The following is a 111,955-nucleotide window of genomic DNA, read 5'->3' as shown; positions in this document are numbered from 1 at the left end:
GAAAAACATAAGTATTAAGTTAATTAAATTCAATAAGTAAAAAATTAAACAAAACTTAATAAATAACTAAAGTACATTTTTACATTTAAATAACCAAAAGAAATTTGAGAATTGTTTTAAAAATAAAAAAAAAACATTTAAAAATTGTATATATGCTTCGTAAAGTGAGTAAATATTTTTTATTAATTTGTCTGTATTTATTTTATATTATTTATAAACTTATTTCCTTCAACTTGCCTCGAATTGCATTACACATGTTACGAATGCGTCGAGCAAAACAAAATGCAAAAGTGTAGACTAGGAGAGCGCAGTCGCATGCCCATACAGTGAGAAAGAGAGAGAATGAGCGAGAGAGCACAGAGAGCGCTGAGTGGAGAGTGCTGCAGACAGTCAGCCGGCAATGGCAACGACCAACATCTATAAACGCCTCCAATTGCCACCACCACCAACAAAGCAGCAGCAGCGGTGGTTCATATATGAACGCTTGTGATTGCTGCTGGGGGAGGATGAGCGAGAGAGAGAGAGAGAGAGAGAGGGAGCTGGGAATCGTATGCATGGCAAGCAGCATCTGTTTTATATCATGGGCGTATTACCAGAGCCAACAGAACACAACTGATGTCTAAAGATCTAATTGTCTTAAGTGCATTGCTGGCTGTCTGTTGAGCAGAGGATTTGGTTGAGTAGCAACCAAAGGCACACACATTCAAATTGATGGCGGTTATTTGAGCGGGCAATGAGTGGCAGCAATGGGTGCACGTTCGGTAAACAGAAATGAAGAATTTTCAATATACCTAATTCGCAATGATTGCCGATCACAAAATGCCAAAAACAAACGCCTTGGAATGCCCAAATGCATTTCATGCCGAGGAGTTGGCGTGCCTAGGCCAGCACTATCCACTATCGAGCATTGGTCATCGTCTAGCTCACACACACACACACATACACACACACACGCTTGCTGTGGGGAAAGGAATTTCAGCTAGAAATTTATCTACGCTAATTTCAGAGCTAAACTTTGGTAATAAAACCGCATCATCGACTGCAATTTTTGCTGTTCGCGTGCCGTTGTATTGCCCCCAACGTCTTGCTGGCACTTTGGCAGTCTTCGCATGAACGCCTCCAATTTCTCATAGAACTTTGACCAAATGCTGCTGCTGCTGCTGCGGCTGCTGCAAATCGCTGACCAAGGTATTGGCCGCATTGGTCCATACGGGAGGCTGGCGTTTGGTTTATGGCTTATGCGCCGCCGTTTTTGGTCTATTAAAATGATTGCAGTATTTACGTAGCGCTTTTCAGCCATAATTTGTATTCGCCAAGCTCATCATCGTCATCATAATCATCATTATTGTATAGAGGGTTTCGCTTTTTGCATTCAACAACGTTTGTATCGCTTTTTTAGCCAGACACCAGAGTTGGCCGCAAGCGTTTGACTCTCAGTTGCGGCTGACCCGTTGCTCTATGCTTTTCTATTGTTTATCTACGGCCCAAGCAGGCAGCAGGCAACAGGCGAGCCCAGTACTCAGTACTCAGTACCAATCCCAGCCCAGTCCAGTTCAGCCAGTTCTAATCTTGCTGGGCCACTCGCGCTGTGGCCTTCGATTCAACTTCCTTGGCTGCTTGTGCGTTAATATTTTTGTGGCTTATCGCCGGCGGCGTCACATTGGCGTATTTACAATGATTATTGATCGCTTAATACGAATTTGTAGCTGTCTGAGCGGCCAACAGCAGATACTAGCTGCCATTTGGCCCACAGTCTCTGCTTTCTGTTTATCTTAACGCGCGCAAATATTTGAGTTTACTTATGCGCGCGATCAATTACAAGACCCAAACCCAGCCGGGGGGCTCTAAAGATAATGTCAACGGCTTGGAATCAACACTATAATTTGCCTGCGTGTCTTGTCTTGGCTGTGAAAGTGTCCGTCAACAATTGTGATTGCCACTGACAACTTTCAGTTTCACACAAGCAAAGCGAAGAAATATCTTTCGCATACGTTTATGATGTGTGCATTAAGCTCATGATATTAAATTACGTTTTATGTGCATAATTCAGTCGTCTCGACAATCAGCAGACAAACAAAAATCCCACAGTATTCAGTGGGACTACAAACTGCAATGCATTCAAATTGCAAACTACAAATTGCAGAAGGCAGTGGCAGTGGCAGTGGCAGAGGCCAAATGCAGATGAAAAGAAAAAAATTAAAATGTTGGGTTTCAAAGTCAAATGTCACGCCCACAAGCGCAGACAGTGCATTGCCCTTTAAGGGCCAAGCTATAAGTGTAGCATTAATAATAAACCAGTTTAGGTTTTGTGGTAATTATTTTTTTTTTTTTTTTTTTTTTTTTTTTTTTTTTTTTTTTTTTTGCTGACCGCACTTCCGTTTGCTGTTGCTGCAACAGGCTGCTAATTTTGACAGATTACAAGCCTTGCAACATTGCAGCCCTGAGGCAGTATTCGATGCTTGACTGGGCTTAGCACAAGTTACTTTAATCAATCGCCACTTGGCAGGCGATGGCATTTGCCGGGCCATTGAACTGCACATAAATTTAAGCAGCAGCAGCAGCAGCTCCACTTGCTACCGACTACCGACTTGCCACTTGCCACTCAGTAAGCCACAGTAGCCACCCTGCTGCTTTCAATTACGCGTGCAAGCCGACAGCCAAAAATAAAAACAAGAGCAACAGTGAGAAAGAGAAGGAGAGAGCGACAGTGAGATTGGGAAAAGGTTGCAAAAAATTTATGAGCTGGCTGGGCTGCTGGGCAAAAGCATTTACGTTTGAATCTGCATCCGCAGTGCAAAGGACCGCAGACGTTGCCAACGATTAAGCACCGCAAATCAAAGGCTAAGACCAAACCGAAACCCAAACGAAACGAAAACAAAACCGAAAAGCCAAAACTGAAACCAAGCTGCAACAACAGCTCGTTGCAAAGAGGAAGGTAAAAAGTAAAAACAAAAGCGTCACAAGTCAAATGACAAATGCTCGACGCCAACTCCAGTTCTGATGCTTTATATTTTTTTTTGGCTAAAACCGGCGAGAGCAAAGCTTGAAGTGTTGAATGCTAGCGGAAATCACTTGAAACCGCAAATAAATCAAAGGCAAACAATAATGGAAAATAGAAAATGGAAATGGCAAGTGAAAACTGAAATCAAATAAGGCGACAACTGTGCCAGACATAAGCAGTTATAAATGAGTTTGATCATATTAAATTCACAAACGATTCGTCAATGTCGCGCCAACGTCTGTGGCAAGCGCAACTTGCAACTTGCAACTTGGAGTTAAACTAAATAGCTTCTAATAGCAACTACAGCTTAAGCACCTACAAAACTTTTCTATCCGCACATGGCTTTAGGCATATGCTCTGCCTGCTTAATTAGAAAACAGTTTTCCCATAGACATGGCGGCAATTGCAATGACAACACTCGCCCCTTTTAGCATTTAAAGGATTATAATTTTAAGCACTGCCAAAAAACTATAGAACAGAACTTCAAGCGCAAACTTTGCAGACAGTTTTTGTGCCCATTGCCATTCAGCAACAGCAGCAGCAACAACAGCAACATGAGCAGCAGCAGCGACAACGCCAACAATTGTGACGGCATTTAGTTTGCTTTTGCTCTCCCCACAACCTTTTTCTATGATTTTATTTTATTACATTTTACGGCATTTGAATTCAAATGTGCTTTTAAATCGGCTTAGTTAGGCGAGCTGCTTTCCCAGTTGCCAGCGGCTTAAATTAATGCGCTTGCCCCAAAGTCCTGAAGAGAAAGAGAGCAGGAGTGGGGGAGTGGGAGAAATGTACTATGCAGCAAAGGTGCTTAAATAGTTGCCTGTGCCCTGAGCCTGAGCCTGAGCAGTTTGGGCTCTAATTGATTTCCCAGCGGCAATAGTAACTTGCTATAAGTCCAACATTCTAACCGCTCACTTACTTTCACGCCCAACCGGTGTGGGCAGCTCTCGTCCGACCAAAGTTCTGATTACTTAATGATCTACAAACCGTAAGCACGTGTTGAGCACAACGCAGCCGGACAGATTTTGAGCAACTTGAGAGCATTGCTACGTCATGAGTGGTATTTGTGCCAAGCTCTTATCTGTTTACAGCTATAAATTTAAATGAATTAGCATACGCCAACTATATCTGAACTAACATAGTTAATTTGTTTATGTTTTATAAGATTTATACAGTAAGAGCTGGCGTATTTGGACTGAATTAAATTCCAATTACAAGCCAAAGATTGATGCTTCAATAAGATCGTTGACTTTAAAGCTTTGCCAGCATCCACATCAAAAGTCATATCAATAAATTACTAATGTGAAATTCTCTTCGACTTCTTTTTATTTATTTAAATTCTATAGTGCAATAATGTAGCCAGAGCAACTGACGCTGAATTCTTTTTATATTTTATAACATTCCTACTGGACTGAATTAAATTCCAATTACAAGCTACAAATTGATAGTTTAATATGTACGTTGACTTTGAAACTTTCAAATAATTTGCAAGCATCCGTAGCAAAGCATGATGTCATTTTATTATTAATCTGGAATGCTTTTCGACTAGACTAACTATTGATTCATAAAACAAATACTTTAAGCCACTTCAACGAGCTACTAATCGCATAGTTTAATCGCTCTATGCCAAAAATAAACCTGGCGCTCAATGAGTCGCGTTAACTAAGCATCATCAATTATATAGCAGTCACTGTACGGCAACAACAACCCAAACAACAATCATAAGAACAAATGCGACAAAAATAACGTGTGCTTATAAATAAAAGAAAAAAGTTGAAAAAAAACATATAAAGACTGACACGACGTTGACAGTGGCGTTGGCCACTTAATCAAATTTCCGACATGGGCAAACAATTCGCATTCGCATGATAACAACAACTCGACGTTGGCTCCCGCAAAAGAAAAGCCCCAAGTAGTGCAAAAGTCGCGCACGCCTTTAAACGGGGCCAAGATAACAATGGGCGAAATAGCCTGAACAAGCTGTAGCTTTTGGCAAATGAATTAAAAGCGCGTCACAATTAATATAATAACTTAGTAATAGATATTAACCAGTAGCGGGCGGCTAACGTCGTTCTTGCTAAAATAGTCGAGTGCGCAAAGGCCGAGCGACTGGCCGTGAAAATTCCTCGACGCGTTGTTCATTTCATAATTTTTATTCGAACTACGCAAAAATGGAATTAACTGCATTTTTAACAGGATTATTTTGTGTTGCTGTCGTGGCAACTGCCACTAATACGCCGCTTAGTTCGCAACAACTGCAACTCGGTTAGTTAACACTCCAAGGATTTTAATTATGCAAATGGATATCAAATGTTAAAAATATAAAAAAAAAGATAAATAAATTACTACTCAATTATATAAAATAAATAAAAAAAAAAATAACGCAAGCAAATGGAATTTAATATTGTTCAATTGTGAGCAAAAAAATAAAAAAACTTAAAATAAAAATTTGATAAAAACGCAACATTTAATGGTGAATTTCGCAACTAAATACTATATACAATATGATATATAAAAGAGACTCATTTAAAATGAAATTAATCCACAAGTAATAATTTAACACATAAATATTTATTTCCAATTTTTTTGTATTTGCTTGAACACTTTACGGACTTTAATTGAATTTAATATCTAAATTTGTAGTGCGCACTGTTGCCCTCCGCTTTTTAGTACATTTTATTGCGCCCGGCTCTGTAATTAAATAAATAATCACTGCAGTGCATTGCTTTTATCAAAACTTGTTTGGTAGATAAAAAATAACATTTGAAAAATGTTAATTTATGGTATTTATTCTATGAAACAATTTTGCAGCTGGCAATGGCTCTGTGGTCTCAGCTGAAAGCGATTCGCATACAAATTTTAACGTTACGCTGCAGTTGACAGAGACCGTCGACAGCAATTGTCCCTCGCTGAAGGATGCGGACACCATAACGCAAGCGGAGCTTATAACGCATCTCACCGACAGCTGTCGCTACGATCGCCTCGAGCCACCGACGACAGTTAACGCTGCTGGGGAGATCCAGCCCGTGGATGTCTATGCGCGTTTTTATATCTATGTGCTGAAGGACTTGGACTCGAGTGATCTACAGTTTGTGGTGCAGGGATTACTGCAGCTGCGCTACGTGGATTATCGTCTGGCGTTTTCGCAGTATGCGCCAAATCGGCAGCAGCCAATTGTGGGCGACTCGACGATGCGGGACACAGTCTGGGCGCCGCACATATTTCTGGCCAATGAGCAGAGCTCGAATGTGCTGGGCACCACCGACAAGGACATGCTGACCAGCATCTACCCCGATGGCACTGTGTTCATCTCCACGCGCATGCAGGCCACGCTCTATTGCTGGATGAACTTCCAGAAGTTTCCCTTCGATGACCAGAAGTGCACCACAGTGCTGGAGAGCTGGATGTACAACACGTCCATGCTGCAGCTGCACTGGGAGTCCAAGAACCCGGTGAGTTTTCACACGCAGCTGCAGCTTACGGAGTACCAGTTGGGCGGCTGGACGTGCAACGAGTCCGTCAGCATCTCGGACGACCTGAACATGTCGCATGGCGCGCTCATGGGCAACTACAGTGCGCTGAGCTTTAGTGTGATGCTGACGCGCGAGGTGGGCTACTATGTCATCGACTACTTCCTGCCCTCCATGATGATTGTCTGCATATCGTGGGTGTCCCTATGGCTGCAGCCGGATCAGACGCCCGCGCGCACGATGCTGGGCTGCACCACGCTGCTGTCGTTCCTGACGCTCTCCTTGTCGCAGGAGAACAATCTGTCCAAGGTGAGCTATGTGACCATGTCGGAGGTCTGGTTTCTGGTCTGCACCGTGTTCATCTTCGGCAGCCTCATGGAGTTCGCCTTTGTGAACACCATTTGGCGGCGCAACAACAATCTGGAGCTGAAGAAGCGCAGCACCAAGTACATAGTGCGCTCCACCTTTGTGCCCACCCGCATGAAGCGCAATCCACGCAGCTTCAATCGGAGCCAGAGCCAGAACACACTCAGCAGCTGCAACAAGAACTCCGGCGATACAGTCATCACCATCGAGACGCCCATCATTCTGGGCGGCAATGGTCTCAGTCGCGAGAACTCGTCGATGAGCCTCGACGATAATGCAACCAGCATGAGTTCCAGCTCCACAGCGACGCTGACAGAGACGCCAGCGGAGAAGCCAGCACAGACGTTCGCCACCATGACACCCAAGGAGGTGTCACTGTGGATCGATCGCAAAATGCGCTTCGTCTTCCCGCTCGCCTTCATTGTATTCAATGCGCTCTTCTGGACTTTGGTCTACTGCCTGTGAGCGAGCTCGAAGCAAAGTTCAATTTGTTTAGTCTATACAACTTTTTATACTGCTTAGCCTTAAGATTTACAATTTATGTAGGCATTTAGTAAATATTTAAGAACTCGAGCTAAATCTGTTTGCTATGAACGGGCGGGGGCGGAGGTGGGGCACAAACTCAACACCTACGTTCAAAGCTGCACGCACGTACAAAGCTGATAAATTTGTGCTTATTAGCCGTGTCTGGCTGGCAATAAAAATAATGCGCTGCAGCCAGTGTGTGTGTGCAACAAGTTGCAAGCACAAAGATAGAGAGAGGGGGGAGAGAGAGTGTCAGTGGCAAGCGTGTCTACGCTATTTGTATCAATGAAAAAATCATAATGCCAGCACGCCCCAAAAACGGCAAAAACGAACGTCACTGCTGCTGCTGCCACACTGCTGCTGCTGCTGCTGCTGCTGCTGCTGCTGCTGCTGCTGCTGCTGCTGCTGCTGCTGTTGGTGCATGCAGCTTCCAACTGCTGTAGCTGCGGCTGCTTCAATTTTTAATTAATTGCCTATGATGAGTGTGTTGAAAAGCGCTTGCTGGGGGAATCGTTGCTGCCACTACTTGATAAATTAACGGCACATGCAACACGTAAATTGTTTTTAAATTGCCTTATAGATGTACTTCAATTCAGCTGCCCCATAAACTAAGCCAAATTGCCAAGTTGCCCATTTTGGATAGTGCACTGGCCTACTGCTGCCAAATAGTTTCAACAGCATTTGCAAATGAGAATTAATTTAAAGTGCTCGTAACTCAATGTCTGGGAGAGTTGCTTTTGTTTTATTCGTTGCTTATAGCTGCACATCAATCTGCAATCTGCAATCTGCAATCGGCAATCTGCAGTGCAGTGACTTTCAAACTGTTGCAATACAAGGCTGTAGCTGGTTTAGGACTGGTCTCTGCCCTCAAGGTGTACATAATGAGATGTAATCTGTCAAAATTAAGTGTATCGCCGGCAAAATGTGCGACGAGCTGCCCACAGCGACAGGCTGACTGCCTTGCCTCGTCGAGTGCTACAGTTTTGCTTTTTTTATTACGTGAAATTTTTGTGGCGTCTGCAAGTTTATTGAACTCCCAGCCAGCCAGCCAGCCAGCCAGCCAGCCCAGCGAGGGCTGTACAGTAGTTTTGGCAGGTAAGCTGCCTGGCAACGGAGCAACGGATGTTCCCATGTCATATGTTAAGCCCAGGCCCATGATAGATACGCTTAGCAATTGATGTTGCAACAGCTGTTTGTTGTGTATTTAACAAACAGCCCCCCACTCGCCTTAAGAATAGAAGAAATTATGAACTTTCAACAGCCTGCTATATATATATTGATTACAATTTCGGTGTGTGTTTATGTTGGGTAAGCCAAAAAGGCTTTGCTAGCCAAATAATGGGTCAACAAGCTAGTCCCCCCTCTCCAAACACTATAGAGTTCATTTACACTCTGTATATTTGCCTAGCTTAGCTTCCGATTCCCAATTGCTACGCGCAGACAGCAAAAAAATAAAAAAAAATAAATAAAAACTGTGAGAATTGTTGGGACCCTTTTAACGCTGGCAAATGAGCTGCATAATAAGCAAGTGCCGGCCAGTTTTGAGTTAAGTATTCTTTATTATTTTTGCTTTTGTTTTCTTTTGCGCACATGCGAATTACAGACATTTTCATTTATTATTATATAGTTGAGGCCCGACTGCGCTCGTCTGTATAATTTGCAGTTAAGTGCCGCTCATGTCTCCAACTGCCAGCGAGCGAGCCACCAGCAAAGCAGCAAAGAAATCTGCCCAAGATAAGCACATATCATATCCATAGCCCGGGAAGCGTAACCACACACACACACACATCGTATTTAGGCAGCTATGCGGTTTGTAGAGCATTACATAGAGTCGTCGAGTCATTGTATAAGTAGTTACAACAGTAACAGAAACAGCAGAAAAATAAAGAATTATTTTTATTTTTAGATGGTGGGAAAAATTCTATTTCAAGTGGCGTTCAACAGATTGCCTATCTAAGCAAGAACAACAAATACAATGCACATTTGCGCCGCTGTTCGTTTTTGTTTTGTTTTTGGTTAGCCAATTTTCATTTGTAGCATTGGGTTTGGTTTGGATTTTTTTGCCAGTCCAGTCACGGTTTGTGGGCGCTGGTTCAGAAGTCAAGTACGCCGACCACTTGGACGTGGCGTGCGAATGAGCGCAGCAACAAGATACTTCAAGCCCAGCCAGCCAGCCAGCCAGTCAGCCAGCCAGTCAGCCAACCAGCCAGCCAACCAGCCAGCCAACCAGCCAGCCAACCAGCCAGCCAGCCTGCCAGCGTCCCTGCCCCTGCTGCAATCAATAGCCAAAGCTGGCTTTATGACTAATAGCTGCTTTAAATAACTAGCCAAAGGGCTAATTTGGGCAAAGCTATGTGCGGAGGATTAAGTTGCCAGTCGCCAATTGGAAATTGCCTTTTGCAGCAGCAGCAGCAGCAGCAGCTAAGCCGCATGTCTAATGAGGCAAGCGCTGTGTCAGGTATTTACATGCTGCATGCCACAACCTATTAACAAATTGCAGACAAAACTTGAGTGCGCACAGTAGCCGCCACATTGCCACAGCATGCGGGCCCTCGACGCTGGGGCGTGCATACTAAATTACGTTACTAATAAGGCGAGGCCTTTGCAGCTAATTTAATGGAACGTAGACGTTAACGTTTACGTTAACGTCAATGATAACGTAAGTGCAGTGCGTTAATAGCCAAGCACTTGCTACCGTCATCATCAGTTGCGGGTTCGGGTGTTGCCTTGACCCGGGCATATGATGTTGCTGTTGATGTTGACGATGGCGCCCGACGATTAAGTGCATGCAAGTTGCAAGTAGCAACAAGCACTTGCAACAGGCCGTGTGGCGCCTCAGGCTGCCACAACAGATTCGAATCATTCACTTGGCCTTAGACTAGTCTCGAGCTCCAAAACGTTTTGCACGTTTTTCCAATGAAGCAGCAGCTGGCGCCGCCTAGCGGTAATAATTAATGAAAAAAGAGCAAGCGCTTGTACTTGCAACCAGTGGCTGCTGCTGCTGCTGTTGCTGCCGCTGCTATTGTTGCTACAGGCCTAGGGCATGGCACATGTAACGATTCGATCGGTTCGGTTCGTTGGCTCAACTGTCCATTCAATTTGGCAAATGTCTTTACAAGCAGCCAAGGCAGCCATCGTACATGTGACAGCAACAGCAACAACAACAACATGAGCGGGGAGCGCAACAAGCCTTAAGCTAGCCTGTTATTAATTAGTATCTGCTTATCGTTGGCGCACTCGACTTTATAGCATTTGTCATAGATATATGGTGGGGGAGTTGCTTACGAGTAGCGACGACGTCAACGCGCTCGCTTGTTGCGATCTTATCGCCCGACATGCTACGCCCAGTGTGACATTATCTTAACTGGAATATTGCTTTCCTCTCCACGCTCTATATATAATCGTATGGACTCATCCGTTGTTTATGGCCAAAGTGGGCTTGGTTTATGATAAGTGCCTGAGCTCAAGTTCAATTTTAGCAGCAATTACTATTAGCCTCAAAATATATACGAGCATGCCAGTTTTTAATGAAGCATGATATGCATACACTGAGCACAATGATTTCAAAAAGAATACCCAACAAGTGCGCAGCTAAGGAAACGTTGAATAAAAAACTTTAACTTGGATAAATCATTGTGCTGAAATTGATATCACATGAGTTAGGAACTATGAGTGTAAATATTTTTATCGATTTTTGGGAAAGGAAGAGGAAAATCAAAATTACAAAATTCAAAATCAACTTGCAACATTGACTATAGAAAATTCTACATATCAGATTGGGAGTCTCAAGCTCTTTAAGATGCTATTGGTCAACAGACAGGCAAGCAGAATGGGGGATGCCTTGCTGATCTAGAATATATATGTAATATATGTACGTTATGGAATGTAAAAAATCCTCTTCGTTCTCTTTATTTTTTACAAAAGTGCCCATGAATATGAAATATATTTTTCAAATTTGTACTTACAAACTATGAACTTTTCATTACATAACTTTCTATTTTGCTCAGTGCAGTGAAGCACAATGAATGCTGGAGCTCAAGGCGCAGATGTTAATCATACAAGTGCAACATCAACCTGTTGTGGTTAATGCCAACCACACGCATCCAAGTGCAAGTCATTTACAGCTAATGAGCAGCGCTTGTCAAGAATTTTGCTGATCAGTATAAAGATTTGTAAACTGTGTGGAAAACACTTGCTGCTGCTACTGCTGCTGCTGCTGCTGCTGTTCATGTTGCAAGCGAAATTGGTATACACTTTATGCAAATTGAGTTACTTTCAGTCATTTTGCGCACTCTCAAGTACTTTCCCTTTGTTGAGTTGAGTTGAGTTGCTGCGGCTGTTACTTTAAGCAAGTTAGCGTAGCGGCCGCAGCAGCAAAACTTTTGCAGCGTGCAACTTGGCGACTTGACTATTATTTCCACTAAAGAAATTAAACATCAACAGCACACACACACAAACAGAGAGGGAGAGAGAGAGAGAGATAGAGGATTTATACACAGCACAGACACAACAGAGTTAACAACGCGACTAAGGCAACATGAAAAAAATTAGTTAAAAGATAAACATGGCACGCCAGCAGCACATAGCACAGACAAAGAGCCAAAGAGCCTCGGTTGCCAATGTCTGGCATTGGGTTCGGATTGGGATTGGGTCTGTGCTAGGCTGAGCGTAGAGGGGGCAACTGTCGTGCTGCCTGCTGTTTTTGGCTTTGTCTTGATTATGTGGGTTGCATAGTAGCTGCAACAGCAGCAGCTCCAAAATAAGATACTTGCGGTTTGTATCCTTGGCAACGTTTTTGCGTTGCTTTTTCTTCTTCTCTTCAGCAGCAGCAGCAGTAGCAGCTTGTTGTTAAGCAAAAGTTCTTGGCTCTTGTTGCACAATGGCATAGCACAGCAAAAATAATTGCTTAAAGCGCATTTTTAATACTTTTGTTGCCAAATAACAAAGCAGCAGCCAGCCAGGCAGCCAGCCAGCCAGCAGTGAATTTCTAAGTCGAATGCTAATTAAATACAAACACGTGGACGCATAATTCAAACTTAAGTGCACTGTCAGTGAGAACAGGTCTCTGAGCCATTTGCGTGCCATTAAATTGCCCTCTAGTACTATAATTTGTGTGTACGTATGTGTGTGTGTGTCTATCATACTCGTAAATACATTTTAAGCGCGCTCTCAAAAATTGTTGCAGCAAACACAAAACACAAAAACAAAGAAGGCGCTTTGTACGCGTGTCGTGTTGCCTGTTTTAATTAAATTCATAAATCAGCAGCAATCCTCTCTGCCTCTCTTCTCTCTCTCTCTCTCTCACTCTTTGTATGTGCAACAATGCTGTGGAGTCTGCAACTATGAAATTCTTAAGAAACAATAAAGTCGCAGCGGCAACTCAAAAAAATATCTACATATATGTAAGTATGTTATGTCTTTGGCTTATCTTGAAATTGCGCTAACCTTGCAATGATTTCCTCGGAAAGAAGCAGCAGACAAAAAAAAAAACGCACAGCGCTGCAGAAAATTGTCAGCACTTGAGTTGAGCTTGAGTTTGAGTTTGTCCACTCAAAGTAAAAGCTATTGAAATGCGAGTTGGACGCTCATAATTTGTCTTAATTGAATGCCGCTCGGCAAACACAGTCGTCAGTTGAGCTTGGGCGGGACGCGGGAAGCGGGAAGCGAACTGGGACACTGTCTGCTCGGTATGCAGATGAATGTCAATATCGTCAAAATATTTGCTTTTCATTGTTCATGCAAATGCAAACGTAGACAAGCCAAAGCAGCAGCAGCAGCCGCGTCTGCTGCGCTGCTCTGCGCGTCTTGCCAAAAACTTTTCACTTCATAATGGAAAGTTGCGAAAATATTTTGATTAGTTTCCCGCTTTTGGCAGCAGCGACTCAGCCTTAGGTCGGCAAATGCCAAATGGAAATGGAGCTGCCACTAAAATAATTAGTCTGCTGAGAGCATTGTTTGTTTGCACTTGCACAAACAACAAAAACAACAATAACAACAAAAAGTTCCACTAACAATTCAGCTGCGCTTTATTTGCGTTTTGGCCAACTTTAAGTCGGCGTCAGCTTTTCCAATCTGTTTGCTTAGCGCCGTCGCAAGCGATTGCGGCACATTTAAGCTTAAGCAATTACGAGTGCAGCAAATATTTAAATTTATGTTGACTACACAATCTGTGGAAATCTTAAATGTTAACCAAGCCGGAGCAAACCACGAAAACCGAATTACACACAAATTTTCAACTTGTTTTGCGTCTTTTGGATTTATGGCCAAAAGTTTCAAAGACAGCTAAAAGCAGCCAACACGCAGCAATGACACCATAGAGACGCATTAAAAGCCACACGAGCAAGTGCCAAAAATTTTAAAACTTTTCTTGCTCTTGCTGTTGCTGTTCATGTTGCTGCTGCTTCTGTGCCTGCCCAGCTGTTAAATGACAACAGTTGTCAGGCGTCAGCTTGAATGAAAGTAAATAGATCTTAATAAATAAATTACGGTAAGAAGTTGCCATGATTTGGGTAAGCAAGACATGGAGTACCAAACAAATTTGTCACAATTATTGTCAAAACTCAAACGTTTCAATAAATTAAATGCCTATTTGACTTGTGAAATTCTTGTACTCATTCATCAACAGTTGTTAAATAGTAATTAAATTGTTTTTATTTATAGCGTAATCTTGAATAAATGAATAGATACTTTGGGGTTATAAAGATACAAAGATTTAATTTAAAATAATGAAAAAGAACTAAAAAAAATGTATAATCAAGTAGTCTAATTTTTGTATTATTTTAATGTTTAATTTCTTTTGAAGAAATACAAAAATATTCTAACTCATTCGAACTTAAACTTACGTTCAAGCAATATATTTATACATGAATAATAAATAATTTGCATAAATAATTGAATTGATTAGCCATCGTAAATATAATTGAGCAGCTCTGCTTATAATTTTCGTCTATTGGTCTAAACTATTCTGTTGATCCTTAAAATTGATGTGAAAGTTCCTGCACTCCAATTCATTATATGCTCCCATCTATTTCTAAGGTATGCTTCGCATTAAAAAAAACGAACTAAGCATGCGAATTGCTTTGAGAATTTTAGCACCTTGACTACAGTGGGTAGTTGCCATGGCACGTGTGCGATATGCGGATGTGTACTATTCTATATTATTGCTGGCAAATCTAGCAAACTAAGTGGCGCTCGAAACTATGCATGTGTGTGTGTGTGTGTGTGTTGGCATTCATGGACTTCATTGCAGTCGCAATTCAAGTGTAAGTCAAGTGGGCAATGAAGTGGGTGGCACACACACACACACACACGCATCAGTATGCGCTTGAGCATATTTCAAAGTGTGTAATGAAGCGCTTGGCAAGTGTGTGAAAATAATTTTGTTAGGGAAAAAGTGGAGCAGGTCTTAGTTGTTAGGCGGGCAGCATCATTAATGATGCTCGAAAAAATGTGGAGCATTGCGCACAAAGCTTTAATATTAATCATGCGACCCGTGGGTCATTTGCTTAATGAAGCGCCGTTGAGTTGACGTTTTGCATTTTGAAAGGAGCTGAGCAATTTGCGTCAAGTAACTGGGCTGGGCTGGGTTGGGTTTGGTTGGGCTGTCTGGGGCGTGGCACTTGTCTCCGAAACTTAAATTCAAGTGATGAAGTTGCAACTCAAACGAAAGAAGCCAAATAAAAAGAAAGCGAAATTCTGCACATGACTTTGCCAAACTGTCTGGCCTTTGAGACAGACTTTGTCTTACACTTGTCTGCATGCAAACTTTTTCAATAAGCCGCAATTTTTTCGGCCAAGTGCCACGTGAAACTTTTTTTTCAAAGCCAACCTTTTAACTTAATAAACGTAATTCGGCAAGGCACTAAACTGCGATTGCCCGCCAGCTGAATCGCTCACTCGCTTGCCTGCGCCACAACTAATCAAATAGCCGAGAGTGGTAGTGGTAATGGGCCTAAACAAACTACAAGAGTACAAGTCGCGATAGTGTCAGTTGTAGCCTTTGGCAGGTGTGCTATCAATCAATGCAATGATATACAACAGAGTGACAGGAACTAAGCGCTCTGGCGAGCCCGAGCCCCATGTCAAATTGTTTATGGCAAATATGTCAATGGCCCCGCAATGCCAGTTTATCAATCAATCGAGCAACAGCGCTGCGCTCGATGTGCATGTCCAAGCCAAGTTGTAGTTGTTCTTGTTGCTGCTGCTCTTGATGTTGCTGTTGTCGCTGCAAGCGCTGGCAATTGATTTCAATTCAATTTTGCAGATTGGTATCGAAGCCATTAAAGCATAGCATGATGTTAGCAGCCTGCAAGCACCGACGCGAGGGTTCGGGTTCGGCCTCGGGATCGGGCCCTGGCGATGTGGTGCTCCGCACGTAACTGCAATTTGGTCTGAGATCTGAACACTGAGGGGAGCTGCACAGGCGCTGCTTTTAATGAGTGCCAGCATGCAAAGCACAAACACAAGAGCTGAGAGCAGCTGAATGCTGCCTGCTGCTCATACGTAGCACGGAAGCTGCTGGCTCTAATGGCAGCTATTACATTTATCGTCTCGCCCATTACAATAAAAATAAGCAAACTATTTAGTAATTATCCAATTTGAAAGTAACAACAAATCAGCGTGCAAACGTGACACAGTCGACAGTTAATACAGCTGCCCATAGTGTACAGTTTATGCCACATTTGCCACTCCTCTGTGTACTGCATGTGCACCCGACACTTAACTGGGTCAGTTCTCTGCTCTGCTGAGCTCTGCAAGACAATGCGCTGGCTATTGAAACCCAAAGCTGCATTTCAATTTCAGAGCCGCACACTGACACTCTCATCACGAATTGTGTGCCTCGCTTTTTGCTGTTGCTGTCAGTCTTTTGAATCCTAGGCATATCCTCGCACAAACAAGCACAGGCGTATACGTAATTTTTCTATATTTGTTCCTTTTTTCGCTGTTGTCAGCACTGCATGTGCTGTCGTCGTTTCGAGCAACAAGCCGGCCATATTTCATTCTGATTGCTGACACTCAAAGTCACATCAATGCGCAGAGACAAAGGCATAGCTTACAACTCCATTTATTTGCCTTAGTAAGCATCCCATTTTTTCTTGCCTGGAACAACAATTAATTTGCTTGTGCTTTGTGCTGCAAAAAGGCTAAAGCTGCTGACTTAAAGCTAGGGACAGTTGCACTGCTGCAAGTGTAAACTGTCAAAATTTAGGGCCCTGCTCAGCTGTTCGGTTTTAAAAAGCGACAACAGGCGCCATAAAAGTGCGCTCATAAAATATATGAAGCAATATTTCGTTACTCTTGTTTTCGTTCTTGTGGTTGGACACTTGCCAATAAATAGAGTCATAAACCTTGCTGGGCTGCCTGCCTCTTTAAAATGCGATAAAACGTTTAAGCGCATCCAAATAATTTATGTGCTGTAGATAAGCAGCGGTTTGTAAAACATAAAGATTTATATTTTATATGGCCCGAGCGGGCAGGTGAGCTGCCAAATGGCTTTATGTGAATTTGCAAGCAGAGCAGAGAGTTGGCAATCATCGATTGGCCATCGGAACAACTCAATCAAACGCCATGGCCGCCAAATGTCATTCATTAAACCGAACAAGCCAAGACAAGCAAGCGAAATGGCTCAAAGGCGCTACAAGTTGGCGAAAGACAAAGCCAAAAAAGCAACACAAGCTGGCAAACAAGCGCAGCGCATTGAGTTTCAGAGTTTCAGAGCAACAGGCACGACTAAACTGTAACAAGGAAACTGCAAACTGGAACTGTTCTATGCTCTGACTGCGGCACGGCTCGGGGGCATGCAACACTGTAGGCATCTGTACTGGCTTGTACGGCAACTTTCTAAATGAGTGCACTATAAATCACGACATGGCTACAAGTTGCTACCAGAACAGAGCATCGAACAGAACAGAACAGAACAGAGCAGAACAGCAGAATTAATTTAGTCATACTGCTTGGACACTTGTGCCAGCCAAAGTCGAGCTGCCTAGGCGCTAGATTAATGGCCAGCAGTTAGAAAGTACTCGCTTTTGTACTACAACTTGCCAAAAAGAAAAACAAAAAATAAATAAAATTGAGATTTGTGCTAGTCATGCGCAGCCCAAATCAATGAAGCGCAGTCTCTGCGCCCATATCCCTGCTCTATGCTTTGCTATGTGGGCGTGGGCAGCCGCAACAGCAACTATTGACTTTTCAGCAAGCGGCTGCTGCTGCTGCCTCGTACATTCGACAACAATAAGAACTTAAATTTTTATTCATGATCAACAATGCGGAAGTTGCAGCCAGCACAAAAAAACAAAAACCAACAAATGCACCAACAAAAAATTTGCATTTCATATGATTTCATGATGCGGGCTTTAAAAAAAAATAGAAAAAAAAAAGCAATAAACAAGAAGCTGCCTTTTGCATATTTGTCTAAAATTGTAAGCCACTCTTTTTAAAGTCTATGGGTAGGCTTAAGTATTTGTGGCATGTGGCAGCAGCTGATCAATCTGCAATTAAAAAACAGACAGCGATATTTTATCTGTGCGCAAATTAATCAGCAGCATGTCTGACTTTTTAATTAAACCACACTTTGCATTTATTTTTTATAAATATTAATATTTCTTGGCGTTGCTGCTTGAGTGGCTCGTCTACGACTTTTAATTATTGCACTTTGCTTTTAGATACTTTCGCTAGTACCAGTAGATACATTTCAATCTGTTAAATTTTTCAACAGCCAAACCCCCAGAGCTACGCCATACATATTATGGTATCTGTTTGTTTATTGAAAGCGCATTGTGTTTCAGGGCTTGGCTGACAACAGCAACACCAGCAACAATGAACACAAACAGTAGTTGTAGCTGTAGCTATGGTAATTCGATATGCGTACAAAAATTTGCAAAGCGCTTAAATGAGGTGTTGCAAGTTCAGAGCGCCTGTGCCACAGCGAGCAGAGCAGAGCTCGAGCTCGTATTACGGGCGGAAACAATTTGCAATGTGATAGAATTTCGTTGCATTGCAGTTTTGCTTTTTATGTGCTTTTAATTAAGTCAACTGACATGTGTTCCAGTTATTAAGCTATTGGATTTACATAACTTTCCTCGCACAGGACGACAGGACAACTGCAACTGCAATTTGCCAGCTTAATTATTAACTTGGGCTTGGGCCTTTGCTGTCAGCAGTGCTCAGCTGAGAGCATTTCTTGCTAATTTAATCAGCACACTCGCACACACACTTGCAGGCGTGTGCACTCACTGCGTATGCTTAATATATGTAAGTTGGGTGTGCAGACATGTATTACTGCTATATAAATATTTGCAGCACATTCTGCAATTGCTCAAAGTGGCAAAAGTGACATTTGACTACATTGAAACCTCAATTCATAAACGCACAAGTTGCGAACCATTGAGACTGCCCCTCACCCCGACCCCGAGCCCGACCCCTCACCCGTTACCTACGCAAGATTCTAACAACTCTGAAGTATATTAGACATGCTGGCTGCTGGCTGCTGCTGCTGGCTGGGAGGCAGTCAGCCAGTCTGGCAGTTCTCTCTGGCGGAAAGCGACATGTGCTAGCCATGTTCATAACTGTAAAATATTTGCACTGCAGGCACACATAAATGTAATTTCATGGTGTGTCATTTTCAACCCAGTTGTTCCCAAAGGACAAGTGCTTCAACTTTTGAACTCCACCAGCCCACCAGCTCACCATGACGCTCCCGTTCGTGCTCCTGCTCCTGCAACATGCAATGGATATTTGTTATATTGCGAGCAAAACATTTTGATTTTGCTGGCTGCCAGTTTGCCCCAGTTGCAACTCCCATATGCAACATATTTATATTTATAGTGACTCAAGATGGGCACATAACGGTATGCAACTTGATTCTTTGTGTTTTCTGGAGCAGAAATTCATTGCGGCATTCTCAATACAAATTGCAAGCATTCAAAAAATAAAAATGGAAATAGCAAGTAACTTCAGTTGACAAAGGAAACATCTAATTAAAATGCAAAGCATGTTAGTCAAAGTGTATGCAAATATTTTTGGTATCAACAAAAAGCTTTAACCTTATCAATTAATACTAAAGTAAGCAAATATGGAAATTAAATATGCATTCGGCATTACGCCTAAGCTGGCTCGCATTTTCGACTGTCCAATTAGCATTAGTTAAAATAAGCTGTAAAATTATAATATTGTTGATAAGCAAATGAGACATAATTTCAATATTGATAAATTAAATGGCTTAGTAAATCGCAGGGCAACAACCTGCCCCACCTCCCAATGCCACACCCCTGCGCAAGCTCTATTTGAGTTATGTTAAGTGTACGAGTATAATAAAGTTTATGCCACGCTCTGCTGTAACAATAAAATGTTCAGCCAGAGGACCACACAGAGTCCAAGTGGAGTGAAATTTTACAGCGCACTGTGGATACAAAGTGTTCAGCAGATATTTATTACATTTAAGCAATTGTAATTGTCATTGTTTGTCTTGGCGTCTGGCAAGCTGGCAAACTGGCAAACTGTCGTTTAATTACCAGCACACAGCGCAGCGGAGCGTGAGGCTTAGTTGAGGGCAATGTTTACCACTCTCAACTGTTAGTCAGTGTATTTAAAAATAGACACGCCCCCAAATGCTTAAGTAAACAATAACAAATTCTCAAACAATAACAATTTATGTGCTTCAATTGAAAAATACTTACTGCAATTTCAATGGCAAGCGATAAAAACGGGGGAGAGACAATGATATAAGATATAAGAAGTTTCTAGCTAAAATAAGCAAAAGCATTTGCTTGATGAGTCAAATTTAAACAAAAGCAGCGCCACATGACCGCATACACACATGATAGATAGTTAAAGACTTTTATCACACACACACACACACACACACACACACGCACACATACTTATGCACACATGTTGCTAAGCACTAAGTGCGGCAATAGTTTTTGCTTTCATTAGGCAAACGAATGCAATAGCGAATGCTTGTTAAAAATAATAGAAGTGGGTCAGAGCGGCAACAAATGTATCTCGATTCCATTTAGAATGCGCCTGCAGTCAGACGAATGCGCTTATCAGCAAATGACAATCTGCATAGAACACGTTAGGGCAGTGCAAATTTACAGTGCCTGCCAGATGTCTATCGCTGCTTTAGCACTTGAAGGTAAATTCTAAGCCGACGCCAAAGAATTTCACTTTTGATTTGCCTCACAAACTCACTCACAACTCAAAGTGGGTCAACATCTGCATTGGGCCAGGCCTTAAAGGTTAAAGCCTACGTTATTACCAGCGCGCACAGTGGAAATTTCGCGCTCCAGCTGTGCACGCCGGGCAATTCAATTTATTGGCCAGAACTGTAAGCAGCTCGCTCCCTTGCTCGCTCGCTCGCTCGCTCGCTGTGCTCAGCTTAGGTTCAATTGTCAATTAAATTGTTATTGTTAGCATTTGCTATGCAGAAGAAAGAAAGCATAAAAGCTCTATAAGGCTTTATAACCATCATGATAATAAATAAAATAAATTGAATTAAATCAGCAAAAGTCACGTTTTGCGCTTTTGCAATTAAGCCTAAGACAGCAACAGGGTCACTTGAAAATAAATTAAATGAAATATAAATAAATTGCCGAATCATTAATTCATTTGCGGCTTATCGACCATCACCATATTTCCTGACAGAGACAGAGACAGAGACCGAGACCCAACCCAGCCACTCATAATTTACTTGCGCTTTCAAAAGCGCTTGGCTCGGGCTCGCAGTGCTTGAGCCAAAAGTATTCTGTTTTGAGCGAATGCAATGAGTCGTTTGAGTCGCATTCAAGTAGCAAATTATCTTGTCTCGAGTTGTCAGCGACAGGCAAGCAAAATCAAAAGCATCTCCCCACACATATTTTGTCCGCCCAGAACTATCTTTATCTGCAAAAAGATACAGATAGACAGACCGACGAGACGACGAGACGACGGGACTGAGCGTTAGTCGACGTCGACGCTTTGTGCGCCTGAGCGTTGTCAATTATGTGATGTTTTCAATTTCAAAGGGAAATTGCATAATAACTTACTTAAGTCATTTCATTGCGTCGCAATTGATACCAACTCGAGTCGAGTCGCCTGCCCAGCGTTGCCAATTTGAAGTTATAGTTATATTTATTTTGCATTAAAGTGCAGCGTAGCGTGCGCAGCTCATTAAAATTGCTTTTGTGTAAAACAGTCAAGCGCAAACAGAAACATTTATGTTGGAGGTCGAGTCCGAGTCCGCATCCGAAATCTGTCCGTGTCTGTGGCGCCATTGTAAGAGAATTTCTTATTAAGTGATCAATAATCATTTTGTACGAATGCCAAGAGCACTCCACAGAACAGCACAGAGCAGCCGCCCACAAAGCAGCCAAGGCGGCCCAGGCGGCAAGACATGCCAAAACCAGAACCAAATTACAAACAATTTACATTGCTGCCCTCCAGCGCAGGCAGCTCCAGCTCCAGTCCGCTCCAGTCCAGCATTGGCGTCGTACTCGATTTCTTGTTGCACTTTTGCGGCAAATGCAATTTGCAGCGCCTTTGGAATTTGGGTTAAATTACACTAGATAAAGCATTTTTTGCTTTAGTTTCTTAGCAGCCGCTGGCCGATTTGGTTTCAACTCTAATACGCCATGCGATGCGATTCAATGCGAAGCTGTGGCCAGTGTAACATTATCGGCTTTTGTTGCTCTCGCTCTACAAACAACATCACACCCAAGCAGTAAAATAATCAATTCAATTAAAATGCCATGCAGCTGAGCAAGGCTACGCCCCTGAGATCTGCGAGAGCCTCACTGACTCAGTTGATAATGATGGGCAATGCGGCGATTGTCGGCAACAAAACACATTGAATAAAATACAAAAAAAAAAAATAAAATGAATAAAAACCATGCAGCAAAGGCATCGGGACTGGTCAAGTCAAGTGCTTGACTGACTGGCGCTGCTCATGAAAAATTCATTCATAGTGTGGAATTTCGCGCTTAAATGTAAAATAGTTTTTCAAACAAGTCGCAATACAAAAGCGCTGAGCATTGTGCCTGAGACAAGGCGCTGCATTGAAAAGGAAGCTGCTCACACACAGACATGCGCGCGTTAAGCTACCTAAATGTATACGTGTTAGCGTATAATATTTGCCCAATGTAACCAGGACAACAACTGCAACTGCAACAGCAGCAGCAGCAAACTCTATAAGGGCTTAGTCTGAGGCTTGCCTTTAAAAGCGAAGCAGTTAAAGTAGCGGCATTACAACGCACAAATGTTATTAGCATAAATGTATAAATACATATATCTATACTATAAGGGGAAAACCAAAGGAAATTGTTTAAATTGTAAGCCAGGGCGACACTTGGATACGCTTACGGCAAACCATATTTGTGGCAAATGTTTTATTTGCAGCAAAGAATGCTACGCATTCCGCAAGGTAATTCATACATCTGTGCCGCTGCTGCTTATGCCAGCTCAGACAAGTCCATAAAAATCTGTACACATTTAAAGACACCTCAAGTGGAACACGCAAACAGCAAACATACACAGCCAGCACATAAGACGCGCAGAAGACATCTTGATAGACAACTTAAATCCGCAGTCAGCGCACAGTGGGTCAAACTCACACAACAGCTGCAAATTGAGACAATCATAGCAGTTAGCAAACATTTTTGGGAACAGTATGAAAGTTCAAAGCAGCAAATACACAAAGCGCAATGTAAATTTTGTTATTATATTATTGTCGTACTGTAGGATGTACAGGATGTTAACAGAATCATAGCTTAACATAAGCAGAGGCTTAACATAACATTGGGAAGCGCATCATAATCAATTGAAGAATAAAGTTGCAAGTTAAAAAGGATTTAGTGAAAATCGTTGCACTACATATGAAACTGAAAAATAAAAATTGTATAGAACACTTAAGTTTAATTTAATATACGATTGTAATGAGCACATCAATCCAATAAATAATAAATAATATTTGTAGAGCTCTACAGTACAAAACAAAATTTTAAAGCAGAGTGTTATTGCTGATGATATTGCCAGATGATAATTTAGCAAAAAGTGTTCGGTATTTTGCTGCTGTCTCCCCACTGTGCAGCAACTTCAGCGCCAGCACATGTGTACGTGTTTAACAGCCATGCACCTTGTCAGTGGCTGAGAACTAAGCAGTCCTCACTTGGACTAAAGCCGCACGCTCTGTTGTTGGTGGCTTAACGAGAAGCCGTGTGAATCTGTGTCTGTGTGGGTGAGTGTATGTGTGCGCCCTGTTATTGCCACCCTTACAGCTTCACGCAGCGCGTGCAAAATTCAAGCAATTTTACTTTTAGACAAGCCAAGTTAGCTGTTTATATACACACATGCATATATTAATTTAAAAAAAGAGTTTGTTGGCCGCGGATTTAATTTAGAAAGCGCGCTCTCGCTGATTACAAACACGCTATGCAATTTGTCATTTGATAATTACAGTGTGCAGCGTTTACATAAAATGCGCAAGCCATATAATTAGCTTGGCCAACTAAACTAACCATAATCATAGCCAAAGAGCATGTCAGTTGCGCGCCAAACAGTTTAGTGGCTTTTAATTAATTTGCTAGCATATTAATTTTTAATGCAATCAAATGAAATTAAATAGCAGCCGCAATTTATTAAAATGTGTGCAAATCAAAGCAACGAGCTGAGCATTTAATTTATGCAGCAAGCCACAAACACAACACATACATTAAGCATACGCCATGTGTGTCTAAAATATTTATAAGCTATTTACTGTGTATAGCGTTAGCATTTGTGCTTGTTTAGCTGTTAGACAACAAATTAATCATACGCAACGTGTTGCCAATCATAACAAATAAGCCAAAAGTATTCGTAGCTATTTTAATGGCACAAGTTAAAGCTGCGGAAATACTTTGAATTGCAGGCACTTCAAGCAGCTATCAGTGCATTGATAAGCAACTAGTGCGTACAAGTCAACATACAAGTACAGCCTCTTTATAGTTACAGTTCACTGAACTGAGCACTGAGCACCACTCAATATTTAGTCAAACTTTGTCACACAGTGCTGCAGTTTGAAGTGAGTTCACTACGCTACTTGCAACTCAAAACCCACTTTGATATTATGCATAGCCGACTCGCCAGCGGCCGAACACAAACTCCAACATAAGCTGAACCTCAACCTTAGCTAAGGCCAAGCGGGTGTCCAATGCTAAGATCAATGCCATGTTGCACGCTTCCTGTTTGTGCTGCAGCAACAACAGCAACAACTGTGACTACTACTACCCTATTTATATGCAGCGACTGACTAAACTACCCAGTAACATGGCTTGCTGGCTGGCTGGCTGGCTGAAAAGAATACTTCCTCATTTCGCTTTGTGCCCTGGCATTTGGCATTTGGCAGCTATTCTGTGTCAATTCCCGCCACTGAGTCTGAGTGTCAGTGGCAACAGAAAATCAGGTAAGGAGTCGAGTCAGAGAGTGAATGAAGCTAAGCATTTCATTGCTTTTTTCTATATTGTCACTTCAGCTGGCTGAGTGCCAAGTGTAGTGCAATAAACTTGCTTTCTTTTTATTTGTATTTTTATTTTTTTGAATGGCTGGCAATCAAAGATTTGAATGCAAGATACGATGACATTTTACTCGCACATTCAATTGCGCTTTTCATTTGAATATTTACATGGCCTGGCAGACGTTCATGCCTTTTTATCCCTTGCACATGGATGTGTGTGGATGTATTTGTGTGTTTGTATGCTAAGTCTGTGTGTCGTCGTCTGGCATATTGACTTAGTCGAATTGACTTAGCTTTGGCAGTGGGCCTGCCACTAATTGAGATCTAAATGCTGCAAAATGTAACTTTAAGCCGAGCTCTACATTAAGCTCGTTTAACTCTTGACGCTTGAAAACTTGTGCTTCACTCACAGTCGCAGTCGCAGACGCAACTAATTTGCCTAATTGATAAGCTATGCCAAAGCAAGTTGGGGCCAGCAAAACGCCTTGAACGTTGTTTGCTTTGTCAGTCAACAGCTTTTGAGCTAGTGCACTCAGGCGCAAGCCAAACGCACTTCAGCTACAGCTTTTGTATTAACAAACTGCACAAATCTTCAACTAGCCAAGCAAACAAACACACACACACAGACAGACACAGACATACATAGATACAGACGGCTACGGGTCTTGTGGCCGACTCCGCCTGCATAGCCCTTGAACATTAATTGCAATCAATTTCGCTGTCAACACATGCTACAAATAACTGCAGGTTATTTATTTATGCACGCAAACCCTTTGCGCAACTGAATAATTACCTTATGACACATTATCATTATGATTAAACTTGGCCCCACAGCCCAACCATATAATTTACTCATCTGCCACAGAGAGAGAGAGAGAGACAGAGAGAGAGGCTTATAAGAAATGCTGGCAGTCTATAAAATTATATAATTATTTTAAGCATTTTCAATCGAACTTGCAAGCAAACTTGTTTAAGCCTTTAAGGCATTACAGTTTGCAGTTTTTGTGGCCGACAGCCGACAGCCGACAGCCAACAGCAGTGGCATGTATTAAGCCATTGCCTTTATAAACTCATTTCCGTTTAAAGTGCAAATATTTGCGGACTGCGACGAAATGAATACAAAAAAACAAAAAAAAAACACACACACACACTCAGTACATTTAATGAAATTGTGCGGTACTCAACGATTTTAACTGCAACACACTCGATTTACATGCATATTTGCAAATGTCTGCCAGTACATAAAATCAATATATATATGCGTGCATATGTATGTGTTTACATAGGCCTGGGCTGTAGCTATTAATTCACCTTTGTGCTGCAACATTTATGCTTGCCAACCACTAATCAGTCAAAGCTCTAACCAGACATTTTTAACTTATTATTAAACCAAAACGCACTTCAATTTGTTGCTTTATTTTATACATAACTGTATTTTTATATATATATATATATATATGTATATAGTACTTGCTTACTACGCACCCACTGCCAGGTCAGGCAATAAATACTGTTATGTAGTTGCAAAAGTTGTGCGCTGTAAATATTTGGTTTCACCAGCAACCACCCGCACCACCAACAACATCAGCAGCAGCAGCAGCAGTAACGACAATGGAGTTGGTTTGAGAAAACCGCAGTGCATGCTTGACTTTCAGCTGGGTAAACTATAGTATATAGAACGCTGGGGCAGTTATTTTATTGAATTGATGGTTGAGCGGCAGCAAGTGCTTTAATGGAAACTTAAGTATCATCGTTTAAAAATGACGCAGAAATGCGCAATGGACAAACCGACAAAACGACAAAGCCAACGGTTCATACCGAATGCTGGCCGAACCCTTCACTTTACTCATTGCGTAGCCAATGCCAATTATGATTTTTAATGCCCTCTACAAAATAATGAAGATTGGGTGTATATAGCAATAGCTAAGCTAAAAATTGTGAGACCAGAAAAGTTTGACTACAGTATACACTTTATTAAACAGTATACAGTATACACTTTGCCAAGCATTTCGAGTGCTTCTCAACTTAACTGACTTATTGTTAGTATATAGGCTTATATAAATACAAATAGGTCCAACTACAGTATACATTTTAGCAAGCAATTCTTATCAAAATTGAGTTGCATCGGACTACAGTACACACTTTGTCGCCTACAATTACGTTACGTATACGATAAGTCGACAAATTTGATAGCCCCAACGATGTTCTTCAGTATTTTCCATACAAAAGAGTGTATAGTAAACAGGGGAGCCTTTTCCACAGCGTATGGCTTTCATTTAATGCACTTTTTACGACTACGCACATAGAAATTATGCGCAATCTGTTGTAATGGACTTTGTGTAAAATGTAAGAGCAAACATTAAACTAAAATATGCAATGCGGCTGTGAAAATGTTGATGAAGTTGGACGAGTGGTTAAAAATCGCAGCATAAAAAGCGCATAAAACTTTGAGCACAAGTACATGCCACAGTACGCGGCAAGAGAGCTGAGGTAAGCGTATTTAATATGCACCAATTAAAAAGTGACAACCATCTCATTACAAAATGTGTACAAGCCAAATGGAATGCAAGACAAATATTTGGAGAATTTATGTCAAGCAGCTTAGCTGACATAAGGGAAAGGCTTAGAGCACCCCTTTTGAGGGGCTCGTAAAAGCAAAACAGGCTGCAAAGCTTTAAGGCTTTACTGATTTGTAAATTTGCACGTTTGATTTCTCACGCACAAATAGAAAATGCCAGCCAATCCTTTTGCATTAACAAATATTCAATTCACACACAGCAGTTGACAAAAAAAAATATTTACATTTCTTTTTCACCTCACACGTGATGTATTTAAACTATTAATTTATCGCGTTTACGCTTGATTTAGCGCATAATGTGAAATTAATTTAAAATCTTGCCCATAAATTAATTTATGCAAATAAAAAATACATGTTAATTGTACACCGTCATTAACAATTAATTATGTAGATAATATATGCGTATGCTTCAAAAAAAAAATAATAAGCGAAACATCACATTAATGATTAAATCGTTGCTGGCAGCTCAAACGTAAACCAAACTGTATTCAACAAATATAATTTAAAACAATAAATTACTATAATCCTGTATACAATTTTCGGTAGTACTCTTAATAAAATATTTAAGCTTTGCTGCTTAAGCGCCATACAAAGAAATTTTACAACTGGCAGCAGCAGCAGCAGCGAAAAAAAAGATAAATATTGTCTGGGCTTTTGTTGCTCTGTCGCTTGGTAGACATTTATAATTACAACAAAAAAGTTTTCACTGTTAACATAATTTTTGTTGTTTTTTACGTGGGTAGGGTGTGCCTCTACTATTTGTGTGTGTGTGTGTGTTGTTGTTGTTGTTGTTGTTGTTGTTGCTTTTGCAACGGCAGCATTACTTGCCACAAACCAGCGATATGTCCGTTGAGTCGGCACACACACACACACACATAGACAGACAAAAAGATGATTTATGTATTTAATTTAATGCGCTTGTTGTTCTTGCCGCCGCTGTAGTTGCCTCTGCTTTTTTAGAGAACAGTATGTGTGTTTATTTGTCAGGCGACAACGGGACAATGTGAGAAAGCAAATGCTGCAAACCAACAGACGACACTATGATCAGACTCAAAGTTGGAGCCGTCCAGTCACTTTGCCGCCTCTTTAACGGTATTTTGCTGTTTTAAAGGGCATTAAATTTGTTGTCCTTGTCCTCTGGTTGGTCGTGGTTGGTGGCTGCCACCATAAATATGAAAAATGTGCGGCGACTTTGTTGTTGTGGCAGTGTATCCGTCTTCACTTGTAATTATAAATAATTTGCTTGCTTTTTGTAGCCGAGGCAAGTACTTTGAATGCATAAATAACTGAATAGACAAGAGGCCAACTAACTTGGCTAACTTTGGCCTTAAGCAAACTCACTTGAATTATGCAAAATTCCGAGCGCGCAGGCAAATCAAATTTATTTACGTTTTTTTTTTTGCCTCTACGCTCCTCTAGGTCGGCAAGTAACTAATAAGTAAACCTACTTGTAAAACATTAGGAGCAGACACACACACACACACACACATGTGCAAGCAATTACATGTACAAGAGCATAAAACGAAATAAGCACAAAAAGCAGCAGCAGCAGCCAACAAGGATCAAGTGCAAATTTTTGATAATTAAACATTCACAAGCGCCAAAATGCTTAACACACACACAGACAACAGAGACAGTGCCAAAAGTGGGCGGCATGCCACGCCCAAACGATACCCAGCAGGCATATAGACTGTGTATGGATGTGAAGTGCGACTGAACTTACATATGCCGGCAATGTAATTAACACACAAAAATTGAAATCTGCTGCCGCATACAAAAGCACACACACACACACACTTAAGTACACACACAGAGCGCACGAGTGTGAGTGAGCGGGAGAGAGTGGCAAGCAGACAGCTTCATTGAGTTACTCTAGAATGCCAGTTGTGCATGTGTGCGTGATGATGTTTGTGTTTACACACACACAAAAGTCGCAACAACTTTCTTCTCTTTAATACCCTCTACGCCAGTTGAGAGGACGCCAGGGATGTCAAGAGCTGCTACTAAGCCAAATGTTGAGCTCTTGCTATAGAACATTTCCAAATATGTGATTAACTAAGTGTAAAAAGATTCGCTTTGGAGAAGTTTCTTGCGGGGTATAATCTAGTCAAGCACTTGCGAATTGCAGTACCTCTGGCTTGTATTTTGGTGTGTTGTCGTAATTAAAAATCAGCTGCAGGATATTTTCACAGAAATATTACGGGCTGTGTGTGTAAAACATAAACAACAATTTTAGCAGAGTTCTCAACCAAGCTGGGATGCCATTAAATTAATGCAGTTGCATTTTAATGTGGATTAAGCGTATAAGCATGTGTGCGCTTAATTCAATTGAATTCCAACGCCTGTGTATTAAATTTAATTTATAATTTTACAATGCAGCGCAGCTTCGTTTCATGGTTAAGCTTAAGCCCATTAAAACAACATTTACTCATGAAAATATGATTACAAGTCTACTTTAAAGCTCCAAATGGTGGCCAAGAATACAAAACGAAAAAAATAACCATTAACAAATATTAACACAATTCACTTGTCTGGCGCTGTGAATTTATTATAGTCATTTATTTTGGGAAATAATTAAATAAATAAATTAAATCAATACAGTTCTACTTTGCAATTTTCCCAGGATATAAATAGTTGCAACTGCAACAGCAGCATCCCAGGAGCGAGCGCCAAGTCTCAAAGATGACCGCTGGGGTTGGCTGCCTCATGAGAGGATGCTGGTCATCTGTGAGCTCAGCACGGAGCGAGCGCCTGGCGCAATACTTTTTCCTGCAGGATCATGAACGCACAAATTTGGAACGTAGATTCTAAAAAACATGCAGCGCTTTTGTATGGAAAATGGAAAACATAAATAAAAAGAAAAAATGTTTAAATGCCTAATCACACAATTGCAAAATAGTTGCAGTACTGTTACAGGTGCGATCAGTTTTATTTTTTTAAATAGTTAAAAATGCGTCGCAATTAAGGTGCATAAACATCAATCAATGTATACAAAAGGAGTCCTTATACCATGTTTCAAATCCTATCGATAAAGCATGACGGATATAAAAACACTTTTACATTAAGCTAATATATTGAGAGAACTGATTTATTTACACACATTAAACTACGATAAATATAATATTATAGTTTACTAACACATGTAAATAAATTACCAGCTACCGTTTAAACCCACACCACACAGATGACAGAATACAAATATATAAATATAATATATAATTATACACATTAAATTCTAGCGATTATACAACAAATTGAGAGAACAATGATTTAATTAACACACATTAAACTACGATAAATATAATATTATAGTTTACTAACACATGTAAATAAATTATTAGCAACTTATCGATTCAAAAGAGTATCGTTGTCAATATATATAATATATATATATATATATATATATATATATAAGTTAGATTCGTTGTTACATCTTAGTGGTAATATAAAAATGAACTAATCAATTTTGGTAACATATATCAAGAACCGGCCCTGGCGCTGCGAAATATATATTTCCGCTAGTTATACAGGTGTTTTTATGGCCTAATAGTGCTTTCAATCCAATCAATGTATGCTGCAACGCGTGTATAAATGGCCGGCCAACCAGCAATACCACAAGGTGTAGGTCCATAAGAAACAACTCCAGCTAGATAATAATTGGCCATGCCATCCTGAAACTCCTCCACAACTTGAAATAAAATATGATTATTCAAAAAGAATATCTTACGTGTATATAACATTTAAAGCTTACCCAAGGGCCCACCAGAATCGCCACGGCATGAATCAACACCCTCTACTCCGCCAGCACAGATCTGCGAATCAGTAACAGTATGTCGAAGAGTTGAATAGCGTTTGCTGCAATCCGCCAATGGAACCGATAGAACATCTGCTTTTTGTTTGATATTCGAGGTAGTATTGAATTTAGTACTTCCCCAGCCGGATACAGTCATTGTGCGTCCAAGGAAAATATTTTCTTTGTGCTCTAGCTTTGTAGGTAGGCAAACTGGTGCGATATAGTCAGAAAAAGTAACTGGGCTTTCTAGACGCAACAGGGCGATATCGTGTAGAATATCAGGCGAATTCGCAGAAAACTGCGAGTATGGAATAACCTCAGCGACGTTTATATACACATAAGGGTCATTACAATTCCTTTTACCGTCCCGGTCCGTCGTGCAGTCCGGATTGGATGTAGTATCCCACTCTCCTAGGCGCACTCCTGTTAACCGCCAATACCTTGGACTACTAGACACACAATGCGCAGCCGTCAATACATAGCGATTGTTGATCAAGGAGCCACCACAATGGTGCCCAATAACATTTCCGGCTGCAATAACAAAAATGTCAATGTGTATTAATTCAGTGTCTTAAGCCATAATGTGACTTACGCTTGGTGTATTCTAAAAGAACTAGCCATGGAAACTCTTTTCTGCCTGTATTCAGTCCTCCCATAATACGATCATTAAAGTCTTCAAAGTTTCCGCAGTTAGGTGCTTGCGGCAGCAAGTTTGGTCCTCCGGTGGGAGTAGAGGGTTGACGACGAGGTTGTGGTTGTGGTTGGAGTTGGGGCTGGGGTTGTGATACCTTTCTTTGATTATCTGCACAACAAATCTGCAAGCATATATTCATTACCAGACGTAAATGCTAAATAAGTCCATGATACTCACCAGCACCTTGTCTTTGCGATAGCCGCATTGACTGTTTTTAAGAAACGCTCGATCGCTAGCTAAGATTTCCCTCTGCTGTACAATATTATACAGGTAGTGGCACTCTGTTAAATAAATGCAACTGCCTGCCTGGTTGGAAGGCGTGGAGCAGTATCCGAAGATCTCTGTAAGATGTAATAAGCTTAATTAAACGCAATCACCGTCTTCTATAAACATAAAAACCCCCAACTGGCATAATACATTATTTTCGTTAGGGTCGAGTTCACTGCTGATAACATGTAGCGTTCTTGTTCTTGTTGCTGTGTTTCTTAGTTTGTTTAGCACCTCTGACTCAATACTGACCTCGTCGGAGCGCTCATTCCTAATAAGAGCAGCATCTTACCTTGAGCAAAGCTCTGGAGTGTGCACTGCAGTAGCAGTAGGATCAGCAGGAGTTTCATATTATTGCTTAAAAGTTGAACAACCCAAATTTAAATTATGTTTCCATAAGAATCAAGCGATAACCGTGTAGTTTGAATGCTAAACACAGACTGAGAGCATTTAAAAAAAAAACACGAGCATTCGATTTTCAAGTTGTGATTGAGATTAACACTAAGGTACTGGGCTTTATTCAGGGGAAGAGATGGGCTTATCAGTTCTGGGAATTGTTGGCGAATTTTTAATATAAATGGAATTAAATGCGATTAAATCTTTAGCAGACAAGAAAAAATGAATGGGCGTGTGGCTAATCCACTAGACAACTGCTTATTAGATGAGACAGTTGATCTACTTATAAAGAGTCAGCTAAAAAGCCATGTACATTTTTATTTTGTTCCTGATGCGTTTTAACTGTCTTTGACTTTGGTGTTCTTGAATGAGTCACTGCACCAGCCAATGCAAATTCTTGCTAAGACTAGCCCATGCCTCATCTGACACAATTCCAACGCTTGTATTTCAAATTTAGTGCTTAAGCCCATTAAAAAAACGTTTGCTGATTACAAGTGTACAAGAATAAAACATCGGAAAAAACCATTAACAAATATTAACACAATTCACTGTCTGCTCTTGTCTGGCGTTGTGAAATTATTATAGTCGTTTACTTTGGGTCGGCATTTATTTTATATTAAATACGCATATACAGCAGTAAACAAATGAAGATATTAACTGCAGTTGCAGTAGAATAAATGCAGTTGCAATTGCAAAGGCTTGGTCTGCATGTTTTTTTGGGTGTGGTCTGTTTTTGACAAATTGACTTTGGCATTAATAATAACAAGAACAGAAATCTAGAGAGATTAAAAAAAAAAAAAATTGAGAAAAACTCAACATGCAAATGACAGATTTATTTTTCATGCTGTCGGTGGGGCTGTCAATCAAACTTTTGCTGAGGTGTTGACTGATGCCTATGAGTCTAGACGCAATTGGGCGACTACTAGTGGGCGTGTGCCACGCCCTGTCAAAGCCGAGCAGCACAACACACACACACAAACATTTCAAATATATTTTTTTGACAGCTACACATTTCAAATGGTTTTCTCAGTTAGAAACGAATTATGCTTTATTTGACTGTGACTAGATGTGGGTGCCTGCCAAGAAAATTTGTGCTTGAGTAGATTTACATACAAATCTCTCCAGTGGCGAGGAGCCTGCAATAAGCTGCGCATCAGCCATGCTTAGAAATGCAATCAAGCATGGAGCGATCAATGTGTTGAAAAGGTATTAGATGACAGCATATTAACTTCACTCGAGTGTAACTTGAAATGTTTTACAATGAAAAGTATTTTCTATGTACTTCAAGCTAAACTGTAAGTGTGAATGTAAATGTAAGGCTTAAATTTCTACATTATTGTGCCCCAATTCGTCACAGTCGTTCCAGCGAAAATTCTTAGCGAAGACAAAAGAAAATGTGTGAAAAATGCAAGTACGCGTTCTTACATTATTTTTGTTTTTGTTGGTGTTGTTGTCTGTTTGTCAAGTTTTTGTAATTTGGCAGAGTTTTTATGCAGACGTAAGTCAGACAAAAAAGTATAAACACAAAAAGTGAATGCTTAACACCGTTATTTTAGGTATGCTCTACACTATGCGCTGTCTCTTTCTGTTACACGCATTTAGCGTGAACACACATAAGTACCGTATGCTTTAAATAATTCAGCACCTCCTACAGCAGCGCAGCAGCAGCAGCCAAATTGAAAGCTTAAGCCAGCAGCAACTTAACAAAAAACGAAGCAATGTTGTCGCCGTTTTCACACCAACAGCACATGCCAAAAAAAAAAAAAGAAAAAAAAAGGAACCAAAAACAGACACACACAAGCGAGAAGACAAAACAAAAGAAAACTGGGCGCTGAGCGCTTTAAATGTTGCTGCTGCTGCTGCTGCTACTTGCAGTGGGGGTTGGACACACAGGCATTGAAATCCTGCTTAGCATGCGGCCCTGGCTGCTCATTGGCCTAAGTAGAGCGCTTAACCCCATAAGACCACAAAAACGGGTCTAAAGCTTTATTTATGCGCCACAGAGAGAACGAGTAGGAGTTGCAGGCACTTAGGAGCAGCTTTAATATTGATTATCATAACAAACTTTATTTGTGCAAAGGCTCTAGCAGCACTTGGGGCATACTCTAATTCAATTTAAGCCGACGAACAGACACTTGTAGCAGCGGAAAATGCAATTAAACAACCACAGCGTAAAAACCATAGAAAATATTATTGATTTTAGTACACAGAGAAGCCCTATGCGCGATATCTATGCAACAATATCGGTTTGGCCAAGCATCTCATAATAAAAACGTTGCCACATCTGCCACATCCAGCATCCAATTGAAAGCGAGACGCACTACCCGAGCACCTGCATCGTTGGGCATAATCCAATATATGTGTATGTATCTGTATCTGTATTTGTATCTGCATCTGCATATTGTATTGTGCGATAATACGCCACGTTGGCTCTGGGATAGAAGAAACTGTCTACACGTATTCGGAAAAGCCAGTCAAAAGTTTCTTACTTTTTGTATTCTTTTGCTTTCGACTGTTTACTTTTAGCTCGCTTTGTTTCAACAATTGGTATCTAGTATGGTACAAATGCTATTGGGCACTCACTCGCCTCGAGTGCGTTCATTTAAATTTTTTGCCATGTTGTTCTTTGTGTTTGTGTTTGTTGTGCTTATTTTTGTTTTGCAATTTTTAGGCAGTTTTACATACAAACACTCGCATGCAAATTCAACGGAAATCATTTCAATTTTGCAGCCAGTGTGCGCAAAGAATTTACATACTTACTCGCATAGGTATATATACATAGATACATACGAGTCTATCCGCTTTATGCTCTAGCATTTCTCCCCTGACTGAATGTGCAAATCAATTGCAAAGTTAAAACTCACACAAAATTTCATTAAGTTAAAATGCGCTGGTTGGAGATAGAATTGCCATGAATTTCAATTTCTTTTCCCCACCCCGCCCAAACGGAATATACAGCATAAAGATACAAAAGCAACTTTGAAGCATGAATAGAAGTTATTTCAGCGGAAGCCTCGAATTATAGATATTAATAAAAGTATGATTTGACTACATAACTATTTATGAAACTCCAATTAAAAGTACCAGTAGCTCGGAATATAATTGAATTTGTAGAAAACGTGTTTTGCTATTTGCTAAATTGCTGAACTACATCGAAATTTGCCTAAGCATTTTCTTTTTTGTCAATCCGTGCAGCAAATAAAAATTTATTTTGATTGTAAGTGTTGGCTGGGCCGACTGCCAAGCAACAACAGCGACAACAAAAATTGAGGCAGGAACGAGTATCCTTTGGTGAGTGTGTGTCCTTAACTGCTTCCACTGCTAGCCAACTGCTGTTGTCACAAACTGACCAACAGTGGGCAACTGTCCAAGGCGACTGTTGGCGCTAATGTCACCGTCTGGAGCGCTTATGTCGAGTGCCAACCAACTCACACAATTTGTGCCCCACACTCTAGTTTTTATTAGTGCTCTGCCCTCTGTCTCGGGCTGATGTTTATTTTTATGTGACAATGCAAACTAAGTGCACTTGAGTGCGCCGCTTCTCGGGCCTACTACAATCAGCTGCTTGCAGCTGCTGGCAGCTGCTCAATGCGCTATAATTAACATTTGTTACGCAGGTCAACTCGACTACTCAAGTGTGTACGCACACACATTTACGATAACTACTACGTAAGCAGACTGTATAAAAGTCAGTGAGCTTTAAAATTGACGCGGCCTTACGCTCAATTACGGCAGTATGAGCAGCTCCATGGGCTGATGCTGCTGCTGCTGATGCTGGTGTGTTGCCTTTGCTGGGCCATTAGTCTGGGCACGCGCAAGTTCCTGCTGCGCCTCCCTCAGCTCCTTTTTGCATATGTGCCATAATTGTTTGGCTAGGAAAAATAACAGCTCGCAGATTCCAATCAATGAGAAGCCCGCTATGATGCCACAGATGTTGCCAATTCTACCTGTACATGTTGCAAGTATATGCATATGTAATATTGTAATTCGCTAGGGGTTGGGGCTGAGGCTGGGGGCTTACTCACTGAAATGCTCGTACCAGGCGTTTTTAATAATCTGCCGATAGTAGGGTATATGCGTTTGGGCAAAGTAGACGCGCACCACAGCCAGTTCAGCAGTGTCGTAGCTATTGTTGTCAATGCTGCTGCAATGTTTAATAGTAGAGATCTCTATTTGGGTTGGCTGACTGTTGGCCTTACCTTGCTGGCTTATATAAGCCATTCAGTGCCAGCGTCATGGCACCACGCACCCTGTAGCGTGTCTCTGAGCAGGAAGCCATGCAGTCGGGACAGTAGAGCGCATCCTCCATTTCATGCTCCAGGCCCACGACGGCGGCACGACTGGTAATGACATTCAGCCATTTGACTGCAAGTAACGTGAGTAAGTATACGACTGGTGGGCCAGCTGTACGTACGTAGGTACGTCAGCAAACTTACACGTGTAGCGCTTGAGGCACTCCATATGACGCAAGCTGCAAAAGACACGTCCCGCAGAGCCGCCCACAAACTTCGACGGCAGATTGAAGGGCAGGCACTCGCACAAACTGTAAATGCTGCGCGCCCGACAGGCGGAAATGCAATTGCTGAAGGAGTAGTTGTTGCCAAAAACGTGCGGCATTTCGTTCTTGAAGAGACAATTCCTCTGCAAGTAAATTAAAATTAATTGATTGGCTATTAACAGCTGCTGCACACGCACCGCTTTGGGACTCATTTGTCGTGCCTCCTCTACGGTCTCAAAGATCTTGGCGCGCACGGGCAAATTTGTGTTTTGTCCAGCCTGCACATAGCGCGCTGTCACTCCACCCGATTGGGATTGCGGATAGTTGCCTTGTTCCTTTATATAAATCTACGTCAACAACAAAAGGTTTAGCAGCTTAAGCTTCAGACAATTGCTCTTACCACAAAATCGTAAGACTGCATTAATTTCTTGAAATGATCACTGCGATTACTGCGGAGTGTTAACATCAGACCCATATCGGCGCCAAAGTAACGCTGCTTATGACTGCGCTGCTCAACGTGACTAAAAAAGAGTGAAGATAAAGTCGGATGCAATCGAATGTAGTGACTAAATTTTCAAGATGGAATAATTTGAAGTAAACACTCTCAAGATAAATTCAATCTAATTCATGTCTAAGAGAACCTACAGAGTGAAACTTTCCGCATTTGTATTTCCCAATAAGAATCTTATTAGGTTAACGGACAACAATTAATCTTGTTTTTAGATCTTGTGGAAAATTATAAATGAATGCAACCCTGGCATTATTTTTAATTTAAGAAAAGTTCACTTTAACAAGCTCAAAATAATCTTACCAAAAAATTAATACAATTAAACTATAGCGTCCAAGCAATATTTTTAAAATTTTATTATTGTTGATTTTTTTTATTATTTATTTTTTTCTATCTGTAAACTAGAGATTTGAACCGGCTTCAGTAAAAGTGCTTCTGTTAATACAAATCAAATTCGCGTGTTTGTTAAAAATAAAAGTTGAAAAAATTAATTGAAATTACTTAAATTACTCAGTTGGGGTTCCAAAAGAAAATTTGACGTAACCATTCATAATAATATAGCTGTATTGCCCTATCATACAAATCTCTTGTGAGTATGCGCTCAACGTATTTAAAGTAAAGTATATTTAAAGTACTACAGCTTACCTCTCTGTTAAATCCATGGTGCAACAATAGCCATAACTAGTTAAGGTAATCGCAACTTTTTGCAGGCAATCAAAGCTTTGTCCTGCCAAGCGGCAGGATACGAAAATATCGCTGCACTTGGGCGTTAAGCTCCGCATGCGTCGCTTCGTATTAAAGAACAGATCATCCGGCTGCGTATCGTACAAATCTAGCAGAACCTGAAAACGCAGGATGCGACGATAATCGCCCGAAGCGTAGGCATCATAATACATGTTGAATGCATGTAGCTCGTCATAAAAGTAACTAACATTGCGATGCTCCACGTCCTTGCTGCTGCTACAAAGGAGCATTGAAAATTATAGAGTCAAATACTCGTGTATGCCTCACTCACAGCTCCTGCGCGTAGCTCCAAATCGCTTGCTGGGATATGCGATTCATACTACACACGGATATGACAGGAAAGCGCACGCGGGCCACTGGGTACAGGGGATTGTATATGCTGGTCACTAAAGCATCCGTTTCGTGTCTGTAGACGCTCCAAAGAAACGCAATTAGCACACTAAGCGCTGTTATATGGAAAATCAACCAGAAAAATCTGCGGACGGCAAAGCGGCTAGTGCATTGCTGGTGCTAATTAAAAGAACTGCGTCCGCACTTACCGCTCCTGAATTCGACTGCCGTGCTCGACTAATTTGCCATAACAATGAAATGACAGGTTCCGCAGCAAATCCTTTAATGCGCTGGCAAATGACAATTTTTGCAGTGGCGCATCCTCCACCATGAGTGTAGCAGGTGCCAACGTGAGGTTGGGCCTGGGCAGCCACCAGGCAGCGCGTCCCACTGCCAAGCGTGGTTCAATCTCTGCCTGCGCCATGTTTGGTACTCATCCGTCTGTGGATTGCAACTGTTGCCCGCTGTCTACGCAATGCGCGGCTTTTGTAGCAATTGTTCTACACCCAGACCTTGGGATGGGCAGGAAGGCCTGGGGACAGGCCCACCAGGCTGGCTCTGCTCATTTTAATGAAAATTTTGCAGTCATGTTGTGCGTGTTGTTGTAATTAGGCCTCGTGTTCCAACTTATTGCCAACAAATTAACTGCGACATGGCACGTGGTGTGCCAGCCTTAGTGAGTCCTCGCACTCGCTCTCCCAACTGCCACTGGCACTTGATTCGTCTTGGCAATTACGCTTAATTGTCAACAATTTAAAACGAAATTATTTAAATGTGCGTTAAATGTCAGCCAACGGAAACATCTCATCATCATCATCATCATCATCGCTTAAGTCGCGCCCTAAACCAAAAGCATGCCATGTCCTTGCTGATTGCTTCGAAGCTTAAGCACTCAATTTACAGAACAAATAATCAAAATGTTAATTATAATTATTTATGACTATAACAAGTAAAGGAACGAAAGGAACGTTTATTTAACAATTTAGTTTAAGAAACCAATTGAGTTATTATTGTTGTAATAGTGAGAGTTCTTACTAAGACTCGGATTATTTTTTTTCCGAAGTCTGATTTTCAAAGATTTTGTTTTATTATTTTGGTATAAGTGTCCTCGAATTATAATACTCGTAATAATTATAAAGCTTGCCCAGAGGTTAACCAAATTTTAAGTTAAACAGTTAAGTTTAAAAGCGAAAAGTTCTAGCCCAAGAAATAATTAAATTCTCAATATATTTTAAGCACACCTCATATGCTTATTTTTTATGGATATATAGTCAACTTTGATGATTTCATAGCTTTAGCTTTGTCATCTGCAGAGGTTTGTCTTATCAGCTGCCGACAGCTTTTGAATATATATTTGCATAAAATAAAGAGCGACTCGAAAATGGCCACCATAGAAAATCCTATAAAAACAGACAGAATATTACCAACAGTACCTGAAATAAATAATTTTATTTAAGTTCAGTAATTAATTTATATTACTAATTGCTGTTGCTTAACTTACTGAATATTTCATACCACTCGTTGCTTAGCAGGCGCATATAGAGCGGGGCAGAGGGTTGCCCAAAGTATACGCGGAGCAGCGATATGTTTGTATTCAGCTCCGTGTCATTGCCGAGCGAGGCCAAGAGATTGTCAATGGGCAAGGCGCTTAAGGACACTTTGTACTGAATATCATAGCAGGCAGGCATGCAAGTGGGACAAAATAGAGCCTCTTCAGCCTCGCGTTCCATGCCCACCAGTCGTATGCGCTGCGTGAGCACATTGCTCCACTTGACTGCGAATGAAGTTCAAGTTCAACGGCTAGCAAGAACTTTCAATGCTTTGGACTTACACTGATACTGACGCAGGCAGGAAACATGGCTAGTTGTGCAGAAGACAACGCCATCGAAAGATTCAACCAGCTCCATAGGATATTGGAAGGGCAAACAGTTGCACAATGCTATGACGCTGCGTATGCGACAGCGGGTGATGCAATTGGGAAAGGAATACGCGGCATGGGTGTCGGCACGTGCATTTTTAGGCATCTCGAATTCGCCTTGAAAGTAACAGCCACGCTAGTGCCCAACAAATTTTAAATATTTATTTCAACATGCGTAGGCATTAACTTACCCTTTCTGGTGAAAATGAGTGCAAGCTGGGATCTGTGTCTATGACACGCGCATTGATCTTCAGAAAACTCTCCTCCTTATGTCCTGGAAACATTTCCAAAGCACCCGACGAGCTCACTGTAGCATAATTATCCGCATCATGCACCATGACAATATAGCCATTGGTATTCAAGACAGGCGCAAAATTGTCCGCGTCACTGGCATTTATTATAACGCTCAAGCCCAATTCGGAGTTAGCCAAACGATTCTTAAAACTGCGTTTCTTAAGTCTAAGTAAGGTTTAAACAATTAAATATAGCGCATAATATTTGTAGCTACTGTATGCTTACTTATTCTTTGTATTGAAAGTACAGCAGGGTCCATATTTGGTGAGACTATTCTGAAAAGCATCCTCACTGAAACAGGAAATCTCCGCAGAAGCCAAACTGCACTTCAATATAAAGTTCTCACAGCTAGGCGTAAGCTAAAACAATTGTTTATAATTATTAGCAGTATTATGAACAATAGCTTACCAATTTCATAACACGACGCGTATTAAAGAAGGTTTCATTGTCCCAGGTGCCAAAGAGTTCGAGAAACGCTTGAAAGGCCATGTATTGATCAACATCAAAGTTGCTATTGTTAATATCATACAGCAATCCCAGATACCTGAGCTGATTCGTATAATACTCGAGCTCGCGAGGCGTTGGATCGTTGCTTTGCCTGCGAAACAAAGAGAAAGCATTGAACAATTTGGGGAGGAAATAAAGGCCGATTGGTTTAAGGCTACTCACAGCAGGAGCGCATAGTCGTTGACGGCCTGTAAGGAAATGCGATTGTTGGCGCATATTGACACAGCCGGAAATGGCACATTTTCAATGGGATAAAGTGGATCCTTCAGATTGATGACAAAGTATTGTGCGACAAAGTTTTCCCAGGTGAGTGAGAGTATCACCAGCAGGCCAACCAACGTGGCCATATGCACCAGCAGCCAAATTAATCTGCAAATAAACGAGACGGGGAGCCATGAGATACGCACACAGTTAAGCGCTGGCACAAAGCGCCTGGCCAAGGGCACAGAGTTTGAGGCACAAACGGAAACGGAAATGAAAAATGTGCAAAAAAATGCAATGCATAGCAAAGTCTGAGATGAAACGAGAAGAACAAAGCGTGTGGCAGGTTGTGAGACAAAAGATACGCAGCACGCAGCACAGCGCAAATTGCAAATGCAAATTTTCTATCTACATACATATATGTATGTATCGTATGCCTCGCATTGCGTATGAGTAATATTACGTAGCGTAACGTTACGTTAAATCATTGCGGTAGTCACACTCACACACTCAAAGCGGCGATGCTGCCGTTTTTATCTGACGCCGCCTTACCTTTCCAGCAACGTTAATTCCGGCGCCAATAGTTTGTCATAGCCCTGCAAGGACACATGACGAACAAGCACAGCCATATCCAGACAAAAGCTCGAGCCCAGCGATTCTTTGCGCGCACGCCCACGCTCCGCGCTGCGACGCTTTCTGTCAGCATTCGGATTTTTAATCCACCAGATGGCATTGGATGTTGATTCAATATTAACCATTCGAGCGCACAATTTTAACGATGTTGGAACTGTAGTCTTATCCTTGTACTTATCCCACTGCGACGCACAAACAACTGAAGGTACATGGCTCGGGAGCCATGACGAAGCATTATCTGGTGGGCGTTTCCCATTGTTGTCTTAATGCATGTTTGTCATTAAAGTGCCTGTTAATTGTGGCCAAACAGCACAGCATAAGGGTTAAGCTGGTACTAATTACAAAGAAAAAGTGCAGCATACTCTGGGGCGGCAACGAAAACTATCCAACTCGAATTATTTTTCTTGCATACGAATTCGTGATGGAAGCAAGGCAACATATGATATTTCGACCAAGAATAAATAAAGTTGCCCACTTCTGGCGAAACCTTTCTATCTGTTAGATTTTTATCTGTGTTAGATTTTTATCGGTGTTAAATTTTGTTTGATATATCTTAGCTTAAAAGTAAACAAAAGTTCTTTTACAAATGCTCACATATTATTTATTATAATTTCTAAGCATATTACAGTTTATTTACAAATTGTTAGCTACCCATTAACCAAAATGGCTGTGCTGAATAGATTATTGAGCCCGTATACGCGTTGTTTGCCATACGCGTTGTTTGTTTGGTCTGACTACAGCAAAATTCTATGCGCAGCATGCTCACCATATACAAAGGTCAAGCGAAGAAGTTCAAGCAAATATACAAAGTATAAAAATAGAAATAACAGCAAAAAACGATACAAATTATGATAGGCCATTGATTTGTGAGCATCACATTTTAATTTGGTTCATGACTTAAATTATTGTACTTATTTTAACAAAATTATATTACGACGTATTTTAAAATTATAATAATTTTTATTTATATTTTTAACGTCCCGCAGACCAGAAGGGCTGTCCCGGATAGACGCGTGATCCTATCGCCGCATAGGGGTGTGGGTTAATGACCCGCGCTATATCCGAATAAGTGCGTCCAGCGCGCTCTGATCTATGTCCATGAATTGGTGAGCCAGCGACCAAGGACAGCAAGCTTAACAATGCCAGCAGTCCAAGTACGATGCGCTTTCCTTGCAACGGATACATTCTGTTTCAATAGTTTGCAAACGAGAACTGTGCTGCAATGCCACCAAGTAGAAGCCTTTTATACACAATGCTGGTGTAGATGATGCCTAGTCAATTGGACAGCAGACTCTGAGCATGCCTTTAGTTGCTTATCAATCAGGTTTTGGTGCGACAGCACGCGACGCATGCGTCGCACGTAGCGACTTTGTCAACTACGGAGACACAAAAACTTGGGATCCCAGCAGCAGCTCTAACCGCACGACGGGCGCCATCAAAATGTCATTCACACTTTGTATATCACCAATCGATTTATGACTCAACAACAGGTGTGTGTGTATATTGCAACGATTGGAAACTATCTCGACTGTCAACACTTGACACTAACAGCAACGTAAATGATTTCTGTAACTAAACTGAGCAGCATACACATAGATCTGCGATTACTTATTTAAATAGTAATTAACAAGTATGACTGGCTAATGACGTAGGTGCGTCCGTTTATTGTTTGCTTGACAAATCGTGTTCAGATTTATGCCAGACTTTGTAAACAAACAATATGCTGTTGCAACTATTTCTTTTCGCGGCTGGCTTCCTGTTAAGCCATTTTGATCTGGTTATAATGGGGAAGTCCACCGCAAATATTTATGGAATTCTGTAAACTCCACTGATTCAATGCTAATCGAATCACGTGGCTTAAGTGCAATTGTTTTTTTGTCGAATAGTAATTAAATGAACTTTTAGGCAGTCGGGCGTTTATATACTTGAAAACCTGAAATATTTTGTTTCGATGCACAAAAAACTTAAGAAGTATTCATTTATTACAAATTAAAAATGGAAACAATTGTTGATGATAAATTATATAATTAATTACCCTAAAATAACGTGTTTTTTGTCTGAATATTGAAAGATTTTTGGTTGAAAAAAATGTATATCAAAGTTTTCAGGACGTGCTAGTACTACATAAAAATATCACTCCAGCTTCTTTTATTTTGCTATGAATATTAGTTTATATAAATGCTACAACTATGTATTATTCCAACTACTTTTATTCATAGAACCATTTATCTAAATTTTACTATTATTTCTATTAATTTTTATTTCTTCTCTTTTTTTTATTTGCTATTTTTAATGACGGCAGCTTAATCTAATTCATATCATACTATTATTTCAACGAATTTTATAGCTCCTACTATTGCAATTACTTGCACAACTATTTTTACTACTACAAAAATTTCTATTAATTTTACCACTATGACTCCAACTACTTTTATTGCCACTCTTCTATGCGTATTCATTTTATTGATACTTCTACTACTTATTCATATGCTGCTCTACAAAGTTTTTGATATTACTACTGCTGTTTCATTTACCTATACCGCTGATATTCCAGTTACTGCTATGATTTCGACTACAACTATTTTTCCAACTAATTTTATTTCTACTATTAGTTGTATAGATTATATTGCTACTACTATTCATATTGTTTTTATTTCTACTACTGTTTCTAATACTCTTACGACTATTATTCCAACTACTCTAATTACTACTGCTATTTCGATAACTTTTACTATTTGTGTTATTATTTATTATTATTATTATTTATACTATTTGTATATTCCACAACTACTTAAACTTTTTCTTTTATTACACTATCACTATTTATACTGATCTTTCTACTACTACTAATACAAATCAAAACTACTACTACTGCTACTAAGTTGTCAACTCGGACGTGATGCGCGTGATTATTACGTGATCATACCATCTCTATAAGCGACCTACTCGCATTTCAGTCACGTACCAACGACTAGCTAGTAGTAATTATACATGTGTATAAATTTGTTTTTGTACAATCTTAAGACGAATCATAAATAACAATTGAGTCACAGTAACACATTTTATGAAATAGTTGGTAAATAGCAGGAACTCGGGATACTATCAAGGGAAACATATCAATTTATTATAAATTTATTTTATATCATAAAGAGATATAAAATTGTATTAAGCTTAAATTAAATGAATTCGCTAATTCTACCAGAGATGAGAATAAGGAGTATGTGGAAGATAACGTCCATTGCCAAGTCCTAGATATTTGTCTGGCTTGAGAACACGCGCAATTTCCGAGTAAGTTCGTCCTTGACGCTGACGACTTGGTCGACTGTAGCCGCCACCTCCATAGCCTCCGCTATATCCTGCGTAGGCATTGTAGCCATAGTTATAGCGAGGAGCATTGTAGCCTGAAGAATAGCCGTAGTTGTTATATCCTGGGGCATATCTAGAGGAATATCCTGGCCCATAGCCTGCGTAGCCATAGTTGTAACCAGAGGAATAGCCTGGCGAATAGCCTCTATAGCCAGAGTTATAGCCATTGTAGTACCCTGCCGAGCTGCCATAACCAAAACCCTTGGCTGCTTTCAGGGCCTTAAGGAATAAGGCACTGCCCAAGTGAAGATAGCTGCCCAGTAGCAGCGTAAGGAACATCCAAGCAGTAACTTTCATTTTGTATGCTTCTACCTCTATGAGAATCCAGACTGTTCTGTGGCTAGAACTACGTCGTGCTCCTGTATTTATACCCTGCTCTTGAAGACGGGATCGTGATGACACATGCCGTGTTTGTTGTACTCCAAATGGTTTTATTTTCACGTCTGTACGCTGGATAGCTGTAGAGATCTGCTGGCATAATGCTAATGCCAAGATTTACTGCATTACTGTGGATCACTTGGCCGTTAAACAGATGGCCCCAAACGACATCAGCATGCCAAGCACGCGCGTGCTTAACGCACTGTGCGGTAAGAAGACGCTTCATGCGGATCCAGACGCCAGACGCGCTGGCCAGTGGTCAGCTCATCCGATCTGCCGTCGTTTATTTCCTCTCGAGCTTTTCGTTTTTTCTGTTTACAAAATCTAGATGATCGCATAAAGTCACACAAAACAAGTGGACAGGTTAAAGTTGGGCGCCACCAACATTAAATACCTTTGAACTAGTTGTAACGCAGCAAACCACTACGCATCGCACTCACAAACCACATACCCACAAAACAGCTAACGCGAACAGCTCGTTTTCGCTGTAGCGTCAGCAGCGACGCCGCCGCTGCGTCGGCAGGCGACGTTGATGGCGCGTCAGCAACTTGCACCCCGCTGTCTATTTAAAAATTGAAATGTCAATAATTCCTAAGTTTTTTATCCGATCGTTCAGAAATTTTTACAATCGGTCGAAAAACATGACTAGGCAATTTTTATTTCAGATTTTTTAAGATTTTTGTCCTGCCTTATATATCGTTTTTTTCGATTGCGGGGGAGGGGGGGAGGAAATAAAAAAAATAAAATAAAAGCGTATTGTCCTGGATATAGGAGCACCTACATACCACATTTTGGTTGCCCTAGCTCTTATAGTTGCTGAGAACACGCACTCATGCAGACGAGACGGACGGACGGAACGGACCAGACGGACAGACGACATTGCTATTATCGACTCAAGCTCGTCGCGCTGATCAATAATATAATACCTTTAGTGGGGTCTGCCACGCTCTCTTCTCCCTGTTACAATACATATTTAGCAACTTCATAATACCTTTTTCCCATTTTTTACAAAAATGTCAAAGTGTATAAAAAAAAAAATAATAAAAACAGCGCCGCATTGAGAGTAAAACGGGTAAAGCCTCTCGCACAGTCGCTCAGCGACTTTGATTAGCGCGAAAAGCAAAAGCAAGACTGGTTTTGAATACAAAATCCGGAGACACTTTTGTTGTTATCTCTGCTAATGGCCAAAACTAAGCCCTCAGTTAGAATTCGCATCTCTGCGCGCTTGGGCGCTTGACTGATCATGACGCGCATACAATTATTCCAAGCGTTCGCCGTCTTATTTACGTGCTACCAAATTCACACGTGTGGAGCACAGTTTAGCTTTGCAACCTCATCGGCATCAGCTGGCGGTGCAGTGGCAACTGCTGGTGGTGTCACGGCCATTGCCCAGCTGCCCGGCTTTGGTTTCAACTTTGGCTTCAACAGTTTCCCATTGCAACAGAATGGATTTTTTGGCAACAGCAATTACAATTATGAACAGAGTTGGCAGGGTGGCAGCACTTGGGGACAACCAGGTCCAAGACCGGGCATGAGACGTCCTCCTCCTCCTCCTCCTCCGCCACCTCCTCGTCAACCTCCAATGCCTTGGGGTCCATGGAATAGAGGTAACGGTTGGAATAACGAAGGCGGTAGGCAGCCTAATCCTAGCTGGGACAGTAGACAACCCACGCCCGGTAGGGGTAACAACAACAACGGCAGACAGCCACCATATCCACCAAATTCAGGCCGACCAACACCACATTTTCCCGACATTCAGCAACCACCAGTCACTCAACCCAAACCCAATCCCAAACCAAATCCGCCAATTATTACACAACCCACCAGAGCACCTACTCCCATTGATGTAGCGCCAACGGAGAATACGCCCATCTCAGGCACCAACCGTCCACCCCTCATCATTGCACCTACTCCACCGCCGAGAACTGACGACACATCGATTACGGGCAAGAATCCTCCGCCTTTGTTTCCGCCACAACCGAGTCCGACAGTACGCTCGCCAGAGCTCTCCGAGCTGCGCCTAATAATGTATCCCAGCAAGCAGGAAGCCGCCTCAGCAGATCCAGCACCATTAATTGATATACGGAGACGTTGAGCCGCAAAAAATCGTTCTTAGCTTACTCTTAGACATGCTGTTCAAGTATTCTTTAGTAGTAGTCTTTAGCAGTTTGAGAACAAATCTTATTCCGAAGAGTATAATAAATAGAAGTGAGGCGATAACAATGACTAGCCCAACAAAAGAAATTCCAAGTTGTTTATTTTAAACGCATATAGAAATTTCCAGTGCTCTTGAGTGGGAATCTTCAAATATTTATATACATATAATTAACCAAATAATGTGCGAACAGCTAAACGCTCTTTGAGTTATTAACTAAATTTAAATTTGTTGTTGCTTGACCGTGAGTATGAACTGTAAACAGGTTCGTTGAGAGCATGAATAACAAAAGCTAATAACCTTATAGATCTGAACCTACTGCAGTATAACTGCTCGCTTATTATCAACATATTAAATAAGGATATGCAATTTAATTGGTACATTGGCATCGCTTGCTGCATTAAAGCTTCATTAAAATTTAACTTATAATTAAAAAGTGTTTACATAAGATTATGGAGCAGAGCTTTTACGCTTTACCTGCTCATTGACCGAGCAAAAACAGTAAACAGCTTTGTCGAGCACAAGAGCAACAAATGCTTACTAAAAGGCAAAAAGTTTAATAAATTATGTAAGTACAATTAACTTATGCATGTATGCAAGGCTAATAGCCCTGTTGTTTATAGCCACCCACTATTGTTGGGCCAGCAGCTGCAGCTCCTCCTCCATAGCCATGTGCATAGCCGCGGTCGTAGCCGTGTTCGTAGCCATGTTCGTGGCCAAATTCATGGCCGTAACTATGTTGTGGTGGGCTCTGGTATCCTTTAACGGGAGCAGGACTAGGATAATAGCCATAAGGTGCTGGCTGCACATAAGCAGGTGGAGGTTGGGCATAGCCAGCGCCACCTCCTCCGCCGTAGTAATAGTCGTAGCCATGCTCGTAGCCCTCCTGAATAAGTGGTCCATGTGGTGGTCTATAAACAGGCGCTGGCTGATAATGATGTCTACCGTCTAGCACATCCAGCATCACTTCAGCTATCTTTCCAAATGTGGGTTTGCTCTGGGCGCCAGCCAAAAGAGCGAGCAGCAGCAAACTGAATGCCAAGTTGAGTTGCATCTTTGAATAAAGAATTATGAATAAATTTCAAATGCTCTGCAATGTTTATATAGCCGTCAAGCTATATGCTGCTAATCATGTTTATAATCGGCACATAACCTTATAAATTCGCTAAAGCTGTTGCTTATCATATATGAGCTATTTATAAGTCTGAGTCCAGCAGAACTGAGCATAGTCTATGTAGTCCAAATTATGTGGTAGAAGGTTAGTTAGCTGGGAAAATCCCTCAAGCACAATAACAAACTTGATTTAATAAACAAAATTTCTTTGAATGAATTTGATTTGAAATTTAATGAGAAGTATTTTCAAGCTGACTATTATTAAGTTCTCAATGAAATCGTAATCAATCAAAGACCCGTTTGACCACACTGATAACCCCACGAGACACAAAGTCATGCGAAGCTACACGCTTTAAATGCCTTACGTCTAAGCTCTGAAGGTCCAGACGCATTCAAAGCCTCAACATGCGCTGCAGCAACATCTGTTTGGGACTGCTGCTAGCCTTGACTGTTGGCCTAAGCCACGCCACACATTACACGCGAGACGAGAGCAGCGACGGTACAAACACTGAATACAACTTGGCGTCCACTTTAAGTGGACATATCACCACAAATCGTCACAATGCTCGCGAGCATCTGGACTTGACTCAGCAACCCAGCCAGCAAGCAGTTGATATTGATGATGAGTCAGCGGCTCATGAGCGTGGCGGTGCAGCTGGCCATCATGTGAGAGTATCACAGCCACCAACTTTGGGCTATCCAGCAGGAAGTGCTGCAGTGCCACGTTTATATCCGAGTCTACCAGTAAGTGGAGCACAACCAACTCAATTTGGCGGGGTCTCACCAGCGCTTCCATCGGGTGTGGATGCTTCAAGCCTTTATCCAAGCAAAACTCTAGTGCAGCAACCAGTTTTGGGAGTCTATCCCAGCTTCCCGAGCAATACTCCAGCGCAACAACCAGGTGTGGCCGGAGCAAGCTTTTATCCCAGTTTCCCAGGCAATAATCCATTGCAACAACCTGGTGTAGGCGCTGCAGGCGTTTATCCTGCCAATATTCCATTGCAGCAGCCATATATTCCAGGATATCCGGCAGGCTATCCAGGCCAGTACTTGCCACAATATCCAGCGTATCCAGCCTATGCACCGCCGCCGCCTATAAGTTATCAGAACCAGCAGCACTATGGACCACAAGGTGATATAAGAGGGCGTGAGCGCACAGATCACAGCTTCCGCATGAACACAGAGTACAAGGAGAACGGCGTGCACAAAGGACCCTTCGGTGTGCTCAATAACCATAGTAATCAGGGATATGGCAGCGGTTTTGGGGGCGGCTATAATGGTGTCTACAACAGGCCGGGTTACTGAAAAGCTAAGAAACATTTGTATATAAGTTATGGTCATAAGTTAGGCATACGCTTACCTAGGAATAAACTTGATTTTTGCACGCCCAGCCAAAGTAATTAGCTATGTACCCCGTTGCACCTTGAGCTCGCACGAGCAAAAGGACATGAGGACAATTTCTCAGCTGGTACCCTACCTTACGAACCGGAAAAAAGTAACATGCATCGCTGTTGGCTAACACAATATTCTTTGCTTATTATTTTGTTTTTTTCTTGTGCGGAGCAGACAAAAGGAAATGAAACTACCTGGCTGCAGGCAGCCCAAAAATAAGAAGCACAAGCGCACAATAAAAGGACTAAAGAAAGACAGACAGACGGCAATGGCAATGGCAAGAAAGGTGGTAGAAAATCAACGTCAATGACTGACAGTGAGACAGCGAGACGGGCGGACGGACAGACAGACAGACATGCTGGTCTAGCTGCTAGCCCCCTGCCCTTTTTTCTGGCTCAATTGCAGCGGTTGAAATCGGTTATGTATGCAATGATTTCTTCTCTTTTCATTGGACAATGACGAGAACGGGAATGGCAATGGCAATGGGAAGAGCACTGACGTCGACGTCGATGTCTTGCGGCGCAGGCGCACAGCCTGTGAAACAAAATCCCGTATGACAAAAAATCTATATATATGAATTTGGCGCTAAAAATTGGCAGACAGGCGCGCCCAAAATAAATATATATGTATAGAGATTATGGCTGCAACTGTCTCACCTGAAGTATATGTATCAATGTTTTGGAGCTGCAGCTGCAAGTAAATAAATAATTAGTATAGAAACAAAGGATCGATCTGCACGCTTACCTAGGCAACCTTAGACACGCTTCATGCTCAGGAACTTAGAAAAGAGTACATTGCTTTCATTTTTTTTTTTTTGAACGGACATAAGTGTTTATTGGTTTTTTTCATGGCTGGCAGCATAAATGCGTACATATACATATATTTATATAGATAACACAAAGTGGGACGAGATACATACATAACTAGATATGCTAACAATTAACAGCAATTTCTACAACAACTACAACATTTGACATACATAAAGAAGTTTGCGTGGGCAAACAATTTCAGTTGCAACTGTATTAGATGCTAGCGCTAAGCCTTAGAGCAAGTTGGTTAGTATGGAATTATGTTTAACCATGGTCCGTCGTATCAGCTTTGGTTGGGTTTTGGTTGGTCCACAATCATCATCAAACGGCTGTCATTGTTAAATGGCTTAAATAATGTTTAGAATTTATTAATGTATCGTTCCGTTTATAAATAGTGTACATTTAAATATATCGCTATATATGTTGCGAGCACAATGAACAGTTTTTGGCTGCTGTATATTGTATATGGGGGATGTTATTGGATTTGCGCGGTTATAAAATAAAAAACTAAATCGAAACAAAGGCAGTTGCTAAACATACAATTTATAGTATAAAAATTAGTAATTAAATAATGTAAACCAATAAGTCATTAGCAAACATAATAGCAAATAAAAATTAAAATAATAAAATATATGAATTATAAGTATGACAAAAAATGTTTGTTAAGATTTAAAGGGGATGTCTGTGCTGAGATTGTTGGGATAGATGAGGGGCTAGGGCTTGTCTATAGTTTTAGTACAAGAAGCGTCTTAATGCCTAGTGAAGCGTAACATTTTGTTTTTTTTTTTTTGTTGCTCGATATCAATTTTTGGCTAATTGACGTTTGTCTCTCTTTCTCTCTCGCTCTCAAGTACTCATGCTGCTGTCATTCAGATCGAGATTGCTCATAAAGAGCTGTTCATTGCTAAGCAGCGGCACAGTGGCCACCTCATGGAATATCTTGTGCGTATACTTATTGCGTATCGTTTTGATGGTGCTGCGCGGTTTGCGATGCAGTCCAGCATTCAGCAGAAGAATCTTATCCGCAAAGTCCGTCAGTTCATAGCCCGTGTAATAGATGAGCGTTGAGGTCCAGGCCTGCTTCTGCAAGTTGGCAAGGCCGCCGTTCATGCGCAGCGCCATGAAGAGCGCAGCCGATGCCAGCTGTGAGTCACTGGAGCCAATGGTGTCATAATCCATAAGCGAGTACTCCAGGATGTAGCGCGCCAGGGTGAGCGTGTTCATTTGCACCTTGGCACAACGAGCGTATCGACGCAAGAAACGATACGAGAGTGGGATGCCGAGATCGTATTTGATGGTGCGCAGCGTCTCCATTTCCATTTTGACCAGCTCGTCGTGAGTGTAGGCGCCATCGCAAATGTACAAGAAGTCGGAGATTAGTGGCGGCTGGCGTTCATCGTATTTGCAGGCAATAAAGAAGGCCGCGGCGCCCAGCAGCTGCAGCTTCTCCTTGTTGATTACTTCGCGGCTCAAGTAGAGATCGACAATTTTGACAGCTAGGTAGAGAGTTTCATGGTTCAGCTCGAATGTCTCTTGCACCTCGACCATCCAGTCCACCAGCAATGTGCGCATCCATGGCGTCAGATTAATCTGCTTTGGCATATAGTCGGGAATGATAAACTCCGACTCGCGCATTTTCAAATAATTAAATATGTCCATGGCGTAGTGTGACACTTGGAAGGGATCATCCCAGTTTTTGCGATCAAAGTCCTCCACATCCTCAGGCACTGGGGGCGCCGGGGGTACGGCGGGTACCACAGCAACTGGAGGTTTGAGCACATTCTCTTCAATTATGGTAGCTGGCAGCTCTGCCTGTTCAGTCTTTGTTTGTAGCTTGGCTGAGCGGCGACGTGCCGCTTCAAAATTGCCAGACAGTCGCATGGAGTCGCAGCTAGAGACATCCTCCAGTGCAGACATGTAGAGGCTATCCTCAGTCTTGTTAAAATCATTCGATATGCGGCGCGCCGGCTTAATTGCCGTTGACGCAGCTTGTGCTGGCGGTGGCAGTGGCGCCAATAGCTTCTGTACGGGTGCCGGCATAGCCATGCTGGCTGCTGACTTTGCCGGCTTCTTTGGCACTGCTGCTGGTCTGCGTGTCTTCTGTCGCGCCAGCGCCTCCTCAAACTTATCCAGCACCTTGTGGCAGTTCTCCACAGCGTCCTCTGATTTGGTTGAGGCACGAGTCATTATTTTATTTGGCACAACTGCAAGTGGGACAGTAACATGATCAACTTTTTGAGCATCTAGCAACACCTGGAGTTGCTGGGCAGTGGGCTTCTTGGTCAGGGGCTTGGCATCCTCGTCGCTGGCATGCAGAGTCATGATCTTCACATTGTTAGTCAAGTTACCCAGTGCCGAGCGTTTGATCTTATCATTCTTAATGGGACTGTTATCAGCCTTGCGTTTGGCGCGCGTCTGCATGTTCTCCACATTGGAATCCAGGATACCATTGTTGACTCGTCGCGTCAATCCCTTGCCTTTGACCGCTGCCATGGGTAATATTGCATTCATAGTGACTTGGCTTGCTGCAGCAGTGCGTGTGGTACCTTTTGTCGGCGCCATTTTGAAATGTGTTTGTGTTGTTCTGCTAGTGGTTGCTGTTGATTTTCTTGTTCCTATCGTTGCGAGCCTCGCTTTGTCCTGCTGAACAGCGACTGCGCGATTAAATTAACCAAACGCTCGAATTTCGTTTTTGCTCGACGCTGGCTCTGGTTCTTCGACTTACAGACGCGTTTTAATAAGTCCACTTCCACAGTTATGTATGTGCTTTTAATTGTGAGTTTAGCAACTATTTTTTTGTTTATTCTTTTTATATGTCAAAGCGTCGTTGTCTCACTAACTCACTTTTCACTTGGACTTATGCCGCTTGGCCGCTCTGATCATAACGGCTCTTGCAAAGATACAAGAGCAAAAACGAAATGAAAATATGAGAATACGAATAAAGGCGCCAGCTGCAAAATGCAAGCGTCTGTTTTGACCAGTGCTGTAAAACAATCAACTGTACATCGACAGGTATTATCAAAAATACCACCAAACTCGCAATTAGCACGTATCATCCACAAGTTGTGTGGTAACAAACGCTCTTGTGAATAGGTGTGAACGAGAGGTCCGAGTGTTTGAAAAAACACGAATAAGTGCGAACGAGATCCATCAAACATAAACAAAACACAACAAAAGCGTTAAATTTGAATCTAAGTTTCAAGTGTTTTTCAATAAAGTAGTTTAATTGGGCTAATCACAGTTTACATAATTAAAATTACACACTACTTCCACAACTTGATGACACCGTCTCGCGATGCTGATGCTATATATATTTGCCCTTTATCCTTGCACATGAGTAAATCGGTAATGGCATCATGATGGCTCGCTCTGGGCATGTCGGGTCCAGATCTGGGCGGATCTTCCGTTGATGAGCGCATTTGCTGTGAATCAACGGCATTGCTCTTGGGAATGATTTGCTCGTCAATTACCTGGCTGCCATCGATAAGGCGTGCGCTGTTAAAATATATGTATATACATATGTATGTAGATTATGGTCTGAACAGCTAAAATAGGTGAATTAACCTACCTGTAGTTGAATGATACATTGGCTAGATTATCGTTTGCTGCTGGCACTTTAAGCGAAGAGTTCTTTGGTGCTCCAATGTCCCAGTATCTAATACGCTGATCCGAACTGCCCGTCAGAATAAAAGCTGAACCATCAACAACGCCACTCAAAATGCCACAATTTGTAGCAGGATCATTAAGACTGGTATTGGTTAAAACTGGAGCAGAGCTAGCCCAAAGCACGGTCTGTCGCTGTCCCGTCTCAATGTTCCAGATCGATACCTCATTATTTGATTGTGATGCTGAGATCAAATATGATGGTTCGGTGGGATGACAGGCGACCTTTCTTATCCATGAGTCAGCCGGATGCTTAATCTCTGTAATGGGTAATCGAAAGCGTAAGTCCCAGCATATGTGTTTGCCACCGCTGGTACCCGTTGCCAGCCAAGAGCCCGTAGGATCCGCACAAATTGTAGTAATAACACCATGACGTAGCTCGTTTTGTAGACGCCAAGCGCTATGCTGCATGCGTGTATCCCAGGCAATAATGCCGCCATAAAGGGTTGCATATATTATGACGCTATGCGGCGCTTGATCATAGGCATGCATATCCACAACAGGTCCATCATCATATTCACTGTAATACAATTGAGAAATTAATTAAAAGATTCACAGAAAATTGTAACAGCTTAGATTTACTTCTGGTCAAGTGCTTGCTGCAGCGTCATCTTGGTAGAATTGCGATCAATGCGCATTATGAGTAAGCTGCCATCTTTGCCGCCTACTGCCAGCGATTGACCCGCATCATAAGCTGCCAAGGCATAAATTGGAGTTTTGGCAGAATAGACCTGGCGTGATTTGTTAATGCCATGATTACCGTTGAGCTTGCTGCAGTCCCATAATCTAACAGTGCCATCGATACTACCACTGGCAAATAAAGAACCGTCGGGACGTAGCGGTGCCAGTTTTATAACAGATTCGGAATGCTCATGCAGATGGGCTACCAGAGTACCACCCATTTGCCAGTTAGCAGGATATGGCGTCTGCAGCTTGTCATAATTGCAACGTTGTGAAAGGCTCAACACTCTATAGCTACGCTTAATCTTTTGCGTTAGCGATTCCAAGTCCTTGCAACACTCCGAAGAACGCTCCAGTAAATAATTACGATCCGGCATGGTGTATTCACCCAAGGAAGTGGCAGCGCTAACTGTAGTTGCGGGCGCACCCATCACTATTGCACCAGATGCAGGACTGCCACCAGACCCAACAACTAAAGCTCCCCCCATATGTGGTGTGGCAACCGCCTCTGTAGCCGGTGAAGCCAACACAGCCGGCTCATTGGATCCTACAAATCAATAAATTAGAAATCCCAAAGACACTACAAATATTATCTTACTATTATCCATTATTAGCTTTGGCGCCTTATCCGCCAGCGGATATTCGTGGCAGGCCACATGCTTGCGACTGACCACAATACGTCCATTGGCCGAGCAAGCATCATCCAGTTCCAGCTGCGCCTTATGCTTCAGTGATATTAAGAATGGTTTCATGGCCAGTAGCTGTAGTTCAATGGTCTCGCATAAGCCCTCCGAGTTGAGTCTGCGGAAAAGCTGTAGTGTTCTGGAAATGTGAGTGGTGCACAAGGACCTACTTAAATTGCCAAATCACTTACATTGCGAAGCAGCTGACTGGAATGCTCATACTGTGGCTGCACGCCGGGTCTTGTCTTGGAGCGAACACGCGCACGTTCCTCCAGTGCATAAACAAATTGTTGTATGTCCTGATAGCGCAGCACGCTGTCAAAGATTTGTCTCGGTATGGGCGGCAGTACGCAGTCCAGCAATATGTGTGGTTTCTCAACTTGTATTAGTGGAGCTTTGAGAAATCTACCAATAGCTGGTATAATCTTGCATTGCACATCAATTGCGCTTAGATTACGCGCTGTAGTGGCAATCATGCCGCAAATTTCATGACGCACCCACAGATTTGGGTGACACAAATAGCAAGCGGACTCATGCACAATCTCCGTAACTGTGGGCTTCTTAATGTGTCCTAGTTCTATGAGTATAGTCACAGCACGTATGGCCTTGGCGATGACAAACTCCTCGCGATCTGTAAAGCCTTGTTGAAGCAATGGCACCAATATATCCGATGCCTGCCAGCCCACATACCCCGCAACTCCGGCAATATTATCGTAAAATGCGCCTCGCAAATTTTTATCCTCATCGTTGAGAAATGTCATAATGTGGGAGAGTATGACATCGTTAGCCTTTTCCTTGCCAAAAAATGCGCACAAATCACAAATGCCCGACTCCATGAGCGTCTGCTTGACAATAGGCTGCGAATCGGTGAGCACACTCAAAACCGCCTGTCGCACAATATCGTGCAGCGCATTCAACTCAGCCTCGTAGCGTGGCGTGGGCATTTCATTGGGTGCATTACGCTGCGTCTCCTCAAGAAAGTAAACAGCGCTCTTGGCCAATGCAGCAATATGACGTGCAAATGCCACACGCACTATGACGGCGCTCGATTCACTGGCCAAATCCGTAATGTACGGCAGTATGTATTCGGGAAACACATTAGCATCGCTTCGTGGAATGTCCTTGACCATGCTTAGGCAGGCAGTCAATGTTTCAATGGCCTGTACTTGCACCTTTGCTGGAGACTTTTGTGCCAAGTTCAGCTGCAAGGAAAGTAAACAAATTAGCTTATGACTTTAACAATAAATGTAACATGTTTTACTATATAGGGCAATATGCGGTCCAGTATGGTCTCCGATGTGGTATATTTCGACAGCTTTTGCAGCAGCTGGAGTGCAGCAATTTTGGTATTTGTCTGCTTAAGACCTCGTATGCAAGAGGTGACCACTGATATAATTAATATAAGCCCATCCTGATCTGGCGGCAGTCGTTCGCATTTAACTGGATCTTTTTTCTCGCACACAAAGCCTATATCTTCATCGTCGCTGGGTGTTATGTCCTGCGCCTGGGTCAGCACCTTAATGCAATGTCCAATGTCTTTATGTAGACATTGAATTTTATCATCCGGCGACATTATTGGCGTTGAGGAAAACATTTGTAAATATGATTGCAGAAATGAGTAAAAATATTCTGGAAATAATTTGCCACGCTCCTGGTCCAAATAATCTTCTGCACTTTTGCGATTCAGCGAGTTAATATCAATCATAGAAGCCAACAGCTTACGCAGACGTTCATTCTCAATGCCCGCTAAATGCTTTTCCACCAGCTCACGCTCACCGAGCCTATAGGCAAGTAACTGCGATAGCTCAAAAGGTGCTGTGCCCTCTGTCCATAGTTCCAACAGCGCACATCTATAAATTATAATCGTAGTTTAAGTTATGGTAAAATATTAAATTGCTGACTTACCCAGCTGAGAATATATCCATCGCGGGCAACAAAGTGTTACCAGCATAAGATGGAGGCACACGTATTATTGAATCGGAGTGTATAACAGACATATTGCCATTGCTGGGATCATCTTCAGAGGACAAAGTCTTGACAAAGCGTTCGGGTGCTATATAGCAAGTCCGGCGTCTGCTAGTATCAAAAAAATAAGTATAATCTGCAGGATTGTCTTCAGGTAGATAAGTAGGCTTGAAGCTGGCAAAGTCAGATAGCAATATCCAATTCCAAGACGTGATAAGGATGTTCTCCAGCTTTATGTCGCCATGGCAGATCTTTTGCTTGTGGCACTGATTTAAAGCGCAAAGAATTTGAAAAGTAATCCACTTTTTTTCCAGCACAGTTAAAAATGGTCGTGTGGATACCCGATCATACAGACTGTGTTTAACAAACTCGCGCATAATATACGCCGCCTTGTCGATCAGCTGTCACAAAGGAAAAATGATTCATTAGCTTTAATTTCATATAAGCTAAACACTATTAAATCGCACCTCCACACGCTGAAATGGCAAACAGTTGACTGCATTAGCCATCGTTAATGTTTTCTTGATGCTCTCCAAACGCTCCTTGTGATCTTCCAGCGGTAATGTAGGATCATGCTTAACAAACACCTTAACTACTATTAAGCCTTCGTCGGTTTTTGCTTTGGCAACTTTAAAAAATCGCGTACTGCCCATGCTGTAAGTAGAACGTCATCTTTTAGTACGACCCTGATAAAAAAAAAAAATTCAAGCAGCTGTTTAATATGTACTCACTTTAGATCGAAAATAATTTCGTTGCCAAATTGGCCAGAAAAGTAGTGTTCCACAGCATAAATCTGCGATGGTGCAATGCCAACCAGTTGGTTACCCATCTTGCTTGCATTTGCAAGTTAATTGACCACAAAACAATGCTTTTTGTTATTATTTGTTTATTTTTTAATGGAACATACACAAATCTGACCTTCCACCTTCCTTATTGGAGTCTTTTTACTTAGAGTTGCCTAGTGCTGTGCAGATAATGTACCAATTTATTGATAACATTATTATTTTATTATCGATGTATTCTGATGCTATCGATTAAGGCTCGCGCGCTGCGACAGACTTTGAATTTATAAACAAGAGATAAGGTTATAAAAAAGTCACAAGTTCAGACTGCGTCTTGTAAATATTTAAAGCGCAATAAACGCAGCCAAGTCATATTGATAAGCATGTGTATAAAAGGATAGTGTAGCGAATAAACTACTTTAGTTGGATCTAGAAAACATGCGACTTATGTGCATTTTGTTGGTCGTTTGTGGATGGGCCCTGGCCTAAGCAGCCACCTGGCGTCACCTGGATTCTGATAAAAGCTATGAAAGCGCCAGTGGTAATGCCATTCCCAATTATGTGCTCAGGAATGAGGTCCAGAAGCGTCTGGAGCACATTGACAACGAGGAACTGAAAGCAGAAGTAGTGCACTATCTTGTTAACGAGTTATTGAGCTGCAGAATGGAAGCACATTGTGAGAAGCATGCCCTTGGTTATGTTCTATCCCTTATCAGCAGCCAAGAACGTCAATCTCAATTGTTGTAAATAATTAATAAAAATATATAAAAGCAAAATGAAATATATATAATAAATAAAATAAATAAGTGGACGTCTTAATTTTGAGCGCACCCAACTTTAATATACACTGCGTCTAGGGCATCACATCAAACACACGCACGTACTTACAAACACGTACACACAAAACAGCTAGCGCGTCACAGCTCGTAGCGTCAGTAGCGACGGCGACGACTGCGTCTGCAGCGATCCTTCTATGACGCGTCGGCGACCCTTATATAACGCGTCAGACAAGCGCACCCCGCTGTCTATACTAAAAATTTAAATGCTAATAATTCTTAAGCTATACATCCGATCATTCTGAATTAACGGTATCGGTCAAAAGCAAGACAATGGTTATGTGTGATTTATTTTTGATTTTATTCTTATTTGCGGGGAAGGGTGGAGGAAATAAAAAAGAAAATAAAAGCGAATCCAGAAAGAAAGAAATTGATATTTCCCGTCAAACTATTGAAATTTCCAATCTATTATGTTTCATCTTAATACACTGGTGATGAGCTAGGATGCTTTGGCTATTTATTGTTAACAGCTGTTTTGTTATCGGTATATTTTAAAACTATCAAATATAAAGCACGCGCGCTGCGTCAGATTTTCAATTTATAAGCAACTGATAAGGGCATAACAATGTTGACAAGTTTATAATTGTCTTGCAACTATTGAAAGGGCAATAACCTAAAAACCGTCAGCTCAGCAAATTCATATTGATAAGCAAGTGTATAAAAAGGCAGTGTAGCGAATAAACTACTTAAGTTGAATCTATAAAACATGCGCTTAACGTGTATTTTGTTGCTCGTATGTGGATTGGGGTTGGCTCAAGCAGCTACCTGGCGTCAAACACAGGATTATGTTAATAGCGATGAGAGCGCCAGTGATAACACTAGTCCTAGTTGGTCCCATCGTCACTCGTCCATGTGGCCCTGCGATGTTGCCGATCATCCTGAAGCGTATGTGCTCATACATAAGGTCGAGAAACGTCTGCAGCGCATTGACAACGAACAAGTAAAACGTATCGTAGTGGACTATGTTGTTGGTCAGCTGAGGGAATGCAAAATAAACAATGGAATGGATGAACATTGTGCGAAGCGTGCCATTGGCCATGCCATGTCCTTTATTAGCCGCCAACAACGCCAAGCTCAACTGTTGTAAATATTTAATATAAATATACAAAAAACACAAAATTAAATGCATATTAGAAAGAAAATAAAAAACAAAAAAGGATAAATCTTTACGGTTTTGCTGTTGTTTTAGCAAAATTTACTTGTGACCCGTGTGCTTTGTCATTCTTGCCATATTTACTCTTCATATACAGCTGCTCCTTAATTCGATTCCTGCGTTTCTCATCCAAGGTATAACGTCGCATAACATCACGCCTATCAAAAATGGACATGGTTATATCCTGACAGCCTCTAGAGGGCTGACAAAAAGTCCAGCTACCAAAAATACTATCGATGCAGCCACAAGTACGACAGAACCCCACAAACGAGCCTATTAAATTCGAATCCATCTTCTGACATGATATTGTCAACGGTCCCCCCAAACTATTTAGAGTGCTACCTTGAAATTTCCACTCTGTTATGTTTTCTAGCAGTTCGTGTGGCCGTGGCGGAACTGTTTCCTCTATGGTTATATTTAAAAGTTTCATGCGTGTTTTCTGCCCTTTGCCAGACACTTCCTTAAGCTTTTCTTGGCTCATCTTGATACACTGGCGACGAACTAGGCTGCCGCTGGAGCGTTGACTTCTGGTCTTTGGTTGTATGCAGGTTGGTGTGTCGTCCTTTTTTGCTGAAGGATCTTCGTGTATAATAATACGAATACCTAGCAAAAGGGATTCCCAAGAGCCGCGCAGCTCACAGGGTGCGCCTAAAAATAAAAAGTTGTTAAATGAAAGCTTACGGAAGTTGTTTCAGTCTTACCATCGGTGGGTTCAGGAAAGCAACAAGGTAGTCCTTGGTCGTCTAAAGAATCGCCCCCATACTGGCTAAAATTGATATCCTGCATGAGCTGCAGGCGATGTAATATCTTTTCGAGCACAGGACCTAAGGTAGCCGGCGCTGGCGACGCTTGCTGAGGAAATGCGGTGTTTGGCAGTTGAGTGCCGCCTGTCTGGCTTGCTTTGTAGAAATCTTGGTAACTTGGGCTGTGACATAACTCAAAACAACTTACCCGGGCTAATGCCAGCTGGCATGTTAAAAGCCGCCATCCCAATAGGCTGAGTCTGTGGTATTGGCTGTGACTGTGCCTGCGCCTGAGAGTTCATTCCACTAGCAGCGGCAATACGCTGAGCCAGATCCGTAGGCAATATGTTCAACTGTCTGGCCATACTGTCAATCATATTACCACCACCCATCTGTTGTGGCAAGCCCACTTGACTAACCAACACTTCGGGAAACTTTGCATCATTGGGCATAGGCGGCATTCCAGTGCCATCAGTAAGTCCGCGCTTAGCGGCCACTTTAACAGCTTCCTGTGAGCCATGTTGCCTACTTTGCAGCAGCTTATCCAGCTTGTGTAACTGCCTTTGATAGGTTTCACATAAACTCTCAATGGTGTTTGTCTGTTGGGGGTTATGAACTGTAGGTTTGAGTTTGGATGTTCGAGCTTCCTGATCTATAGGCCTAGCAGCAACTGTGGCAGTTGCAACTTTAGTACGTACTGACTTTACTAGCGGCACCTCATTCCATATCATTTGCCTGCTTCTGGAGTTGGATAAATAGTACGGCTTGTTGCCTCCAATTAGATTGTTCTCTGGGTTGAGGTTGAGTCTCATAAACGATTGCAGCGCCTTTGAGCAGTCCATGTTTTCAGCTGAATTGGCGCTTGCTTCAATTGGCTGCGACTTACATGGTGCCTGCGCCTGAATGGCTGCTGAAGTTTCCTTGCAGACCCCATCGCAACGGCAGCGTGTAAACTCTTCGAATCGATTGGCGGCCACAGGATCCGATGCCAAGTTGGCGGGCTTAACGGCGCGACAATGGCATTCGTTTAGATCATTGGCCTTGAGCGCAGACTTCTCCCCCTTAATTATATCTGTGAGTTGCTTCATGTACTCCTGGTAAAGTCCACCAGCCTTAGCATGCGGTTGCAGCGCCTTGAACTCTCTGGCCAATCGCTTAAAGACATTCGAGTCCATTCCCGTGTAACACTTTTCTTCGCTTTGGTGTTGACAATGGCAGCTTCTGACAATTTCTTCTTCCTGCCGCATTTTGTCTTTTATGGCTTCGGCTATATTATCTACTGCATGTGGTTGCCTGAGATGCTCCACAACGTTAAGCAGATCATCTAATGCAGTTAGTTGTATGGGCTTGCCCGCTGGTATTTGAACTCTTGATACATTGGGGCTACTTGCATCCGGCAAGGCTTGCTGCCAGATCTTGGAAAACTCTTTGTATATACGATTTAATTTGGCTAGGCGTCGATTGCCCGTATCTTCCTTATCTTTCTCATCAGTACCTATTGTGGGCGTAACAGTGGGCGTTACAGAAGGCGTAATTATTAGATCAGGCTGCGACGGCTGCCTTAGCAATTTCGAGGGCACAGTTATTATTATCATGCTGCTTTCGCAAGGAATTGTATTAGATTTTGGCACGCACTCCTCTTTCTGCTGTGGACCATGCAACTGATCTTTAGATTTCTGATAAGGATGATTATGTGTAATTTCTACCCTTGCCGGCTGTGGAACACATTGACTTTTTGCAGGCAAAGCAGTTCTATGCTCTTTGTCAAATTCCATGCGCTCTCTCATAGACTCCTCATGCTCTTTATCTATTAGAGCTCCATTTCCTTCATCTAAGATCATATGATGTTCAACAGCATTTTTAAGCTCCGTTTGTCGGTCCCAATAGGCATCATACATACGCTTCACACTAATATCGTCCATTTCCGGCTCTCTTCTCCAGGAAGAATCCTCATTCTGTAACAAACCACGCGTTCGCTTGTGCTTACCTTTTATCAATCGCTGCTCTGTTAGTGTTGGCATCAACATCAGCAGCCATAGACAAATCGTTGTTATGGGTACAACGTGTTGCAGTCTTTGCCAACCAAACATTTCATTTTGTTTTAACTATAAAATTTTTGAAAGTATTGTCAATACCAGCATAGTACTATGCTAGGTTCTGAAAAACTTGAAAATTATCAAATCTTAGTTTTATATTAAAATAAATCTCATATATTGTGAGTTCAAGCTTATGTTTAGAATAATTAATAGTCGAGAATTAGTCTACAATAAATACGAAATATGTTTTCGATTTAGAGTATATAATATTTAATCAACGTTGTCTGTATTTAATTTTTCCAACATTTTATATTTATCCGAATTCGTGTTTTTAACCCTAGGTATTTTTTCGCTAATTTCCATATAGGGATAGTAAATGTTCGTATGTGGCTCAAAGGATTCTTTAATGATTTGCGGAGATGTCCAACGCATCAAATAGTGTGGACTGCCCATTTTTTCATTGGTTCCAGTCATGTGGCCAGCACCAAATGGTTGGTGACCCACCATAGAGCCCGTGGATTTGTCGTTTATATTAAGATTGCCCACATTCAATTTGAACGCATCGCAGGCCTGCTTAATGAATATATCATCCTTAGCGAAAACGGAACCACTGAGACCATGATTAATTTGCGATACTTTTTCCATAAGCTCATGCACGTTTTCATCCTTATAGACATACACGCATAATATAGGTGCAAGTAGCTCCTCTTTGCAGAGACGATCATCCAGATTGGTTATGCGCACAATAGTGGGATCAACATAGTAGCCACGTTTCTTGGAACACGTGCCACCCAACAACACCTCGCAGTGAGGATTATTGTGTACATATTTCAAATGCACCTGAATGCGGTCATAGGCCTTTTTGTTGATCACAGCCGAGTAGAAACAGTCACAGTAGGTGGCCTCGCTAACAAACAGCTTGCGTGTGACATCCATCAAGGGCTTCCTAATCTGTGCCTCCCACATCGACTCGGGCACATATAACATTGAGCAGGAGGAACACTTCTGACCAGCATATTCAAATGCGGCACGTACGGTGCAGGCAACTGCAACCCTTGGGTCTGCGGAAGAATGCACAAAGTGAAAGTTTTTTCCACCGCAGTCTCCCAACAGGCGTGGGTAATTCTCATAGACATTAATCTTTTGCGCTACCAGTTGCCAAAGTATTTTTAACACAGCAGCAGTTCCCGTAAAGTGTACGCCTGCCAATTTGGGGTGTTGTGTGCATATCGAGGCGAAGATCATCTCCGGGGCAGGTACAAAATTGACAACTCCATCTGGCACGCCAGCCTCGCGTAATGCCTTGAACACATACCAGTTCGATAGTATGGCCGAGTCCGAAGGCTTCCACAGCACAGCGTTGCCCATGAGCGCGGGTGTATATGCCAAGTTACCCGCAATGCTGGTGTAGTTAAAGGGACTGATGGCGGCCACAAATCCAGTGAGCCCACGCATTCTCATGTGATTGCGACAGGCAGTTGGGCGATCGTTAACTGGCTCATAGTTGGCCAGGTCTCGCAGAAATACAGGATTGATGCGTAAAAAATCCACAAGCTCAGCCACATCGATCTCAGCCTGTCGCAAGGTCTTGCCCTGACCCAGCATAGTGGCTGCCACAATTTTGAAACGATACTTCTGAGCTATTAATTTAGCGGCACGCTCCCAAATAGCCATGCGTTTGCTTAACTTGGTGTGGTCCCATTCAACTTGGGCCTTGACCGCAACATCAATCGCTTTTTCGATTTGATTCCTATGCGCTTGAGTGTATCTGTAAAAAAATGAATATATTTATTTATCTACTATTCGACTAATAAAGTTAGTACCTGGCAACAGGCTGCTTAATATTGTAGGGTAATATTTGAAACACCTCATTTTTATTATAGAACTCTTCGCCGTTTATCATGATTGGCACTTTCTCTACGGTGTTCAGAATTTGGATGAGCGCATTTTCTAGTTCCTTGCGCTCCTCCGAATCGGCTGTGTATGACAATAATCGCTCATTATGAATAGGTAATAAATCAAAATGTTCGACATCCACATTTCGAGTCGCAAATGGGCGAAGACCAAAGTTTTGAATAAGCAAAGACCTGCAAAAAGTTTAAAAGCGATTTTAAAATGGCCGCCAACTGACACCTGCGGTGTTATCGAAGTTATCGAAGCTACGAATATGTCCGGCATCGCTTTGCACATAAACAGCTGTTTGTGTTGTTTTATGCAATATATGTATGTTTGTTTATTTGTGAAAATGAGACTTACGCAGATCTTGCTAAAGCCGCGGGCCTCCGAAGTTTTAACAGCGTATTTAAAGCAATGTCATGAACCGCCTTGGACATCATATTTTGTAAAGGTAAGTAACAAAACACGTACAAATGAATTTATATATATGTAAATTAAAATTTCACTGTTAATTTAGTTTAGAGACGTTCAAAATGATCAGCGCGGTATGTCCCACTTCAATTGGACATTAGAGACGGGGACAAACTATCATATTTTGCGCACAGCGTGTTATCCTTACATGAAATATCACTGCAGCAAACGCGAAGTACAAGATCTGTCGCTGGAAGACAAATTCTTTCGATTCCTGAAAATCATTAACTTGGGTGAGTCTCAATACTCAATACAAGGTACTTATACCTACATATACATATGTATTTGTCTTTGAAAATCGTCCCAGGACTACCAATGCTATTTTATGGACTTGCGGCGATACATCTAATTAGCCATACAGAGGTTGTGCATGTCAGTGATAAGATAAACGTGCCAATTTATTTTCTGTATGCTGAGGATAAAGGTGCTAGCTTCTGAACGAAAAACAGTGAATAAGAAATTTTGAATATATAAAATATATACATAGAAAGACTGTTCAAATGATACTAGAATATATTAAAAGTATATCTTGTCAACAATAACAATAACGTAAAACATAAATTCATTAACTTAAAATCATCAGTTCTTGCAATCGGGAGTAGGATTCTCGCAAGTCTCATCATAGTTGTCCAAGAGTAGTGGCTCCAATGTGGCGCTAAATTGACTTAGCGAACAGGGTGCATTGCAATCGGGTATGCTCAGCTCCTTGGGAAACTTATCCTCACTGTTGTAGTAGTAAACCAGCTGGATACACAGATATTAATATTAGAAACAGTGAAGTTTTGAATAACACATTAGTTACCTTCACTTCAAAATCACCATCACTAAAGGATTTGCTGTGATGCAGCTCAAATACTAAAGCCGAAGCATATTCCGGCAAATTGGCCGTCTGATCCAAGATGCCCAGTGAGTTCATAACGTTGACAAGCGTTACATCATGCGCTGAATAAAGAAAGATCTTGCGATCAGGATTTAAATTCTTTCGACGCTTGTTTTGCATTTTTTTAAGTATTTCGGCAAGAAAGGCGCCGCCCTTTATACGCTTCATAAGATGTGTTTCGGTAAATAGAACATAACTGCGCTCTGCCAATGGTCTAATTTCCTCCGGATATATATTCTCTGTCCAGTCGGGCAACGCCAAGCTGGCCTCCTCTTCTGTTTTAAGTGTATTATACAGAAGCTCAACATCCAGGACATTGGATATGTTCTGAAATTTAAACAAGAGATTACACAATATGTGCGAAATGACATTAATGAATAACAACTGCATACCCTGCCTGTGTTCTTGCTCAGCAGTTTGTAGAGCGCCTTGTGATCCTCATTTAGCTTATGTAGCTCGGGTGGTGGAGCTTTATAGAGCTTCTGAAGAATATTCTCATACTTCAGACAGGGTTTCTTTTGGGCCAACAGCTGAAAAATGATTTAGCATAATTTTTTATGAAATAATAAAAGCAAAATAAAACTTACAATGTCATCACTGCGCGCAAGAGTATTGATAGCCACTGGTTGCCAGGGTATGGGTAGCACATTGTTGTTCTCCAGCGGTGGCATTAGGCCTGCCAAAACGCTTTGCGCGCTCATCTAAAAGATAACCACCAACTGATAAGACACACAGCTTGTTATCACCAGTATTAATTTCACTCTGACGCACCACACAGCGTTCCGCGGCTGAGCTTAAGACATGCACCTGCTGCTGAGTGTAGATGCTGTTGGCTGGCAATAAACGATAATATCGCATACGAAGATTCTTACCCAGATTGTAAGACTGCAAACTGCCCTTCTATAAAGATAATAGTTTTTATTACAAATGAAGCATCACTAATGTGAAATAAACTTGCCGGAGTGAGCGCACCTAGGCCTTCATGCCAATCATGTGCCGCATGTGGATCATTCGGATAGAAGCCACTGGGACTCTTTGCACCATGGCGAAACAGCTGTGAAAGCAAAGACACGCATATGTAATATAAGTTAATTATACGACCCGTATGGTGATTTACTACTTACAACCGAGATCATGCGTAGTTTCTTCAATCCCTGCTCATCGTTGCTGTCACCGAACACAAAGTATGCCATCATAACAAAACATAGTGCTGTTCCCAGTATTATGACTGAGATTTTGGTGCCACGACGCGATTTGCACTCAAACGGTGACATTTTGCTTAAAAACTTTGCTGGCTTCTGCTAAAGGTTAATAATAATTATGTATGCATGCATGTGTTTTTACATTTACATGCACTTTGAAATTTTCACAGCCTAAAAATAGTTTTTGTTTGTTTTCTGTGAATTGTATTGCACGTTGAGCGCGTTAAAAAATATAATAAACAACAACTAATCAGTCGGCCGAGCAGACCAACAACAACCCAAACACGTTTGACAGCCAGCGAGTCTACAGAGCAACTGAGCGACTGACGATGGCGCTGAACCTGCCCCAGCTGAGAGTAATGTGTGAATCTGAAAATAGAGCGAAAGTGGGTGAGCCCTGCTGTTTTTGCTTGCCCGTAAATAGACCAATGCCTCACTATAGAGTCAAGAAATAACATTGTTATTTTTCGGATCTTTTGAAATAGTTCGTTAACTTACATGGTTGCTAGTTATAAAACAATATAATCATATTAATCAAAATATATCCGCTAATTAGGAAAGTATACATATACTATAAATAACTTGCAAACTATAAGGCTTACTCAGTCTTCCGCTGACTAGTTAGGGCTGGGACGTCCACTTCAAGAACATGTTATTGATAAATGTAGTAGAAGACTTACATTGAAAGGAAATAGTCTAGAACTAGTGAACTAGAGATATCACCGTTTATAGTTTACAGAACCGCAGGGAAGCGACTGAGAGAGTTAATGCATGTCTGTGTGTGTGTGAGAAGTGCGTGAATGAGAGATTGCTTAAATCAAATTATGTATGTATGTAGTCAAGGCACGTATAAATAAAGTAAGAACAGTGAATTTTTGAAGCTCATAGAAAATATATAATTATTTATGAATGAGGCAAGCTCAATGAACAATCAATAACTCGTACAATCGCATCCTATAATAAATATATACAGATGTGGACAGTGGTTGTGTGATCTTGATCTGGAGCATGGGCACAACCCGAAAGTGCAATAACATTGATGTAACAATGTAAATGTATAGAAAAGTAACCAGCAAAGAGGTTATGAATCGCTTTCGTGGTCCCCTTCAGATGTTTCGCTGGTAGGCTCCTCCACCAAATAGCCTTGCTCGGCTTGGTAAATACGTTTACGCTTACTTTTTGGATTTGTTATTGGTGCTTCTGTCGCGTCCTTTGACTCACAATCACTTTCTGATGCGTGGAAGGCTTCCTCCTCACGCTCTTCTGCATTGGATAGCTGATCTTCCGATGCTTGTTCGTCATATTCAAAAACCCTTGGCTGAGCATCTAGTCCGTGTATGCATGAGCCCGACTGATGCCTGTTGCCCCCAAGCATCGTCAAATGCATTGTGGGCAACTCACTCCGTGCGCAGCCGAATGAACTGTGCGCAGAGTTGTTGTGGCAACAGTTCATTGGACAAAAGCAGGGCATCAGCAAGTCCTCATACACAGGCATGAGGCAAGACATTGCAGCTGCGGCAGGTGCCATTGCATAGGACTGCATCTCAGGCATCTGATATTCGTAATATTCCACGGTAGTGGTAAAATAACCAGGACCCAACATTATAGCTTTCTCGCTGTTGCCTCTATGGATCCCACAGTTGGGGCTTAACCTTCTATAGCTTCGTTCTCGTTTATCACGCTAACGCACAGCCGTATAAAATATGTGCGCACCTCGTACGACCTAAACACGAAGAACTGCAAGCAAATTTCGTAGATCATCAGAAAGCGAATCGAATTTACAAAATATAAATATTTTAATATATATATATATATATATTATATATATATTGTATATATAGAGCGCAAATCGAGAAAGTTTTTTAAACACGCTATGCAGTTTAGGCCTTGTTTCCTGCTTTGTTGGTTTTATTTCTGTGGAAGGCAGCTACTACCGAAATGGAAAGTCAAGATATAATTTTGAATAAGCACACGCAAAAAATTTTGAAAGTAACATACAAATGTTGCTACGAAAGAAAAGTTGTGATAGTAAAAATAGTTTTAATTTATTAACGTTAGCTTAAAGTCTAAAGCACAGTCTTTGGTTCCAAATTTTTATGAGGCAGCTAAATATACTAACTGCCGCCCAGGACATAGCGCTCCGTGTCCAGTTCCTCGTCAGAGTAATGCGTTTCGATGCGTTCGCATTCGCTGCGCTTGTTGCTGCAACGCTTGTGAAGCAAGTAGCCACCCCAAACACTCAAAGGCAGCAGCGCCAAGCCAATGGGCATGAGAAAGAGCAGCAGAAACTCGCTTGGATCGCTGCTGGGCTCACTCACGCTCTCATCGCTGGTTTCATAATCAGCCCAGTACTCCGGCTCCTGCACTTCGAGATATGCCTCGCGTATCTTATGCCCCAGGTAGCTAATTGCCACACAGGCATAGTAGCCTGCATCCTTGAGCTGTACGCTGTTTAGAATAAGCTTGCTCAGATAGATCTGCGGCCCAATGAGCTTCTCCGTGGCAGAAGCAAGCAGCTCATAGGTGCGTCCATTGTAGCGCAATGTGTGTGCGCTGAAATTTGAGGCACCAGCTGTGGGCCAAGCTGCTTCGGCTGCGGGTAAGTGACCGCGACGAAACCATTTAATGGTTGGGTATTCCTCACTATGCACACGGCACTGAAAAACGACGCGACTATCTGCACGGGCGCTCATATTGCTGGGGTAGGCATCCAAGAACTCTGGTGCAGCCAAGGAACTATCTATGGGCATGAAAACATTTTAGTATCGCGGATTAGTTTGCTCTAGGCAAACACTTACTCTTTACATCCAGCTGGTAGGTTCGCACGAATTGCACATCCACTGCTTCTGTTGCATCCAAGTTGTGAGGGTTAATGCTGCACTTGTACAAGCCGGAGTAACTTTCGGTAACATTGCGTAGCCAGAGCTCAGGTCCGCATAGGCTAGACTCGCAGGGCAAAGCCGTCCAATCCTCAGCATTGTCCTGTTGATAACAGTTATTCTCGCTGCATTGCTGTGGAATATTTGATACATGGTAATGCGAGCTGGCAATATGAATAGAATTGGAAGCTTACCTTGAAGTACCAATGTACTTTGAATTCCTTCAGTCTGTACTCATCCACTAGACCTCTGAGATTGCACTGCAATTTAACATCATAGCCAGAGCGTTGTTGGATGAGTTCAGTATTTTCTGTTGACAAAACAAAATTCGTTTAAAAGTGCGCTGTTCATCAAAGAAACAGACAATCAAAGTATCTTATCATAGAAAGTAAAAGGAAGCGTGAGTTTTTTTTGAAGTAACCAACTTATTTACACGCTTTAAAAACTATAAATTTGTTCGACATACCACGATTCTCAAAAAGAGAGCTCCACACTTATGTCAGTTACATATTTAGGCACATGTTTAACATATCCTAATCTACTTTTAAATTATAAAGTGTATAAAAATATGTTTAGCTCACCTGCATAGTCAATGAAATAAGCTTGTGCCATAAATAACCCACAAATATCTAAAAGCAAGCAGATGATCAGCAGGCAGTGCAGCTCCATTATCATATAATGTTGTATTTTTAACATTTTCCAAACATTTTTGTTAACTCAACTTGTTGTTGCGAATTGTCAAATGTCATAGATAAGAGCGAGAAATTTTATACGAGCACACAAATAGTTTTCAACGCAGCCACAGACACACACGAACAATTTATGGCCAAGCTCTATTTGTTTTGAAAACAATTTATGCTGAGCAAACGCAAAATGATGAATTTGCATTTAATTTGTATAGGAAAATAATATGTGCTCGCCACGATGCTGATTGCTGATGATGTGCTCTCAGGTTCTTATTTATTTATTTTAGCAATTGCAATTTTCACGCACACACACACTCACATAGACACATTTCACACATTTTATGGTGCGCGGCGCTGTGTGAACGATTTTCTTTTGTTTATTTACTTGGCCATTTAGAGCAAGTGATCCACATGCAAATATACATGGCTATAGTTTGTATAAATATATATTTACACATTAATACATATAAAAAATCCTTGGGTCACATTTGGCATACTCGTTGAGTTTTTCGTATAATATTAATTAATTAGTGAGAGCCACACTAAAGCACTGCAATAAATCATATTTTTTTTTTGTTTGTTGATAAAACTTATTTATCAAATGACAACTAGGTTTGAGTTAGAAAAACACTGGCAATGTCTGGTTTCTGCTAAGGATAGTCTTCAGAACACTATTATTAAAGTTTCACAACAAATCGATTTGAAATTCGCATAAAATATATTCAAGTCTACAGGACTGTCTGTCTGTCAGTCTGTTTAAATTTCTGCACTTCACATCCAATTGTGGTCTAGATTTATCACTGTTGCTCCCATTTGATTGGCATTCCACTCAATTGATTTATACGCTATCATTTATTAGGCAGTTCTCGCTTTATAAAACAACAACAAAAAACAGACACTTTGTTTATAGCGTTTTGGCTTTAAGTTCAAAAAATGAAAACGGACAACAAGTTGCAGACACTGACACTAGACGCATCGTTGGACTTTGATGACCGACTGTGGTGGCGACTCGTTTAGTTCTTAATCACTTCGACGTGGAAAACGCTGATATGGCCAGCAGTAGTATGGAATGAATGCGTCAAAAGCAGCAGACGCTCTATGGTGAATAACATATATAGACGACATTTGCGGTTACCTAATGCCAATTGCCACGCATACTTAACGACAAACTGCAAACATTTGCAAGTGAATGTCTGCTTCTTGGCTTTTCAATAGTATAATTTGTTTTCTGTTCGAGGCAATTGTTATTGCCCTTGTTTTTCACTAAGTAAATATTGTAGGCACATCGATCTCGATCGTTTTGCTTGCTGTGCGTCCGTACGACTGGCTGGCTATCAACAAACTACTGTAATACACGAACCGAACAAGTGTTACCCCTTGCTGGTGCCCGATGTGGTGGTGTGGTGGTGGTGCTGATCGTTACTGACGCGTCGCTTAGGAAACAACTAAACAAACGTATTGTTGTTTTTTATTTTATAAGCAGTTTCGCTTATCGCATATCAATAAAAACGCGTAAATATACAGTAGCCGATATAGTGCGCCGATATCAGCCACAAACTATGCGCTCAGCTATGTACATACATATGTACATAACACTATGTACATAGACACCAACAGCAATTGTAGATTAGGCTGCGGATATGCTTTATCTAATGTGGCCACAAACTCAATTTGGGTTTAGCTCTAGTCCGTATAATTCTACGCTCGTAGCCATGTTAATTCTTTCCTCGAAGTGTAACCCCCCATGTATGTAGTTATATATTTTTTTATATCGGCTGCTTTATTGTTGTGTTCTTTTTTATTTTTTTTATTTTTATATCAGCCACTGCAGCGTTAGTTATCGGGTAACAAGCGGCCCTCGTCCGGCTTATCAATAACAATAAAGAGCGGGAGCCAAGCGGCAGCTTGTCGTCACAAGCGATGGCGTCTATAGATTGCTGCCAATGGGCGACAATAATGCCAGCAATTTGACCAGCTCCATTCAACGATACGTTAGCCTAACAAATCCATATTAATGCCCCAATGGGCTAGTCAACAAAGCCAGACCAACGTCCAAGCGAATGCAGTGCACAGCAAGTGCTTTACTAAAGCTCCATATAAGTAGTAGTTCCCATTGATAAGTTTAAAATAAAAATAAGTACTATATGAGGAAGTAATAAAATTTATATTATTATTGAGTATGAGTAAGAATTATACTATTGAATAAAATAAAGGTTGTTTGTGATTCCGTCTTCAATCAATATGACCGGTGTTTACGATTCTGTAAAGAGAATACTTATTTAGCTTAAGATTAAGAGAAAGCAGCTCCCACAAAGCCTTAACTCACTCTCATTAACTTTGCTTGCACTTTCACTTGTCCTTTGGCTTCAGCTCATTCAGCTCCGTTGCATGCTCTGCCAGCAGATCCAACATAACCTCAATCTTTAGGTTACACATATTATTCTCCTCTTCCAATGCCTTAAACTTTTTATTCAAACGCAGCATTTCATCGACATCGCCCTTGCGCGTCGAATGCATCCAAATACCATCGGCAAATCGCAGCTCCTTGTTGCCCAAATTCAAAGAGATCTGACGAAAACTGTCTATATCCTCAGTGACAGTTGGAAAGCCAATATTACAACGATTTATGCGTGGTGGTATGGGCTTTGCTTCAAACTTCTTATTGAACAATGGCATCTTGGGAGTCAACCAGAGCGTGTATGTGTCGACAATTTGACCAAAACTGTTTTTAGTTTTGACGGTTGCCAATGGCAACGCTGGACGACCATAACAGTATGTTAACTATACATGCACACCTGTGCCTCGGTCATTGAGCTGTCAAACAGTGACAGCAAAGAAAAAAATCTTTCAAGTGCATATATTTTAAATAGTTAAACAGAAATTATGAGTTACTCCTTTATACATAATTGAGTATTTGGGAAGGCATTTAAAAATGACACAGGAGGCTGATAATTATGCGTTTCCCAAGTGCGCACAGAGAATACATTTTCCATATAAAGACTCAACAAAAATTCCTCCTGCTTGCAGCTCGACCGCTGGCGAAGTTGCTCAGTGTGTGGAACGGCTAATTCAGGATACCAACGAGGATTTGCGAAACTTTCGTGCAGAGCAAAGTCAACTGCGTGCCCAAATTAGCAACGTTCTGGGTGAGAACCGCCAGTTGACCAACGAGTTGGGCAAGTATAAGCACATGATGAGTTCGGGTAGCCTGGAAGATGTGCAGGAGCGACTACAACTGACTAGCGATGCACTATCCAAGGCCTTACTGCAGATTGAATCGCTGCGCAAGGATCGACGCAGTCTGCAATCAATGCATGAACGATCACGACGCACTATTGATCACATGGAGACCGAGCTCAATAATTATCGCACACAACTGCATTTGGACAATGGTGAACAGGTAATATTAGCAGAGCAATGATGACTTCACTTAACTACAACATAATTGAATTGCTCATCCAGCTTGCACAAAAATATGGCAAGGCCATAAAGACTTTGGAGGCAAAGTTGACCGCCCAGCAGGAGGAGCTACGCACACAGGCGGAACTCATCAAGGCTCTGCATGATCACAAACAGCGAAGCGGTGAACAGATTTTACACTTGCAAACTAAATTGAAGGAACGCTTTTATAACAAAGTTGCTGCTGATGAAAATCAAGACAAGATGGAAGGTCTACAGAAGCAGCTTAGGGATTATGAGAAATCCTTACAATACACACGCACGCTGCTGGACGAGAGCAGCAAACGTGAAGCGCTAGCCATGCGTAAGGTGCAGGATGCCCTCAATCTTAGCGAGGCGGCTGTACAGGAAAAAGCAGAGGCAGAGAAACGCTCTGAAGCTTATAAAGAGGAGGCTACACAATTGGCGACCAATATTGGCAGCATCATGGACGAGGCCGCCAAGCGTGTAGATAATGAAGTCGCCCAGCTAAAGATTAAGTTGGCTGAGAAAGATAAGACTATTACAGCTCTGCGTGAAAAGGTTTTAAGCAGATCCTTAAACAAATGTAAGTAATGGTTTTTACTCATAGCTCTTTTTTTTCTTAATAGCTAAAAGAGGAGTCAGTTCAGCAAAAATCTATGGTCCAAGCCTTAGAAACGCGCAATGATCGCTTGGCTGAAAAATACAAGGAAGCCTTAAAACAAAATGAGAAACTTGAGGCCCATATGGAGGCCTGCTCTAAGCGTCTTAACGATCTAGAGCGTTGCGCTTATAATGAAATACGCAAGGACGAAGAGAATCAACTAAAGAGGTACCTCATATAATTAAAGACAAATCTATATATTCATAAATTCTCTTTCATTTGAATAGCAAAAAAGAGTATGAGGAACAGATGGAGAACTATCTACAGGCATACAAGCAATTGAAGGCACATTACAAGGATGTTGTCAGTGATTTGACACAGAAATTCGAAAGTGAGTTTATTCGTCTCGAAAAGGAGAAGGCTGAAATATTGACTGAATATGAATTATATAAGAACGGCGCATGTGGGGACTACGCTGCTAAGTAGCCATGCACATTTTAAACAGACTTATATTTTTTAGACGTTATGTACAGACTCGTTAACTAATTTATTTTTAATAAATAAACACATGTGCTCAAACTGCTAAGCAGTAGCGATTTGTGTATTACGACCAGGAAACAGACTTGGAAACCAGTAACTTGTATCGTTTCCAGGTTGACTGTCAATCCAGCAGAGCCCTTCGCCCAACACTTTATCCAGAGCTTGCTGAGCGCGATAATCCGTCCAACTTAAATCATTTATTAACTGATCCTTTGTGACACATCCTTGTTCTGTGTTCGATGCCGCATTAAGAATATTGGTTTCCTCCATGCTAAGCTCACCAGGTATCGATTGCACCATATACTTGCCCTTGCCCAATTTGTGAACAACAAAGCTGTAATTTAAAAAAATAAATTAGCTACTGTGCAAACGGTGCGTTCATATATCAATGTGCTTACCCATTGCCAAAGATGCTTAGCTTCTTAGCGGCCATTAGTATGTCCTCCTTTGTTATCTCTTGATGCACTGCACTTTGGCCACGTGCAGCAATTAGTCTTCTTCGCAGTTCGTCAAGTTCCATAAGTCCGCCAGTTTTGTGATTTGCTGCTAAACACACCTCTACTACCTGGACGCTAAGCTCGTAATAAAAATCGCCCATGCCCAGCACGCTCCAGAAACCTTTTCCTGTGGCCAGTGGATCCACACCGATGGCTGCGCACATTTCCTGAAACTGCTTACGAAACTGTGCGTTCTTGCGTATGTCATCTTTGTGTTTCATGGCAAACTCCTCCAGCTTGACTCGAAAAACTTCCATTTGCTTAGTCATCTGCTCCAGCTGAGATTCTTGTATATCAGCACCCTTGTCCCTATATTTCTCAGCAGCCAACTTTTGTTGCTGAATAGCACCCAGACCAACACGACGCCGCATTATGCTTAAAGTTTATATGATTTTTCTCACGTTAATTATTTGGCCAATGTTATGCTTTTATTGTTTTGTTATGATTTCCAAGTGAATGACATTGTGTGGCTCTCAGTAACGGTTGGGGATGTTGGTATTTAAATACTAAATTGTGAGACTTTCCAACACTTGATCATTTTGCTTGTATTGTAGTTTTGCGCATTTTTTGCATTTGCATTGTTTTTATTAATTTTTCATTTTGTTTTAGTATTAATTTTGAGTGTTTACATAAAATGCTTATAAACAATCCATTACTAAAACGTTAAGCTATTAGCGGAAGCAAAAAGCAAAAAATTGTGTGGAAATGTGCCAGGCAAGGAAAAATCCAGGCAGACGGTATCTATAACATAAACAACAACAAAAGCACTGCCCCCAGGACACTGCACCGTCACGCCTAACGCTCAAGGTTAAACAAATTGACAGATGCTTATGCTGCAATTGTCGAATTCTAAGCACTATGAAAGCAAACTGAGTGCATTCACTTAAAGTATTTTCGAAGTTTAAGCAATTGCCGATACACGGCATGTTGTGCTTCGATTCGGAGAAAATGAACTGGTATTACCATGTGCTGGCACGGCGACCATACCTGGTTTTTGTATCCATTGCTGTTTGTTGCGTGGCCTGCACAATAGTGGGGCTCATTACGAATGACCTCCCTGACTTCAGTGATCCTACCTTGGTAAGTACTCCAGTCTCCCTCACTACATATAAATCATTTATACGCATGCCCAAACTCACATAAATTACAAATTACAGGGTTTTGAAACGCGAGGTACTGAATTAGGCAAACGTCTCACTGCTTGGCATAATCTGGAGCAAGAGACTGATGGAAACGGTCAGTTATTCTCAAATCCGTTGGATTTGTTGCAAAAGCTCAAGATTGAAAGAACGCGCGGTTTGCCCCGTCAACCACATCCGAACCATCACCGCCGCAAAGGTCAGGGTCGCAAGCATAAAAACAATAAGCGCCGCAAGGAGCACAAGAAACCAGATCAAACAGATGTGGCGCATATAATAAACTTGAATAGACGGTTGAAAGCAACTAGGCGACCGCTAAGCGACAAGTGGCTTGGTGACAGCGGCGTATTTCGTGACTTCGAAGTCACCAATGACAGCAATCCCTCTTTGCTGAAGCCTACACAACACAGCGAGCCCATTGAGTATGGACGCAACACTACATCTGTGGACGAGGATGAGCATAGCGAGCGCGTACAAACCAAGAAGAGCACTTGGCGCATGCTAAAGCAAGCCAAATTACCCAACAATGACTTGTACGCATCAAAAGATGGACCACAATCCATCGAAGGCTACTTCTGTAACTCCTCACCCCACCGCGGATACTCGCACTTTGTTGTCCAACGCATTGGACCTAATGCCACAGACTCACTATTTGATTTGAATGGCATGTTGGCCATGTGCCAACTGCAAGAACAAATAAGTTCAGTGGATAGCTACGAAGCATTTTGTGAGCGAGAACTGCTTACGTCCAACTGCTGCCGTGCCTGGTCTCTGCCCAACTATGCCGCACTCTTGGCGAACAAAAGTTCCTGTTTCGATTTGACCACCGAAGATGTGAGACTGCTGCAGTCATTGCTGCTGACATGCTACGACTACTTTCACTATCTAAAGCTAGACAACAATTGTAATGAACACAACCGCTGTTATGCACCAAAGGAATGTACACAAAATAATTTAGTCTACAATGTGCTCAATTTTCTGAGCGACATGAGCTTCATGAAACCAAATGTAAGTGTTTAGTAATAGCGCATAACTTATAAAGTAACATATTAACTCATTGCAGGATACAACTGTTTATTTGAAGTATGCTATGATCTTTGTGCCCATTGCGCAATCCAATCGCATATTGCATCTATATCACGAATGGGAAGCAATGTAAGTTGTTAACACTAAAACTAAATTCTGCGCAGTGTATAGCGATCAATGGGACCAGCTGGCATTATGCCATCCTTGGCTGTAAGCAGTGCTGGCAAGCAGACTTCCTCGTAATACGTGGTCAGGCCATATTTGCGGAACAGCTTACGCATATTCTTTTCAAACTCTTCTATGGTCATGTCCTTGGGCAGTCTCTTTTTGTAAATAGCCTCACGGAAACGTTCCACCTCTTGGACAATGTTATACGAATTTTGATATGTGGTAAGATAGTCATTCGGCTGTGATGCCGTTGAGCGTTTGTTCACATCTGCGCGCTTTTGGCTAAGCAATGATTCGTAATCATTGGGTGAATAATCAGAGCCATAAATTGTTCGCTGCATATCCCTAAGGAAATCCTCTATTTGATCATATCTCACTGGGGGACATTCAAAAAAGAGTTTGTAGATTTCCTCGTTGCACCATTTGGTACGTCTCAAAAACTGTCGATACTCCTCACGACAGTGCATGGCATACGGCCAAGTGCGAGTCCTTTGCTGCAAATCATTCACCTTGAGATTGTTGGCATAGTGGCCAGATATAAGCGCTGGATCCGTTTGATATTTAATCTTCTTCTCGGCTCTTATTTTTTTACCCCCCGCCATGTGGTTTACATAGTCCACCTGTGTAACTGTCCTTTTTGCAATGCATTTTGGCAGCAGATCCTTGACGTCCACAGCAGCCAAGCGCTGACTGCGTGTTAGCGATGGTGATTCTGTAGCCATGCTAAAAACTGATTTTCTATAAATATTTCTGCTTGTTGTGTTGTGATTTGTTTAAAATTTGTAATTTTACTGAATGTTAACTTTATTTTCTTACAGTGATCTCAGTAACGAGCTGGTGGAAGTGATTGCTATGGAGTTGGGTCTAGAGAATGAGCTTTTCAGTGAATTATTGCTCACAGATGTTTGGCTGGTTTCCTTCGGCGGCCTGTTTGTCATGGCTTGCGTTTGGTTATACACAGGATCTGCCTTTATAACACTAATGTCCTGCTTAGCCATTTGTTTCTCGCTGGGATTAGCATACTTTGTCTACACCATGGTTTTTGAATTTGCTTTCTTCCCCTATATGAATCTGCTTGCTGTGGTGGTGATCATCGGCATTGGAGCTGACGATGTGTTTCTCTTCTTGAAAATTTGGCAATGTGTACTGGCTGAACGCTTTAGTAAAACAAGCACATTGAATACGCAATCAACGCTGCCAACGGCTTTGGAGCACAGCGAGCATACGGAAACTTTGGAGAATCTAATGGCGCTCACCATGCGGCATGCAGCAGCGTCTATGTTTGTCACCTCAGTTACTACGGCAGGTGCCTTCTTTGCCTCCTACAGCAGCTCCATAACGGCCATCAAATGCTTTGGGTAAGCTTAACAAATTAATTTAAATTTAAGTACTAACTATAACTAACGCATAAACATTCATTTTGCTTTTAGAATCTTTGCGGGCACAGTTGTTGTAACCAACTATTTGCTTATGATCACCTGGCTGCCTGCATCAGTTTCAATCATGGAGCGCCTCTTTGCCAGCCGCATTGCTTGCCAGCAGCAACTGACGCAGAAATTGCTACGCTCCTGGAAAAAGTCAATTGATCGCTTTTGCGTAATGTTTGAGCAATGCATTACCAACAGCATTATGAACTATGCATATTTGTGGTTAATTATTTTTGCTATGCTTGGCGCAGCTAGCGCAATTATTGTGCTTTGGTATCCAGGTCTGCAATTGCCACAGCAGCCACACTTTCAACTATTTGTCTCGCATCATCCGTTTGAGATTTATACTAAGTTGAAGCATCAATTTTGGTTTGCCAAGCCGATGCAGGATATGGAGAATCTGAATATGACCATGCGATTTGTTTGGGGCGTGCAAGCTGTGGACGATGGCGACTATACGAATCCGAATTCTTACGGCAATCTGCACTACGACAATAATTTTAATATATCAAGCAAGCGAGCACAAGTGTGGCTCAGAAACTTTTGCCGGGACATGCAACAGCAGCCATTTTATCAGCCGACCTTTGTGTTTCTGGAACCCATCTGCTTCATTGACAACTTTATAAGATTTATGGATCGCAGGTAAGCACAACTTTGATAGCTATAAGTTTACCGCAAGTCTTTAATGCCCCCTATCCAACCTAACTAGATGCATCGACGACATGGACGAAACGCGCGAAGATCGGACGCCCTGCTGTGATGCACAATTTCCTTATGAGCCGCACATATTCGAGCAGTGCCTGCCACAATGCATATCCGATGACCTCTCACGTTCAAGATTCTATCAGCAAAGCAAGGCTGGTCCCAAATTCGCTGCTGCACTGAATCCACAAGCAGACGAATATGTGGACAGCGGCAGCAATGAGAGTTTCAGCTCGTCACAGCAGCTGCTTGTGAAAGCGCTCATTTTGGAATTCGACTCGAATGTTGGCTATAGCACAATCTACAGCAACATTAAGCTCTTCTATGAGAGCGTCGAGAGTTGGTTTCAGCAAAAGCTAAGCACAGCGCCCTTGGAGTTGCGCGGTGGCTGGTTTATAAGCGACTTAAAATTTTATAACCTACAGGATACGCTCTCCCATGACACCATCGTCGCCATTGTGCTGGCCATGGCTGCTTCGCTAATAGTGCTGCTTTGCTTTACGCTCAACTTGATTATTTCTATATATGCCGTCATAACCGTCTCGTTGACTATATTCAATACGGTGGCGGTGCTGATACTGCTCGGCTGGCAACTGAATATACTGGAGAGCATAGCGGTATCGACGGCTATAGGCTTAGCTGTCGACTTTAGCCTGCACTATGGCATTCACTATCGCCTCTCACACGCCAAGGAACGGGTCGCCGCCACCCAATTTGTACTGTCCCGCATCATTGGACCTACGGTGATGGCAGCAGCCACGACTGGATTTGCGGGCGGTATTATGATGGCATCGAACATACTACCCTACATACAGATTGGTATATTCTTGGTTGTGGTCATGGTCACCAGCTGGCTGTATGCCACATTCTTTTTAATGAGCATGCTTAAGGTGGGCGGGCCGCAGTACGGTTTCATGCAATTGGGATTTCCCAAGCTGCGCAAACGTTGTACAGCCAAGCCTAGTAAATTCTATGAGCGGTAAGTTATCTGCAACTTCGTATGTGATACCAACTGATAGTAAATATCGTTACAGAAAACCCAGCCAAATCATTGCAAGCGAACAACTGCTGACACCCACCAGCTCTGCCATTGTAGAGATGGTCAACTCTGAGACCCATGAACTGGCATCCCTTAACTCCAACAGCCAAATACGCACCATTTCGGGCACTGAGAGTGGACATGGACTTGCGTCGCTGCCCACAGACATTGAGCATTCATTTCAAACGGTCAACCACTGACTTTTGCTAAAGCTAAAGCTACGAGTGAAACTACGAGAATTTGCATTTTTATACCTGCAGACAAGCTCTGACAAAAAAGGGCTGTTCAACAAGGTTATACAACGTTGTATACTTATATACTTGTATTAGCAGTTAGTTAGCTGCGCATTGAATAGTTTCTATTGATATACTATAGCGTATATGTATTATATGTGTTACTAATTTGTTAGTGTTAAGCAACCTACAAATGTTCAACTAACCTGCAAAGTGGTGAGCTAATTTTATACTTTGCTAGTATGATAGTTAAATCAAAACAATTGCATTGGTTAGTTGAGCATTTGCATACACTCTTTGGTGGGCTATTTTCAAAAGACTTTAAGCAGTTGCAATGCGCTATTCCTTTTAGTTTAGTTAGTTAGTTAGTTGTTGTGACGTGTGACGTTACGATTCGAGCCAAGTGAACACTATTTGTAAACTGAAGCAATTAGCGGAGAGTACTAGGTACGTCCATAGCTGTACGACTGCATAATGTCGGTATTATTAGTTTTTAGTAAGAGCATTGAACATGTCACACAATTGTTTATATGTGTATTTGTAATTCAAACCATAGGTATACTCTAAATTTTTATTAGCTGCTGGCAATATTGTTGATGCTGGCATATAGTTTAACATGCAGACATACATATGTATGTATGTATGTAATAACCATATATGTTATATGGGCAGTATTATATACACCTAGTATATATATATATATATTTAATGTACGTTTCTGTACTTTATGTGTTGTCTGTCTATCCTAGATATAAAACGGTACATACACACACGCACACTCACATACACACACACACTCACGTTTATAATAACCATGTAACTGTGATACATAAGGTGACAAAACTTAGTATACTTCCTATGTCTGCTATAAATGGGGGTAACAAATCAAAACATTTACTTCATGACGTATTGTACTTAACTGCAACTGAAAAAATAACTTGTACTTCCTTTATTGAACTTGTAAGAATAATGTGTTGAGGTAATTTAATAAATGTTACTTGTGAACAAGAAAACACACAACTGTAGACTTTGGGCAGTTTCCGATCGGACTTGAGTTCAAAGCAAGATACTCATGAACTTAAGTAGTTAGTGGATAAATAATATGGCTTACAATATGCTTTATTTCTCAACTAAATATTTTATTCATTGTGCTAACAAACCACGAAGTAGTGCAACCCACTTGACCAAGACAGGTTGTAGTTATACGTAAACAATTGAATCTATGGGCTAGAAACTACATGACAAGAGAGTTGCAACATTATAGGTATTCAACGATATCGCATTTTATGGATATATTCGGACAGCTCTGACCCACCACGCTGCGTCCACGATAGTTGGGACTCTTTTCTGTGAGTAGCTTGCGGAATATGGGCAATATGGCGGTCTCGCCCTCAATAAGTTCCGTTTCCGAGCTGGCGCCATAGATGGAGCGATCGCTTTTATTGCGCAGCTTACGCTGCTTGTCCGGCGCCACATTCGGCGAGCTATGATGATGGGCTGCATGCTGTATGTTGGCGTTTCGATTATATTTTCGCGTCTGCGTGCAGACGGGCGTATTGGTTGGCGTGGGTCCACGTTCGCGTTCACTGTCCGTCTCGCTCTGACAGACAGTGCCCTTCTGCGGCTTGGGGCGATGCTTGTTGCGATTCTTCTCCGACACAGAGCGTTGTATGGGCGAGGTTGTGCTCTGCTCATGGGCCAACATGTGGCCGTGATGCTCGGAGCAGCGTTGTGGACTGGCATAGGTGCGCTGCGATTGGCGCGAGTGTTGCTTGGCATGTGACAGCGTATGCGTGTCCCAAAGATCGCTCTGCGAGACAACAAAATTGGACTTCAGCGCAGCGCCCATGCTGGTGCGCCTGTGGTCCGAGGCAGTGGGAGCTGCAATAAAAAATAGTTGCATGAGCTTTGTCAATTCAGATATTCCAGGCACTTACTTTTAGTTAGTCCAGGCGTACCCGGCTTGCTGTGCGGACAAACGTTGCTCAGCTCCGATTGCGAGCTGGAAATGTTTGTTGATGAGTTTCGATGTGTGCTGCTGTACTTGGGCTTAGCCGTAGGTGTTTGACTGCCGCTCTCGTAGAGTCTGTTGGAGGCATTCGATTGGCGACGCTCACGCAGCGCAGCGCATTCGGCGGCGCTGCGTTTGCCGGCATTGCTGGTAATGCTGCCAATGTTCGCATCCGTTTGCGCAGATACCGAGTTACGTTTCTCCAAATGCCGATGATGCTGATGCGGCTGCTGCTGCTGCTGTTGTTGTTGCTGCTGCTGTTGCAATTGCTGCTGTTGTTGCAATTGCTGCTGTTGTTGTAGTTGCTGCTGTTGTTGCTGCAATTGCTGCTGTTGTAGCTGTTGCATTTGCTGCTGGTGCTGTTGTAGATGCTGTTGTAGCTGCTGCTGTATAGGCTGCATCATCGTAGGAGCATGATGCTCTACTAAAGACTGTTTCTTCTTTTTGCTATTTAAATAAAATTCCAGCTTTGAAAGAAATCTTTAACATTGCATCAACAACTACTTACGGCGGCAGTGAGGGCGCCAGCGTGGTGGAGGGCACGGATACAAAGGAGCTATCCATTTCGACATGCGTGGAGGTTATGCTATCCACAGATGTCATCTCAGTAACTTCTAAGTGCAAACATTTGAGCAATGCATGAATTTGTCAAGTTAAATTTCACAAGCTTTTTATACCTGTAGTACTGGGAATTTCACGCCGCACTGGGGGCGCTGAGAGTCGAGCAATATCTTCACTCAAAATAGGCTCCAAGTCAGCGGGGGCGCCACTGCAGGTAACGCCATCAATCCACTTGCGTGCCTCGGGTCCGAGTTTACGTATAAGCGCCTGCAGCTCATTCTCTTTCTCCATTAAAGCCTTGCGAAAACGACAATTGGTATTTTTCACATCACGCAGACGCTGCTCCAGCTCACAGACCGAAGAGTCACGTCGGTTCTTGGACATGGGTCGCAATGTTGCACGCACACGCTTATCCACAACCCCTTGGGGATTACGCTTAAGTTCCACAAGCTGCAATTTAATGGAACATTTAAAGAATTAGTATGTTGTGGTAATTTCATGGGATACAGCAAGGTAATAGGATATAGCAGATTATAAAGAACAGATTACATGTATAAAGAAAATATGAGCAGTTGCTTAATAAATAAATTCTCTATGAGATTTAAACACTTATTTGGCAACTCTCGCATTTTCTTATACAGCGGACGTTTGCAAATTCGAATTGTTGCAATATTTTATTTGCAAGCATCCACTGTAGTGTATTTAGAATTTTTAATAGGATTATATGGTTTAGAAATAGATAGTATGTAGTATTATGTAGCATATAGAGTTTTGAAATTTAAAGTTTGAAATTTTCAAGCGCTAAGTTGTTAAATAAATGCAGGACCACATCAAATGCTTTCCACATTCCACAGATGACACTTGAAGTGATCTTCAACAAACTTAGTTTAATAACATTCAACGTACATATGTATTTATGTATGTATTGCATGTAAGTTTCATATTGTTTGTGTTTAAGCAAATATACGATAATAATATAACAGCTACAGAAACTACAAAACTTCCTTACTACCAGTCTTACTTTCGGTACGAACACCAAACACAAAGTTGCTGTCGTACAAAAAATTATAAAAAACGAGAGTAAGACAAAAACTAAATCCTTGCGATCCGATAGCACCAGCGATATGGCCGCGCCGGCAATGCAAGTGATGAACACATTATAAACGGAGAATCCAATGTGCTTGGAATCGTTGAGGGCTGGTATAGAGACATGGCGAGTTTCCCAGGCCAAGAAGGCTCCAAATACCTAGAATGGCACAAATAGAAGTTCAAGCTAACTAAGCTTAATTAGACAGTTGTGTATGTTTTATACCAAAAGCAGCCCCTTGTAGGCGTAGATAATGCTAACGAATATAGTCATATGCTCCGATTGGCAATACTCATTCTCGGGTATAACCAGCACATCCTCAATGTTCTCATGATGCTGCAATAATAGTTAGTTCTTGTTGCTTTATATAGTTGCATGTGTATTTGAAAGTTGACGCACCTTTGGCTCGAGTTGCTTGGTCTCGCGGTAAAAAGGATCAGCAATCTGCCAGGTCGTTATAATTGCTATATCAATAAACAAAAGCACGCCGACAACCATAAACAACTGATAGTCCTTAATCACTTTCTTGTTAAGCTTCAGATCGGTAAAGATTGAATGCACACGCCACGTTTTTGAGAACATGGCACCAAACGCCAGACTAAAGCCTGCCATCAAGATCCAAGCACGAGCTGTGCATATATAGGGGAAGGCAGCCACACTGCTTAGCGTTGTATCCAGACCCAGAAATATAATGCTCAGATAAGTGAGCATGCAGCCAACGATGATCAGATTGTTTAAATGTGGACTGGACATTTTGATATAGCTGCAAGCATTAAAATGTTTTTTTTTAGAAAATATTTAAGAGAAGTCGTGTCTATACACTAACCGTTGATTCCGATATTTGATATTGAACGCTAGAAACACAGTGGCTATGATCACGCCAATGACGGAGGCGCTGGCAGACACAATATATATGGTGGGATTAACTTGACTATGCTCAATGTAAATGAGAGTGCGATCCTTGGGTGGTGTTTTGCCTACCCAACGCACTGGCTTGCCCAGCGTCATGTCCAGATGATCTTGCTGTGAATGATATTCACCAATCTTTTCCATCTGGCCCAATTGAAACTGGTTGATCAGTATATTGGCTTTGCGCTCGTTGTTATAGAAGCGCACAGGACCCTAGAAATTTACAAGAGTCTTCAATATACATATATATTTAATATGGCATAACTGTTAATACAAACCGTTACGCCCTCGAAGGAAGTATTGCGTAGGGCCTCTAGAAATATGTTCTCCCAGTCCTTAACACGATAATCGAAGCGTGTCAGCATATCATCGCGTTTTTCTGCAACGTACTGTATGGCCAAAGCGGCTGCCCAGATGCCATCATAAGTATAGCCATGGAAGCGAGAGTACTCCGAGCCACGCAGTCTATCATACTCCACCAAATACTCATCCGCCGTCTGCAGAGCAAAGAGTAAAAAGCATTGAAAGTCCGACTATATAGGCCATATAAGTATATATCTTAGTGATGCTTACAATGCCCGCGACAGTAATGTCACCACTAGTGGACAAAGGCAGCAGGTCCACCAATATGGCACCCTCCAAAGCTATGGCTATCTGCTCCACGGTGCATTCGCTGTCCTGTGTCACATTCCACCAGTCAGTGGAGTAGGTGGCCATGATAAGCCACTGATAGGAACGCCCAAACATTTCCAATCTAAAGCAATTAAATAATATGATATGAGATGAAAGCAAAAGTCAGCCAAAGCTAAGCTTAACTCACTTGTAGGCCTCGCAAAAAACCTTTCGAGCAAAATGCTCATTAAAGTTTCCTAGAATAATACGCACATCCTTTTCGCGTAGCTTCTTTAGCGACTCTGCTACATCGTTGACGAAGCTTTGTGTCTCCACCACTTCCAGTTCCATGGAATCCAGATCAGCTACCATATGATTGTGTGGCAATGAATATCTGGGTTCGTTCTGATACACTGTGCCCACGCGAGTCCAGTTGAACTCTCGGAGCAGAGCCAGGCGTGGCGCATTGAAAGCATTCTCCGAGGGAACAACTCGAAAGAAATTGGGAAAGGCATCTTTGGTGAACATTGGATGCGTGTCAGCGTAGCTCAATTGCGTCAGATGCCAATGCTTGCTAGCCTTGGCTATGGGATCGGTAACATGCGTGCAGGCGGCTCCAAACAGCATCACCTTGTTGGGTCCCGAGTGCATCATGTCGAAGAAGGACTTTACACCAACAGCAGCATTGCACTAGTAATGATTCATTTGGTTATATTTATGTTTTGGACTGCAGCAATCTGGTTTGAATGGGCTCACCTGCGTATCATTCCACCACATATGCAATCTATAGTTGGTAAGGATTCTCGGATGCTCGTTAACATGGCCGAGCGCCAGTTTGACACTTGGCATCACGCCACGACCTGTATATGAGTTCTCAACGCCATCGCCATATGGAAAGAAACCGGCTATATAAACATCGGAGCGTTTGGCAGTTCGTGCTTGGACTCCACTCAGGCTCAACGCCAAGCAGAAGAGTAAGGATGTCCAGCGTATATGGAGCATGTTGTGTGATTAGCTACACATAGATATGGATTAAAGGATTGCATTTTATAAATACATTTGGAATACAAATAAACTTGGGAGCTTAAGGTTAAAGCCTTCAAATTGCATTTAATATGGAATCAACTGTGCAATTACCCAGCAGTTCAAGGTACTACCAGGCAATTATATATATGTATACATACACACATATATACACAAAATGTGTCTGTCCTTCCAAGCAATAACTACACGTAAGTTTAAACGAAGTATGCAGGATATTATGCTACATTTAAAATATTCGCATAAAACTTGTGTCCCACTCTTTTCATAGCCATTTAATTTAAATTAATTATTCACATTTCTAGCTCATAGAGCAATACAAAAGGTTTTCATTCCTATCAACACAATCTTTATACGTTTCCAATTTTATTTATTTAAAAATACTTATACAACTACTTACCAGTTTGTTTAGTCTGAGAGCACCAATTATTAAATCATTTATTGCACATATTTATAATTTTTCCTGAAATTTTTGTAGCTGCCACTTTGGAAGGTTGCGAAGGTCCGAAAAATTGTGTATCCGCCCAACTTGACAGTTGTCCAAAGGACATTCAAGTTGCGCATGCTCCAGCATTTGACAGTTGCGCTTTGACCCAGTCATTCGCATTCCTAAAAACAAGTCCATTAAAATGTAAACAAGCAAGCAACAGATGCACGTGTATTTATTTTTTGTTTTGCTCGCTTCATACGCTTAGCAATGGTTGCTCCCCAAATTGTTGTGACCGTTGCCATGGTGTAGCAATAGAATAAAAACGTCAATCAATTGCACCACAAAAAGTGTTTCATTAAGGAGTGGAAAATTTGTAAAATTATGGAGGAGTACGCGCCAAGTCGTTATAAAATGCTAGATAAAATTGGCGAAGGTGTGCATGGTTGTGTATTCAAGGCCATTGATTTGCAACGCAACGTGGATGTGGCCATCAAGAAGGTGGCATTGAAAAATAAATTTGGGAATATTTCACTCAATACACTGCGTGAGATTAAGACACTGCAGCTCTGTGATTCGGAATATGTAAGTGCTGTTATAAACTCGTAACTCCAAGCAAACCTAAATTACTTTTGCAGATACTAAACATTGTCGACTTATATCCGGATGTGACGGGCTTAGCATTGGTATTGGAATACATGCCCGACACGCTTTATGGCCGGCTAAAGAACGAAGCTAATCCATTAAGCCGGCAGCAGGTCCGCAAGTACTCTCTAATGATGTTTAAGGGCATGGCGTATCTGCATAATGTTGACATTATGCATCGCGATATCAAGCCCGCCAATTTACTCATAAGTCGTTCAGATGTTTTAAAAATCGCAGACTTTGGCTTGGCACGGCTTTACTTTCCCGAAGAAGAATCGCGACTGTATTCACCACAGGTTTCCACGCGTTGGTACCGGGCACCTGAAATACTTTGGGGCAGCCAAAAGTATGGACCGCCCGTTGACATGTGGGCCTGTGGCAATGTTTTGGCTGAAATGCTGCGTAGCGTGCCGCTCTTTGCAGGCACTACAGACATCGAGCAGCTGGCCATTATAATACGCACAATGGGCAGTCCACGTCTGAATGAATGGCCAGAGCTGACATCCTTACCGGATTATAGTAAAATTAGGTAAAACTTACAACTAAGTTACGTTCATCTAATAATTAATAATGTACGTTTGCGTAGATTTCCAAATTCGGTTGGCGTACACTGGACCAATTTATTTCCCAGCTGCACACATGCGGTGGAGATCGATTTGGTGTCCAATTTGGTGGTATACAATCCAAAGAATCGTCTAACAGCTGCACAGGTAAATGCTCAAGTTTCATTCAAATTAGTTCAATTAATCTCTAGGGTGCTTTTTTCAGGCAATTGAACACAACTATTTTCGTTAATGTAGGATATTTTATTTACACATACTAATAGTAAGAAGTTAGACGAAGTTTACGAATTCTCAGATTCTTTATATCTGTAAAATAAAAGAGAATTTTTTAAGTGAACAGTTTGCCAAACATTAACACTATTACTTACTTGCATTTTAGACAGGTAAAAAATACAGTCTGTCCTTCATCTGCCGAGCGTAGCTGTAAGGTGGCATAGGACATTTTCTCGTGACCGCACTTGGGACATTTGCGTTCTACAACGGGACCATCGGCTTCTGCGTCTTCCGACTCGCCATGGCTCTTCTTCAGCAACTTGTTGGGATCATAGGTGTTAAAGTGTATTGTAAACTCTGAACTCTCGCCGCTATAAACTATTGCAGAGAAATACAGTTGCAGTTGGCGCATAAGATATGTATTTAAACGACGCACTTACCATCAGGCAGAAACTCTTGCTTGCAGTTATAGCAGATGACATTGCCTTTTACAGCTAGTGGCGGCAAAAGCGATCCACAAGATGGACAAAAACCCGGGCGATTATTAAATATTTCCATTTTAACTCACAAAAAATGTGCGCATGTTTATGTCAAATGTGACCAGAGAGCTAGAAACCGAAACATTTGCAAGGAGTGTTGTGAAATGCCGAAAATACTACACTTACAAAAATATGCAGATAATAATTTTATTTATTTCATTGCTACATCAACAAACTTGGAACATGATTATGATTATGTAGTTTGCTTTTTATCCTTATCATCCGCTTTGGTGTGCTCTTCTGCACCACTCGACTCCGCATCGTTGTCATCCTCATCCTCCTCTTCATCATCATCATCATCATCATCGTCGTCGTCATCGCTATCACTTTCTTCACCATAGCTCGCATCATCGTCATCATCATCATCATATGTGTAACCAGCACTGCTGCTGGCCCCATAGCCACCATAGTAGCCTCCGTAACCCTCCTCGTCGCTGCCACCGCCTTGTTGCTGGCGTCCAAACTTGTGCGACCGGGTGGACATACTCAAGTCCTTGGTAACCGACGTTTCATAGTTGCACTTAGGGCACGGAATGGCCTTGTTCTTGTCGTATTTGAATCCCTTGCGACGCACATGATCCTCGCAATAGCAAGTCTTGCAACGTAAGCAAGAATATTGGCCTAACCTGTTACACGATTGGCACTTGTAGTTCTCCGACTCTAGCACCTGGCACGATGCCTGATGCTCAAACTGATCATCTTCGCACAGAAAACCGTTGCAGAAGGAACACTTAAAGATTCGTCCACCATGCTCCCAAACGCCACGCTCACACTCCAAGCACACAGCGTTCTGCAAGGGACATGTGCACGCATGAGATGTTAGACATTTGCGTCCATGGCACACCCAGGCTTCGCAAAAATCGCAAATTGCGCCAACCATGCCGGGAAATCCAGTGGTATAAACTCCTGGATGCTTTACTACACAGTCTCCTGTCTTGAGCATACATTTAATCTTCCCACACTGCGCACAAATGGGCAACCGTTGGACACTCTGGCAAAAGTAGCAGAAGGCACGAGACTTTTGCTTCTTCTCACACTTGTCGCAATCCATTGGTGCGTTGCATGGTAGATCAGCTAGAGGTACCTCACGTCCTCTAATCTCCTTAAGACGCAGCTTTTGCTTTTCTGCTTTTTTCCGCTGACCCGTTTTCTTTTTCGGCATTTTGACTTTTGTGTAATATTTACTTACAAATACAACAAGTGAACTAGGTATATTTTAGGGTTGTCAAAAATATATTAAATTGTCATTATATCGATATTTTTTAGAAATATATCTATTTTTCTTAAATAAAGGATAAAACAAATATAAATTCAAAAAATTTTAGTCATTTCTTTGAAACAATTATCGTGCTATCAGATCACACTATTAAAGCGTACTTGCAATTAAACCGGTCATTTTTGTGTGGTGGTAGAGCAATAATTTCGTTTAAAAAGATTACCCATATCTGATAAAATAGTAATAAATTGATGATATTAATATACTTCGTTGTTTGTTTGACTAGATGTATAACTTTTTTTGTTACTTGATTACGAATAATTATCGGAAACGTGGCGGATCAACAATATTTTGAAAAAATCATCTCTACCTGAAAGATTACTTCGTATACGGGCACACTAAAATTTTCTCAATTTTCATCTTACGTGAGCGGAAGCAGTCTCGTCGACGAACTTGATATTTTAAAAAAGTGTACTGATTATAATAATAAACTGTAATAAAAATGAAACATGAACAGAATGGCAACTCCAATGGCCAATGCGATGATGTAAGTATTAATATTCTAAAGGAAAATTGTGTATTTTGTAATTTTTAATGCGTTTTCGCTGAGACACGCATGCCCTTTGCGACCGCCATTTTGAAATTTGGCATGTGCGTCAGCAGGGTAGAGGTTAGGTTTTCAAGTGTGAAAAAAATCAATATCAATTAATTTATGTATTTAGGAGTCCATCACCGAGCCGGAGCATATGAGAAAGTTGTTCATTGGTGGTCTGGATTACCGCACCACCGATGAAAATTTAAAGGCGCACTTTGAAAAATGGGGCCAAATCGTAGATGTGGTTGTGATGAAAGATCCCCGTACGAAACGCTCGCGCGGTTTTGGCTTCATCACGTACTCGCATTCGACCATGGTGGATGAAGCTCAAAAGGCACGTCCGCACAAAATCGACGGCCGCGTGGTTGAGCCTAAACGTGCGGTACCGCGTCAAGATATTGATTCACCTAATGCTGGTGCAACGGTGAAGAAGCTTTTTGTGGGCGCACTAAAGGATGATCATGATGAGCAGAGTTTGCGTGATTACTTCCAACATTTTGGCAATATTGTTGACATAAATATTGTCATGGATAAGGAGACAGGCAAAAAACGTGGCTTTGCCTTTGTTGAGTTTGACGACTACGATCCCGTGGATAAAGTTGTGTGTAAGTATAACAATTTACTTTTATACGTGCATACACATATGATGATATGCTATTAGAAATCAACAGTCCCAGCTCCGCATAGCAATGTTTGATGTGTCTGTGCGGCGTTTCATGACTGTAAGATAAATGTTGAACATATTATATCACTGTTAACTAGGCACCGATTATGCCTAATTGATGAAAACGTATGTGCCACACTTGAACACAACTAGTCTATGACCCATTCACAGTACTGACAAACTGACAGGCTAGATTCAAGGCTTGCATCGGTTTTACTTAAAAATGCTGTGAGATAAATTAGAGCGTCGGCTTACGCTATGTTATGCGAATGTAAATAAACCCCGATTCAGTGTAACACGCAGCCTCGTTACAAGTTTGCCTACTCCATTCAAGAATAATTTACACAGTCCCAGCTCCGCATAGCAATGTTTGATGTGTCTATGCGGCGTTTCATGACTGTAAGAATGAATTTTAGCCGGTATTATATTTTAGTCGCTGACACTAACTCATGTGTCACCGATCAAAAAGTATTTGTACATTCAAAAATACAAAGCCCTTATTTGAGGCATTATGCGACTCATAAAATGATTAATAATTAATGTTTTGTATTTTTGCTCTTTCTACTTTACAGTACAAAAACAACACCAACTTTGTGGCAAAATGGTGGATGTAAAGAAAGCCCTGCCAAAGTCAAATGATATGGGTGGTGGTGGCGGTAATCGCGGACAAGGTGGTGGCCGCGGAGGTGGTGGCGGCAATCGGGGTGGAAGTATGGGTGGTGGTAACATGGGCGGCGGTGGTAACTTCGGTAACCAGAATGGAAACTGGGGAAATCGTGGTGGCAGCGATAATTGGGGAAATAATAACTTTGGCGGTGGATATGGCGGCAACAATGGCGGTGGCAGCAACAACTGCTGGGGTAATAACGGACCTTGGGATAACAATTGGGGCAATAACGGTGGCAACTTTGGCGGCGGCGGCGGTGGTGGCGGCGGCAATTGGGGTAACAACAGTGGTGGTGGCAATGATTTTGGCAACTATCAACAAAGCTACAGCGGCGGTCCACAACGCGGCGGCAATTTCAGCAACAGTCGCATGCAACCATATCAAAGTGGTGGCAACTTTAACAAAGCAGGTAAGCAACAATGAAACGATAATGATTTTATATGATTTATATCAAGCCAAAGAAATCACAGTTTACTGACACCTAACTGTTGGAACATCGATAGAGTTTAGCAGTTAGTTATATAAAATGCTGTGAGACTAATGGAAATGACGTCGGCTTTTGCTATGTTATGAGTATGTAATATTCATCCTATACTCCATAACACGCAGCCTCGTTACATTTTTAGTTCTAAGCGTTTGGGCATAGCTTTGGTGGATCAGAGAATTTTTTGAAAGATAATGTGGGTAATTTTTCGTGTTTTATTTTAGGCGGTGGCAATCAAGGCAATTATGGTGGAAACAATCAGGGATTTAATAACAGCGGAGGCAACAATCGTAGATATTGAGGTGAGCATAGCATTTAATCTGGTTAAAGCTACAGATTGCTAACAAACGAAAGTGTTTGCTAAATTCATAAGCATTCGCATATCCCCTATCATCAATCCATTTATTTGCTTTGGTTTTTTAAAACATTTTGCGTAGGTTTCTTGTGTTATTAATTTAAGCATTTATAGAGAACTTCTTATCTCTCCTACCGTAGCCTCTAACAGCATTTTAGAAACGAGTTTTTGTATATTGAACTTAAAGTATATGCATTTATATTTTTTGAAACAAACCTTTTGAAAGACACTAATACATGATTAAATACTTTTTTATTTATTTAAATATATATTTTTTTTGTGTAAAAGTATTTAGAACAACTGTTGGAATTTAATGCAATTGATTTAAATAACGTTTCTCATTTATCGACATTTTATAGGTGGTAATTTAGCAGTGGCTCAGACTCAGTTTATGCCCGAAAATCAAAGTCAAGTAAACGCGAAATATATGAACCACAATACATAAGCTGCCTAAGAAGAAGTTTTCCCAAGAACAACATAACAATATCTTGACAGAAGTAAATATCAGGATCAGTGCAGTGCAGAGCAGAGCAGTGTCAGTCAAATTCAGTACAAGTACAGAGCAGAGGCAATGTGTGTGTGTGCGTGTGTGTATGTGTTAGTGGTGCGTTTTTATGGTTAAGAGCGATCAGAAGAGCAGGCGCAGCATCAGCCATCAGCATCAGAGCAGAAATATTAAAGATATACATAAGAGCATCGCGATCCTCACACACATATATACACACACGCGCGCATCAAGCAGTACACGTACACACATCAGCTGGCCAGGATTCGATCTTAATTTTGCACAGTTATGATACGATACTATATACGATACTTTATATACCACACCACCATCACTTCAAACTTATATATCAATAGCATTATAAACATATTTTATATAGAAAACGTCCCCAATAAGCATATTGTAACATAGCATGTGTCATATATAAGTTCAGTTGAAATCGAAAAAAAAAAAAAAGAAAACAGGAATTTTATGTATCCCCCTTCGTGAAAGCTTAATTTAAAAAAGCAACAATCTAGCAAAAGAAATTATACACTTATATCTAGTATATTACTTAAATTTATAAACTTCAAGGCGGCAATCGAAAATTTTGTAGCCCACCCTCATAAATGGTTGAAGCTGGTTGCCGTCTACAATTTCTGATAATCAGTGCAAAAACAACACATGTATTAATATTATCTTCTCTAAGCTTAAGTTTCAGTAATTTTAAATGAATAGAGCGCGCGCGATCTCTAGTTTTTCAAGAGTCGTGCGCCATCTTAGCATTAATAATCATAAATAATATTATGTATTTTCACATACATATTTATAAAAATATAGACTTAGCGTGAGCCAAGCAGGAGTTTCTAATCGCCCTTCTTTTGTAAAGGACTCTGACGACATTGAGCCAACATTACATTACATTATCTCTCATGTTTAGTTGTAAAGAAAAATACGAACAAAAATTAACAATTAATTGTAAACCAAACCTTGTAGCAGTTTGTATGCAGTTTTAATTAGCCCAACTAAGGATTTTTTATGTTAATCAAAATTTACATTTTCATAATGTAGCAAAAAGCAAACAAATTATTTATACAAAAAAATACAGCAATTTGATGTAAAATAGACAAAAAATTAAAAACAAAAGCGTTTAGTTAAAGCGTATTTCTCGCTATTAGCTTAAGTCTTGTAATTTGTTTAGAACAGGAAACAGGAGCAAACAAAGAAGCACAGACACCGCACGATGTAAGTTGATGGCAAGCAACGAGAAGCTAATTGAGGAGTCAGCAAGCCGTTTGTTTTTATATATTAGCTGTTATTTTGTTGTATGTGGGCGCGCGGGCACTTTTACTTGGCATTTTTTGGTTTTTCTTTTAATTTTCAATGAAATAATTATAGTATTGGAATGCACACCGTATAATCCTAATCATGTATTTAAAAATGTATATTACAATTTCTGTTGCAAGTTGGCTGAAAGTAATGCAAAGCGCTCAAATGACGGCCGCCGAGCAATTCAATCAGCCACAAAATGGACTTCATTGCCACATGAAATATGGTCAGAAGCGATTTGGAACGCTTGTTTCCTTTTGGATTCAACACCAGTATAATGGGTAAGTCGCAGCTGCGTAAACAGCTAATATTACTTTTCAGATACCTGGGAAGTCGTCAATGTTGGAGAATAAACTTAATACTTACATTTTTATTTTACTGATCATGAACAATAAATAAACTTTCACTGAAAAAAGCAAAATTAGTGTTTTATTTTGAATGTTTTTTTAAGGCGCTTTTTACTTACTGGCAGTGTGTGCACACTAAAATTCAAATACTTATGACTCCTACTTAACAGTGCTGTTAACACTCGATAAGTTATCGCCTATCAGGCAATAACGTAATGTTACTTTACAGAACATATGTTTTTATTGCTAAAGCAGTGAATGTTACATTAAAACAACATTCGGTATGGGGGGCGTAAACGAAATGAAAATTGTCAAGTTTGTGTATAATTACAAAGACCATGAAGGAACTGACCGTTTAGCTAGCTTGGATATAACTTTTCCATTTGAAGATGAAGAAGGTTGTGTGGAGGATTTGGTAACGCAGCTCTTGGCACAAATGGATCCAATGATGCGATATTTAGATGAGGATATTAGTAAGTTGTAAAGGCTCATTATATATCAAGATTATTTAAAGGCTTTATTTAACCACTAGACTTACAAAAAGAGCTGCAGCAATTTATTGATCATGAGCATCAGAAATGTTTAGATGATTATGCAGAAATGTTGCTCAATCAAGCCAAAAACGAGGAGCTAGACCTAGAAGCGGTTGTGCGCAATACTGAGCGTTTATATAAGGAGGAGCTGTTACAGTTTGCTGACCGTTTGGGTCCAACCGATGAGGACATATTTGCGCAAAGCTTTCATCGCTTAGTGCATTCGTCTTCACTAGAGGAGATACTAAAACGAGAGCGTACCTATGCCAAGGTAATCTCTGATATGACGGAGCACATGGACTCTGAAGTGGAAACACTTAATAGCTCACAGCAGAAGGAAATGGATAGCCAAATTAATCAGCTAGATATAACCACAACATCGGAGGATATTAACAATCTGCTGGCTCAGCAGTACACAACGCAAAACTTTGTGCGCAAGCGTTACGAGTCTGAGTTGGAGGCCATGATGGGTCATCAGAAAAATGAGTATCGTGACTGGATTACCAGTCAAGTTAGTCAAATGTTTCAAGTATCACCGGTCTCAACGCCATTAGGCAATCGCTCCTCCATGTTTGTATCACAACAGCCATCGATGGAGGAGAGCTTTACCATACACCTAGGCTCCCAATTAAAGCATATGCACAACATACGCATACTTAGCGCCAACATAACAGACTTGTGCAGCCCACTTCACGCGGAAGAGAGCTTGAATGGCCTAAACATGGCCCTGGGGCTTTACTCGAGCTCACTATGCGGGGTGGTAGTGCTCACGCCGTCCATTCTAGCGCAGGCAAATAAGAACATTATTAAGAATGCAAACAAATCGACCGAGTTTCACTTTGACCAGATGGATGTGCAGCTGGAGAAGATTGAGAAGCAGATACGTGCTCTTAATACCAGCAATACAAGCAGCACACCCAGCAATGCCAGTGCCAGCAGCGGTAGTGGCAGCAGCGCTGAAGGCAGCGCGACAGGCTCACCCATCAAGCAGCATGTGCCAAAGCTCACTACTGGCGATTTTTTTATAACCAAGCACTCGAATCTCTCACAATCGCATGTTATATTCCATTTGATCTCTGATGAGCCCATCAACAGTCCAAGCGAAATTAATTCACGACATCCCGTCATATTGGGCCTGCGGAATATACTAAAAACAGCCAGCAGGCATGATATAACAACTCTCACTATTCCTGCGCTGCTGCGGCATGAGATGAGCGAGGACATGACCGTGCAATGGTGCATTAGGAGGGCAGAGCTTGTGTTCAAGTGCGCCAAAGGTTTTATGATTGAATCAGCCTCTTGGGGTGGCGCAGAATTGAGGTAAATTGATTGTTTTTAGAACAATTACAAAACTAACTAATCAAATAATTTATCTTAGCACACTGCAACTGCTACTGCCACATGACATATCCGAGGAGCTGTTCACTACACTCTCCGGTATGGTGCCCAACGTTTTTCGTGTGGCCAATCCAAAGATACTAGTTGATAATAATAAAGCGGAAAGCTAGGCAAACATTCCTTTAGGGCGTAATAAAAGACATTGGTTTATTTATATGAATATACATTTTATTCAAATTCATAGTAATATTTAATGTTAAAGTGTATATGTATATGCTTTGTTTTTTCGTTTTGTCGTTTTGCGCAAAAATTGTTTATTTAAATTTAACACACTCAGAATTTCAGTAAAAGGTTCCTGTATCCAATTTCGTCAATAATAATTCATTGTTTAATTTGGTTTTCTTTGCGATTTATTTAACTTTCATGCAATTGCTTTGCCAACTACAAACACTACGTTGTATAAATATGTGTACATACATATTGTATAGGTAATCTTGTGTAAATGTATAATATGTATATTACTTCCAAATTTATATATTTATCTTTGGTTTCATTAGAGCCCGTCAATGTAATTTGTGTGAGTTGGGATTTATTCATGTTGTTCTTGAGTGTGAATTAGTTTTGTGTCCGGTTATCTATAATGTTTAATATGTAATCTTTGAATAACTCTGCTTGTTAACTTTGTAAATATGCGTTCTTGTGTGAAATAAATATTTATATATGTATGTATATGTAACAATTAATTACGTTATAATGTTTCATTTTAAATCAACATTTCGCTGTTAAATATTTCATTCTTTCATTTTTTTTTTTTTTTTTGGATCGAGCCAAGTACGTTGTATGGTTGTCTGTGTATGCGTGAGTATAAATTGCTGCTTTGCAGTATTATGTAGACTTTCAGAAAAATATGTCAGCCAATACTTAAATTCAAGCAAAGTTGCAATCAACACAAATAGCACATGGGCCTTTCAAAATGAGATGACTGAATGACATATGAGAGGTACAGGAACGGGTCGCATTAATGGATAACATATAGTATACTTTAGTCTTAAGAACCATGTGTGTGTTTGAGTGATTAATGCCTTAAAGAATTGACATAAACAATTATGAGCTGTTAACGCTATAATACGTGTAATTCAGTTGTATGCGAAGAAACTACAATGCTATTAATAAAATATATATTACATTAATGCAGCCATTCGTTTAATGTTAATGCATAAGTATGGCTTGAAATTAAATTGCTAATTTTTGTATTAAGTTTACTCTTCTCTTTACCATGACATTAAGTATACGCATGTGTTTAAATTTTCGATTACTTGTAATTTCGTTTTTCACTACGTTTAATGAGTTTGCTACGATTGCGATTGCTTTTGCCAAAAACTTGTGGAGTCTAATACTTTGCGCTTGCTCTTAAACTACTCGTTTGTATATAATAGGGCTAGGTTTTAGTTTGGGGTTAATGAAATTATTAAAGTGTACGCTAATAATTGAAACTATCACAAAAGAAACAAATGTGTGCACATTGCGCAAACAAATTACAAAAGTAAAAGAAACGCAGTTAAGTATAAAATGCATACATCTATTAAATGAAGTACGCTCAGGATGTGTGTGTGTGTGTGTGTGTGTGTGTGTGTGTGTGTGTGAGAGAGAGAGTTTACATCTGGCTCTCCTTGCGCCACTGAAAGGTGCCTGACTTGACGCCAATGCTGGATGAGCCCTGGTTGCTGCTGGAGCTGAGCATATTGTTGGTGCGTCTTATGAGCTGCGCGGCCGAATCGAAGCGACTGCGTATGAGCCTCATGGCTGGATTGCTTGAGCCGCTGCTGCGCTTGTTCTTGCTGCTATTAGGAGAGAGAGAGAGAGTTAGTTCATGCTTTCGTACAAGCTGCTGGATGGGCACTTACTTGGATGAGCTTGGCTGATTCTCTTTGAGATTGCCCAGTATAATGCGCATGTGTGTGTCGCGCGCAAAATGATTATCGGGCAAGGCGGGCTTGCTGGGCCCGGCTCTATCATCATCGACAAACGCGTTCAGGCCGGGCAGCGGACCAGGCGAGCTCAACTCGCTGCTGGGCGAATGCGGAGGCGTGGCGTAAAGCGGCGACATGCATTCCATATCATAGAGATCCGCCTCGTTGGTCATGTTGCGTGCTGCGTAAGCATTCAGAAGTTAATACAAATTCAAGAAGGGTGCATAATGAGGACAAGTTACCCAGCTGGTGCTCGCTGAGCTCGGGCAGCTGCTGCGAGTGACGCTGATGGGCGCCACTGCCGTTGGGCTTGTGTGAACCTGCTGCTGCTGCCGCCGCCGCCGAAGTGGAACTGGAGGCATGCTTCGAGTTAATCATGAGATTGTTGCGCGAGCTCAGCTTGCTCTGGCGCTGCAGCTGCTGCGTGAACGTAAGCGGCGCTTGCTGTAGACAAAAAAGTTAAAAGTCATAAATGAAATAAATGCTACGCTCTATACTAATTGAAGGCGAACTCACCTCATTGCTGCTGCCCGTGGATTGACTAGAGATTACGCTCTTGCGCTTGTGCAAGCTGCTGGCGTCCGACTGCATGGTGTTCTGATAGAAATTGTTGGAGCTGTGCGTCGAGCTGGAGGCATTCAACGCTTGAAGATTGCTCCCATTGTGCACCGTGGCCGTCGTGGCGGCGGAGCAGACCGATGTGGCCGAGGCGTGCGCGGGATAGGGCGCCAGATTCTGATGCAGCGGCAGAGCGGGCGGCTGATCCGGTGAGCGCAGCATGCTGGCATGGAATTTCACCTCATTGGTATTGCTAGCTTCATCTGCAATGAATTTTAGGTTAATATTTATGGCATACTCTTGGTCTGGGACTTACTTTTGGTATAGCTCTCAAAGATCTTGAGTATGCTGCTGCGACTGGACTTGGCCGCCAGCTTGATGGGCGTGCGTCCGCAGTGATCCGACTTGTAGGGATTGGCGCCGTATTGCAGCAAAGCAATGACGCACTTCTCGTGCCCCTCCTGCGCTGAGATGCCCAAAGCGGTGGCGCCCTGCTTGCAGGCGTGATCCGCCAGGGCGCCGTAGTAGAGCAGAATGTTCATGACGTCGTGGTTGCCCTGCCAGGCGCAGGAGTGCAGCGGCGTGCGTGCCTCCAGATCCATGGAGTTGACATCGGCGCCCGCCTCGATGAGGGTCTTGACCATGTCCGCATGTCCCTGCCAGGCGGCCACATGGAGCGCGGTGCGTCCTTCGCTGTCGGGTATGTTCACGTCCACATTGGTCATGTCCAGCAGGTACTTGACGATCTCCAGCTTGTTCTCCAGCGCCAGAATGTAGAGAGTGGTGCGCGAGTCGGCGTCCTTGGAGTTGACATCGCAGTGGAACTTCAGCAGAAACTGCACCGTCTCCATGTGCCCCTCCAGACAGGCCAGCCGGAACGCCGTCTTGCCGTCGTGCGCCTTCTGATCCACAAAGGTCGAGTGTATATCGAGCAGCGCCTGCACGCAGCGCAGTCTGCCCTCTTGGGCGGCCAGATGCAGCGCCGTCTTGCCCTCGTTGTCGCACTCGTCGATCTTGGCGCCCGACTCCAGCAGCTGCAGACACACCTCGTGGAATCCCTCAAAGGCGGCATAGTGCAGTGGCGTCCAGCCGGCATTGTCGCGATGCGTCTCATCCAGTCCCCGATTGAGCAGCTGACGCACTGTCTCCACATTGCCCTGGGCAGCGCCTATGCTGAGGACAGTGCGGCCCTCGGAGTCCATGCAGTCTATGCCGCAGCCCCAGAACAGCAGCAGACGCACTACGGGCGCATGTCCGGCCGTGCAGGCGGCCCAGAGCGGCGTGCGGCCCATGAAATCCGCCAAATCCGGATCGGCCGCATTCTCCAGCAGCAGCTCGCAGACCTCGGCATTGCCCTCGAAGGAGCTGACCAGCAGCGGCGACATCCCATCATTGTCCAGCTGATCCGTATTGGCGCCATGGTCCAGCAGCGTCGAGATGACCTTGCTATAGCCCGAGGAGCCGCACAAGGCGGCCACGCACAGAGCGCTGCGTCCATCCAAGTCCAGGTGATTCACATTGGCGCCATTGTCCAGCAGAATCTCGACAATATCATAGTGCCCCATGTAGGAGGCAGCGATGAGCGAAGTGCGTCCCTGCCGATCCACAGAGTTGACATCCGCTCCCGACTCTATGAGCAGCTTGAGTATGTCCTCATGTCCGCTCCAGGCGGCTGCCCGCAGCGCCGTGCGTCCCTCCTTATCCGCCAAATCGATCTTGCAGGCGGGCTGCGCTATCAGCAGCTTCACCACCTCCGTGTGCCCGCCCCAGGAGGCCGAGCGCAACGGCGTCCAGCCATCCCGATCCGCATGATTCACATCAACCCGCTGCATGCGTCCAGTGCCATCGTTGCAAACCTGGGCGAAGCTCAGCAGCAGCTTCACTACCTCCAGGTGTCCATTGCGTGCGGCGATATTCAAGGCCGTCTGGCCATTGTAGTCCTCGATCTCCAGATCGATGGCGGACTTGCAGGCGTTGAGCGCACGCTCCAGCAGCTGGTGGTTGCCATCGTTGGCCAGAATGTGGATCAGCGCCTTCCCCTTGTGCAGCTCAATGTGATGCGAGTCCGACAGCTGATGCAGTGTGCTGGCGGCCACGTCCTCCGGCGGCTCGCTCTGCTCCGAGGGACTGATGGTGCGCTGGGTCTCCAGCAGACAGCTCTTCTCGCTGCTCAGCAGCAGATCCGCCAGCTCAAAGTCCAAGTGCTGCGACTGCTCCGACAGCGCGGGCGACATCAGCGAGGACTCGGAGCTGGTTTGGGCCTCGGCATTGTTGATGCCCGTCTCGATAAGCAGCTTCAGCAGCTTGCCGTCCGTGGGCAGGCTGGGCTTGAAGAAGTCGCACAGCAGCTGAGCGAACGGCTCGTTCAGCTCGTTGGCGAGGAATCGCTCCAGCAGGGCGCGCGTCTTGGGCAGGAAGTTGACGTCGTGCTTGAAGTCGTGTTCGCACTGGGCGCAGCAGTTGAGCTGGTTGGTGTAGAAGCAGTCGCTGAGGTTGAGCCGCGACTCCAGCAGCATGAGGATCAGATCCAGCTCCATGTGGCGGCTGCTCAGGTACTCGCTGGACTTGAGCAGGTGGTAGGCGAAGCGGCGCACGCTGTTGGCGCAGAGCGTCTCGGCCACCAGCAGGTAGTACATGGAGATCATGACATGACCCTCGTTGACGTCGCAGATGAACTTCTTGGTGGCGAACTTGACGTCCACCAGCCAGTCGGCAAAGCTGTTGTGGAAGATCTTCAGGCGCTGCGCCTGCGAGTCGTAGGCGAGGATATTGCGCATGAGCTGGAGGCGCCGCTCGAACTCCTGCCCGTCCAGGCTGTAGTTGTGCGTGCGCAGACAGTTGTAGAGGAAGAGCTTGTCCACGTAGCCGGAGGAGGCGAGCAGGACATTGAGCAGCGGGCGAATCTTCATGTACTGCTTCTTGTTGAAGCTCTTCTGGCAGATGTAGAGATAGAGTCCGTTGAGGGTGCAGGGGATGAGCTTGATCTCGCGGAAGCTGAAGAAGTTGTGCTTGATGCCGTGGAGCACCTTCTCCAGATAGAGGATGCAGCCATTGGACTTGATGTAGAGCTGATGCAGCGACTCGATGATCTCCTTGGTCAGCATGATGCTGTCCTTGAAGTCCGAGTTCAGGCGATTGATGATGTACTCCTGCACGTCCTTGACCACGTGCGACTTGCGCAGATCGTCGAGCGTGATCTTCTTGAAGCCCGTGAACATCTTGGTGATCTGCTTCGTTTGCTTCTTGGTGGTGCAGACCAGGAACAGCCACTTGGGCAGCAGATGGATGTGATTGGACAGCAGCTCGGCCACGTTGCGACTCTTGTGGTTGGTCACAGTGCCGCCGCGTGGGCCGCCGCCGCCCTTGAGCGTGGATATCAAGTTGCCCTCGTTGATGTAGTTCTCGTCTATGGAGTCGATCAGCAGCAGCAGCGCCGTCTTGGGCGGCGTCAGCTCCAGCAGCGGGAAGAGCAGCGCCTTCTTGAAACACTCGTCCGGGTTCTTCTCGATGTTGTCCACGCTCAGGCACTCGAGTATCTCCGGATTGGACAGCAGCAGCTCGTAGTAGCCGTCGGCTATGTTGGTGCGGCAGCTTTTGCTCTTGGGCAGTGGTGCGGGCAATGTGTTGCTGTTGCTCGCAGGCGGTTGGGGCTGGGGCTTGGGCTTGTCACCTGGCAGTGGTGGCGGGGCAGTGGGCGTCTCTAGGTCTCCATTTGTTGCCGCTGCTTGCTCTTCCTCTGGCCCCTCCTCCTCCTCCTCCTCCTGCTTTGCTTGTGGCTCCGACTGCTTGTCATCCTGTATGGCCGCCTCCACTTCGCTCTTCAGCTGCTCGCCCAGCAGCTCGGCTATGTCCTCGCCGCCGCCTTGCTGTATGGCCGGTCCATTACTATTGGTTGCCAGCTTGGCGGGCGAGCTCACTCCACGATTGTTGGTGCCGCGCTTAACGGGTATTTTGGATTTGCATTTGACTGGGCTGCTCTTGGGCAGTGCCGCCGCCGCTTGCTTCTCCTGCTTCTCACTCTCCGGCTCTAGCTCCCGCTCCCGCTCTGACTTTTCGTTGCCTGCATCCTTGTCCTTGCCACGCTTGGGTGGATGCGTGCCATAGTTGTTGCCGCTTGCCTCGCTTGGCTGCTCTGCCGGCGCCGGCTCCGACTGCTGCCGCGTCAGACTGGACTTCTGATGACGCTGCGCCGTCGAGGTACGCTGCAGCTGAAAGTTCTCCAGCTCCTTGGTGTCGCACTCGCTGGCGCCACGCTTGAGCTCCTCGATCAGCAGCTCCTCGGCATTCTCGCTCAGCGTTATATTCTGCATAGCCTCGTCCAGCTTGCACTCCTGCTGCTGCAGCTCCTCACGCAGCAGCGACAGACCCTCATCCACCAGACGCTGGCTCTCCGTGCGGCTTATGAGCGAGGCATGGCTGAGCAGCTGCAGCACGAGCTTGCGCAGAAACTGGGACAGGCTGTGGCACTCGGGATTCTGCGACTCGATGAGATAGCAGGCCAGGAGCTTGCGGTTGAGGATGCCCTTGGTGCCCGAGTTGCCCTTCATGATGGCCTGACAGATGGAGGTCTTGCCGGAGCCATTGGAGCCCAGCACCAGGCAGCCGTTGTAGCTGGTGCTGCTGATAGCCGCCGACGCCTTGGCGCGGGTGGAGACGTAAGCCGCGCTGGCTGCTGCCGCTGGGAGCGGCTTCTTGCCCGCAATGCGCTGCTCCAGACACAGCGCAATCTTCTTGAGCACCCACTCCCGATGTATGTAGACGGTGCTCACGATGCGCTGCGGCGGCTGGCAGTGGGCGTCCAGGCCGTTGACCTGCTTATCCGGCGAATGCTTGCGCTGCATCAGCGACTCCAAGTTGTCGGCAGTTTCTTGCGCTCGGGGCTGCTCCTCGTCCGTCGTCGTCTGTTTCTTGCCATTGGCCATTGGCTGCGGCACATCGAGCGCAAAGTTTTGCTGCACGAGATTGGCAAAGTGCTCCTCACGTGCCAGATTGGAGAAGCTAGCGTTGGGACAGTCACGTCCACCCAACTCTAACTTCTTGTGCGCCTGCGTCGTGTCCTTCAGAAAGTTGAGTATGCGTCGATCCTCCAGCTGCTGATTTGCGGTCTGGCCGCTGGGCAGCGAATGCTGCAGTTGCTGATTGTTGTACTTGGAGCCACCCACGAGCGCACTGGTGGATGCATTGCCATCCAGCTCGGCTGACTCCGGCTCCAGCTCATCCTCATCGTTGGCATCCAAATCCGTTATAGGCACCGCATTGCCGTTGCCATTGCCATTGCTGTTGCGTGTGCTGCTCAAGCGATTCGAGTTGCACAGCTTGGTGTCCGGTTTGCGTTCGTTGCTCTTGTACCGATCCGATTTGCGCAGCGGCGTTGCATAGAGCAGCTCCTTGGGCAGATTGCCAGCCCCAGCCCCAGATGTGTTGCCCATCGAATTGGCATTCGCATTGCTTGGCAGCTGCTGCTGTTGCTGCTGCTGAATTTTGCGCACAGACTCATTGTACATGGCCTGGCAGGGCAGGTTCTCGTAGATGTCATTGCGCAGATTATCGTTATCCGTGTGCTTAGACATTGTTAACTTAGTAGCTGTGTCTGCCTCCCAGACGGGGCCCTAACTATTTACACAGCGAGTTTATCCCTTGGACTGACAACCGAAGCGAAAGCAAACTCCACTCACTGCAAAGAGAATTGAGCAAAATTAGTATGCAGACGACTACAATATGCACTTTTCTATTGAATAAATACTTGATTAAATATATTGAGATATTGATGGAGTTCATAAAAATATGCATACAACTATGATATACACTTTATATAAAGGGCAAACAATTATACAAAGATCCACCCTGCCTTGGGAATTAAGGATACTTAGCTATAAAGTTGGAAAAAGGTCCTAATAATAATAATAATAATTTGAAGTTCAATATAATAACTAACTACTACATACACTTTACTGCAAAGTTAAGCCTTTGCTCTACCTCCATTTTTATTCCCATTTTCTCATAAGCCAAGTGCATATTATCGTAAACAGACTCTATTAAACTCCAAGGTATACTAGAACCGAATTAGCCTCTTGGCTGTTGTGCAAGTATAAACTGCACTTTGACTATATCTTGATATTAGCTGCATTGACGGAAACGAGCAGATTTAGCCGCTTTATGTCTCTGCTTGTTGCCGTTTTTATGTTGGCTTCATTTTCCCGTAGTTTCGTTTCTTTTATAGCATCCCAGCTTACAATTGACCTGATTTTGAGGCGTACTCTTAACCCTACACACATGCAGGCAGAGTCATTTAAGCACAGCCCAAGCGAGGGCGGCTCAAAGAGTTGAGATATTAAAATTAAATTTTTGAAGAGACTGCAAGTCCAATAAACACGTGCGTTTTTAATAAACATAAGCCAAACGTTATTAAATGTTGAGTTAATTACAAAACCACTCTCGCTTATAATCCCAACATTATTTTAGTTGCCGCAGCTTTGCTCTGGCCACAGTCTTTGTTCTCAGTTTTTATCTAAGCTGTTTATGTGAATTGCGACTGGGTGTGTGTGTGTGTGTGTGTTGAATACTGCGCAAATAACACTCTTTATGCTCAGAAGTTTTTTTTTTATTTTTAACTTCAATTTAGACGTTACATTTCGAGCTCCAGCCAGACTGCCTCACTATACAAAAGAGCGAGAGCAAGCGAGCGAGCGAGCGCGCGAAAGAATAGAAGCGCTGAAACAGGCAAACAGCAATGTAACTAATGACGCTCCTCTCCGCTGCTGCGCCTCCTCGCTGCGCTGCCCGCTGCCTGTGCAAACGAAATGGAACAAATTCAGCACGTTCGCTCAATGAAATGGCAGGGAACAAAAAAAAAAGAAACACGCTCTCCCACTCAACTCACAGTGGGCTCGTTAGCCTGCGCTCTTGTTGAGCGAGGCGGCGCGCTCTCCTCTCCGGCCATTAACAGCGAACAGCACAAGACAAAATGATTTACGGTTTGTGTGTGCGCCTGGTGACACTGTAAGCGAAACTTTATTTGCAAAAGAAAGGCGACATCGACATTTGATAAATTAACATAGCACACACAAAGCCAAAAGTAAGTCAAACATGAAATCATTTGATTAATCAACTGTCAGGTTATGGAACAGACGCAAGAAGAAAACTAAATGCAAAACTTAGAAGCTACCACGAGAATTTATTTACTTCTAACTATTCCTTGCATAAGCCCCATCGAGTACTCAGCGGAGATGTTTTCGACTTTACTAACCTATTAATAACTAGCACTAGCTCAGTTGTTTTTTTCTTTTTTAAATATTTATGTTAAAAAGCTTAATCCCACTTGTATAATAATTTTCTCTTACCATCGACTATTCATAGTCGAAACTAAATAGAATTAATTGAATAAAAAATAACTATTAATAACTACACCAATCCAAGTTGATATTGTATTTCTCACAATCAATTTGGCAATAAATGTTGGATCTAAAAACATAGTAGCAGTTTTTGTTTTCTTAAAAAACACTTTATTTTACAAGTTTGTAAATTTTTTTTTTTAGATTTTTTCTTTGCTATCGACTGTCCATAGTCGCCATTAAACAAACAAAATAAAAGTTTATTGAATTCAACAACATTGGCTCGTGTGGTTTGCTTGGCATGCAAATTGCTGCATTGATAATATTCTTGTCAGCTTCATTGCTGCTTTGATTTGAAAATTGCAATTTGAATTTGAAAATCATCAAAGCGTATTGCAGTTAGATGAGCTATTTGCAATTTGCCTTGCCAATTGATTGCCTTGAGTTTTCTTAGCCAAGTTTGCCATGAAAACTTTAACGCAGAGCCAAACTAAATTCCAAGCAGAATTGCTATTTCATAAAAGTTAACCGAGTCAACTTGGAATAGTTAAGTGCAATTGCTAAAGCAATTACACTAATTAAATATGCTCAACGTAGAATGGAAATGAAACTAAACTTCTCACAGCTCTCGTGTCGTTTTAAGTAGTTAACGTTTAAAGTCTATAAATTATGTACGCCTGCATATTTTTAATAATTTTTCAATATGCGCACATTGTAAAAACATCATCGACAGCCTCTCTGACCACAATGGAAATGGAAAAATTTGAGCGAGCAACGCAAACAATTTTAATTAATTGCGTCAAATAAAAGCACATTTTTGACTTGCTGTGTATAATACACATATGTGTGTTTAATTTACATAAATACATTTACACACATACCTTTCTATAAGCAGAGCAGCCGCACTTATTCACGTCTCTGAGCATGAATGATAAATAAATAATTGTGGCAGGCAAGCGGCCCCATATGGCGCTCCAAAAAGCAAAAAACACAACAACAGCAACAACAACAAAAGAGAAAAATGTATCTGCATCTGTTACTATTGCAACATTTGTAGCTGTATCTGTGTCTGGCCAGCTGCTAGCTGAACTTGAGCAATTTACAGCGTGGGAACATTTCAAATTTGCAGCTCCTTGCAGGCGCAAAAAAAAAAAGCCAAAAAAAGTTTTTTTTTCAACATTGACGTTGTGGCTAAAGTAATTGAAAAATCTTTTGCTTCACAGACCCTTTAAAAAATATGCAAAGGGTGTTATAACTTGCTTGAGATGAATGCAGGCAAAAAAGGGAGTGGCAAAATGTTTTAATTGAATACTTCAACTCTGCTTATGAACATTATTTACAGAGTCTTGAATTGCCGCCTGCGCTTGACATTAAGTTTGAGCTTTCTTTTTGCTCAGCATAGTTTGTCAACCGCAAAACATTTGCAACATTTCTTCTTTTCTTTTTGTTTACAAAAGCTCTTTTTTGTTATTAGAGTTCTTTCTCATTTAATTATATTTTTACTTTGGCATGTCTGACAGGAAGTGCGCCATTTATTAATTCATTGCTTTTTGGCTTTAATTTGTTGTGCGCTCGTGTATAAATAATGAGTTGTTGTTGACGCTTCTTAAATTATGCAGGCAATAACATTTTTTTTTAAAGCTAAATATATTCCATGCATTGCAAATTGCGTTGCCCAACTAAGCGCATATTGTCAAGTGGGAGTGCTCACATGTGTGCATGTGTGTGTGTGTGTATGTGTGTGTGTGTGAGCAGCATCCTTGCTTTATCAGTGCAACAATTGTAAAAGCAAACAACAAATCAAATATTGCAGCAAATAGTTTACCTGCGCTCAAAACTCAAACCAAATGCAATATATGCGACTGCAATATACACTTTTTTCACTTTTCAGCTGTTAAAGCACACACTGGGGCAATATTAGTTGAACAAACGTTCTAGCTGCGCCAACAATGCGCTTAGGTTGTATCGATTTTAAAAACTGCTGATGCTGCTCCAGGCAGTAAGCTGTGCAAACATCCCGATGAACGTAATCAAAACGAATGTTGCTGCGCTCTGCTTTTTAAATGCGCTTAATTTTTCTCCTTGTTTTTTTTTTTTTCTGCTGCTGCCACCGGATGCAGCAGCAAAGTGCTCCAGCAAGCGTTGTTATCCTTGTGAGACGCTGGGTACGTGCCCAAAAACTGAAACTGCAATTGTACGCCAAACTCGACTTTGGCGGAAGTGAATTCAATGCGGGCGCAAGCAAACAATGCGCCAACAGGATGCTCAGGCCCAAACCCAAGCACAAGTTGTGCCCTTGGGCGCAGCTTCTAATTAGAGCTGCATATTTCATGAATACCAAAGACAAATAACTTTGACAGCATTTAATTAAAGTCAACCAAAACATATTGTAAATCTTAAGTTACTCATTTCTCTTGCAATCACCAATGTACAACATTTTTATCTCGCCAGCTCCTGCAAGTTGAGCTTCCGCGGACGCGCATTTCAGCAGGCAAGGATTATCATAGGTTTTGCCATTGTCGCCACAAACTAGCAGCAGCATTCTGTTGCAACGACAGGCTGGCAACAATGCGCCAGTGGCTAGCGATAATAAGCCCAGTAGATAGAAGAATAGAGCGCTCATGCTGTTGCCTTAATATGAACTAAAAGTTGCTAAGCCAATTTGAAAGTTTACTACTCAGCGTGCAAAGCATAACGAAATGCGTTTATAATCTTGTTA

General features: G+C 42.2%; 29 protein-coding genes across 41 annotated transcripts; 10 read left to right on the top strand and 19 right to left on the bottom strand.

Moving 5' to 3' along the window:
* Window positions 1–5,109: 5,109 nt before the first annotated feature.
* LOC108602271 (glycine receptor subunit alpha-2) lies at window positions 5,110–7,359 on the top strand. The gene is made up of 2 exons (XM_017990327.1): window positions 5,110–5,269; window positions 5,816–7,359. The coding sequence occupies exons 1-2, from the start codon at window positions 5,176–5,178 to the stop codon at window positions 7,303–7,305; spliced, it is 1,584 nt and encodes a 527-aa protein (XP_017845816.1). The 5' UTR covers window positions 5,110–5,175; the 3' UTR covers window positions 7,306–7,359.
* A 23,522-nt stretch (window positions 7,360–30,881) lies between these two features.
* LOC108602327 (melanization protease 1) lies at window positions 30,882–32,589 on the bottom strand. Its single transcript, XM_017990414.1, has 5 exons — window positions 32,457–32,589; window positions 32,075–32,238; window positions 31,796–32,018; window positions 31,162–31,734; window positions 30,882–31,098 (listed from the first exon to the last, which is right to left on the bottom strand). Exons 1-5 carry the CDS (start codon window positions 32,512–32,514, stop codon window positions 30,947–30,949), a joined length of 1,170 nt encoding a protein of 389 aa, XP_017845903.1. The 5' UTR covers window positions 32,515–32,589; the 3' UTR covers window positions 30,882–30,946.
* A 3,697-nt stretch (window positions 32,590–36,286) lies between these two features.
* Window positions 36,287–39,064, bottom strand: LOC108601607 (sodium channel protein Nach). The gene is made up of 9 exons (XM_033293901.1): window positions 38,850–39,064; window positions 38,582–38,785; window positions 38,212–38,526; window positions 37,462–37,579; window positions 37,256–37,405; window positions 36,997–37,201; window positions 36,789–36,925; window positions 36,586–36,754; window positions 36,287–36,507 (listed from the first exon to the last, which is right to left on the bottom strand). Exons 1-9 carry the CDS (start codon window positions 39,062–39,064, stop codon window positions 36,287–36,289), a joined length of 1,734 nt encoding a protein of 577 aa, XP_033149792.1.
* An 833-nt stretch (window positions 39,065–39,897) lies between these two features.
* On the bottom strand, window positions 39,898–42,318 carry LOC108601606 (sodium channel protein Nach). Its single transcript, XM_017989506.1, has 8 exons — window positions 42,113–42,318; window positions 41,522–41,728; window positions 41,261–41,450; window positions 41,078–41,211; window positions 40,750–41,017; window positions 40,472–40,694; window positions 40,142–40,414; window positions 39,898–40,073 (listed from the first exon to the last, which is right to left on the bottom strand). The coding sequence occupies exons 1-8, from the start codon at window positions 42,316–42,318 to the stop codon at window positions 39,898–39,900; spliced, it is 1,677 nt and encodes a 558-aa protein (XP_017844995.1).
* A 721-nt stretch (window positions 42,319–43,039) lies between these two features.
* Window positions 43,040–43,424, bottom strand: LOC108602483. Its single transcript, XM_017990606.1, has one exon. The coding sequence runs from the start codon at window positions 43,376–43,378 to the stop codon at window positions 43,166–43,168; it is 213 nt and encodes a 70-aa protein (XP_017846095.1). The 5' UTR covers window positions 43,379–43,424; the 3' UTR covers window positions 43,040–43,165.
* A 1,939-nt stretch (window positions 43,425–45,363) lies between these two features.
* On the bottom strand, window positions 45,364–46,166 carry LOC108602575 (prisilkin-39). The gene has a single exon (XM_017990713.1). It carries the CDS (start codon window positions 45,854–45,856, stop codon window positions 45,389–45,391), a length of 468 nt encoding a protein of 155 aa, XP_017846202.1. The 5' UTR covers window positions 45,857–46,166; the 3' UTR covers window positions 45,364–45,388.
* A 931-nt stretch (window positions 46,167–47,097) lies between these two features.
* LOC108601977 (proline-rich protein 2) lies at window positions 47,098–48,179 on the top strand. The gene has a single exon (XM_017989971.1). The coding sequence runs from the start codon at window positions 47,181–47,183 to the stop codon at window positions 48,030–48,032; it is 852 nt and encodes a 283-aa protein (XP_017845460.1). The 5' UTR covers window positions 47,098–47,180; the 3' UTR covers window positions 48,033–48,179.
* Window positions 48,180–48,633: 454 nt separating this feature from the next.
* LOC108601978 (prisilkin-39) lies at window positions 48,634–49,174 on the bottom strand. Its single transcript, XM_017989972.1, has one exon. The coding sequence runs from the start codon at window positions 49,144–49,146 to the stop codon at window positions 48,694–48,696; it is 453 nt and encodes a 150-aa protein (XP_017845461.1). The 5' UTR covers window positions 49,147–49,174; the 3' UTR covers window positions 48,634–48,693.
* A 403-nt stretch (window positions 49,175–49,577) lies between these two features.
* On the top strand, window positions 49,578–50,697 carry LOC108602314 (DNA-directed RNA polymerase II subunit RPB1). The gene has a single exon (XM_017990398.1). It carries the CDS (start codon window positions 49,611–49,613, stop codon window positions 50,508–50,510), a length of 900 nt encoding a protein of 299 aa, XP_017845887.1. The 5' UTR covers window positions 49,578–49,610; the 3' UTR covers window positions 50,511–50,697.
* A 1,358-nt stretch (window positions 50,698–52,055) lies between these two features.
* Window positions 52,056–54,318, bottom strand: LOC108601766 (G2/mitotic-specific cyclin-B3). Its single transcript, XM_017989689.1, has one exon. The coding sequence runs from the start codon at window positions 53,966–53,968 to the stop codon at window positions 52,253–52,255; it is 1,716 nt and encodes a 571-aa protein (XP_017845178.1). The 5' UTR covers window positions 53,969–54,318; the 3' UTR covers window positions 52,056–52,252.
* Window positions 54,319–54,609: 291 nt separating this feature from the next.
* Window positions 54,610–59,322, bottom strand: LOC108604531 (phosphoinositide 3-kinase regulatory subunit 4). The gene is made up of 9 exons (XM_017994045.1): window positions 59,130–59,322; window positions 58,866–59,052; window positions 58,339–58,799; window positions 57,695–58,283; window positions 56,625–57,635; window positions 56,349–56,562; window positions 55,652–56,297; window positions 54,975–55,589; window positions 54,610–54,901 (listed from the first exon to the last, which is right to left on the bottom strand). The coding sequence occupies exons 1-9, from the start codon at window positions 59,225–59,227 to the stop codon at window positions 54,670–54,672; spliced, it is 4,053 nt and encodes a 1,350-aa protein (XP_017849534.1). The 5' UTR covers window positions 59,228–59,322; the 3' UTR covers window positions 54,610–54,669.
* Window positions 59,323–60,722: 1,400 nt separating this feature from the next.
* On the top strand, window positions 60,723–61,103 carry LOC108601605. The gene has a single exon (XM_017989505.1). It carries the CDS (start codon window positions 60,723–60,725, stop codon window positions 61,101–61,103), a length of 381 nt encoding a protein of 126 aa, XP_017844994.1.
* Window positions 61,104–61,147: 44 nt separating this feature from the next.
* On the bottom strand, window positions 61,148–64,055 carry LOC108604836. Of its 4 annotated transcripts, none has more exons than XM_017994453.1 (4): window positions 63,619–64,055; window positions 62,121–63,555; window positions 61,871–62,068; window positions 61,148–61,817 (listed from the first exon to the last, which is right to left on the bottom strand). In XM_017994453.1, the coding sequence occupies exons 1-4, from the start codon at window positions 64,000–64,002 to the stop codon at window positions 61,183–61,185; spliced, it is 2,652 nt and encodes an 883-aa protein (XP_017849942.1). In that variant the 5' UTR covers window positions 64,003–64,055; the 3' UTR covers window positions 61,148–61,182. The 4 variants fall into 4 exon arrangements, with proteins under 4 accessions (XP_017849942.1, XP_017849943.1, XP_017849941.1 ...); XM_017994454.1 differs by having other exon boundaries at window positions 62,121–63,743; window positions 63,813–64,055; XM_017994452.1 differs by having other exon boundaries at window positions 62,121–64,055.
* A 146-nt stretch (window positions 64,056–64,201) lies between these two features.
* On the bottom strand, window positions 64,202–66,364 carry LOC108604446 (delta-1-pyrroline-5-carboxylate dehydrogenase, mitochondrial). The gene is made up of 3 exons (XM_017993926.2): window positions 66,205–66,364; window positions 65,772–66,035; window positions 64,202–65,716 (listed from the first exon to the last, which is right to left on the bottom strand). The coding sequence occupies exons 1-3, from the start codon at window positions 66,282–66,284 to the stop codon at window positions 64,219–64,221; spliced, it is 1,842 nt and encodes a 613-aa protein (XP_017849415.1). The 5' UTR covers window positions 66,285–66,364; the 3' UTR covers window positions 64,202–64,218.
* On the top strand, window positions 66,315–66,819 carry LOC108604449 (uncharacterized protein C15orf61 homolog). Its single transcript, XM_017993928.1, has 2 exons — window positions 66,315–66,548; window positions 66,623–66,819. Exons 1-2 carry the CDS (start codon window positions 66,392–66,394, stop codon window positions 66,751–66,753), a joined length of 288 nt encoding a protein of 95 aa, XP_017849417.1. The 5' UTR covers window positions 66,315–66,391; the 3' UTR covers window positions 66,754–66,819.
* Window positions 66,812–68,703, bottom strand: LOC108604447 (lysosomal acid phosphatase). Its single transcript, XM_017993927.1, has 7 exons — window positions 68,320–68,703; window positions 68,154–68,249; window positions 67,967–68,095; window positions 67,783–67,896; window positions 67,588–67,725; window positions 67,118–67,522; window positions 66,812–67,059 (listed from the first exon to the last, which is right to left on the bottom strand). The coding sequence occupies exons 1-7, from the start codon at window positions 68,467–68,469 to the stop codon at window positions 66,895–66,897; spliced, it is 1,197 nt and encodes a 398-aa protein (XP_017849416.1). The 5' UTR covers window positions 68,470–68,703; the 3' UTR covers window positions 66,812–66,894.
* A 1,722-nt stretch (window positions 68,704–70,425) lies between these two features.
* LOC108604700 (fibroblast growth factor receptor-like 1) lies at window positions 70,426–73,304 on the bottom strand. The gene is made up of 4 exons (XM_017994261.1): window positions 71,858–73,304; window positions 71,471–71,586; window positions 71,196–71,409; window positions 70,426–71,137 (listed from the first exon to the last, which is right to left on the bottom strand). The coding sequence occupies exons 1-4, from the start codon at window positions 71,970–71,972 to the stop codon at window positions 70,512–70,514; spliced, it is 1,071 nt and encodes a 356-aa protein (XP_017849750.1). The 5' UTR covers window positions 71,973–73,304; the 3' UTR covers window positions 70,426–70,511.
* An 832-nt stretch (window positions 73,305–74,136) lies between these two features.
* LOC108602353 (protein chibby homolog 1) lies at window positions 74,137–74,730 on the bottom strand. The gene is made up of 2 exons (XM_017990452.1): window positions 74,289–74,730; window positions 74,137–74,222 (listed from the first exon to the last, which is right to left on the bottom strand). The coding sequence occupies exon 1, from the start codon at window positions 74,636–74,638 to the stop codon at window positions 74,312–74,314; it is 327 nt and encodes a 108-aa protein (XP_017845941.1). The 5' UTR covers window positions 74,639–74,730; the 3' UTR covers window positions 74,137–74,222; window positions 74,289–74,311.
* Window positions 74,731–74,807: 77 nt separating this feature from the next.
* LOC108602345 (myosin-11) lies at window positions 74,808–76,566 on the top strand. Of its 2 annotated transcripts, XM_017990440.2 has the most exons (5): window positions 74,808–74,929; window positions 74,990–75,362; window positions 75,425–75,943; window positions 76,012–76,214; window positions 76,274–76,566. In XM_017990440.2, the coding sequence occupies exons 1-5, from the start codon at window positions 74,895–74,897 to the stop codon at window positions 76,470–76,472; spliced, it is 1,329 nt and encodes a 442-aa protein (XP_017845929.1). In that variant the 5' UTR covers window positions 74,808–74,894; the 3' UTR covers window positions 76,473–76,566. The 2 variants fall into 2 exon arrangements, with proteins under 2 accessions (XP_017845929.1, XP_017845928.1); XM_017990439.2 differs by having other exon boundaries at window positions 74,808–75,362.
* On the bottom strand, window positions 76,496–77,507 carry LOC108602349 (vacuolar-sorting protein SNF8). Its single transcript, XM_017990449.1, has 2 exons — window positions 76,925–77,507; window positions 76,496–76,860 (listed from the first exon to the last, which is right to left on the bottom strand). Exons 1-2 carry the CDS (start codon window positions 77,392–77,394, stop codon window positions 76,569–76,571), a joined length of 762 nt encoding a protein of 253 aa, XP_017845938.1. The 5' UTR covers window positions 77,395–77,507; the 3' UTR covers window positions 76,496–76,568.
* A 117-nt stretch (window positions 77,508–77,624) lies between these two features.
* On the top strand, window positions 77,625–83,711 carry LOC108602342 (protein dispatched). Its single transcript, XM_017990437.2, has 7 exons — window positions 77,625–78,103; window positions 78,181–79,170; window positions 79,226–79,317; window positions 80,175–80,714; window positions 80,787–81,425; window positions 81,493–82,464; window positions 82,520–83,711. The coding sequence occupies exons 1-7, from the start codon at window positions 77,948–77,950 to the stop codon at window positions 82,722–82,724; spliced, it is 3,594 nt and encodes a 1,197-aa protein (XP_017845926.1). The 5' UTR covers window positions 77,625–77,947; the 3' UTR covers window positions 82,725–83,711.
* Window positions 79,253–80,138, bottom strand: LOC108602350. The gene has a single exon (XM_017990450.2). It carries the CDS (start codon window positions 80,076–80,078, stop codon window positions 79,338–79,340), a length of 741 nt encoding a protein of 246 aa, XP_017845939.1. The 5' UTR covers window positions 80,079–80,138; the 3' UTR covers window positions 79,253–79,337.
* A 282-nt stretch (window positions 83,712–83,993) lies between the features above and the next one.
* On the bottom strand, window positions 83,994–90,633 carry LOC108602341 (gamma-aminobutyric acid type B receptor subunit 2). 5 transcript variants are annotated; one of them, XM_033294136.1, is made up of 13 exons: window positions 89,379–89,584; window positions 88,694–88,952; window positions 88,146–88,627; window positions 87,899–88,079; window positions 87,604–87,822; window positions 87,243–87,538; window positions 86,816–87,179; window positions 86,642–86,752; window positions 86,339–86,575; window positions 85,446–85,779; window positions 85,277–85,382; window positions 84,695–85,215; window positions 83,994–84,638 (listed from the first exon to the last, which is right to left on the bottom strand). In XM_033294136.1, the coding sequence occupies exons 2-13, from the start codon at window positions 88,937–88,939 to the stop codon at window positions 84,016–84,018; spliced, it is 3,720 nt and encodes a 1,239-aa protein (XP_033150027.1). In that variant the 5' UTR covers window positions 88,940–88,952; window positions 89,379–89,584; the 3' UTR covers window positions 83,994–84,015. The 5 variants fall into 5 exon arrangements, with proteins under 5 accessions (XP_033150027.1, XP_017845922.1, XP_017845923.1 ...); XM_017990433.1 differs by having other exon boundaries at window positions 85,277–85,379; window positions 89,379–89,582; XM_017990434.2 differs by having other exon boundaries at window positions 86,351–86,575; window positions 89,379–89,582.
* On the top strand, window positions 89,781–90,887 carry LOC108602348 (cyclin-dependent kinase 20). 2 transcript variants are annotated; one of them, XM_017990447.1, is made up of 4 exons: window positions 89,781–89,990; window positions 90,044–90,579; window positions 90,637–90,760; window positions 90,819–90,887. In XM_017990447.1, exons 1-4 carry the CDS (start codon window positions 89,790–89,792, stop codon window positions 90,843–90,845), a joined length of 888 nt encoding a protein of 295 aa, XP_017845936.1. In that variant the 5' UTR covers window positions 89,781–89,789; the 3' UTR covers window positions 90,846–90,887. The 2 variants fall into 2 exon arrangements, with proteins under 2 accessions (XP_017845936.1, XP_017845937.1); XM_017990448.1 differs by having other exon boundaries at window positions 89,968–89,990; window positions 90,087–90,579.
* LOC108602351 (DNA-directed RNA polymerase I subunit RPA12) lies at window positions 90,846–91,418 on the bottom strand. The gene is made up of 3 exons (XM_017990451.1): window positions 91,267–91,418; window positions 90,982–91,204; window positions 90,846–90,919 (listed from the first exon to the last, which is right to left on the bottom strand). Exons 1-3 carry the CDS (start codon window positions 91,382–91,384, stop codon window positions 90,895–90,897), a joined length of 366 nt encoding a protein of 121 aa, XP_017845940.1. The 5' UTR covers window positions 91,385–91,418; the 3' UTR covers window positions 90,846–90,894.
* Window positions 91,419–91,504: 86 nt separating this feature from the next.
* Window positions 91,505–92,570, bottom strand: LOC108602347 (zinc finger protein 330 homolog). The gene has a single exon (XM_017990446.1). The coding sequence runs from the start codon at window positions 92,525–92,527 to the stop codon at window positions 91,559–91,561; it is 969 nt and encodes a 322-aa protein (XP_017845935.1). The 5' UTR covers window positions 92,528–92,570; the 3' UTR covers window positions 91,505–91,558.
* A 425-nt stretch (window positions 92,571–92,995) lies between these two features.
* LOC108602346 (heterogeneous nuclear ribonucleoprotein A1) lies at window positions 92,996–97,562 on the top strand. 4 transcript variants are annotated; one of them, XM_017990445.1, is made up of 5 exons: window positions 92,999–93,128; window positions 93,304–93,781; window positions 94,413–94,916; window positions 95,216–95,293; window positions 97,297–97,562. In XM_017990445.1, exons 1-4 carry the CDS (start codon window positions 93,084–93,086, stop codon window positions 95,290–95,292), a joined length of 1,104 nt encoding a protein of 367 aa, XP_017845934.1. In that variant the 5' UTR covers window positions 92,999–93,083; the 3' UTR covers window position 95,293; window positions 97,297–97,562. The 4 variants fall into 4 exon arrangements, with proteins under 4 accessions (XP_017845930.1, XP_017845934.1, XP_017845933.1 ...); XM_017990444.1 differs by lacking the exon at window positions 97,297–97,562 and adding an exon at window positions 96,671–96,929; XM_017990442.1 differs by lacking the exon at window positions 97,297–97,562 and adding an exon at window positions 95,706–95,792.
* A 222-nt stretch (window positions 97,563–97,784) lies between these two features.
* On the top strand, window positions 97,785–99,610 carry LOC108602343 (protein C12orf4 homolog). Its single transcript, XM_017990438.1, has 3 exons — window positions 97,785–97,979; window positions 98,039–99,359; window positions 99,418–99,610. The coding sequence occupies exons 1-3, from the start codon at window positions 97,790–97,792 to the stop codon at window positions 99,545–99,547; spliced, it is 1,641 nt and encodes a 546-aa protein (XP_017845927.1). The 5' UTR covers window positions 97,785–97,789; the 3' UTR covers window positions 99,548–99,610.
* A 574-nt stretch (window positions 99,611–100,184) lies between these two features.
* Window positions 100,185–107,544, bottom strand: LOC108602340 (ankyrin repeat domain-containing protein 50). The gene is made up of 5 exons (XM_017990432.1): window positions 102,222–107,544; window positions 101,864–102,168; window positions 101,590–101,791; window positions 101,282–101,528; window positions 100,185–101,215 (listed from the first exon to the last, which is right to left on the bottom strand). The coding sequence occupies exons 1-5, from the start codon at window positions 107,473–107,475 to the stop codon at window positions 101,032–101,034; spliced, it is 6,192 nt and encodes a 2,063-aa protein (XP_017845921.1). The 5' UTR covers window positions 107,476–107,544; the 3' UTR covers window positions 100,185–101,031.
* Between the last annotated feature and the right edge of the window lie 4,411 nt (window positions 107,545–111,955).

The sequence above is a fragment of the Drosophila busckii genome, chromosome 3R, assembly GCF_011750605.1.
Source record: "Drosophila busckii strain San Diego stock center, stock number 13000-0081.31 chromosome 3R, ASM1175060v1, whole genome shotgun sequence".
Classification (NCBI taxonomy): Eukaryota; Metazoa; Arthropoda; class Insecta; order Diptera; family Drosophilidae; genus Drosophila; species Drosophila busckii.
Note: the sequence above shows the minus strand (reverse complement) of the source record. Positions and strands in the feature narration are given on the sequence as shown.

Coding starts and splice junctions, on each gene's coding strand:
- LOC108602350 (XM_017990450.2), bottom strand. CDS start 80,078: ATGGCTACAGAATCACCATCGCTAACACGCAGTCAGCGCTTGGCTGCT.
- LOC108602346 (XM_017990441.1), top strand. CDS start 93,084: ATGAAACATGAACAGAATGGCAACTCCAATGGCCAATGCGATGAT. Junction 93,782..94,412: donor TCCCGTGGATAAAGTTGTGT/GTAAGTATAACA, acceptor TCTACTTTACAG/TACAAAAACAACACCAACTT. Junction 94,917..95,705: donor TGGCAACTTTAACAAAGCAG/GTAAGCAACAAT, acceptor GACATTTTATAG/GTGGTAATTTAGCAGTGGCT.
- LOC108604449 (XM_017993928.1), top strand. CDS start 66,392: ATGTCCCACTTCAATTGGACATTAGAGACGGGGACAAACTATCATATT. Junction 66,549..66,622: donor CCTGAAAATCATTAACTTGG/GTGAGTCTCAAT, acceptor AAATCGTCCCAG/GACTACCAATGCTATTTTAT.
- LOC108604446 (XM_017993926.2), bottom strand. CDS start 66,284: ATGATGTCCAAGGCGGTTCATGACATTGCTTTAAATACGCTGTTAAAA. Junction 66,036..66,204: donor GCGGCTTTAGCAAGATCTGC/GTAAGTCTCATT, acceptor AACTTTTTGCAG/GTCTTTGCTTATTCAAAACT. Junction 65,717..65,771: donor ATTAAGCAGCCTGTTGCCAG/GTACTAACTTTA, acceptor ATTTTTTTACAG/ATACACTCAAGCGCATAGGA.
- LOC108602348 (XM_017990447.1), top strand. CDS start 89,790: ATGGAGGAGTACGCGCCAAGTCGTTATAAAATGCTAGATAAAATTGGC. Junction 89,991..90,043: donor AGCTCTGTGATTCGGAATAT/GTAAGTGCTGTT, acceptor TTACTTTTGCAG/ATACTAAACATTGTCGACTT. Junction 90,580..90,636: donor CCGGATTATAGTAAAATTAG/GTAAAACTTACA, acceptor ACGTTTGCGTAG/ATTTCCAAATTCGGTTGGCG.
- LOC108601766 (XM_017989689.1), bottom strand. CDS start 53,968: ATGGCGCCGACAAAAGGTACCACACGCACTGCTGCAGCAAGCCAAGTC.
- LOC108602341 (XM_033294136.1), bottom strand. CDS start 88,939: ATGCTCCATATACGCTGGACATCCTTACTCTTCTGCTTGGCGTTGAGC. Junction 86,753..86,815: donor CCAAGCAACTCGAGCCAAAG/GTGCGTCAACTT, acceptor CTATTATTGCAG/CATCATGAGAACATTGAGGA. Junction 85,216..85,276: donor CTGGCGCCCTCACTGCCGCC/GTAAGTAGTTGT, acceptor TTATTTAAATAG/CAAAAAGAAGAAACAGTCTT.
- LOC108602347 (XM_017990446.1), bottom strand. CDS start 92,527: ATGCCGAAAAAGAAAACGGGTCAGCGGAAAAAAGCAGAAAAGCAAAAG.
- LOC108604836 (XM_017994452.1), bottom strand. CDS start 64,002: ATGTTTGGTTGGCAAAGACTGCAACACGTTGTACCCATAACAACGATT. Junction 62,069..62,120: donor GCCAGCTGGCATTAGCCCGG/GTAAGTTGTTTT, acceptor ATTTCTACAAAG/CAAGCCAGACAGGCGGCACT. Junction 61,818..61,870: donor CTTTCCTGAACCCACCGATG/GTAAGACTGAAA, acceptor TTTTATTTTTAG/GCGCACCCTGTGAGCTGCGC.
- LOC108602575 (XM_017990713.1), bottom strand. CDS start 45,856: ATGAAAGTTACTGCTTGGATGTTCCTTACGCTGCTACTGGGCAGCTAT.
- LOC108602353 (XM_017990452.1), bottom strand. CDS start 74,638: ATGCCATTGTTCAATAAGAAGTTTGAAGCAAAGCCCATACCACCACGC.
- LOC108602349 (XM_017990449.1), bottom strand. CDS start 77,394: ATGCGGCGTCGTGTTGGTCTGGGTGCTATTCAGCAACAAAAGTTGGCT. Junction 76,861..76,924: donor CTAAGCATCTTTGGCAATGG/GTAAGCACATTG, acceptor TTTAAATTACAG/CTTTGTTGTTCACAAATTGG.
- LOC108602343 (XM_017990438.1), top strand. CDS start 97,790: ATGGGGGGCGTAAACGAAATGAAAATTGTCAAGTTTGTGTATAATTAC. Junction 97,980..98,038: donor ATATTTAGATGAGGATATTA/GTAAGTTGTAAA, acceptor TTTAACCACTAG/ACTTACAAAAAGAGCTGCAG. Junction 99,360..99,417: donor TGGGGTGGCGCAGAATTGAG/GTAAATTGATTG, acceptor AATTTATCTTAG/CACACTGCAACTGCTACTGC.
- LOC108602351 (XM_017990451.1), bottom strand. CDS start 91,384: ATGGAAATATTTAATAATCGCCCGGGTTTTTGTCCATCTTGTGGATCG. Junction 91,205..91,266: donor GCAAGAGTTTCTGCCTGATG/GTAAGTGCGTCG, acceptor TCTCTGCAATAG/TTTATAGCGGCGAGAGTTCA. Junction 90,920..90,981: donor TTTACCTGTCTAAAATGCAA/GTAAGTAATAGT, acceptor TTTATTTTACAG/ATATAAAGAATCTGAGAATT.
- LOC108602342 (XM_017990437.2), top strand. CDS start 77,948: ATGTTGTGCTTCGATTCGGAGAAAATGAACTGGTATTACCATGTGCTG. Junction 78,104..78,180: donor ACTTCAGTGATCCTACCTTG/GTAAGTACTCCA, acceptor TACAAATTACAG/GGTTTTGAAACGCGAGGTAC. Junction 80,715..80,786: donor ACGGCCATCAAATGCTTTGG/GTAAGCTTAACA, acceptor TTTTGCTTTTAG/AATCTTTGCGGGCACAGTTG.
- LOC108602314 (XM_017990398.1), top strand. CDS start 49,611: ATGCGCTGCAGCAACATCTGTTTGGGACTGCTGCTAGCCTTGACTGTT.
- LOC108601607 (XM_033293901.1), bottom strand. CDS start 39,064: ATGGCGCAGGCAGAGATTGAACCACGCTTGGCAGTGGGACGCGCTGCC. Junction 37,202..37,255: donor GACAAATGAGTCCCAAAGCG/GTGCGTGTGCAG, acceptor ATTTACTTGCAG/AGGAATTGTCTCTTCAAGAA. Junction 36,755..36,788: donor TGCGTGGTGCCATGACGCTG/GCACTGAATGGC, acceptor CAGCAAGGTAAG/GCCAACAGTCAGCCAACCCA.
- LOC108602327 (XM_017990414.1), bottom strand. CDS start 32,514: ATGAAACTCCTGCTGATCCTACTGCTACTGCAGTGCACACTCCAGAGC. Junction 32,019..32,074: donor ATCGCAAAGACAAGGTGCTG/GTGAGTATCATG, acceptor ATATGCTTGCAG/ATTTGTTGTGCAGATAATCA. Junction 31,735..31,795: donor TCTTTTAGAATACACCAAGC/GTAAGTCACATT, acceptor TTGTTATTGCAG/CCGGAAATGTTATTGGGCAC.
- LOC108601606 (XM_017989506.1), bottom strand. CDS start 42,318: ATGGTTAATATTGAATCAACATCCAATGCCATCTGGTGGATTAAAAAT. Junction 41,729..42,112: donor GAATTAACGTTGCTGGAAAG/GTAAGGCGGCGT, acceptor GTTTATTTGCAG/ATTAATTTGGCTGCTGGTGC. Junction 40,695..40,749: donor ACTCATTTTCACCAGAAAGG/GTAAGTTAATGC, acceptor GTTGGGCACTAG/CGTGGCTGTTACTTTCAAGG.
- LOC108602340 (XM_017990432.1), bottom strand. CDS start 107,475: ATGTCTAAGCACACGGATAACGATAATCTGCGCAATGACATCTACGAG. Junction 101,529..101,589: donor GCTCAGCGAGCACCAGCTGG/GTAACTTGTCCT, acceptor ATGCTTACGCAG/CACGCAACATGACCAACGAG. Junction 101,216..101,281: donor AATCAGCCAAGCTCATCCAA/GTAAGTGCCCAT, acceptor TCCTAATAGCAG/CAAGAACAAGCGCAGCAGCG.
- LOC108602483 (XM_017990606.1), bottom strand. CDS start 43,378: ATGTATCCGTTGCAAGGAAAGCGCATCGTACTTGGACTGCTGGCATTG.
- LOC108604700 (XM_017994261.1), bottom strand. CDS start 71,972: ATGTTAAAAATACAACATTATATGATAATGGAGCTGCACTGCCTGCTG. Junction 71,410..71,470: donor AAGTACATTGGTACTTCAAG/GTAAGCTTCCAA, acceptor AATATTCCACAG/CAATGCAGCGAGAATAACTG. Junction 71,138..71,195: donor CTACCAGCTGGATGTAAAGA/GTAAGTGTTTGC, acceptor TCATGCCCATAG/ATAGTTCCTTGGCTGCACCA.
- LOC108601977 (XM_017989971.1), top strand. CDS start 47,181: ATGACGCGCATACAATTATTCCAAGCGTTCGCCGTCTTATTTACGTGC.
- LOC108604447 (XM_017993927.1), bottom strand. CDS start 68,469: ATGTCACCGTTTGAGTGCAAATCGCGTCGTGGCACCAAAATCTCAGTC. Junction 68,250..68,319: donor AACTACGCATGATCTCGGTT/GTAAGTAGTAAA, acceptor TTGCTTTCACAG/CTGTTTCGCCATGGTGCAAA. Junction 67,897..67,966: donor CAGCCGCGGAACGCTGTGTG/GTGCGTCAGAGT, acceptor GTTATCTTTTAG/ATGAGCGCGCAAAGCGTTTT.
- LOC108602271 (XM_017990327.1), top strand. CDS start 5,176: ATGGAATTAACTGCATTTTTAACAGGATTATTTTGTGTTGCTGTCGTG. Junction 5,270..5,815: donor TTCGCAACAACTGCAACTCG/GTTAGTTAACAC, acceptor ACAATTTTGCAG/CTGGCAATGGCTCTGTGGTC.
- LOC108604531 (XM_017994045.1), bottom strand. CDS start 59,227: ATGGGTAACCAACTGGTTGGCATTGCACCATCGCAGATTTATGCTGTG. Junction 57,636..57,694: donor ACCGCATATTGCCCTATATA/GTAAAACATGTT, acceptor CTTTCCTTGCAG/CTGAACTTGGCACAAAAGTC. Junction 55,590..55,651: donor CAGCAAGCACTTGACCAGAA/GTAAATCTAAGC, acceptor ATTGTATTACAG/TGAATATGATGATGGACCTG.
- LOC108601605 (XM_017989505.1), top strand. CDS start 60,723: ATGCGCTTAACGTGTATTTTGTTGCTCGTATGTGGATTGGGGTTGGCT.
- LOC108601978 (XM_017989972.1), bottom strand. CDS start 49,146: ATGCAACTCAACTTGGCATTCAGTTTGCTGCTGCTCGCTCTTTTGGCT.
- LOC108602345 (XM_017990439.2), top strand. CDS start 74,895: ATGACACAGGAGGCTGATAATTATGCGTTTCCCAAGTGCGCACAGAGA. Junction 75,363..75,424: donor ATTTGGACAATGGTGAACAG/GTAATATTAGCA, acceptor TTGCTCATCCAG/CTTGCACAAAAATATGGCAA. Junction 75,944..76,011: donor TTACAGCTCTGCGTGAAAAG/GTTTTAAGCAGA, acceptor TTTTCTTAATAG/CTAAAAGAGGAGTCAGTTCA.